The 144,179-nt window shown below is 40.7% G+C and overlaps 3 protein-coding genes and 1 non-coding gene across 8 annotated transcripts; 3 read left to right on the forward strand and 1 right to left on the reverse strand.

The window, feature by feature from the left end:
* The first annotated feature begins 6,193 nt into the window (after window positions 1-6,193).
* KLHDC10 (kelch domain containing 10) lies at window positions 6,194-64,458 on the forward strand. Of its 3 annotated transcripts, none has more exons than XM_059171856.1 (10): window positions 6,194-6,483; window positions 36,954-37,040; window positions 53,281-53,502; window positions 54,721-54,875; window positions 57,967-58,115; window positions 59,738-59,822; window positions 60,894-60,960; window positions 61,493-61,540; window positions 63,328-63,467; window positions 64,104-64,458. In XM_059171856.1, the coding sequence occupies exons 1-10, from the start codon at window positions 6,312-6,314 to the stop codon at window positions 64,311-64,313; spliced, it is 1,335 nt and encodes a 444-aa protein (XP_059027839.1). In that variant the 5' UTR covers window positions 6,194-6,311; the 3' UTR covers window positions 64,314-64,458. The 3 variants fall into 3 exon arrangements, with proteins under 3 accessions (XP_059027839.1, XP_059027843.1, XP_059027840.1); XM_059171860.1 differs by having other exon boundaries at window positions 6,194-6,387; XM_059171857.1 differs by lacking the exon at window positions 36,954-37,040.
* Window positions 64,459-93,419: 28,961 nt separating this feature from the next.
* Window positions 93,420-125,709, reverse strand: TMEM209 (transmembrane protein 209). 3 transcript variants are annotated; one of them, XM_059171863.1, is made up of 15 exons: window positions 125,686-125,709; window positions 124,281-124,417; window positions 124,078-124,136; window positions 122,974-123,105; window positions 122,258-122,499; window positions 116,693-116,894; window positions 110,607-110,782; window positions 109,207-109,278; window positions 107,232-107,328; window positions 103,994-104,119; window positions 101,216-101,313; window positions 99,806-99,920; window positions 99,608-99,705; window positions 98,510-98,583; window positions 93,420-95,139 (listed from the first exon to the last, which is right to left on the reverse strand). In XM_059171863.1, exons 2-15 carry the CDS (start codon window positions 124,415-124,417, stop codon window positions 95,085-95,087), a joined length of 1,683 nt encoding a protein of 560 aa, XP_059027846.1. In that variant the 5' UTR covers window positions 125,686-125,709; the 3' UTR covers window positions 93,420-95,084. The 3 variants fall into 3 exon arrangements, with proteins under 3 accessions (XP_059027846.1, XP_059027844.1, XP_059027845.1); XM_059171861.1 differs by lacking the exon at window positions 125,686-125,709 and adding an exon at window positions 125,342-125,458; XM_059171862.1 differs by lacking the exon at window positions 125,686-125,709 and adding an exon at window positions 125,179-125,334.
* Window positions 125,710-127,964: 2,255 nt separating this feature from the next.
* Window positions 127,965-135,157, forward strand: SSMEM1 (serine rich single-pass membrane protein 1). Its single transcript, XM_059171864.1, has 3 exons — window positions 127,965-128,234; window positions 132,545-132,599; window positions 134,322-135,157. Exons 1-3 carry the CDS (start codon window positions 128,052-128,054, stop codon window positions 134,813-134,815), a joined length of 732 nt encoding a protein of 243 aa, XP_059027847.1. The 5' UTR covers window positions 127,965-128,051; the 3' UTR covers window positions 134,816-135,157.
* Window positions 135,158-135,893: 736 nt separating this feature from the next.
* On the forward strand, window positions 135,894-135,996 carry LOC131831004 (U6 spliceosomal RNA). Its single transcript, XR_009353524.1, has one exon. It is a non-coding gene; the product is annotated as a U6 spliceosomal RNA (small nuclear RNA).
* The last annotated feature ends 8,183 nt before the right edge of the window (window positions 135,997-144,179 follow it).

Consider the following 144,179-nt stretch of genomic DNA (forward strand, 5'->3'; position numbering starts at 1 on the left):
CCTTAGCTATATTTTATTTATTGTGTTTCTATGACAGCTGTATGTGTAATGCTTACGTGTGTAATGCTTATATGTATAGATGCTTGTAATTTTTGTAATTAAGTAAACTAAGGACTAATTAGTTTGGGCTTCTGAATATCAATGCTGATTTGATCTGGGCTAATGACAAGCAGTTAGTCACCTTTGACTATTCACCAAGGAATTTATATGATTTATATGATTCTGGGTCATATTTAAACTGCAACAAACTAATGAAACAGTCCAAGAAGTAAACCTTTTTAAAGGATTATTATACATTGGTTGCTAATGTGAGAATATGATATTACATTTACATAAAACATTATACTTTTCCATGTACTTAATTTTTTTTTTTTTTTTTTAGGTAGGCTCCACACCACACATGGGGCTCGAACTCAGGACAGCGAGATCAGGACTCGCATGCTCCACTGACTGAGCCAGCCTTCCATGTACTTTCACATATACAGTTTTATTGGTCTCCCACAATAACTCATACGCTGTTAAAAAGGAAGATACTACTGCCATTTTGCATGTGATAAAACTGGGTGAGGAACAGAGGACTACACTTGTGTTCTCCACCTGGCTGTAAATTTGAATAACTCAGGGAATGTTAAAATATGGCCAAGTGCCTGTGCTCCAGGGATTCTGATCCAAATGGCCTGTGTGGAAACTGATCATCAGTGTTTTCTGCAACAGCCTCAGGCGAGTCCAGTGTGCAGTCAGGGTTCAGAGGCACTGGGTTACACAGGGCTGAGTTTAAGATGTCAGTAAGATAAATACTCCTGGATTTCCTAACGTAGTATGTACTTTTTACCCCTCCCCAATCCTCTGCTCTCTAACTGCATCCAGTGTTGTAATTATAGAAGTTCTGCTGGAAAACAATCCTGGAAATTTATTTGAATCATTGTTTGTGTTCACCATTTATAAAACAGTTTCCTGGAAAATATTGTCAATGCAGACTTCTTGCTAATTCCAACTGACCTGTTTTCCAAGTTAGCTAACTGAAAGCTCTAACTGCTTATGAGGCTATTTTCATGAGCAAGCCTCAAGGAGGGTAGAGATGGTCCCGCCATCTGGAGGTGTTAAGATAGTCAGTCCTTAAATATTTAATTAGGCATAATTTAAAAAACAGATTTTTAAAAATCTTGATATCATTATCGTACCTATCAGATATAATGTTATTTCCCCAATATCCTCCAGTGATCGTTCCAAATTTCAAAATTTTCCCAGTTGTCCCCAAATTGTCTTTTAAGGTTGATTTGTTCAGAAGGATCCCATACATTTTGCTATAAGTCCCCTTTAATTTAGCTCTGTTCTTTTGAGAACATTTTGAAAAACCCTGTTATGAGGGAAAAATTAAAATATATGCAAAAAAAGAGAATAGTGCCATGAACTCCAATTCTCATCACCCATCTACATGAAGCATGAACTCCAGGCCTCCATCTACATTCTCATGGTGTCTCCTATGCCTCTCTGCCTGGATGATTTTGAAGCAAAGCATAGACATTATAGTCTTTTGCCTATAAATATTTCAGTAACTTTTCTCTAAAAGACGGCTTTTAAAAACCATATTTTAACTATGCATTAAAAAAATCCATCCATCCATCCATAATACCTTAAAAACTTAATAAGATTCCCAAATATAATCCATCATCCAATCAAATTTTCCTATTAAAAAATTGTTGCCTTATTTTGGGCGCCTGGGTGGCTCAGAGGGTTAAGCCTCTGCCTTCGGCTCGGGTCATGATCTCGGGGTCCTGGGATCGAGTCCCGCATCGGGCTCTCTGCTCAGCGGGGAGCCTGCTTCCTCCTCTCTCTCTCTCTGCCTGCCACTCTACCTGCTTGTGATCTCTGTCTGTCAAATAAATAAATAAAATCTTTAAAAAAAAATTAAAAAAAATTGTTGCCTTATTCTAACCAAAATGCAAACAAGGCCCACACCCTGCTTTTCGTTGATATATTTCTTTCTTTCTTTCTTTCTTTTTTTAAAGATTTTATTTACTCAATTGACAGACAGAGATCACGAGTAAGCAGAGAGGCAGGCAGACAGAGAGGAGGAAGCAGGCTCCCTGCTGAGCAGAGAGCCCTATAAGGTGCTCTATCCCGGGACCCTGGGATCATACCCAGGCAGGCAGAGGCTTTAACCCACTGAGCCACCCAGGCACCCCTCCTTGATATATTTCTTGAAACTCTATTAATCTGTGGGTTCCTTTTCCCTCTTCTTGAAAAATCAGGTTGAAGAAAATAGACTATTTGTTCTATAGAGTTATCCACATTCTAGAGTTTGCAGATTACATCCCCAAGATACTATTTAACATATTCTCTGTCTCTTGTATTTCCTGTAAACTGATAGAGCTACAGGTTTGATTTTATTTGGATTCATTTTTTTGGCAAGAATACTTCACTGATGATTGTACTTGTCAGCATACACATACTCCTGCTTGTCCCTTTTCATCATTGCCGACCTCTACTATTTTCTTAGGGGTCATCACCTGCCCACTGCGTTTTTGTGTTATTCCATTTTGTTTTTCATGACATTGACTTATTGATGAAATCAGGCTAGGCATGGTAAAGTTTGTCTCCCTGGATTTGTTTGATTGTTTTACATGTCATGTGACTGTTCCTTTGTGCCCTGAAAGTTCCTGTAAACTGGACGTTGGAGCTTAAATCTTAATTAGATTCCAGTGAACGTTTTTGGTATGATGACTTGAAAGGTGGTATCAGGTACTTCAAATTATGTTACGTTAGCACGTACATATTGTCTGTGTACACTTATTTGTTATTTATTTTTAAAGATTTATTTATTTGTGAGAGAGAGAGAGGGAGAGAGAGCGAGCACAGGCAGACAGAATGGCAGACAGAGGCAGAGGGAGAAGCAGGCTCCCTGCCGAGCAAGGAGCCTGATGTGGGACTCGATCTGAGAATGCTGGGATCATGACCTGAGCCGAAGGCAGCTGCTTAACCAACTGAGCCACCCAGGAGTCCCTATTTGTTAATTAAAAAAAAAAAAAAAAAAGTAATCACTACATCCAGTGTGAGGCTCCAACTCACACCTCCAAGATCAGGAGTCACATGCTCTATGAGCCTGCACACACTTAATTATTTACTTATTGTTAAAGATTTATTTAGGGGCACCAGGGGTCTTGGGATCAAACCCCTCATTTGGGCTCCCTGCTCAGCAGGAGCCTGCTTCTCCCTCTCCCTCTGCCTGCAGCTCCCCCTGCTTCTGTGCTTGCTCTTTCTGTCAAATAAATAAATAAAAATCTTTTAAAAAAATAAAGATTTATTTATTTATTTTTTTAAAGATTTTATTTATTTGACAGAGAGAGAAACCACAAGTAGGCAGAGAGGCAGGCAGAGAGAGAGAGTGGAGGAAGCAGGCTCCCTGCAGAGCAGAGAGCCCGACATGGGGCTCAATTCCAGGACCCTGGGATCATGACCTGAGCTGAAGGCAGAGGCTTTAACCCACTGAGCCACCCAGGCGCCCCAAGATTTATTTGTTTATTTGACAGAAAGAGGGAGGGGGGTGGGAGGGGCAGAGAGACCTGGAGAGATAGAATCTTGAACAGACTCCCCGCTGAGTGTGGAGTCCAATGCAGGGCTGGATCTCATGACCCTGAGCTGAAATCAAGAACCAGAGGCTCAGCTGACTGAGTCACCTAAGTGACTGCGCCCTATTATGAAGGCCCCTTAGCAAATGTCAATACCTATCAAAGTGTACTTATAGTCCACACTAAAAAGTTCTGGTGGTAACCTGTTCAAAAGGTTTCTAAAATGATTTAATAATTTTAAATTTAGTTAGTAACAAAAGTCTCATTTTGTTTCTAGAATTAAAAGTGATTTATTACATACATATCATAGGTGTATTATAGATACTATATAACTACATGACATGGTTTTCAGCTGATTGGTTAATTTAATCTTATTTTGTAGACTTAAAAAAAAAAAGATTTTATTTGCTTATGTACTGGAGAGAGAGTATGAGCAGGGGGAGGAGCAGAAGGAGAGGGAGAAGCACACACCATGCTGAGCACAGAGCCTGAATCAGGGCTCGATCCTGAGATCATGACCTGAACCCAAATCAAGAGTCCAACGCTCAACCAACTACATCATCCAGGTGTCCTTTTTCCTTTTTATTATGAAGAATTTTTAAAATGTACAAAGGTGGACAGTGTAATGAACCGTTCTTATGTTCTCATCACCCAGCTTCAGCTTAGGGTTAAATGTGTTCCTTCTAGCTCCCCATTCACTTCTCCTTTCCCACATTATTTTAAATTTTTTAATTGAGATACAATCCACAAAATCCACCATAAAATTCACCCTTTTTGAGTGTACAATGCAGTGGTTTTTAATAACGAAGTTGTGCAACCATTACTATTCAATGATTTTTAGTATATTCATGAAGTTATAGCACCATCACAAGTCTCTTTTTATCCTATAGATTTTCCCTTCCAAATATCTCTTTTTCCTTTGCAATTATTTGTTGAAGAAATTTGTTTATCCTGTAGAAATTCCACAGTCTGGATTTTGCGGCTTGCATCACTGAAGTATTTTTTAAATATTCCTCTGTCCTCTGTATTTCCTATAAATTGGTAGTTAGATATAGATATCTGATAAGATTCGGGTTCAATTTTTTTTGACAAGACTACTTCACAGTTATGTTCTAGAGGCACATATTTGTCATCTTTCATTTTGTGATGCTAGCAGTGGATGTTCAATGGGTTGATACATTTATTAGGGGTTGCAAAATGATGATATTGTATCATTCTTTATTTATTACTTGGAATACTCCTGTAAAAACAAAATTTCCTTCACCTAGTATTTGGTTTACTCAGTGGTACAGTTTCTTTAGAAAGATTAGCACTTACTGTTTTTTGACTTTCATATTTTAGAGCCACCAACTTTCCCTCCCGCCCAGGTCTCAAACATTTTCATAAGCAGTGTGCGATAGTGCTTACCGGGTAAAATACCTGCCGGGAGGGCCTGCAGTAGGAAAATAAGGAGGCCGGGCTAGTGGAGACATGAAATCTGACCAAAAGCACATGCATCCTCAGCTACAGCAGATTTTCTCTCTTTTTTTTCCTTGCATCACTTAAGGTTCTCCTATATAAAGGTTTACATTAAAGAAAGAAAGAAAGGAAGGCCACCATATCTAAGAACCTTGAAAAGTTTTGTTTTCCTTGAAGAATACAACCGCTTTTCCCTTATCATTGATAAACATCTGTAAACTATCTGTATTTTCCTGCTTAGCACTGCGCCCAGTAATTTCAAAGCCAAGTTTTCTGTTTAATTTTGGAATAGTGTATCTGCATATCTGCATTCCTTGAACTTTCGTACCTGTTTCTGTGTTAAAGGTGGTTCACATTTTCTACAAGCAAAAAAGTATTTGAACAAAACATTTTCATATAGCCACCAGTCATTTTTGAAAGTACCTTTTTCTTGGCAGTCTTCTCACTGCTGGGTGTTATTTTGAAAATCTTTACTAACGTAATAAGCCAGAAATGGTTTCTCATTGGGGTCTTCATTTGTATTACTCTTGACTACTGGTGAGCTTGAACATTTTTCATGTTTATTAACCAGGTTTAAAATTGTTTGCTTCGGAGGTGGCTTGTATTTCATTAGGGAGGAGCTCGGCCAGTCAACTCAAAGACAAGATAAATCTAGGAATACCTCACTCTTATATTTAAGCTTCGACTCCGCCTCTTTTTTTTTTTTTTTCCCCACCAACAGAGCCCTTTGTGTATGTCAACGGTCAGGGAAAGGGATCTCAGTCTGCAAAGCCGGCGGAACACTGTATTGCCCCCAAATGTGTGTATTATGTGCATATCCTATTTCTGATTTCGGTGTTTATGGAAAGAGTTCCTGAACCCTAACCGTGCCTGGAGGACCGGCTGTCGCGGGGACTCTTTCTGCGGGAGCGGCCTCTCTCACTCGGCCTTCGATTGGCCCTCCTGATCCCGCAGGAGTCGCCGCGACGCGGGCCTGCTCCTCGCGGTTGATGCGTGTGTGAGTGGCTGCTTCTGCCTTTCTCTCACCCCCCGCTTTTTTTTTTTTTTTTTTTTAAGCCATAGCTATGGTTACCACGTCTCTCCCCGCCTCCCTTCACCTACCAAGAAGACGACTGCCCATTGGCTGCCTGTCACCAAGTAAGCCCGTCATTGGTCACTGGTGAGAACAGGGCGCTCCCCCTTCCCCTGTCTCCCGGGTCTCTCGAGGAGCCCAGGAAGGAGGCTCGGCTAGTGTCGCCGGGCCAGGGGCTGCTGGGACCCGGCTGCGGCAATCGTTAGCGGGTCATGTCGGCCGCCCAGGGCTGGGACAGGAACCGCCGGCGGGGAGGAGGTGCCGCTGGCAGTGGCGGCGGCGGCGGAGGTAGCGGGGCCGGCGGGGGCAGTGGGGGCAGTGGGGGTCGGGGGACTGGCCAGCTCAACCGCTTCGTGCAACTCTCCGGGCGGCCGCACCTGCCAGGTGAGTCGTGGGACAGGGTCCTGACAGGTTGCGGGCGCGGTGGGAAGGCGACTGCTACCTTTTCTTTTCTCCCTGGCTTTCTTTTCCTTGGGAGGAGGAAAGGCAGGCCCACGCATAGCAGATGGATTGGGGCATAGAGAAAAGGAAGGGTATCTCTGAGGTCAGGGAGGGAGCAGGAACACAGCGAAAAGAAGTATTTTTGCTCTGTTGAAAGCTCTGTGCTGAGAGTTGTGTTCTCTTTTCAAAGGAGAGGCCGCTGTTTCATTGACATTCCCAAGTGTTTCGCCTATTCTGTTCCCAGGCTCGTCCTCTTCCGCAGTTTGATCTTGTAAAAGAAAGACATTGGCGTCTAGCTGTGAGAAATTATTTTTAAAGGGGTGCTAGATTGAGGAGAGAAGAGGGAAGAGCCTTCCAAAGGGTGCTTTTGTAAAAACCACTTCGAGTGTGTAAGAGTTAGGCATTCTGAGACAAGAAAGGAGGAGGAGAAAAGGCGCGGGGTGGGGTAGGGGGGACGCGAGGGAGGGGTTGGGATGTGGCTGGGAAACGGAGCCAAGAGAATTTGGAAAAACTAGTTAAATTATTAATATTTTGGAATATCCAGAGAAGAATCTGGATTTTAAGGGGGGAGAAAATGAAGATCAAGAATATACTTAGTGACAAAATCATGCTGCCTTTACTGTATAAAAACAGCTGATTGAGAATTGGAAAAATGCGCCCAATGTGATTATTTTACGTTTTGGCCTACAATTTCCTATCCTTGAGTTCAGATGCCTTAAAAAAACACAGACAAATCAAATCGATGTATGTATGTGTGTGTGTGCAGACAATTTAAAAAAAGATAACATTTGTAAGTTAAGTATAGTAGGGGGGAGATAGGGAAGTAAATACTTCCCAGAATATCAAATATTATGTTGGGCAAGCTTATTTCTATCTTGAAGAGAACTATCAGGAATGATGTGTTAATCATTCACCATATTGTTTGTGAATAATGTTGAAGTTGATTTTATCAGGGATGTATTTGTTTAACCAATGAGTTTTGAGAACATGATGGTTTTTGAATTCCTTTTACTAACATGACTGTACTTCCAGGTAGTCAAAAATTATTTGATTAATTTGAAGATAACAAAGGGAATTTTGCACATTGAATGAGATAGTCAATTGTTTGCGATGAAGTTATTGATGTGTTAGAAATGCACATTAACCATTTCTGTGTGCCATTAAAATTAACAATTAAGCAGTTTTAAATAGTCAAATATATAATATACTAGGAGTTGGGTTTGAGTTGTGATAGTATCAAACTGGGTATTCTGGAATTGCTAAATATGTGATCTTTAAAAAGAGGGGAAAAAGGAGAAATCTTTTTTCTTACTCCAAATGGATAGTAAAAACCTATAATTTTGTATATTGGCAGATTTGAAGATAAATCTCTTACCAAAGACTGTTATCAGTTTGCCCTCTACTTCTACTTATATTTAGGTCTTTGATCTATTGATTATACCGTGGGCTGGGTATAGGCATTCCCAGGCTCCAAGAACCTGGTTGCTGCACTTCCTCACTGCTACCACCTGATGGCAGTGGAAGCCATGATTTCTGATAATGGGGCTTAGGTGTGGAGCTATTTCTGCATTTCCTTAGCACACAAGGCCAAGAACAGCCATTTGTCCAGAGGTAAAGATAAACGTGTTTAAGGTGTGAAAATTCATGTGATGGGGTGATCAGCTTTTTCTTTTTACTTTCTTTTCCCCTTGATTGGCGCTTCAGTCTTCCTTACCAAATAGGCGGCCTCTGCCATTTATTCACTATCAGAATCAGGAACATCTGATATCTCAATATATTTGGAATTCTTTAACACCAATTCATTATTTTCCCTAGCATGACATTTTAAGTCTCTCTCCCCCTTGCTCCCCCGGAATGAAAGGTTGTATATTGAAGTGTTTAAAAAGATTTTAGGTGATGGCTAGGGTTAGAAATATCTAGGCCCATTTTATGGCTGACCCTGAGGTTAAATTTTTTTTTTCTTTTTTAAGTTTTTGTAGCTAACTTTCTCTCGCCATTGAACTCTAATCCCGTTTTCCTTTTTTCATCCTTCTCTACCAAGACTTCCAGATACTACGAGTCCAGAACGCTTTCTTACTTTTTGCACACCGACTACCCAGTTGAAACAAAACAAAATAACCCGCCGATCTTCCTGCTGAGTGTTATCTCTCCTTCAGTGATAGCATCTTTATCCATGCAGTCAGGCAACCTTGGGCCTCTTCCTTAAATTTTCTTCTCCCTTGCATTTCAGGTGTGATTAATCACCCAGTTCTGTTTATTTTAGTTCTACTGTAACTCAAGTCCAGTCTGCCATCATCCCTCACTTAGGTCTCCTGCAGTAGCTTTCTTTTTTTTCTTTATTTTTCCCCTGCAGTAGCTTTCTAAACAGTCTTCCTGCTTCTACTCTCACCCTCCAGTGCATACAGCCCGTTCATCTTTTGCAAGCACAGATCTGTTCTAAACTCTGCTTACAACCCTTTACTAGCTCTTAGTTGCTTTTAGGGTAGGCAGAAATCTTAAACACCACCTAAAAGGTACTGTATTGTCTGTCTAATTCTCGAGTTAATTCTGCATCACATGGTTTGCTCTTTGATCGTTTTCTGTTTCATTACACTTATCATGCTTCCTTCTGCCACAGGGCCATTTCACATGCTCTCCCATCATACAAGAACTCTCTTACTCCTCATTCTGGTTTTTTTTTTTTTGTTTTGTTTTTTGTTTTTGTTTTTTTAAGCTTCTCTTCCATTGGAACTTAGCTCAGTCACACTGTGTTCTCAGGAAAGCCTTCTTGGACCTTCCCTGATTTATTCTCTTCTCCCTATACACACTCATAGGGCCATGTGGTTTTCTTTGGGTATACTTAACCATTTATGCAAGATTCCTTGATGTGCAGGGTTTGATACTCCTGATACACACACTAATTATGTGTGTATATGTATATGCGTACATATACACACAATGCACTCATTTAGAATTTGAGAATATATGTGTATATATATGTGTATATATACTCTAAATGAGTACACACATATATTCTCAAATTCTAAATGAGTGCATTGGCATTATATGTAAGCAATTAGTTTCTTGTGAATTTGATTGATCAGTGGGTTCAATCCTCTACAGCCCCATTGACTCTGGACAAATGGATAAAATCAAATTCTTACACATAAAAATAGATTAGACTCTGCATTCATGGTGAGAGCACAAATGATATTTTGTGAAATCTTGTTGTGAAACCTTGTTTATCTTTTTTGCTGTCTCCTAAAATGCAGTAATGGTTATGTGTTTGCCCCCTTGGTCCTGGATTTCTAACTCATAATCTGTATATGCTCAGTATAGAACAGGGAACATTTTTATACAGTAAGTATGGAGAGGCAGAGCTCAGGGCCAAAAAGATCCTGGGGATAATAGAACAAAAGTTACTATTGTAATTTCACTGTGTGAATTTGGTTAAATACAATGTTTTACTTGGGATAACAGTTAACATTGCTGCTAATGAAAACTGAAAAACTGACAAAGGAAAAATGTAACAACTGGTAAAGCTGGGCAAAAATAGCATTGAAATCCTAATTTTAAAATGTGAAATGTGATATATGTTCATGACATGAAATCCAAATGGTGCTAAAGAATGTGTGATAGAAGGCAAGTTTTCCTTCTACATTTGACCCCAGATAATTGGCTTTTCCCTATAAGCAACCAATGAGAAATTTCGTGTGTGTGTGTGTGTGTGTGTGTGTGTGTGTAGAAACAGCATTTCTTTGTTTGGAGGGACATTTAAAATGGTTTCAGTCTTGCTAACGTAAATGATGATACAATGAATATCCCTCTGTACGTTTTTATGCATGAGTAAGTCTATCTAGAATAAATTCCTAGAAGTGCAATTACTGGGTCAAAAGCTATGTACTATTGAAATTTTGATAGATACTGTCAAATTGCCTTCCATAGAGGTTGTAGCAGTTTGTGTTTCACTGTTGGTGTTGGGTGCTGACCCTCCACACCCTTGGTAATAGAGTGGGTTATCAAACTTTTTAAAAATTGCCAACTAGTAGGTGTATTTTTCTTTATCTTTTCAATAGATATAAGAACGGTATTTGTGAACTTTATTTGTAACATTTACTTATATTTTTTATTCACCTTTTTTTTGTTGTTGTTCATTTTTCTGTTGGGATGTTGAATATTTTTTATAGAAACTCTGTATTTTAAGGAAATTAGTTGTCTTTGAAATGTGTTGCAGATATTTTTTACAGTTTGTCATTTAGCTTTTACTTTGCTTCTGATATATTTTTTCAGCAGAAATTTAAAAATTGTTCATAGTTATAATTATCAATCCTTCGTTGGATTTTAACTTTTTGTATCATAAGAAAGGCCTCCACTGTTTTAACTATTATTTCTGATTAAAATGAAAAGTCTTGTGTTTTTTCTTGGTACTTTTATGATTTTAAGTTAAATGTACTTATATATACAAAATATAAATTATGTAAAGTATTAAGGTATGAATCTTTTATTTTTCCAAGTGGCTATGGAGTTATCACAGTATTGAAATACTGTCTGTAGGTACACTTAGTTCCTACATATGATTTGGGGTTCTTACTGGCACTTTTATTCTGTTCCATTGATTAGTTCACCTGTTTGTACCTTAATGACCTCATTCTTTGAGGTCTTCTCTACTCTAGTTCCAGAGTTCTCCTGGATACTTTTGCTTGTTTAGCTCTTCTCCCCCATTCTGTTGTTGTTCTTATTGGTAGAGTGTTATATTTACAGATTGATTTAGAGATACTTGATGTCTTTTTGAGGTTCAAACTTCTGTTCAAGAACAGGGGATATATTCATTTCTTGTTGTTTAAGTCTTCTTTTGTATCTCTCAATAACGTCTTAAAGTTTTTTCATAAAGACCTTCCACATTTCTTGTTATATTTAGCCCTTGGCTTTTTATCTTTTTTGTTGCTATTGTAAATGGAGTTTCTATTTTTATTATCTTTTATCTTGTTGTGCCTATCCACCTTTAGAATTCTAATACTATCTATAATAGTTTTCCAGTTGTTTTTCTAGGGCTTTGCAGTTAAATGATCACATTATTACCAAATAAAGATAATTTTATCTACTCCTTTCCAATTTTTATACTTCTTTCTTTTGGCAAATTAATTTGGTTAGTACTTTCATTAAACAGTAAGACAGTAGAGGCTCTTTCTCTTATTCCTGACTTCAGTGTGATTTTTTTTTTTTTGCTTTCCTGTTAAGGTTAGATCTGACTTTAGATTGAAGTGTACCTATTTTATCATGTTATGTATTCCACGGTTGCCATTTTATTAAGATTTCTTAATATGGAAGTAAATTTTTGGATGCCTGAGTGGCACAGTCAGTTGAGTGTCTGACTCTTGGTTTCACCTGAGGTCCTAATCTCAGGGTCATGAGATTGAGCCTTATATACCGCTCCACTCTTAGCGGGGAGTCTGCCTAAGATTATTTCCCTTTCTCCATCCTGCTTATACTATCTTTGAAATAAAGAAATCTTAAAAAAAAAAATATGGAAGTAAAGTTTGTAAAAAGCTGTTTCAGCTTCTTTGAAAATTATGTAATTTTAATCTTTTGATCTACTCTTGTGATGAACTATACAATAGATTTACTACACCATCCTTGCATTCCTGAATCAGCTCTCTTGGTCACCGTGTATTATTATTTTAAATGTGCTGCTGGGTTCTATTTGCTAAACTTTATTTAGAAATTTTGTATCGCTCCTCATAAGCTAAATTGCTTTGTAGTTTTTTGTGTCTTATCTTTGTTCGGTTATGCCACTTTCATAAAAATTATTTCAAAATTCTCTTTGTTTTTGTTTGTTTTCTTTCTTTCTCTGGCTAAATGGCATTGACGTTGAAGGTTTGATTAAATTGCCTGTGAAATCTTTTGACCTTGAGTGTTTGGGGGAAGAGGATCTCTTTGACCATTATGTCTACTTTTATGATAATTTGCTTACAATGTATATTTTGGGGGAAGCTTTGATAACTTACATCATCTTAGAAAATAATCCATTTTATCCAGGTTTTCAAAATTATTTTGTGTGCAGTTGAGCAAGATATTCTTTAATGATTAAAAACATTCCTTGGGGGACCTGGGTGGCTCAGTCATTAAGTGTCTGCCTTTGACTCAGGTTATGATCCCAGGGTCCTTGGATGGAGCCCCACATCAGGCTCCCTGCTTGGCAGGAAGCCTGCTTCTCCCTCCTCCTGCTTGTGTTCCCCCTCCCCCTGCTTGTGTTTCCTTTCTCGCTGTGTCTCTCTCTGTCAAATAAATAAATAAATAAGATCTTAAAAACAAAACAAAACAAAAACTTCCTGGGTTATTTTCCTTGGTCTTTGGATTTTTGAACCAGCTCTTGGATTTTTAAAAAATTAGTTTTACTGTTTTCTCTGCTTTCTTATTTATTATTTTTTCTTTCATTGTTTTAATGATTTGTTTAGCTTTTCTTTGATTTATTTTGTGACTGATTTTCTGTCTTCTCATGTTGGATGCTTAATGTTCTTTTTATTCTTTCTATGTGTTTAAATTATAAGATTTCTTCTAGGGGCATTTGGTTGGCACAGTTAGTTAAGCATCTGCCTTCTGCTTGGGTTGTGATCCCAGAGTCCCCTGCTCATGCTCTCTCACTCTCTCATTCTCTCTCAAATAAATCTTTAAAAAATATATAAAAAAAGATTTCTTCTGAATACTGCTTTAGTTGTGTTCTGTAGGTTATAGGCTTCCAGTTGCATTTTTTTCTTAATACCTTGCAATTCCATTTTTAATTTATTTACTTTAGTATAAGAGTAGTTAATCTTTTAAACTTTTTCTTAATGTTTCCATTTATGTTTTGAATAGCTTGAGATATAATTCAAATGCCATGCAGTTCACCATTTAAATTCACTATTTAACAACCAGTGGACCAGTTATTACCACAGTCAGTTTTAGAACATTTTCGTCACCTCAGGAAGAAATCCCATATCTTTTAGCTACTATTCCCTTATCCTCCTTTTCGGTTCCCCATCCCCCCATTTCACCTCTAAGTAACCAGTAATTTACCTTTTGTCTCTATGGATTTCCCTATTAAGGACTTTCTTATATGAATGGGATTGTGTGGTATATGGTCTTTTGTGACTGCCTTTTTTTACTTTGCGTAATGTTTTCAAAGTTGACACATGTTAAAGTGGCGGATATCAATACTTCATTCCTTTTTATGGCTAAATAATATTCTGGTGGTACAGATAAACAACATTTTGTTTATCCATTTATCCATTGAACATTTAGACTGTTGTTACTTTTTGGCTATTAAGAATAATGCTGCTAGGGGCGCCTGGGTGGCTCAGTGGGTTAAGCTGCTGCCTTCGGCTCAGGTCATGATCCCAGGGTCCTGGGATCGAGCCCCGCATCGGGCTCTCTGCTCAGCAGGGAGCCTGCTTCCTCCTCTCTCTCTGCCTGCCTCTCTGCCTGCTTGTGATCTCTCTCTGTCAAATAAATAAATAAAATCTTAAAAAAAAAAAAAGAATAATGCTGCTATAAATTGAATAAAGGTTTCTATGTGAACACAGGTTTTCATTTCTTTGGGGTATATACCTAGGAGTGAAATTGTTAGGTTATATGGTAACTCTGTGCTCTATGTATATTCATTTTAGGAACTGTCAAATTTTTCTAAATTGGCTGGAATTTTACATTCCTACCATAACTGTGTAAGGGTTCCAATTTCATCATGCTCTCTCCAACACTTGTTATTATCAATCTGACATTTTAATGCCAGCCATCCTAGTGTGTATGAAGTGGCATCTCATTGTGGTTCTTGATTTGCATTTCCCTGATGACTTAAGATGTCAAGCATTTTTTCTTTATTTTTTTCTTGCTTTCTTTGTTTCTCTTCCAACTTTTTTGAGGTATAATTGACATTGAGCTTCTTTTCATGTGCTTGTTGACTAATTGTATGTCTTCTTTGGAGAAATGTCTTTTAGCTACTTTGCTCCATTTAATTAATTAATTAGTTAATTAATTAATATTTTAAAAAGTAAACTCTCGGAGCGCCTGGGTGAAAGCCTCTGCCTTCGGCTCAGATCCTGATCTCAGGAAAAATCGAGATCGAGCCCCATGTCGGGCTCTTTGTTCAGTGGGGAGCCTGCTTCCCGCCACCCCCATGCCTGCCTCTCTGCCTACTTGTGATCTCTGTCTGTCAAATAAATAAAATCTTCAAAAGCATACTCTCCACCCAGTGTGGAACCCAAAATCATGACTGCAAGACCAAAAATTACATGCTCTACTGATTGAGCTAGCCAGGAGCCCCTGCCCCATTTTTTTTTTTTTAAGACTTTATTTATTTATTTGAGAGAGAGAGAGAGATCACAAGTAGGCAGAGAGGCAGGCAGAGAGAGAGAGAAGCAGGTTCCCCGCCAAGCAGAGAGGCCCGATGCGGGGCTTGATTTCTGAGATCATGACCTGAGCTGAAGGCAGAAACCTAACCCACTGAGCCACCCAGGTGCCCCCCATGCCCCATTTTTAATTGAGTTGTCTTTTACTATTGAATTTAAGAGCTCATTACATATCCTAGTTACAAGTTCCTTGCAAGATACATGATTTGTAAGTATTTTTCATGTTCTGTGTTGTCTTTTACTTTCTTAATTGTTTTGTTTGAAGCATAAAAGTTTTAAATTTCGGCGAAGTCCAGTTTATTATATCTAAAAGTCTTTCCAAATTCAGGGTCATAAAAACTTATCCCTGTGTTTTTTTTACATTTATGCCTTTGATTCTTTTTGAGTAAGTTTTAATGTTTGGTGTGAGGTAAGGGTTATCTCAAGTGACTGTCCTATTTTTCCAGCTCCATTTGTTGGAAAGACCGTTCTTTCTCCATGGAATAGTCTTGACATTCTTGCCAAAAATCAGTTGACCATAAATATTCAGGTTTACTTCTGGATTCTCGATTCTGTTCTGTTCATCTATGTGTCTATTCATTTGCCAGTACCACACTGCCTCTCATACTGTTACTTTGCAGCAAGTTTTGAAATCAGAAAGTGAGTCCTCCTACTTTATTCTTTTCCAAGATTGTTTTGGCTATTCTAGGTCCCTTGCAATTCCATATAAATTTGAGAATCAGCCTGTCAATTTGTATGAACTCAGAGATTCTCATAAGGATTTGCGTTGAATTTGTACATCAGTTTGGGGAGTATTACCATCTTAATAATGTTAAGTCTTCCAATCCCTGAACATGGGATGTTTTTCACTTATTTAGATCTTCCTTAATTCTTCATATTAATTTTTTTAAGTTTTATAATTTAAATCCAATTAATTAACAGATAATAGAGTATTTGCTTTAGGGGTACAGGTCTGTGATTCATCAGTCTTATATAACACTCAGTGCTCATCACAACACATACCCCCCACCATGTCCATCACCCAGTTATCCCAACCCCTCACCCTTCTCCCCTCCATCAACCCTCAGTTTAATCTAAGATTAAGAGTCTCTTATGGTTGGGCGCCTGGGTGGCTCAGTGGGTTAAGCCGCTGCCTTCGGCTCGGGTCATGATCTCGGGGTCCTGGGATCGAGTCCCGCATCGGGCTCTCTGCTCAGCAGGGAGCCTGCTTCCTCCTCTCTCTCTCTCTGCCTGCCTCTCTGCCTACTTGTGATCTCTCTCTGTCAAATAAATAAATAAAATCTTTAAAAAAAAAAAAAAAAAAGAGTCTCTTATGGTTTGTTTCCCTCTCTGGTTTCATCTTGTTTCCTTTTTTTCCCCCTTTCTTCCCCTATGAGCCTCTGCCTTCTTTCTTAAATTCCACATATTAGTTAGATCATATGATAATTCTCTTCCTCTGATTGACTCTTTTCACTTAGCATAATACCCTTTAGTTCCATCCACATCATTTCAAATGGCAAGATTTTATTTTTTTGATGGCTGCGTAATGTTCCATTATATATTCACCGCCTCTTCTTTATCCATTCATCTGTCGATGGACCTCTGCTCTCTTTCCATAGTTTGGCATTGTGGACATTGCTGCTATTAACACTGGATTGCAGGTGCCCCTTTGGATCACTACATTTATGTCTTTGGGGTAAATACCCAGTAGTGCAACTGTTGGGTTGTAGGGTAGCTCTATTTTCAACTTTCTGAGGAACCTCCTTACTGTTTGACAGAGTGGCTGCACCAGCTTGCATTCCCACCAACAGTGTAAGAGGTTTCCCCTTTCTCTGCATCCTTGCCACCAACATCTGTCATTTCCTGACTTGTTAAATTTTAGCCATTCTCAGGTGCCTGGGTGGCTTGGTGGGTTAAGCCTCTGCCTTTGGCTCAGGTCATGAGCTCAGGATTCTGGGATTGAGCCCCACATTGGGCTCTCTGCTCAGCAGGGAGCCTGCTTCCCCCACCCCCTGCCTGCCTCTCTGCCTACTTGTGAGCTCTCTCTCTCTCTGTCAAATAAAAAAATAAATAAAAATTAAAAAAGAAATTAGCCATTCTGACTGGTGTGAGGTAGTATCTCATTGTAGTTTTGATTTGTATTTCTCTGATGCCAAGAGATGTTGAGCTCTTTTTATGTGTCTTTTGGCCAGTTGGACATCTTCTTTGCAAAAATGTTTCTGTTCATGTCTTGTGCATTTCTTGATTGGATTATTTGTTCTTTGGATATTGAGTGTCATAAGTTCTTTCTAGATTTTGGATACTAGCCCTTTATCTGATATATATCATTTGCAGATATCTTCTCCCATTCTGTCGGTTTTGTTGACTGCTTTTGCTGCGTAAAAGCTTTTTATCTTGATGAAATCCCAATAGTTCATAGTTCATTTTTGCCTGTTTCCCTTGCCTTTGGAGATGATCTTCTTTAATTCTTTCAACGTTTTACGGTTTTCAGAGTTCATTTGTATCTTGCTTGCTTTTCTCAGTCCTGTTGTCCATGTCCATTACTGTGTTTTCAGCAGTGTTTGTACTCCTTTATGCTATGTGTGATGAGGATTTCATTTCTGTGTTGGCTTTATTTTTTCTTTCCATTTCTTTCCTGCTTCCAGTCTGCTTATATTTCATCTCTTCTATGGTCTATCTTCTTTGAGTTAGAATCTCTTATACTTTTCTGCCTTTGAAATATCATTAAGATAGTACAGTTTACTATCTTCCACTTCCTACCATGACCACTATACAAGGAATCAAGCTCATTATTAAAATTTGGAAAATATTGAGTGAGAACTTGAAAATCATCCATACTAATTACACTTAAAGACCAAGAGATCAACATTTTGATATTTTGCCTTCCTTTTAGTTCTTTATCAGTGAATTATGTTTTATTTAATACTATATAAATAGTTATGTATGACTAGCAACTACTAGGGATTCTGTTCAAAACTGTTGTATTTTAAAATGTTTTACTAATAAACACTCATTTATACTTTCTCTTATTTTATCAGGAAGAATCTATTCCTCCTCAATTTATTATATGTATAACCTTTTAGATTTTCTTCTAACTGTTGTGCCCTGTTTCTCTCATTTACAGCCAAGCTTTCAGAAATAATAGACTCTTATTTAATTTTTTTTCTCTTCAATCTATTGCAGTCTCACTTCTGCCTCCTTCATTCCACTCAAGTGCTCTTGTTAAGGTAATAACTTCCTAATTGCTAAATCCACTTAGATTCCTTGTAGTCTTCATCCTGCCCAACTTTTCTAGATTTTTATTTTGACTACCTCCTGTACTAAGTATAATACTAGGTATAGAGCCTATAGAGCCTAAGAATACATAAAATTAGACAAAGTCTCTATTCCTGAAGAGCTCTTAGTTATCCTTTAGCCCTTGAACGTCTCATTAGTTTTCCTTTATTTGCCCCTTAATATTATTACCTGAGAATATATGCTTATTTATTTGTTTTCCCTTCCTACTCTTAGATTTTCCCTGGGTGATATACTAATCTCCGAACAATGCCTAAATCTGTCTCCAACCCAGACAGACTCCTGGTCTGTTTGGTAATGGCTACTAGACATTATCACCCAAGTTACTGAAGAGTGTCTTAAATTCATCATGTGCAAAAATAATTTCATCACTTTTCCTGCCAAACCTGTTCTTCTTTTTTGCTCCTTATCCTAACTAATTTCATGGCTAACTCATCAATTTAGTGATTCAAGCTAGAAACCCGAGAATCACAGTAGATTCTTCCCTTTTGCTCATTCCTTATCCAGTTGGTTACAGATTTCTCCTGTTTACCCTAATTCTTCTGTTTGTCCCTTTTTAACCTCTCCAACTTCACCATCGATGTCTTTCATTTTATATTTCAGCTATATAGAAGTGCTTGTAGTTAGTAACTTAAATTCTCAGAATAGGGTGGGGAGAGAGATTAAAAAGAAAAGACTTGTAATTTACTGCAGTCTCGCACTGTCATTATTCCGTGCACACCATTTCTTCTTCCCAGAGTTCCATTCTCCTATATGTCTTCTAAGACCCACTCAAGTATACTTTATACAGCTTCTTAAAATTCTCTTTTTTAGTGCAAATAGGTTACTTGTACAGAGTAGTCACAGTGTATCTATAAAATACCTGCTCAAGGTGTTGTACAGCCATCAACTTATTTCTCCTCATAACCTTGTGAGGTAAGTAACTTTTACATCTTCTGACAGGGAACTGAGGCTAAGTGAGAAACTACATTACTTGTGCAAAGTTATATAGCTAATAAATGTCAGAGTACAGATTCAGGCCAGTCTGTTGGACTTCAAAGCCTATGCTCTTGTGCCTCTTCTGTGTGCCGCCACCTTCCTACAAAGGATCATGGTACTTAAGTATGCGGAATTGCGATTGTTTCTCAACTTATCTACTTACTAAGTGTGGGTTCCTTAAAGACAAAAATAATGTCTTATTCCTAAGTTTCTACAGAAACTTAGAACACTGTCCAGCTTTTAGTAAAAAAAATTTATCGAATGAACAATCATCAACATCTGTAGTTATTCTTGCACGAGAGCTATTTTACATTACATAGTCTAAAATACTTTTTTTTTTTACTAAGGAATTTAGCACATACAATTTTTTAAAAAGATTTTATTTATTAGAGAGAGAGAGAGTGTGCATGCACACAAGTTGGGGGCAGGGCAGAAGGAGAGTGAGAAGTGGATTCCCTGCTGAGCAGGGAGCACAATGTGGGGCTTGATCCCAGAACCGTGGGATCATGACCTGAGCTGAAGGCAGATGCTTAACCGACTAAGCCACCTAGGTACCCCTAGCACATACAATTTTTGTGTGGCTTTTGTAAATATTCTCTTTTTCCAAGTACACTTTTATGTTGAATATTATCAGAAAAAGTTGTAGCATTCTTCCATCTGTGCCTTTATTCTGTCCCCTCATGCTTATTCAGAAAATTTACATTATCACTTCTCTGTTCTGTGACTTCCACCTTTTTCTCTCCATCAAATCATTCCTCTAGCATCTGAGCTTTCATTTTCATCTCTTCTAATCTCTCCTTTTCCCTTCATAGCCAGGTTTGTGAAAGCATCGACTAGAGTTGCTGTCTTAATCACCATACCTCCCCATCACATCTTTGAAGTTGGTTTTGTTAATGTCACAAACGACTTATGTGTTGTCAAATCAAATGGATGCTTTTCACCCTCCATCTTTCTCTTTATTTTATTCTATTTTTTTAAAGATTGATTTATTTATTTTAGAGCAAGCATGTGAGCAGGGGGAGGGGCAAAGGGAGAGGGAGCAAGAGAGGGAGAGCAGACTCTCCGATGAGCAGGGGCCCTACATGGGGCTTGATCCCATGACCCTGAGATCATAACCTGAGCCAAAACCAAGAGTTGGCCCCTTAACTGGCTGAGCCACCCAGGTGCCCCTCTCTTCATTTTATTTATTTATTTGTTAAAAAAGATTTAATTTATTTACTTGATAGACAGAGATCACAAGCAGGCAGAGAGAGAGGAGGAAGCAGGCCCTTCGCTGAGCAGAGAGCCCCATGTGGGCCTCCATCCCAGGATCCTGGGATCATGACCCAAGCCGAAGGCAGAGGCTTTAATCCACTGAGCCACCCAGGCGCCCCCCTCTCTTCATTTTAAAACATTCTTTTCCCTCAGCTTCTCAGGTATTAGGTCTGATTTTCTTTTTATGACTCTGGCCTCTCATACTTAGTCTTCTTTGTCAACTCTTCTTTATCTTCCAGGCCTTAATGTGAGTTCTCACGTCTTGATCCTATACCTCCACCTTCTTTATTTCCACTTAAATTTCAAGTATTCTCTTCCAAATCCTTGGTTTTCAGTTTCTATCCATATGCTAGTAAATAGGGCCACTTTGTAACTTCTGCTCAAATCTTGAAGGACATGTACTTGCTTTCTTCATGCCTCCACTTACATGCCTTCTACCCCTCAAGTTCAGCATATCTAAAATTGAATTTGTGACCTTTCTTTATTCTGAAAGTGAAGGGGAGCTATTGGACAGTTTTAAGCAGGGGAGTGATATGATTAGCATACATTTCTATTTAAATTCTAGTTAGTTAACAGACAGTATAGTATTAGTTTCAGGTGATTCAACACTTCATCCATCAGCCAGTCCTCCTAACAAGTGCCTTAATCCCCAACCCCTGTTTCACCCATCCTCCCACCCACTTCCCTCTGGTAACCATCAGTTTGTTCTCTGTAGTTAAGAGTCTGTTCTTGGTTTGCCTTTCTCTTTCTTTTTTTTCCCTTTGCTCATTTGTTTTGTTTCTTAAATTCCACATATGAGGGGCATCTGGGTGGCTCAGTGGGCTAAAGCCTCTGCTTTTAGCTCAGGTCATGATCCCAGGGTCCTGGGATCGAGCCCCACATCGGGCTCTCTGCTTGGCAGGGAGCCTGCTTCCCCCTCTCTCTCTGCCTGCCTCTGCCTACTTGTGATCTCATGTCTGTCAAATAAATAAAAATTTTTAAAAAAATTCCACATATGAGTGAAATTGTATGGTATTTGTCTTTCTCTGACTGACTTAACAGCTCCCTGTCCATCAACTGAGGAATGGATAAAGAATGTGTGTGTGTGTATGTGTGCACGTGCGCGCGTGTGCGTGTGCACATATACACACATACACTGGAGTGTTACTCAGCCATAAAAAAGGCATAAAATCTTGGCATTTGCAACAACATGGATGGAGCTGGAGAGTATTAGGCTAAGCAAAATGAGTCGGTGATTTACTTTATTTTTTTTTCTTAAAGATTTTATTTATTTGACAGACAGAAATCACAAGTAGGCAGAGAGGCAGGCAGAGAGAGGGGGAAGCAGGCTCCTCACCCAGCAGAGAGCCTGACGTGGGGCTCAGTCCCAGGACCCTGAGATCATGATCGGAGCCGAAGGCAGAGGCTTAACCCACTGAGCCACCCAGGTGCCTGAGTGATTTACTTTTCTTAAAAATATATTTTTTTGAGAGAGAGCAAGTGCATGTACACAAGTCGGGGGAGGGGCAGAGGGAAAGAATCTCAAGCAGACTTCTCATTGAGTGTGGAGGCCAACATGGGGCTCATCTCATGACCCTGAGATCATGACCCAAACTGAAATCAAGAGTGGGATGCTAAACCAACTGAGCCACCCAGCTGCCCCAGTGATTTACATTTTTGAAAGTTCTCTGTAGCTGCTGGATGGAGAATAGAGTATGGGAATTGGTAAAAAGTGAAGCATAAAAGCTGTTTAGAAGACTTGAAGTAGTCTCCTCAAAGGATGATGGCAGCTTGGACTAGGGTACAGTGGTATAGATAGTGAGAAGTGATTGAATATGTGAGGTATTTTCAAAGTAGCATTAATAGGGTTTACAGTGAGTTATGAAGGAGAGAGAGGAATCAAGATGACTCACACATTTTGTCTTGAGCAACTAGGTGGATGATGGTGTCATTAAATGAGATGGAACATACTGGAAGTAGCAGGATTGTGGGGGTTCTGTTTTGACTATATTAAGCGTGAAGCCTATTTGACCTTTAAGTGGAGGATACAGGGTAAACAATCTTCATATATAAATCAAACTCAAGGGAGAGGTAGAGGCTCAAAATATAAATTTTGGAATTATTAGCATACAGATGATATTTAAAAGCCCCTGGACTGGATGAGATCACCAAGGAGGATTAAAGAGAAATAAGGGCAAAAAACTGTCACTTGAAGGTGAGAAGGAAAGGACAAACAGGCAACGAAGGTCAGTAAAATAAGAGGAAAACCAGGACTGCTTGATTTCACAGAAGCCAGGAGAAGAGAGTATGTCAAGAAGGAGGGAGAGGTCACCTTTCCAGGGCTCTAAAACCGTGGGCTGTGTAATACTATTATTACAGTACTGTAGTTATCACTGTTGGTACAGTAGGCTTTTGTGGGGTGGTCTAGGGACCTATTAACTGTATAATGTGAGAAAAAATACTAGGTTTCATATCACAAATTGACATATAAATTTAGAATTTTGAAATGCTGCCTAATTTTTAATAGCCTCTATACTTTTTAAGGTTCACTTCATTTTTTTTTCTCCCTGAACTATTTTTAAGGACTTTTTGAAAGAAGTATTTAGTGATTTTGAACCCTTAGATCATTAGACTGTTACCAGTTGTTTATACTGGGCAAGCTTATAGAACACATAAAAGTTAGGCTCAGAAATTTTTATTTCTGAGTAAAAAATAACATTTTATTTTGTTTTTTAGAATAGCTGTTATTTTTTAATATAATGCTTCAGGCAGGTATCTTACTGGCAGTCATGTCTCCTTTGGCAGTATTCATATCTATATTTACTTTTGCACTGAAGTTTTTCTTATTGGCTCTCTGCTTGTTACATAATAGGATCGTTACCAATGTTTCAAAATAGGTTTATTCTATTTATTTATTTATTTTTATTTTTAAAAAAGATTTTATTTATTTATTTGACAGAGACACAGTGAGAGAAAGAACACAAACAGGGGGAGTGGGATGGGGCTCCATCCCAGGACCCTGGGTTCATGACCTGATCCAAAGGCAGATGCTTAACGACTGAGCCTTCCAGGCATCCCAAAATAGCTTGATTTTAAATGTTAAACTTTTAACAGGTTTTTTTTTTTTTTTTTTTAAGATTTTATTTATTGGCGCGCGAGAGAGAGACAGAGTGAGAGAGCATGAGAGAGGAGGTCAAAGGGAGAAGCAGACTCCCCATGGAGCTGGGAGCCTGATGTGGGACTCCATCCCAGGATTCTGGGATCATGACCTGAGCTGAAGGCAGTTGCTTAATGAACTGAGCCACCCAGGTGCTCTAAACTCTTGAACAGGTCTATATATATATATATATTTTTTAAGTATTTTATATATATATATATTTTTTTATTTGCGCGCGCGCGAGAGAGAGAGAGAGAGAGAGAGAGAGAGAGAGGGAGGAAGAGAGAGAGTGCATGTGAGCAGAGAGGGGCAGAGGGATCAGGAAAGGGAGAATCCAAAGCAGGCTCCACTCAGCATGGAGCCCAACACGGGGCTTGATGTCAGAACCCTGAAGTCATGACTGGAGCCCAAATCAAGGGTAGGACACGCAGCTGATTGAGCCTCCCAGGCGCCCCTAAACACAGTTTTAAATTAGATAGAAGACATTAAAATTTTGTTATTCGGTGAATATTTTGTTGCTTTTTGCCAGATTTGGTTCAACACAGCTTTTATTGCCTTTGGTCAAGTCTGGGTATTTTCTTTGAACACACTGCATTTGCCAATAGAAAGTGGTAACCCACGAGAAGGGAAAGTGAGTTCATAAAGAGCAGTTGTGTCTTCCCTTCAAAATTGATTTCTTGGGGCACCTGGGTGGCTCAGTGGGTTAAAGCCTCTGCTTTCGGCTCAGGTCATGATCTCAGGGTCCTGGGATCGAGCCCCGCATCAGGCTCTCTGCTCAGTGGAGAGCCTGCTTCCCCCTCTTTCTCTGTCTGCCTCTCTGCCTACTTGTGATCTCTGTCTGTCAAATAAATAGGTAGAATCTTAAAAAAAAAAAAGATTATAAATTACAAAATTGATTTCTTTTCTAATTTTAATCAGGGAACAGAATCAGTAGCAAAGTGATAAATGACATTTCTGGATAGACTCATTTAACTATAAAATTTTCAAATTTCTATCTGCTTGGTTCCTCAGTTTCACTTGCAGAAATAGGGAGGATTCAGTGTTTCTAAAGCGCTACCTATCTTTTGCGGTCCTTAAGGGAGGTAGGTTGCAAAATTTTAGTTCATAATTGTCACAGTGTGTTGATTAAAAACAAATCTGTTTTTCATATTTAGTCTCTTATATTTACACTCACCCAATGCATAGTCTTTCTTGTTCTCCCTCAAGGATAATTTTTGGGAAGAAAGATCATTCTCTGGGTACTGGGTACTCATTAGAGTGCAGGAAATCCAGAAACAGGAAAAGACCAAGTCATATACTCTGACTCCTAAGTGGGTTATTACTATACATAAAGAAACTGATTATTTTCTAGGGTTGTAGGATGTATGTCATACTCATTATTTTATTTTTTAATTATTTATATTCTAGTCAGTTGACATACAGTTCAATTTTTTAAAAAAAGTTTTTTATTTATTTGACAGAGACATAGCAAGAGAGGGAACACAAGCAGGGGGAGTGGGAGTGGGAGAAGCAGGCTCCCTGCTGAGCAGAGAGCCTGATGCAGGGCTGGATCCCAGGACCCTGGGATCATGACCTGAGCTGAAGACAGCCACTTTAAGGACTGAGCCACCCAGGTGCTCTGACATACAGTTTAATACTGATTTTAGCTCATTAAAAATTTTTAAAAATTATTTATTTATTCATATATATTTTTAAAAGATTTTATTTATTTCACAGAGAGAGGCACAGTGAGAGAGGGAATACAAGCAGGGGGAGTAGGAGAGGGAGAAGCAGGCTTCCTGCTGAGCAGGGATCCTGATGTAGGACTCGATCCCAGGTCCCTGGAATCATGACCTGAGCCAAAGGCAGATGCTTAATAACTGAGCCACCTAGGTGCCCCAGCTCATTGTTTTTTTAAATAAAATTTTGTTAGGGATTAAAAAAAAAAAGTGATATTAAATTAAGAAGAAAAGGCCCTCTGGCTATGGCTTTCATTTCAAGACCGGCACATTGACACAGATACACAGAGGCAAATACAGGCAGTTTTTTCTGTTATTTATTTATTTATTTTTTTAAAATTTTTATTATTTCATTTATTTTTAATTTACTTACTTACTTATAACAGATTTTATTTATTTATTTATTTGACAGGCAGAGATCACAAGCAGGCAGAGAGGCAAGCAGAGAGAGAGAGGGAAGCTGGCTTCCTGCTGAGCAGAGAACCTGATGCGGGACTCGATCCCAGGACCCCAAGATCATGACTTGAGCTGAAGGCAGCGGCTTAACTCACTGAGCCATCAGGCGCCCTTTGTGTTTTTTTTTTTTTTTTTTTTAATCTTAAAAACAGAAAACACCTTTTAAGCAAAAAAAAAAAAAAAAAGTTTTAAAATCAACTTTTTATTTTTTTCCTTTTTCCCCCTTTCTAGAACTTTTTAGAACCATAAAATGTTAACATTGAAAAAGACCTGAGAAATTATTTTATCCTGTCTTCTATCCAGTGTGGGAATCCTTCCCACAATAGCTCTAAACTTTTTTTAAGAAATCTCTATTTTACTGTATTGGGTTTTTAAAAAAGCAAACTATGTGTACAACATGGAACTTCAACTCACACCCCAAGATCGAGAGTTGGATGTTCTAGGAACTGAACCAGGCAGGTGCCCCTAAATCTCTGTTTTAAAGAGGTCTACTTATTTTGACCTCTTAGATTAATGGGCTGCCCATTGTGTTGTGGAGAAAGCTGTCAGATTATTTGTTGACTCTAATTATTACAAAGACTTGCTTTTAATTCACCTGCAAGTTCTATGACTTTCCCCAGTTGTGTCTTCTTCTGGAGTATAGAGTAAATCTATTTCTTCTTCCATTTGGCCACCCTTTAGAAAAAACATTTATAACATTCTGGGGTTGAATTTTTTTTTTACTTTTTAACCTGGGGTTCACAGTTTAACCTGGAGTCTGTGGCTGGTCTTCAGGGAGTTGTATCAAATGTAAAATTGTGAGTATATATGTGCATTTTTGGGGAAGAGAGCCAATAATTTTTATTAGTCTCAATAGTACCTGATTCCCACCAAAATTAATATGCCAGACCTACCTGGATGGACCTGGTAATCTGCTTTTTGGTTTTGTTTTTATTGTTTGTAATAAGTTGGGCAGTGCGCCAGCAAGTCCAGCACCTCACGAACTATTGCTGTAGCACCTCACGAACTATTTTTGAGATTCTTGTAGCATTTCTGATTCCATTGAGAATTGTAGAATTTTTAGAGCTTTAGAGACCATCTAATATACATACTGTAGTTACTTTTTTCTATCAAAAGATTAAGCTGATCCAAAAGGGTGAAGTTTTTATTTAAAAATGTATTTCAGGGGGCGCCTGGGTGGCTCAGTGGGTTAAAGCCTCTGCCTTCGGCTCAGGTCATGATCTCAGGGTCCTGGGATTGAGCCCCACATCAGGCTCTCTACTCAGCAGGGAGCCTGCTTCCTCTCTCTCTCTGCCTGCCTCTCTGTCTACTTGTGATCTCTGTCTGTCAAATGAATAAATAAAATCTTTTAAAAAAACGTATTTCAGGGGCTCCTGGGTGGCTCAGTCATTGGGCGTCTGCCTTTGGCGTGGGTCATGATTGTAGGGTCCTGAGATCAAGCCCCGCGTCAGGCTCCTTGCTTGGCGGGAAGCCTGCTTCTCCCTCTTTCACTCCCCCTGCTTCTGTTCCCTCTCTCACTGTGTCTCTCTCTATCAAATAAATAAGTAAAATCTTTTAAAAAATGTATTTCAAAGCCTTGGCAGCATTCATTAATGTTAAGAATGTGGTGGTGCTGTTTTAAATCAGAAGTGTTCCCAAGATTTTTTTGTTATATTTAATATGTTAATCTAACAAAGTTTATGAATTATTCTTTCTAATTAATTTTTAATCTGTAAAATTTTTAGCCTATTTGGTTTTTATGAGTCCTAAGGAAGGACACTGTCTGGTTTCAATACTCATCTAGATTTTGGAACAGTTGGAGCCTAGTACAATTCCTCCTGTGCCTTCCCCCCCTTCCTCAAAGACAAAACTCCTCAACCAACAAGGCTTTTGTTTAGTTGAGTAACTAATTACATAAACCAAATGATAAAGAGCCTCTTAATATTTGAAGATGTCTCTCAATGTGCTGTGATTACTTCACTTTTATAGAAGTTTATGATAGGCACACATTTTGCTATAAATGTCAGAGGAGTAAAGTCAGAAGAGACAAGGGACTATTGTGAAAGAAAACAAAATAATGAAGGTGCAGCAGGGGAAAATGAACATGTTTTAATAAGCAACAGAAATGGTGAGCAACAGAGATGGCAAGAGCCAGGATTTTTTTTTTTTTTTTAAGATTTTATTTATTTATTTGACAGAGATCACAAGTAGGCAGAGAGGCAGGCAGAGAGAGAGAAAGATAGGGAAGCAGGCTCCCTCCTGAGCAGAGAGCCCCATGTGGGGATTCATACCATGACCCTGGGATCTTTTTTTTTTTTTTTTAAGATTTTATTTATTTATTTGAGAGAGAGAGGGAGAGACAGTGAGAGGGAGCATGGGAGGGGAGGTCAGAGGGAGAAGCAGACTCCCCACGGAGCCAGGATCCCGATACGGGACTCGATCCCAGGACTCCGGGATCATGACCTGAACCGAAGGCAGTCGCTCAACCAACTGAGCCACCTAGGCGCCCCGGACCCTGGGATCTTGACCTGAGCCAAAGGCAGAGGCTTTAACCCACTGAGCCACCCAAGCACCCCAAGAACCAGGATTTTTATTCATTTAACCATTTATTCCTCCCTTAGTGTTGGCTTATATATAAACAGAGATATATATGAAAACAGAATGTTTTAAATAAAAAGGAGCTCTAGGCTGGCTTAGTTGGTGGAATGTATGACTCTTGATCTTGAGGTCCGGAGTTCAAGCCCAGCATTGGGTGTAGAGATTAAATAAATAAAACTTTTTAAAAATCTGAGGAAAAAAGAATGCTTTGAATAAATAGATAAGTAAATGGTTTAAAGACAGGCAATATAACATATCTGATATCTGGGGGAACATATAGGTGCTTTTGCCTCAATATTGCAACTCCCCTTAGGTGCCTGGGTGGCACAGTCTGTTAAGGGTCCAACTCTAGGTTTTAGCTCAGGTCTGGATCTCAGGGTCCTGATAGTGAGCCCCACATCAGCTCTGTGCTAGTGGGGAGTCTGCTTGAGATTCTCTCTCTCCCTTTGTCCCACCTGTGCTTGCTCTCTCTCCTTCTCAAATAAATAAATAAATCTTTAAAACAATATATTGTAGCTCTGTAAAGATACATTCCTGTGTAAGCCAGTAAGCAGTCAATAGCTGCTCACACCCTTAAAAGAATCAGACTACATGTTTCATACAGTTTCATACATAACTGACTCCTAAAAACCCAAGGGTTGGGAAATAAAGTGATTTGCTGTGGTTTTTATTTTAATAAGGTGGCAATATGATGGGATAATGGGAGAGAATACCAAGGTCTTGGGAAAGGAGAGCAAATTCTTTGGAAGGTTGGGAGAATGTACTTTTAGTTGAGAATTGTTGCTTTAATATTCATTCATTCATTCAACAAGTACTTATCAAGTGCCTCTATTAGATGCATTTCTCGGGTGCTGAGTTGAATTATGACTAAGGGCATTAATACAGAGTGGTTAAGAATGATTTCGATATAGGGGCACCCGGCTGGCTCAGTTGGAAGCCATATGACGCTTGATGTCAGGGTTATGAGTCAGGCCCCACATTGGGTGTAGAGATTACTTAAATAAATAAAATGTAAAAAAACATTTAAAGAGGGCACCTGCTGGATGGCTCAGTTGGTTAGGCGACTGCCTTTGGCTCAGGTCATGATCCCGGAGACTTGGGATCGAGTCCTGCATCAGGCTCCTAGCTCCGTGGGGTGTCTGCTTCTCCTTCTGAACTTCTCCTGTCTCATGCACGCGCGCTCTCTCTCTCTTCCTCAAATAAATAAGTAAAATCCTTAAAAAAATTTAAAGAGTGATTTAGATCTAAACTGTATGGGTTTGCATCCCAGATTTTTTATCTGCTTAGCTAAGTGACGTTGGGAAAATTACTTTATCTCTCCGTTTCTTGGTTTCCTCATCTATAAATTGGGAGTCATAATATTATCTATCTCAGAGTTGTGGCAAGGATTAAATGAGTTCTTAGAATAGTATTATTATTAAGGGAATGCAGTTGTTTTTATACCACACACAAACATATATATGTATATATGTGTAAAATGCTATGATACAGTACAGTATAGCACTCTAATTTATATTTTGGTTTGTATTGATCTATATACCACTTTGTTTCAAAAAGGATTTGAGACAGAACCAAAACCTCCTAAAGAACACTCTATATTCCACCAAAACAACAGAACTAAGATATGGTTTCAGATCTTCTTGCTTTGAAAGGCAAAAACTTAAAGTGCCTAGGAATAGATTCTCAGTAATTTTCCTGAAGTGCAAAAGAAAGTGATTTACTTAACGGGTAGGTCACTGCTAGCCCGAAGTGTGCCGTTGTGCAAATTATTTAAAAATGCCTCTTCCAGGCATGCCTGGCTGGCTTAGTTGGGGGAGATTGACTCTTGATCTTGGGGTTGTGAGTTTGAGTGTCACATTGGGTGTAGAGATTACTTACAAATTGAAAAAAAAATCTTAAAATTAAGTAAATAAGTAAAAATGCCTCTTTTAGGTAAACATAGTCCTTTAGGTGCATTGGAGAGTAGAATGGAGGCTGGATTTCAGCCCCACTTAGTCACTTGGCCTGAAGCTCTCTTATGAAGTGAGCAATCTACACAACTGTGATTCTGAATACAGTATTAATTTGCTTCTCTTTTGAAATGACACTGAATTGTATAAAGCATTAGGAACATACCGTGTGGCATAGTCATCTAAATCAGAATTTTTAGGTCATGTTGAATAGTTCTGTTTGTTAGAATATTTGTAATTGTTTCAGACATAGCATTTTGAATGTAGTCTGTCTCATATCAACACAGTTTTTTTCATATTTTAAATTTTTTATGCTTTTTACTTTGAGATATTATAGACTCAAATGTAGTTATAAGAAATAATATAGAATGCTTCATTTACCCTTCATCTAGTTTCCCCAAATGATAACATCTTGTTACTATCGTATATAACACAACCAGAGAGTTAACATTGATACCACCCACTGACCTTACTTTGATTTCATTAGTTTTACATGCATTTATTTGTATGTATGTTTGTATTGAGTTCTAGGCAATTTTATCACTTGTGTAGGTTTGTGTGACCACCTAGTCAAGATATAGAACAGATCTGTCGCAATGAACCCTTGAATCATCCTTTTATACTCACAGCTACTTCCGCTGGTAAGCCCCTGGCAACACTAATCTGTTTTCCATCTCTAAATTTTGTCACTTCAAGAATGTAATGTAAATGGAATCCTACAATATGTAACCTTTTGTCATTGACTTTTTTCATTCACCACAATTCCCTTGGGAGCCATCCAAGTTGTTCACAGATCAGTAGCTCATTAATACTGAGTATTATGCCATGGTATGCATATATCACAGTTATACCACTCATTCATTGAAAGGTTATCTGTTTCCAGATGTTGGTTATTCTTGATGAAGCTACTACAAATATTTGTGTACAGGTTTTTGTGTGAGCATAGGTTTCTTTTTTTCCAGTTTGCTGGATGTTAAATTTTATCAAATGCTTTTTCTACATTGATTGATATGATGATATGGTTTTTCTCCTTATTCTGTTAGTGTGGTGAATTATACTGATTTTTTAATGTTAAATCGGTCTTATATTCTTGGAATAAATTTCACTAGATCCTGATGTATTATCCTTTTTATATAACTTTGATTTTACTTGGTAACCTTTTGTTTCAAAGTTTTGTGCCCATTTATAAGGGATGTTGACCTGTAGTTATTTTTAATGTCTTTATCAGATTTGGATATCAAGGTTCTATTAGTCTCACACATGAGTTTCTTTATTCTCTGAAAGCATTTGTATAAGATAAGTATTATATCTTCCTTCAGTGTTTGGAGTGAAGCCATCTAGTACTCTTAAATTTTTTTGCACAATGCTCAAATCTGTATTTTTCTATCAATGTCTATATTAATCACTTTCTATATCTTTCTTCTGAACAAGGGTAAGACTTCATCATTCTTTTGTTTCCCTTCCCGCATTCCCTTTCTTACCCTCACAATTATTCCCGTCAATATCACCTGAGATTGTAGTTTTTTGAAAATTAGTAAATCGTGTTTTGTTCTTTTTCCAATCAGCACTTAACTTTAAGGCCTTACTAGTTTTTCTCCTTACCCTTTTCTTATACCTTGTTTAGTGTTTCTGGATTAGTTTTTTTTAGCTCCAGATATATACCTTTGAGTAATTCTTTCACCAGAAATCTGAGGGAAACAAAATTTTTGTGTTCTTGTACATTAAAAGGTATCTTAATTTCACTCTCACAATTGAGAGTTTGAGTAGGTATCTGGACCATCAGTTGAAAAGACTGTTCTTCCCCATTGAGTAGTCTTACCACCTTTGTCAAAAATTCTATTCCATTGGGGCACCTGGGTGGCTCAGTTGTTAAGCGTCTGCCTTCAGCTCAGGTTATGATCCCAGGGTCCTGGGATCGAGCCCTATATTGGGCTCCCTGCTCAGCGGGAAGCTTGCTCCTCACTCTCCCACTCCCTCTGCTGTGTTCCCTCTCTCTCTGTGTGTCTCTCTCTGTCAAATAAATAAATAAAATCTTTAAAAATAAATTCTATTCCATTGATCTATATGTCCATCCTTATGCCAGCACTAAACCGGTTTGAATACTGTATCTTTGTAGTAAGTTTTGAAGTCAGAAATCGTGAGTCTTCCAATTTAGTTATTTTTCAAGATTGTTTTGGTTTTCTGGGTTCCTTGAATTACCATATGAAGTTTACGATTAGCTTGTCCATTTCTGGAAAAAAGGCAATTGGGATTTTGGTTGAAATTGCTTAAATCTTTTATATCTTAACTTTGTGAAATACTTTCTACTTCTTTTTCCTTCTGTACTCTATTGTGAATTTATTGGCTCCATCTTTCATTGTACCAATTTAGTTTGTTCGTTAACTATATCTTTTCAGTTCTTAAGTGTTTTAGTTAAGTGATCAAAAATTAATTTCTGTCCAATTGATTTCTTTTTTAAATAAATATATTATTATCTTGCATATCTCTGAGGATATTAATTGTACTTGATCTAAGGTCTTACCCTATTTAACCTGTCAACTCTCTTTGGATGTGAGTTCTATTTGTCACATTCATGCCTCCTTTTTATGTTGGAATCTTGGTTTTATACTCATTTATCTTTGTTTGAGAGTCCTTGTTAGCCTTCCAGTAAATGTTACATCTATTACTGCAGCAGGTCTCTGCTGATAGTGGGTAGAGTTGGAATGGGATGGAGTGTACCATTGCTAGTCTTCTTTGTAGTAGTGTCTCCTCTTCTACCTGGAAGTCAGTATCCATCCAGGGTTCTGTCTTATCTCTCTGATCCAGTGTTTATACTCCTTGTTCCTACCTGGAGAGTGACACCAGTCTTGTTTGATGCCACTATTCCCATCTGGGAATGCCTCTCTCTATTCTACAATGTTTATCCCAAAGAGGTAAATGGGGGAGAGGCTGATCTGCTTTGTAACTTCTGTGCTACCCCCCTAACCTGTAAATTCTGAAAGTTGTTTCAGTTCTTCCTGCTGTTTCCCACCTCTGGGGCTGTTCTGACCACTTGCAGTAGCCCTCTACTCTAGGTGTATAGGACCATGTTTTTGTATTTCAGCGATTCCTCATACTGTTAGTCCACCAAAAAACATTTCTTCTTTTTTTTTTTTTTTTTTTTTTTTTTTTTTAAAGATTTTATTTATTTACTTGAGAGAGAGACCGTGAGAGAGAGCATGAACGAGGAGAAGGTCAGAGAGAGAAGCAGACTCCCCATGGAGCTGGGAGTCCGATGCGGGACTCGATCCCGGGACTCCAGGATCATGACCTGAGCCGAAGGCAGTCGTCCAACCAACTGAGCCACCCAGGCGTCCCAAAACATTTCTTCTTTTGATTATGGATTTTTTTTTTTTAAAAATCGCTTCTGTGTTATTTGCTGGCCTTTGGAGAAAGGGGAGTGTGCTCAGCCTACCCCCTTATTTCTGTTAATGCCTATGTCATATTTATAAAGAAGTAAATTTAATAGAAAGGAAAAAAAATTAAAAGTTAGCAAAAAATAGGGGTGCCTGCTGGCTCAGTTGGTAGAGCATGTGACTCTTGATCTCCGGGTCCTTAGTTCGAGCTCCATGTGGGGCATAGAGATTTCTTTAAAAAAATTATAAACATTAGCAAAAAATAAATATTGAAGAAATTATGCTTTTTGTTTTTGTTTTGAAGGGTAGAAGCAATCACAAATATAGATTGGAAGTTTGAATATATAAAAATCAATGCTTTATTGAACAAAACTTCAGACCAGGAATGTACCTATATGAAATTAGAAAGGCACATAGTTGCTCTGTTGCTAGTTTCTCTCTGTTTCTAGTCTTCGGGTAAAGGAAGAAAACGTGGGTTCTGAAGCCAGGGCCTAACCTCTGTAGAGTCAACATTAGTTTGTGCCTATGACAGATGTATGTTGGTGGCTGAGAGAGAAACAGGCCAAAGATGTTTGACAGAGCTCTGACAAAACATCAAAAAGATTTTTTTATTGTAACTTTGGTTCAGTAGTTTTCAGTATATTCCCTTAGTAATATTCTAAATTTCTGTATCTTTTTCCATTATAAAATAAATCATGGAATTTTTGGATACTATAAAAGAGGAAGTAATCCTCAACCTTAATCATAACCACTGTTAACACTTTGGTATGTTTCTTTACAGTATTTTTTTTAACACAGTTAAAAAAAAGTAATATGATATTATTTTTCTTCCAGTCCAAAAGTAATGCCTACTCAATGGGAAAGCTTGGAAAATAAAGACCAGCATTAAGGAGAAAAATCCAAAACTCACTCATAATAACCACCCAAAGATAACCACAATTAAAATTTTATGTATATGCTTCCTGTATTTTTCATGAACCTATACAAGCACTTTTTTCTTTGCTAATATGGTATCATACTTTGGTACTATTTTGTATTTGCATTTTTTGTTTGCAATATATTGTGAATGTTTTCTCACGTTAATAAATATTCTTGTATATACTTCTTAGTGTATGGAATTTGAACATATTTAAGTATGTTTATTTAGCATACTTACTTAGCCATCTCCCTATCGTTGGACATTGAAAGTGTTTCTAATTTTTTACCATTATAAATAATATCATAGTGAGTATCTTTGTCCATACATCTTTCCATGCATCTGTGATTGTTTCTTTAGGAATAAATTCCTAGAAGTGGAATAGCTGGGTCAAAGGGTATGTACATTTTAACACTTTTGATACATAAAAATGTCAAAATTTAAGCTAATCACTTGTTATATTCTGTCTTGTATTGCTATCTAACTGTTTTATGTGTCTGTCTTGTCTCCCTAATTTGAATATAAGCTTCTTGAGGTCAGGGGAAGTTTTTCATAAATTTTATGTATCCTTTGACAGTATGGTTTACAATGTTGGACTTAGGAGTTAATCAACAAAAATTGTGTTGATTTAAAGCTGTGGTTCTTCAGATTTTGGATGTCATTAACTTGTAATTTTAAAAATATATGTATTTTGGGGCTACACATAGACTTGTAAATTTTCTATTTTTCCAAGAAAGAATGATAAAACCAAAACCAACTATGCATTTCCTATCACCTTCATTTCATAAAATAAAGCATATTTACTAACACAAAATTCCCAATCCCTGAAAAAAAGGACAGGCCTTTAAATGGAACATTTTACCTTTTAAAAAACCAAAACAAAACATTGCCTTGTCCACTTTTTTTCTCATTTTGTTTTGGGCTGGTCAGTCTTTATCCTAGCCTAGCAGTAGTCTGTAGACCAACATTTGGGCATTGCTGTTTTAAAAGACTTGGACGATTAAAAGATAACCCTTTTGTAAAAATGAATACTTCTTTCCCTTGCCAAGGAGTCTGTCCTCTCCACAATAATAAGTACATATGCACCAGTAATGCGATTTCATTACACACTGTGTGTCTCTATGTACAAGTACAATAGTAGACAAACCAGACCTTGCTGATAAACATCTAAATGTATTTTCAGTTGCCAAACCCAAAAGCTGTACACTTTCTAAGGAATTTGAGACAGGGTAAGTGTGGTATAGTATAGTGGATAAAAGGCTGGTTTTTGTTTTTGTTTTCAAAGTCAATAGAAGGCTGGTTTTAAAGTCCGGCCCGCTGTGCTTGGATTCTGGGTCAGGCATTAAGTCACTTAATTTTCCTTTGGCTTTTTGACTTATAAAATGAAGATGATAATATCTTCCTCAAAGTGTTTTTATGGCTACTGTTACGGCAGTTACTTCACTGTAATATAATTATTTGTTTAGACATCTGCCTTCCTCACAAGATCAAGAGCTGTTGAGGGTAGGAGTCATCTCCTTTTTGCACTACCCTAAGGCCTTGGCTAGGGTTCAAGGCATAGCAGATGCTTAATGAAATGACTGTTGAATCCATATAGGATTGTTGTGAGGATCAAATGAGGTAATTTGTGTGGAATCTCGTGGTAAACTTTAAACTCTATACATACGTTAATTGTATTGCCAGTTAAAGCTATCTTTGGGAGCTATCAAACTTCGGAAAGAGACAAAATTATCCCATTTACCGGTTCAATAATGCTTTATATTTTTCTACTATATTATAAGAAAGCAAATTTTAATTGGGATTAATATGGAGCTGCTTTGCTTCCTGGGAAGGCAGATGAATTTCCTTTTTTCTCTCCCCCAGTGGAAGTGCCAAGATATTAAATGTTTGCTTTATTTGGTTGTCACCATAACATTTTAATCAGCTTATTTCATATGCAAAGAATGGTGCCCATTGCTTTATCCTCTTAACCATTTAACTGATAAAAGAATACCAAACCTGGAAGGAAACAGAAGCCGACATTATGCCAAATTAATTTTAACCAGAGCTGCTTTTTTGACATTCACTGATTTTTCAAAATGTCATAATTTCTAATCTGTTTGTAAAGCTCCTGGTGAATTTTTGCCACAAGATGGCATTGGTGATTATTGAATGCATGTACTGTTGAACCAGAATTCTGAAAAATGGTGTACATGTTGTTCGTATTCTTTGGGGATGAGTTGAATACCTTCATCACTGCTTATATATTAATTTAATTTTGTTTTGACTTCCAAAACAGGGTTAAATGCTACTTTACATCACTTCTTTCTGTATTCAAGTATTGTTTTGTTTCCTGTTTTTCTGTCTTTATAACTACAGTAACTATGTATTATTTGCCATGTGTTGTATGTGTCTGACTGATTGCTGATAATTGTGGTGACAGGTAAGAAGAAAATACGATGGGACCCAGTTAGGAGGCGCTTCATTCAGTCCTGTCCCATCATAAGGATCCCTAACAGGTTTTTGAGAGGTGGGTGATAACTAGCAAGAGATCTCTGCTTCGTGTGGATGGGGTAAAGGGAGCTTTGAATTTTCTAAACTCAAATATCCGGTTTTAAAAAATTGTCTAAACAGCTAAAATTGGAGTAAGAAAAGTCTAGAGCTTAATTTTAAACTTGTGTTTCATGTTGACCACTGTTGGAATTGTAATTATAAGTTTTAGGGAGTTAGAGTCAATGTGTATTAGATTGTAGATGGTGGAAATAAATCATCTAACTGACATCAGTATTATTCTACTGTAACCGTATGAGAAAGAACTTTGAGTGAATATTCTGTAAAATATGGGTGTGGGAAAGAATTTTCTAAATATTCTGAGGAAGAAATAAAGATTAATTTGTTTGATTATATAAAATTTAAAACCTCTTACGTCAAAAACTATAAATAATGGCAGACAGTCTCTCCTTTGCTGTCCTGCCCACCATTCCCTTGCAGTGTATTCAACAAACTTAAAAATAAATAAATAAATAAATAAATAAGATAAATAAATAAGATAAATTAAAGAGGGTACTATTTTTAACAAATGGTTACTATCATGAATATACAAAGAGCTCTTATAAATCAATAGTTTAAAAAGCAAATAAATGCCCACTAGAAAAATAGGTAAAAGGACATGAATAATCAATTCATAATCAAGAACTATGAGTAAATACTCAGTTTTACTATTATATATACTATATGCTATATATAAATCGACAGTTTAAAAAGCAAATAAATGCCTACTAGAAAAATAGGTAAAAGGACATAAAAATCAATGCATAGTCAATAACTATGAGCAAATACTCAGTTTTACTATTATATAAACATGATACTTAAAATAATAAGATATCATTTTCACCTATGAGGTTGCTGAAGACTAAAAATAAGAATACCCAGTGTTGGCAAGGGTATGGGGATATGAAGCTCATATGCTGAGGGAAGTGAACATTTAACACAGCTTATCTGGATTCAGTTTGGCAATATAATGTAAAAAAAAACTAAAAATGGTGACATCCTTTGACCTAGTAATTCTCACTTTTAGAAATGTTGCATTCCTTCTATTTCTTATTTTTTCCACCAAAACATACTGTACACTGGAAAAAAAAAATCTGAAACGAGGGTTGAAAATTGGTTCACGCTATTTTTTCTAGATATAACAAATTGTCAGACAAGTATGCTTAATGTACTTTAGACTTCATTAAATTATAAACCACTATGTCTAATTTTAACTGAAGATTATTTAAAAAAAAGTCTTCAGCTGCTAGAGATGTTCTATATCTAGTACCTAATCTATTTCTAGCACCATGTTCCACAGCATGGAAAGAATAAAATCTAGACTAAATGGGTCAGGATAAGATACTTAGGGTAGTGTGTTAGCTTTTAGAATAAATAATAATTTTATTGATACAAATTAAGAAGATATAATTTTAGTATTATGTGACATGAACCATTGTGCATACATGGCCAAGCAGGCACATCAAATTCTATAATTTTTTTTCCCATTTATGAACTAGAATGCTAATTTATTGTTTTACAATGAGAAAGCTAACTCAGGCTGACTAAATTTAAGTACAATTAAGAAATTGTTTAATTAGGATGTAGAATTTAATGTAGTACCAATTTTGTACAACTATAAATGTAAAAAAACAAAGAAAGCAGTGAAATAGCATCATTATCTGGTTGTGAGATGTTATTTTCTTTTGAATATTCTGTTTTTCAATTTTTTAATAATGGAAAAAAGAGATTAGCACAGGTAAGTTGCACACCTTTGATTATTTTGTTAGCCCTAACTTGCCTCCAACAATGGCTGAGGAAGATGTCTCTGCCAGTGCTGAGGGAGGCGAGGGTAAACCCAGCATCACCATCATCAGTCACCAGTGACTGCCTCTAAGTCAGTGGTCTTGTCTTAGTTCTCGCCTTCTTTGACCTGTTTGTAGTGTTTGATGCTGTTGACCACCTGCACCTCTTAAATTTCCTTCTTCTTTTGGGTTACTTTACTGTACAATCCTAGATGTTTTCTTCTTCTCTTTGATTGTTCATTCTGTTTCCCTCACTAGCTTCTTACTTCCTACCCACTAGAGGTGGGTATTACTGCAACGTTCTGTCCTTCTCTCCATTATCTCCTTTGGTTCTCTCATCAGCTTTCACAGACTTAATTCTCTTCGTTCGTTCGTTCATTCTTTCATTCTTTTAGTATTTCTTGATTGCCTCCTGTGCAACAGGCAGTGTACTAGCTCAATATCTAGATAGTAGAGAATCAGATAAAGGAGCAATTACAGAAAATAATTTGAGTGCAATTCTTTGTGATAAGTGTCCTGATGAGGGGGTATGGTATGGGATTACACAAAAGAGGAACCTGACTCAACTTGTGGGGAGCAAGGAGAGGAGTGGCCAGCAGGATGACTTCAGAGGAGATGAACTTAAAGGCTGAGTAGGTGTTAATGAGCAAGGGAGGGTTAGAACATCTCAATCATGGGGACCACACAGCTTAAGTAAAGGCAGTTAGGCAAAATGGCACACAGACTCTCAGAGAACTGTAGGGAGTTCAGCATAGTGGGAAAGAGTATGGAGAGAAGAAGCCGGAGAAGTCCCAGATCAACAAGAAACTGGAGAAGGCCCAGATCAAGTGGTGGGGGTACCACCCAAGGGGAGTTTTCAGAATTATTTTGTTTTTTTAACCAGTGAAGAGATTTAACAGAAAGATCAGCTATGAGGTTATTTTAGTTATCAAGGTGAGCAGTGATAGAGGCTGCAGCGAAGGCAGAGGGTAGGGAATTGATTTTAAATATAAGAGAGAAGAATTTGATGAGACTTGATTGATTTGGCTAATATTGAAGAGGAGGAGTGTTCTGTGTAGACCGTTGTGCTCTTTAAATGTGTTATATAGGTGGATAGTGGGGCAGATTTGAGAGAAAACATGATACATTCAGTTTACAATCTCCTCAAACCAATAATAATGTATCCTTGAACCCTCAGTGTAAGAGTTATTTCCAGGGAAATCTCCTTGGAAGGCCTGTCTCTGTTCTGATCCCACCCTTGGTGTACCTGCCTGTATCATAGCACTTATCACACTGAATTACAGTTGTTGGTTTCCTTGTCCATGCCTGCCGTTAGACTGTAAGCTCTGTAAGGGCAGGGGTAGTGGGACAGTGCCTTTCATTTCTTTATCTCCAGTCTGTAGCACAGCACCTGTGGTAGGTATATCATGTCTATTTCAGTCCAACTGAATTTTTTTCTTAAAGATTTATTTATTTATTAGAGAGAGAGAGATTGAGGGAGAGAGAGCACATGAGAAGGGAGAGGTTAAAAAAAAAAAAAAAAAAAGAGAGAGCAGGGAGAGGTCAGAGTGAGAAGCAGACGGGAAGCCTGATGTGGGACTCCATCCTGGGACTCCAGGATCATGACCTGAGCTGAAGGCAGTTGCTTAACCTACTGAGCCACCCAGGCATCTCCCAACTCAATTATTTAAAAGGCCCCTGTGAGGGAATAGGATGGGACTAAAATTTTCATATGTTCTCAACTTCTCTTGGTGGTGTGACAGTAAGCTAATGAGTTGTTGAGAACACAAAAATGCTGATGTTTATTGTTTTCTTAGATTAAAAAGAATCTATGCTTTTGAAATTGCCACTTTTAAGACTCATTTTGGGAATCCAGTACATTACCTCTGTTCATTCTGATTTAAATAGTTTCAAAGGGCTCATTTTCTGTCACTGGATTCCTTCACGAGATCCTGCATTTTCTCTTAAAGCTATTTCTCATTTCTCATAAAGCAATTAAAAGTGTGGTGTGAAACAATACTGGTAAAATAAAAACAATGGGTTTCCATTACAAAATGATGGCCTAAATGTACCCATTTATGTTTCCATGCGTCTTAATATCATTGCAAAAGACAAAGTAAACATAAGAAGAATAACAAATCATAATTGTAGAAAAGGAAAGCTTTGAAGCCAGATTATCTATGTCTGAATCCAGGCTCTACTGTTTACCAACTGTGTGGCTTTGGGCAAGTTCCTTACTCCTTTTTTTTTTTTTTGTCTTCAATTTCCTCATCTGTAAAATAAGGATGATGATGGTAGTACCTGCCTCCTAGGGTTACTGTGAGATCAAGAGAGATATTATGTGCAAAGCACTTTGAGTTTTTACATTTATCCAATGTTGAATTAATCTTAGCTACTTTCATTATTATTTTATAATGCCAGAAAGTCTAAGGAATTTCAGGGCAATAGAAAGCAGTTGGAATTATATTGATTGAGAAACCAGAACAGAACAAAATGGAACCCAAAGTAGGTGTTCCTGCTGCACGCTGCAAGTCAGAGAATTCTTAGTAGGGCCTCTTTCCTGAAACTCCAGGCCCAGTGTCAGCAAGTATGGGAATAGGGAGCAGGTATAGGAAAAGTGGAACATCAAGGCAAATTAAGGGTCTTCCTCCAAAACAGTTATTTCCCTTACTCCTCTCTCTTCACACAAAGAGCTTTGGCAAGAGCATTAGTTCCTAGGATACAGCTATGAGGACAGCTGCTCAGGCAGAGTTAGGGGATTTGCCCTGGGGAAGGTTGAGCAGGCTGTGTTCACATGGACTGGGATTGGAGAGAGAGTAGGGGCACAAAGCAGAACTTTGGATGAGGGAGGTGGAACAGGGACAGGAAAAGAAAGGGAGCTCCATCAAGATGCGGTGTACATTAAAGGACCATACCATCGAAACACAGCCTTTCTCATTCGGGCAATACCAAGGCAAAGCTCCTCACCTTTTCTCTCCTCCTAAAGGGCAACCTGTCTGTCAGTCTACCACCTACCTGCAGAGGCCCACCATGAGAGGGACCTCCCATTTGGAGGTGTGAAGACAAAGTGCTACAACTGTTGAGGAAATCCTTGTCTCTCACAATTACCAACCAATGTCATCCTTCATTTATTAATATAAATAATCAAGGTCCATCAGACATCTGAGGGAGATTAGATTTGAAAAAGGGATGACTAAGATGAACAAATGAAATAACTGACCATTGGGGAAGCAGGACAGGAGGAAGCAGGATGGAACTTTAAGATCTGATCATAGGAGATTTCCTCAGAATCAAGAGTGAATTGGGCCCATAAATAAAAAACCGTGGAGAAAAGTGAGTGATTAAAGAATTATTTATGGGGGCACCTGGGTGGCTCAGTGGGTTAAGCCTCTGCCTTCGGCTCAGGTCATGATCTCAGGGTCCTGGGATCAAGCTCCACATTGGGCTCTCTACTCAGCAGGGAGCCTGCTTCCCCTTCTCTCTCTGCCTGCTTGTGACCTCTCTGTCAAACAAATAAATAAAATCTTTTTAAAAAAAATGAATTATTTCTGTGTTGAAGTCATGATTGCTGACCAAAAGTTGCAGTTTGAGTATTAAAAGAAAGCTTAAGACCAATTCTAAGGAAAGTAAGAAAGAGGCAATATAGAGACCATAAAGCAAGAAGACCAAAAGAGAAAATACATGAGAGAAATTCATACTTTGAGAATAAATCTAAGTGTTCCACTATCCATATCATGGGATTACAGAAGGAAAGATCAGATGGTGGAAGGGGAAAATAAGGAACACAGAGTATTTCCCTATACTGAAGAAAGACTAACTTTTCAAGTATAAAGGGCCCACCAAGGAAGAGGCAGGAAGAACACAAAAACAAAAGCATCTATCTATACATTGGTGAACTCCTTATGATTCTAAGGACAGAAAATTGTTTACATTTTCTTAGTCTAAGACCAAGAATCAGACTGGTGTTGGATTTCTCACCTGCAACACAATTTGCTAGAAGATAAGGACCTTTGGTGTTCTGAGAGAAACTTACTATTTTTTAAAGATTTTATTTGTTTATTTGACAGAGAGGGAACACAAGCAGGGGGAGTGGGAAAGGGAGAATCAGACTTCCCTCCGAGCAGGGAGCCTGATGCAGGGCTCAATCCCAGAACCCCGGGATTGTGACCTGAGCTGAAGGCAGATGCTTAATGACTGAGCCACCCAGGTGGCCCCTGAGAGAAAATTATTTTGAACAGAACTCTGTACCCACTAGTATAGAACTCTGTACCCTCACTAGTGTTTAAGTGGGGGTAAAAATAAATGAGAACTCTGAAAGTTTACAACACATATCCTTTTTGAGAAAATTACTTTGAAGAGCTATTCCCAGTAAAATGAAAACAAATCCAAGAAAGAGGAAGATTGGGATATAGGAAGCTATGGTGTGGAAAGAAACCAGTAATACTTAAAGAGTTGCATGCAAATAGAGGGACTGGGAAGCCCAAGTTTAATTGTTAAGAAAAGATTTATAAAAATGCAGAAATAAATGTGTGTATATGTATATTTTATATATATATATAACATTCTGTAACTAAAAATACAGAATAATATAAATACATATGTGTGTGTATTTATATGTGTGAATATATAGATATAAGTAACATTCTACAGCATTTCAGATGATTTAAACAAATTGGGGGTATAGGGAGAAAGTAAAACTGCTTAAGATCGTCTTATTTTTTGTTTCAGAATTTACAGGTGTAATATGGGCTTATTTAAATTCAAATAATATGGAAATACATAGAGTGAAAAATGAATGTCCTTATCTGTATATAACAAATTTGAACAGATTAGTAAGAAAAAGACATCTCAATATCTAGTTGACCAGAAAACAGGAAAAGGTGCCCAGTCTCATTAGTAATGAGACAAATGCCTATTAAAACCACAATGAAACAGGTATACAAATGGATAGGAATTGCCTAATTAAAAAGATTGACAATACCAATAATAAGTATTTTGTAAGCAGTTTGAACTTTTCTAGCAAAGGTAAAGATTTCCATATATTGGGACTCACAAATTACCTTTCTGGATTTTATAGCCAACAAATGTAGGTCCCTGTGCACCTGAAAACATGTACAAAAATATTTATAGCAGCATTAAGAGTCACTAATTTGAAACAGCCCAAATGTCTATTCATGCAACGTAGAATGGATAAATCGTGGTATATATTCATACAAAGAAATACTATTTGACAATGGAAATGAACAGACCACTTCATTCCCAACAACATGAATGAATCTCAGAAACATAGTTATGAATGATAGAGCCCAGAAAGAATATATACGATATCATTCTACTAAAATACACTTCAAAACTAGGCCAAAATAAACAATATTGTTTAGGGACACAAATTAGGTATGATAAAGCTATTAAAAGAAAGCAAGTTTTATGATTGCCATAAAAATAGGGAATGTGTTCTTCCTCTAGAAGTGAAAGAGGTGGGTTGCAGGGAGTTGGGGCCAAAAGGAGCAGGTAAGGGGGCATCTGGGTGCTGGCAGTATTCAGTATTTTGACCTGAGTGGTGATTGCCTTTTTTGTAATATGTTCAGCTATACATTTATAGTTAGATGTGTTCCTGTACATGTGTTATATTTCACCACAATGTTAAGTTAAAATGCACCCTTTCACATCTTTACTCTTCACTTTATTCCCCTCTCCAGAAGCAATCACTGTTAATAGCCAAGTTTCTTTCCGTGTGTAGTTGGTTTGTTGCTTGACTTGTTCATTTATTTTTTGAGAGAGAAGAGGATGTGAGTTCGGGAACCTGGGGGGAAGGTGGAGAGGGGTAGAGGGAGAGAGAGAATCTTAAGCAGGCTCCACAGCCCAGCATGGAGCCCCAGGAGCCCCAGGGAGGGGATTGATTTCAACACCGTGAGATGATGACCTGAGCAGAAATCACAGGTCAGTCGCTTAACCGACTGACCCACCCAGTTGCGCCTATATGTGGTTTATTCTTAATATTGTTAGGAAAACAAAAGTTTATGGTTTTTAAAAAGATTTATTAAAGAGAAAGAGAGGGAAGTCATGTGTGCTTGCGAGTGGCAGAGGAGCAAAGGAAGACAGAGAATCCTCAGGTGGACTCCCTGCTAAGAGAGGAGCTGGAAAGCCAAGGCTTGATCCCAGGGCCCTGAAATCATAACCTGAGCTGAAATGAAGAATCGGCTCTTTAACTGACTGAGCCACCCAGGTGCCACAAGTTTATTGGTTTAAAAAAAATATTAGAGGTAATGGGACATAGATCTTCCTAGGAGAAAAGGAAAGAAAAATAAGAAAGCTTAATTATTTCAGCCAAATCAGAAAAGTCAAAAACGAACAAGATTTTCTTGATATCAAAAAAGTTGAATAAAATTTGATTCTCAGGGCGCCTGGGTGGCTCAGTGGGTTGGGCCGCTGCCTTTGGCTCAGGTCATGATCTCAGGGTCCTGGGATCGAGTCCCGCATCGGGCTCTCTGCTCAGCAGGGAGCCTGCTTCTTCCTCTCTCTCTCTCTGCCTGCCTCTATGCCTACTTGTGATCTCTCTCTGTCAAATAAATAAATAAAATCTTAAAAAAAATTTGATTCTCAGTGTGTTCATTTTGTTAAAATGCACCAAGCTATACTCTTATATGCAGTTTTCTGTATTTTCCATTTCAATAAAAATTTAATTAAAAAAAAATACCCATTCCTGGTAAGGAAAAAATTGGCAGGCAGCCAAGAATAAAGGAAAATTTATTTTATTGTATAGGCTATGTGTAAGAAACCAATTGCAAATATTATACATTATGGTGAAACATTACCAATTTAAAATGAAAGTAAGACAAAATGCCCACGGCCTGGGTGGCTCGGTGGGTTAAAGCCTCTGCCTTCGGCTCAGGTCATGATCTCAGGGTCCTGGGATAGAGCCCCACATCAGGCTCTCTGCTCGCTAGGGAGCCTGCTTCCCCTTCTCTCTCTCTCTGCCTGCCTCTCTGCCTACTTGTGATCTCTGTATGTCAAATAAATAAATAAAATCTTTTAAAAAAAAAAAAAAAGAGAGAGAGGGGCGCCTGGGTGGCTCAGTGGGTTAAGGACTCTGCTTTGAGCTCGCGTCATGATCCCAGGGTTCTGGGATCGAGCCCCACATCGGGCTCTCTGCTCAGCATGGAGCCTGCTCCCCCCCCCCCCCGCCTACTTGTGATCTATCTCTGTCAAATAAATAAATAAAATCTTTTAATTAAAAAAAAAAAGAGAGACAAAATGCCCACTATCATCTCCACTCTTCAACCTTGTTCTAGAGGTTATTGCACTTTTAGAGAAAGTGCAATAATACCATAGAAGACAAAGAAAAACATAAAAGTACATGTATTGGAAAGAAAGAGCTGAAAGTTGTCATTAATAACATGTACATGATTGTCTACTGTAAAATCTGAGATAATTAATGATAACTAATACCAGAATTCAGACAGTTGACTGGATAAAATTTGAACTTGCAAAGATAAATTATTTCTGTATATATTAACAACAACCAATTAAAAAATAGAACAAAAGAGATAAGCATTCACCATTGTATGGAAAATTATAAAGTACTTAAAAATTAAAAAACAAGAAAACAATCTATACTGATGGTTATTAAAAAAGATGAGGATAAATGGCTAGAAACTAGGTTCCTTCATGACTCAACAGAGAAGCAACAAGAATGGTAAAAAAATTCTCTACCATTTGCCCAGATTCTCCAAATGTTAACATTTGATCACATTTGCTTGATCCTGTTCCCTCTCTTTTCTTCCCTCTTCTCTCCTCTCCCTTTTTACCCCCTCTTTCTATGCATATATGACACATGTATATGTATACACATGTATATTGCTTTTGTTTGAGTCGTTTGAGGGTAAGCTATAGACATGATACCCTGTTACTCCTAAATACTTTAGTGTTCCTGGAAAACAAATATTCTCTTTGACTGCAGAACAAGTATCCAAAATAGGAAATTACCACTATTAACACTAGAAGGAATGGATAAAATTAACACCAGAGTCTGATTTACAGACCTTACCTTTAGATTTTGCCAGTTATTCCAGTGATGTCCTTTGTAGTAAAAGAAAATGCCAAATCATGTGTTGCATTCAGTTTTCATAGATCTTTAGCTTTGACATTGATATTTTTCAACATTATAGACTAGTTATACTGTGGCATATCACTTTGTTTGTGTTTATCTTGTGTTTTTTTCATGATTACATTCAGCTTATGCATTTTTGGTAGGAATGCTGAAGTCTTTTTTTCTTTTTTAGAGGAAGTGCAAGCAAGGAGGGGCAGAGAGAGAAGGAGAGCAGAAATCTTAAGCAGGCTCCACGGCCAGCATGGATCCCCATCCAGGGCTCGATCTCACAACCCTGAGATCATGACCTGAACCAAAAATCAAAGAGTTGGATGCTTAGCTGACTGGGCAACCCCACAGTCCCCACCCTGAAGTAATACTGTGTTCACGTCCCTTGCAGATGGTGTTGATTTTTCCTGTTATGATGACATTAATTTTGATCACCTGGATAAGATGATGTCTTATATCAAGGGATTTTTTTTCTTTTTTTTTAAGATTTCATTTATTTGTCAGAGAGAGAGCAAGTGAGCAAGCGAGCACAAGCAGGGGAGTGGCAGGCAGAGGGAGAAGCAGACTCCCTGCTGAGCAGGGAGCCCCATGTGGGACTGGATCCCAGGATCCTGGGATCATGAACTGAGCCACCCTGGCATCCTTCAAGGGACTTCTTACATTTGTGGGGGGTTTTTTGTTCTGTTTTGTTTTGTTTTGAACAAACTGACTCCAAAATTGATTGCAAGTATAGATGGAGAAAAACAGCCCAGAAGTTCTTTGAAAAAGTAACAGAAAGGGGAATTTGTTCTACTGGATATTGAGAAGATACTTCAAAGCTATCATAATTAAAACTGTGATAATGGTATAGGAGTTGATAATTAGCAGAGCTGGTGGAACTGAATAGAGTCCAGAAGCCAATGATGATATATAACTAGGTACAGTGTAACAACTACCTCAAGTATGCTGTGCTCAGTACTTGAACTCATCATAACACCAGAGTCTGTCAAAGCAGATTTATTTGATTGCTGCTATCTTCTACACTAAGATTATCTGCCCTGAGAAGCCAGATCTTTACATATGCATCTCATATAGGGTACGGAGTTCCTCTGGTAGGAAATGCATATATAACTATGTAATAATGCTTGCTGGTATGAATAGATTGCTTTTGCCTGAACAGCTTGGACTCTGGGAGTAGTAAAAAGGTCTGCTTGCTGGTCAGGGGCATGAGCCAGCTGGCTCATTCCTCTTTGGCTTTCCAGTCCAGTTTTCCAGATGTAAAATAGAAGACCTGTCTTCTCTGGTCGAGGTAATGGAAAGCTTTATATTTGGAAAAAAGTGACCAGTTAAACGAAACTGAATCTATCCTTTAGGCTATTTGATATTTATAACTAGCTAATACTTTCAGCAGTAAAGGTTTTTATTTTTTTTTAATGGCCTCCCCACAAATTAATATTTAGAGGTGGCTACATCTTGTAAGTAATAAATTTACTACGCAATAAATGTTATATGCTATTTTACTTGCAAGCTTTTCCATTAATTTTCTGTGATTTTGCTTTATATTGATTGTGTGCACTCTCTCTCTCTCTCTCTTTTTTTTTTTGTAAGATTTATTTATTTATTTGAGAGACAAAGCGAGAGGGAGATTCCCAAGCAGATTCTGTGCTGAACGTGGAGCCGGTCATGGGGCTCGATCTCAAAACCCTAAGATCAGGACCTGAGCCAAAATCAAGGGTTGGATGCTTAACCGACTGTGCCACCCAGGTGCCCCAGTTGTGTGCATTCTTAAAAAGTAATAGATTTTGTGTCCAAGTTTGTGATTAGACCTGGATATTGGGATTTTCCTAATTCTACTCTAGAGCATGTCAATTTAGTGTGTGATAAAGTTGGCATTTCAACTCAGTATAGAAGAGATGGCTTTCCAGAAGTGGTTTGATGGCAAAAGCCTATACATTTCGGGAGGAAAATTAGAGTCCTACCTCATAGAGTCCACAAAAACAAATTCTGGATATATTCCGTTTCTGAGTATTAAAAAAAAACCTGTAAAATTACTAGAACTAAATGAAAATATTTTTATAATTTTATGATTCAGAGATAAATGAAATATAAAGCAGTCTTTTTTCTTTTCTTTTTCTTTTTCTTTTTTTTTTTTTTTTTTGCAAAGGTACCTTTATTAAAAGATTGAGAGATTCAGTAACACAAAAACTTCCATACATTAAAAGATAAAATTAAGACAAGTAGCAGGTTGGATGAAAGAAATATTATAAATAAATAATTTCTACAAATCTGTAAGATAACAACTAGGTAGATAGAAAAGCAAGGGGTATGATCAGGCAGCTCCCCACAGAAAAACTAGAAATGGGCTGGTTAACATGTGCACTAGTAAAAAATCAGGGAAATACAGATAGCTGACCCTCATTTGTACCCTTTCAATGGGCACACAGGAGAGAGGTTAAAGAGAGTGTGAAGAAATAAGTACTTCCAGAAATCATTTGGGCATATAATTGTTCCAGTCTCTTTGGAGAGCAATATGGCTCTTTCACATTGCATCTGTAACACTTTAAAGCATATATTCCTTTGACGCAGAAGTACTCAGACATTTGCATGTGAACGTATGTAAAGGAAGCTTTGTTAAAATACTGTAATGGCGAAAACATTGACTAATCCGGCTAATCATCTGTCACCTTAATGTTGGGCAGCTAGCTTCTCTTTTCCTGTGGGCTGGAGTAGAAACTAAAGCCCATTTCCCTGGTTACCATGAGCTCTTGCTTCTGCCCGGGTTAAAGAGCAAGTGTTTGTGACGAGGTGAGCCCAAGGAAGAGAAGATGGTTCAGACATCATAGATACACATTCCCTTAGCTGGATGTTGCCTTGTGAATATTGGGAGTCACCTCTGCATACTAGTTCAGTTTTAATTTTTGACTTTTTTACGCTTGAGTTTTTTACATTTTCTAGTGGAAGTTTCTGAATTAGGTAACCTAATTCAAAGGGTAATTTCATTAGAAGCAAGTCATTTTTAGGAAAGTGGGATTTGCACATGGTGAGTTTGGGGGAGGATTCAGAGAACTATTTAACAATCTAAAACCCAATTTTATTTTGGTCAAGGCTGATGAACCTGTGCTATATCCCACACAATGAAAATAAGTGCTTAGTTTCCCTGGCATTAGCCCTGACAAATTCCCCTGATTTATTCAAAGTAAAATTTGACTTTCTGATATGTTAGTCACTCTTGGGCTATAAATATGTACAAAGAAATCTCTAGTTACTGACTGAAGAGAAAGAAGAGTTACCTTTTACTCCCAGCTATCAGACTTCTTGACAGCATGTTTAATATTTATCAAACATTGATCAGATTCTCTTTACCCAGCAGTTTAATTTGCATAGATAATGGAATTACAAAAGCCAGCAATTGAGTTAGACCAGCCCTGTTCAATAGAAATGTTATGTGAGCCACAAATGGAAAAATTTCCAGTAGTCACATTAAAAAAGTAAAAGGTGGCATTAATTTTAATACTTCTATTTAACTCAGGACATCAAAAATACATTTCAACATACATTCAATACAAAAATTAGTAATTCTGTATTCATTTTTGGATACGAAGTCTTTGAAATCCAGTGGGTATTTTACATTGAAATCATATCTCATTCTGGACCATCCTCATTTCAAGTGCTCAGCATTAATACACGGTTAGTGGCTACTGCATTGAAAGTGCAGGACTAGACTTTAAGCTCTAGAGGACAGAAATGACAGTGGTCCTATCACTGTATCCCCAGCACCTTAGGCAGTACCTGGTACAAAGCAAGTATCCAGTAATATTTTTGGCTTAATGAATGAATGAATGAGTGAATAAATATGAGACCATCTTTTCACTAACTCCTCAACCTTTAATCCATTTGAGTTACATTTGTCACAAAAATAGTTGTCAAGTAACTCATAGTGGAAAATTATAGAGAGAAAATCCTAGAATATAGTGTATGTCTTTTCAAATATTTGTCCAAAAGCAGTTTTAGAAAAGTATCTGTTGACTTCAGGGAGTAAAGCATATGACGTTATATAGATTCTCAAAGTTCCCATCTGTTGACCACAACAACTCTGTTTTGTTTTTTCTTTAAATATGTCTCACTAACTTTTAGAAGCATTTCTGTTTTGAGAAGACCATTGCATAATCCAGCCCCTGCCCCTGAAAGCGTATATCTCTGAAGTATAATGATACCAAAGTCCATTAGGAGCTATACACTATTTTTATCATCCCTGTCACTGTTTACTTTAACCTGAAACTAGAATCATGAAACTCCTAGTGTCTTTTTTCTTTTTTTAAGATTTTATTTATTTTTATTTGAGAGAGGGAGTAAGAGAGAGCACGAGAGGGGAGAAGATCAGAGGGAGAAGCAGACTCCCCTTGGCGCTGGGAGGCTGATGCGGGACTCCATCCTGGGACTCCGGGATCATGACCTGAGCTGAAGGCAGTTGCTTAACCAACTGAGCCACCCAGGTGCCCTGTCTCCTAGTGTCTTTTATATCGCTCCACTGGTTTCAGGTGTTATGGGTAATACAGGACAATTGTTATACATGATCTTTGCCTTTGAGGAGCTTTGGAGAAGAAAAACAAATGTTCACAAAATGAGTAGAGAAAAATTTATAAATTTTTGTTTAGTGTTTTTTGTGTGCCTTGGGCTTGGTACTAGAAAGGTCAATGCAAGTACATTCCTCTTTCTTCAAATAGTTCACACACTTGGAAAGATTAATATATAAGCCAATAAGCATTTTAATAGAAATCTGAAAAATCTGTAGGTACAGGCTTAATTAATATCCCCTTATACAGATGAGGAAGCTGAGATACAGTGAGGGTCAGTGACTTGCTCAAGGTAGCAGTTAGAAACCTGGATTCAAATCTAGACATTTGTAGGAGCTTTTACTTTTTCTTCCACACCACACTTTCTGTGTTTTGAGATTCCTAGAAAGAGAAATTTCGTTCTTCAGTTGAGGTAAATCACAGCTTATGAGTAAATTTTCTAAATGATTATAGTTTGTCTAATATATTCATGTATTTACATAGATACAGTATAATAATCTTGCTGTGTGTGTATATCCTATTATTTGAATCGCAGGGTATTGAACTTTAAGGGCCCTAGGGTTTAATGATGAGAAAGCTGTAAGGGCTGGATTTGGAGGCATTTCCACAAGTAAGCATTGAAGGGTAGGAGACCAGGCCAAGGGCTAAGGGAAGGACTTGGCTTTATAAGCAGAGAGACAAACTTAGGCAGAAGTGTGAGCTATAAGGCCAAAGTTATGTTGTGAAAGGCTCTAAATTTGAATTTATACCCCAGGAAGTGAGATTTTGATTAACAAAATACATAAGGCCTATGTTAGGTTGGTAATAAGTGTTTTTTTTTAATATAACATGTTTGTTAGGTGTCCAGCATCATCCTAAATATTAATTAACATTATACTAATATCTGTTCCTAGTATAGGAAAGTAGGTAAGTCTTTAGGGTGACTGACAACTATTGTGGCTTTTTATTCCATCCAGTATGGATTTAAGCATCTTTGGTTCTGCAGCTATGTAAGGGTTTGTGTAGACTGGTATAAAAAATTGTAAGGATAATAGAAATAATCTAAAAATTTAGGATTTTTTTACTCTAATCTCGAAGTAGTTTTTAGTGAACTAGTTGATGCAATTTAAACTTCAGATAGCTTTCAAATATAAACTGTAGAAATAGCTTTTCTTAGTAAAGCTCTCAGTAGGTTGAAAGATGCTCTTTGAGATAACTATAAGGATATTTTTTGTTAACTGCCATACTGTCTGGAGTGGTATTTAATTCTAAATCTTTCTATAACTCTTTGAAAGCCAGTTTTCTTTTTAAGTGTATAATTATATAGTGTGGACAAATCATAGGTTTTATGTGTGTGTATTTTTATTTATACATGACTCATTCACATTTGTGATTATATTTATGTAGTTCTCTAATATTTTCAGTTTAATTTAGTTGGCCTGTGTTTTTGTTCTCCTCTAAGGAAATAAGAAAATTTGTCCTGTTAGCTTTTTGCTTATTAAACCTCTCCTCCTTCTTGAAAATTTCAAGTTGTCAACCATTTTTTTGAGTTTATAATGCTATTTTACCTCCCTTGGAAAAAAAAAAAAAACTTTTCACAGTGACCAAAATCTGAAAGTTAGTTGTATGAAATAGAAATGGAGACTAGCTCCTTAAAAACTTAAGTAGTCATGTGTGAATGTAAAAAATAACCTAAGCATATAAAAAGTAAATCAATGTTATAAATTTTCCCTGATTCCCTCTTAAAGCTAAAATGATTGTGACCAAATTTGTTTGTGCTTTTAATCTGCTTGGCCATCTGTGGAAAACCGTCTTATTCTCTCCTAGGCCACAGACCTCCACCAGCACGAAGTGGACATCGTTGTGTGGCAGATAATACCAACCTCTATGTGTTTGGAGGTTATAACCCAGATTATGATGAATCTGGAGGGCCAGATAATGAAGACTATCCTCTCTTCAGGGAGCTTTGGAGGTATCATTTTGCTACAGGAGTATGGCACCAGATGGGCACAGATGGCTACATGCCCCGGGAATTGGCATCTATGTCACGTGAGTGCAAGCAGTTCTGAACTTTTGACTTTATGAAATGTCTGTGAGGACAGGTCAGTGTCACATGGTTCTTGTTAATAATTTGTAATAATACTGTCATATGATTAAACCCTATTAAGGGATAGACTTGCTACTGTGGTAAGAATGCAGCATGGTGGTTCAAAATCACTTGGGAGGCTAGTCCTGAGTTTGAATCTAGCTGTATACCGTTTCCTTGCCTGATGATTCTTAGGTTCAAGGTCTTTACTTGTAAAATGGGATTAGTAATATTTCAGAGGGTTTAATAGAAAGTAGCAGATACAGGCTAAGTAAAATATAGTAGAGGCTCAACAGAGGGGGTTTATAATGACGATAATAGCTTCTGAGCAAAGTACTCCACACGTAGTATCCGTTTACCTCACAGCATTTCTGTGATGCACTTTAGAGTTATTGCCGTTGTACAAATGGAAAACAGGATGTTAGAGGGGCCTTAAGGGACTTTAACTGAGATCATACAAGAATTGAAACCTGGCTCTTGCAGCTCCAGAGCCATGCTGGCTCTCAAACTATATCAGCTGAACAATTGATTTCTCAAAATGCCATTGAGGTAAAATAGTAGCACGATTTGGGGGGTACTTGTCGTTAGAGAAAGAATGTGTGTGCATGTGTGTGTGTGTGCGTGCGTGTGTGCATGTGGTGGCAGAAACAGAAGAAATAGAACACCAAAGTTACCAGCAGGATATTGGTGTTTCTTTTTATCTGGTGAAGGATTAAGGTGACAGAAGCATAATTTAAAATGTAGAGATCATTCATTCCCCTGGCAAAACCAGAATGATCCTTTTATCCCTTCATCCAGAGTCCTGCTGGGTCTTTGCTGAGGCAAAGATGATACTTCATTTTCTCTGCTTTGCTGCATACTTGAACTGTCTTCAGTGACAGTGCTGTGCCATAGTTCATGTCCTCTAGTAGTGTTAGACACAGTATTTCAGGAACTCCACAAACACGTACTGAATACACGTGTCACATACCTAACAACAAGCTGGCCTTATGGTTTAGTCCGTACAGTTTGAAGTTAGCCTTTTCCTGCAGAACTTTATAGTAGTTAGATGTCAGTGGTTTGAGTTACCTTCTGAGAGAGCATTAAAGCAGACATTTTTTTAGTTTCTCTTATTCTGGGTTTACGTGGGAACATACCGCAGGTAGCCAGTACATAATGGACATGTGCGTCTCCTTCCCCAGTTGTGCTGCATGGAAACAACCTGTTGGTGTTTGGAGGTACAGGCATCCCGTTCGGTGAGAGCAACGGCAATGACGTCCATGTGTGTAACGTGAAGTATAAGAGATGGGCTTTACTCAGCTGTCGGGGGAAGAAACCCAGCCGTATATACGGACAGGTACCAATCTGTGGCCAATCGTGGTGGATGTATTAGTGCAGATCTTTCTAGTTCTAAGGACAATGTCAGAATATTTGTTACTACTTTTTTTTTAAACAGAGAATGAATTCACTGTTTAATACTTGATTTTTCAGTTCATTTTTTCAAGAAGATTTTATTTATTTGAGAGATGAGAGAGAGTATGAGTCTTTGGGGAGGGGAAGAGACAGAGGGAGAAGCAGTCTCCCCAGCAAGGGGCTCGATCCCAGGATCCCATGACTGGCTGAGCCACCCATGTCCCTAGGTTTTTTGTTTTCCTTTATTTATTTATTTGAAAGAGAGAGAGCACACACATGAGTGGGGGGAGGGCAGAGGGAGAGAGAGAATCCTCCAGCAGATTCCCCACTGAATGCAACACCACACCGGGCTTGATCTCAAGACCCTGAGATCATGGCCTGAGTTGAAATCAAGAATCAAGCGTTCAACTGACTGAGCCACCCAGGCACCCACTGATTTTTCAGTTCTGATGTGAAGTCATAATTGCAAATCTGGTTGTTATTACCTCCTTTCCTTTTTTTCCTCACTCTTTATTTCTAATCCAATTTGGGATCATGACCTAGATCTATACAGAAGTATTTTTTTTTTAAAAGATTTTTATTTATTTATTTGAGAGAGAGAGAGACGGAGAAAGCATGAGCAGGGAGAGGGGCAGAGAGAGAAGCAGACTCCCTGCTGAGCAGGGAGCACAATTTGGGATTTGATCCCAGGACCCTAGGATCATGATCTGATCCAAAGGCAGCTGCTTAACTGACTGAGCCACCTGGGCGCCCCTCTACAGAAGTATTTTAAAGGTCAGGATGCACTCTGCCTCCACTCCCACCCCCAATGAGTTTGGGCTCTACATATGGTCATCATCTCTAAAATGATATGATTCTTTGGAGAGCTTTCTGACCTAAGTAGTAGAGTAGATAATATCTGCACTTGGAAAGGACTTAATACAGGCTAGTCTGAGCTGAAACATAGGTTATGTGGACATTAGTTTCTAGTTAATTCCAGTGCTTCAAAAGGTCTGAAAAGTTCTATCCAAAAAGATAGGGAGCAACCCTCCAACATCGGCGACCCTTGGAGAGTAATGGGCTAAACTTAAAAGCATCTTTAGCTTCTTTTTCAACTGGCCAACATTAGTACTGATAATAAATACCTCCTAAGCTATGTGTAGAGGTACATACTGGATAGCTCTATTCCACTGGAGGAGGCATTAAAACTCTGAGAAATGACCATAACAAAAGCGGAATTTATGCTGACGGGAGTCTGGTAGAAAATGTGACATTTTTAGGACTACCAACTTTAGACATTTTACTTAAGGGGTTCTGGTGCCTTATTTTCTTTTCTTTTTTTTTTTTTTTAATTTTTTATAATCATATATTTTTATCCCCAGGGGTACAGGTCTGTGAATCACCAGGTTTACACACTTCACAGCACTCACCAAAGCACATACCCTCCCCAATGTCCATAATCCCACCCCCTTCTCCCAAACCCCCTCCCCCCAGCAACCCTCAGTTTGTTTTGTGAGATTAAGAGTCACTTATGGTTTGTCTCCCTCCCAATCCCATCTTGTTTCATTGATTCTTCTCCTACCCACTTAAGCCCCCATGTTGCATCACCACTTCCTCATATTAGGGAGATCATATGATAGTTGTCTTTCTCTGCTTGACTTATTTCGCTAAGCATGATACGCTCTAGTTCCATCCATGTTGTTGCAAATGGCAAGATTTCATTTTTTTTGATGGCTGCATAGTATTCCATTGTGTATATATACCACATCTTCTTGATCCATTCATCTGTTGATGGACATCGAGGTTCTTTCCATAGTTTGGCTATTGTGGACATTGCTGCTATAAACATTCGGGTGCACGTGCCCCTTTGGATCACTATGTTTGTATCTTTAGGGTAAATACCCAATAGTGCAATTGCTGGGTCATAGGGCAGTTCTGTTTTCAACATTTTGAGGAACCTCTATGCTGTTTTCCAGAGTGGCTGTCTGGTGCCTTATTTTCATATCTGCTTCTTCTTCCTGAGAGCATCTTTCTTAACACTGCCTAGAAAGAGAAGCAGCTTTGCGTGGAAATGTTCATGTCTGTGATGTATACATTCTTTGGTTGGCCAGGATCCCTAAACGATATCCAGTCCTCTTGCCTATCTAGGTAGAACTGCTTTGTAGTTGAGCAAAGCTTTACCTTTCTTTCTTAACTTTTCTTTCTTTTTAAAGATTTGTTTATTTATATATTAGATTGAGAGAGAGAGAGTGCATGTGGTGGGGAAGGGGTGGAGGAAGAGGGAGAGAGAGTCATAAGCAGACTCCATGCTGAGCAGCCCGATGCAGGGCTTGGTCTAACAACCCTGAGATCATGACCTCAGCCAAAACCAAGAGTGGGACACTTAACCAACTGCACCACCGAGGCACCCCAAAGCTTTACCCTTCTAAAAATAATCCCTGGGTTCTCTAAAAATCTTTAATCTTTTATTTATTTATTTTTAGGTATATTTTTAAAAGATTTTATTTTTTAGGGGCATCTGGGTGGCTCAGTCATTAAGTGTCTGCCTTCAGCTCAGGGCATGATCCCAGGGTCCTGGGATCAAGCCCCCACATTGGGCTCCCTGCTCAGTAGGAAGCCTTTTACTCCCTCTCCCACTCCCCCTGCTTGTGTTCCCTCTCTCACTGTGTCTCTCTTTGTCAAATAAATAAATAAAATCTATTAAAATTTTTAAATTTTTTATTCATTTATTTGAATGAGAGAGGGAAAGAGCCCAAGTTGGGGGAGGAGCAGAGGGAAAAGGACAAGCAGACTCCCCACTGAGCAGGGAGCACAATGACATGGAGCTTGATCCCTGGACCATGACATGACCTAAGCCTAAATCAAGAGTCAGATGCTCAACAGACTGAGCCACCTCAGTTCCCCCCAGATCTATAATCTTTTAAAGGTCTGCTATTTTAGAAGGTTAAAAAGTAGAAGAGAATTTCATGAAGTCTCATTTTGGGGTATTGAATACGTTTGTATTCTTTAACCAGGCGTTAATGAATCAATGGTATTCACCTTTCCTTGCCCTCCAGGCCATGGCGATCATCAATGGCTCCCTTTATGTTTTTGGAGGGACAACTGGCTACATTTACAGCACAGATCTGCACAAACTAGATCTCAATACAAGAGAGTGGACACAACTAAAACCAAACAACCTGTCCTGTGATCTGCCAGAAGAGAGGTGAGGTTCTAGGATCAAAGCATATTTATTCTTTCTTGCTAAGTTTGACTTTTTTCTGAATACTGCTAATACGGTTTGACGAAGACTCTTACAGCCTGGTTAAAATAGCCAACTGCTGGTAGATTCCAGTTCAGCATTAAAGAAAAGTCATCTGGTTAAGGAATGATATTTCCCCCTTAACCATAGATTTTTTTCTCATAGTATTTCTTTTTATATCTCATTTTTTCCTGCATTAGGAAGATAGTAACACTTTGAAGAAGAAACCAGTGGTAGCAAATGTAATTAAATGCCATATTACAGACAAAACAATCACTTTCTAGTTACTTTTTGATTTGCCTTCTTAACTTGCGCTTTGGGATTATTTGGCTCATTTGCTCGCAGCTGTATACCCAGAGAGCCTGTGGCACTCAATTCCCATAGTGGTACTCAGTGAATATTGACTTGGGGGGGGCGTGGTGGTTGGATGGGTGGATGAGAGGAGGGGAGGACCTTCATTTCAAGTGCCCTGTTAAGCATGCAGACTTCACAGGTGAAGTCTTCACAGGTGGCTCCTAGGCACCTTCTGGGAGCAGTCCTAGGCCTTTCACTTTTCTTTCCTGCCAGGACTTGCCTCTTAGAATTAGAAATACTTCTGTGAAATAATTTTTTCCTCTCCAGTTTAAAAGCAAAGACAGTAAATAGTTTTTTATTCACTTTGTTTAGATGAATCCAGTTATCTCTTCGTTTCCTTTAAACAAAACGGCCTAGAGGTTCTAAGGAAGGCTTTATTTTTGTTGTAGGATGGCAGTGGGCTGATGTTTGCAGAGCTACCATGTGAGGACTCGGGGGTGGGCTGCTGCTGGAATAATTTTGATGTAATTTATTTTATCAGCACCAGGGCCTTCAGGGAAAGGAGGAAATAGATTAAGTTTTCAAAGCATTTTCACATGGTTGCCTTCTTGAATCATTTTATGGACACATTATAAATGATTTCACTTCTAGCTAGACTGCTTGGATAAAAGTCCTGGTAGGTGTTTCACATTATAATCACAGTTCTATGTAGCAGAATTTTTCTGATATTTTTGTATCTATTAAATAAGTATCTTAATTTGAAAGTCCATACTGTGGGGTTTCTAATGAAATGTAGACAGATCACTTTTTACAAACTCTGTAATAATTTCCCTCCTTATACAAGTTATCACAAAAAGATTTTAGAAAATCTGGAAAATACAGATAAGTAAAATGAAGAAAATGAAAAAAATATAATATAAATCTAGAGATAGTCAGGGTTAACATTTTGGATCTATCTCTGTAGTCATTTTCTCTGCATATTTGTGTATGTATAAATTTTTCATGGGATTAGAGCCTATCTGCTCTTACATTTTTTTTTTTTTTTCAGTTAATGACATGGAAAGAAGTTCTTGATATATTAACTGTCCTCTCTGTCTGTATTCTTACTGGTTGCATGCTAATCCATTTTATGTCTATTCTGTAATTCATTTAACCAATTCACTATTGTTAAACACTTAGATTGTTTTTAACAATTTATTACTATGAATAATTATCCAACAAAAGCCTTATGGCAAAATCTTAGGTAGATCATTTTTCACTTCATTATAAACAGATTCCATGTATGTTTTCAGATACAGACATGAAATTGCACATGATGGGCAGAGGATTTACATCTTGGGAGGTGGTACTTCCTGGACAGCTTATTCCTTAAACAAGGTATATTTAAAAATAATAATAATGAGAGAGAAAAGGACAGAGAGAGGCATGTTTCATACTAAGTAAGATAATTCTGTGACTATAGATACTTGAATTTTGGAACAGTTTCTTAACACCTTTTTTTTTTTTTTTAAGATTTTATTTATTTATTTGACAAAGAGAGATCACAAGTAGGCAGAGAGGCAGGCAGAGAGAAAGAGGAGGACGCAGGCTCCCTGCCAAGCAGAGAGCCCAATGCGGGACTCGATCCCAGGACCCTGAGATCACGACCTGAGCCGAAGGCAGAGGCTTAACCCACTGAGCCACCCAGGTGCCCCTTAACACCTGTTTTATGTTACATGCTCTTTATAACATATGGCCAAACTCTGTCCCTGATATGCTTTCCAGTTGACCATTGTATCCATCACACTCTGAAAAACATGAAAATTATCCCCGGCATAAGCTGGATGGGGGAAGTGACTAAAAGGAAGAGATAGTAGCTTGTATGGAGAAACTAATGAGAACTGGAACCATGATGCTCAGGATGTCACAGCTTTGTCATCGTCAGTGCTGTGTATTTAGAAAGAACTTTGCAGGTCTAGGACTGTGCATCTGTAGGAAGCTGCACTCTGATGGGTTTTTATTCATCCACTCCTGTGGTGTTGCTAAATTAACATCTCCCAGGAGGAATCTAGATTAGGCTACAGAGCCCCTGGGCTGTTTTGGCACTTTATTGGTCTTTTTCAAGTTTTGTTAAAACTGCATTATCGTATTTTCTTATCAACACTTACTTTCTGGTATAAAAATGGTAAATGTTTGTTGTAAAAAATGTGACAGTTGCAGAATTCCAACTGTTTTCTCTTTTTTTCTGTGATTAAAAAAAAAATGGAATCCTGTATCTGTTTAACTTTCAACTGTATCATTTAATGTTTTGCCTTCTTTTAGAATTAGGGAAGATTGGAGAAAGGCAAAAGAAATGAAGACTTTCCAACTAAGAATACGTGTTTGTTTAGGCTGTTATTAAAAAATCCGGTTTTCAGGCTAGCTAAAATTACGTGTGTGATTCTTCTTTCTTTCTTTTTTCTCCCCAAGATCCATGCATACAACCTTGAAACGAACGCATGGGAGGAAATTGCCACAAAACCCCATGAAAAAATAGGTAAATTTAAAATATTGATTCACTTATCTTTAATAAATATATTTTAATTTTTACTTGTTTCGAAGGGGGGAAAGTACTCTTATTGAGTTATATGACAAGTAAAATACGTTATGCTGGTCCAGTTATTATTCTTCCTCTGTAATTGTGCAGAGACTTTTAATGGGGATTGTTACATTCTGTGGAAGCAGGGAAATGTGGGTGGGTTAGGAAGCAGACACTTGAATCAAGATCCACCCATCTTTTTGTGGGTAAAAGGACTTGGAAAAGCCACTAGTAACTCCTTCCCCTACCATCCCATTTTGTTCCCCTGGCTCCTGAATGCTGTACGGTTACAGCGAGACTTGGATGGCTTTTTTTTAGTGTGAAATAAGGAAGGATTGGAAGGACTAGTCAGTGTTTGCTTAATGCAACAATGGGCTTGTTTTAAGTGTCTAAGAGTTATTCCTAGTGTGTCTTTCGCCATGGCACATCAGCGTTAGTCTTAGTTTTTCTGTGAATAATGGAATTTCTGTGTTTATTATGTGTTTGGCAGGATTTCCTGCAGCCCGAAGATGTCACAGTTGTGTCCAAATAAAAAATGGTAAGGTTTCTAAAGAACATTCTAGTTCCGTTTTATAATTGTACGTGCTGAGAATGTCTTTATGTGTATATAAAGGGCACAATTTTGAGAAGAGTCTGTTTCTTATAGCTTAAACTCAAGGGAAATCCATAAAGTTATGCTTCTTTTAGTGGTTTTCATCAGGTACATGAGTGGGGTGTCTGGGTTCCCTCAGTTACGAGAGAACTCAAAGACTGGCAATAAATAAGCTTGTCTTATACGGGCTGACCTTTCAGCACCCCACCCCAAAGCTGTCTGTGGTTATGGTGGGTAATACTGATAATCTTGACATATAATTGAGACCTCGGTGGACATAGTATTAAAATTACAGTAACTCCTTCAGAGTGGTATTTCATAAAGTTTATTCTGTGCTCTGTCTGATGCCAAATAGGACTCTTAGCTCATTCTTTGGCTGTATTACAACAGAGGCATTGTATGGCTTCCCAAAGCAGCTGTGCCTACCTCGTCCGAGTGTGATAAATGACTCCTCTTTGGACAACCCTCCTGTCTTCTAATTTACAGCTTATTTTATGGTTTGGTACACCCCCTTCCATTTTTCCTGGGGGGAAGGTGTGTATAAGTGAGTTTGAGAGCCCATATCCTTTCAGCAGTTTAGTTGGGATTTAACTAGGATTATGCTGCCATCTCCAGTACAAAGCTGCTTTTTATGATGCTTCTGCTTTCTGGATAAGATGTGTAGATCGTGGCGTTGTTCAGCTTTGCCTCTCGAGGAAGCAAAGCTATACTTTGCCTTGGCCCTAAACTTTTCTTGAATCTTAGCCAAAGAAGTTTCCAGTGTGTTTTATGGTTTAATTAAGTATTGGCTTGAGCTTGATCTAGACCTGAATGAAGACATCTCATCATTTGATCCATTGAGGCCGGATACCGTACCAGTGGAATTCAGTCTTAGTTTGGGGCATTTCATTTGAATGTTACAAGATGACCAGTTATAACTATCTAACTTTACAAACATAAAACATCAACAATGATGAAGAACCTTTGATTTTGGGGAAGGTTGAAAGAACTGTGTAGATCAAATGGGGCTTCACACTGTCCTCCTTTGGCTAAAGAAAGCTTGGAAGAACCACTTTTATGCCCCTGAACTGAACATTGCAGTGAATGTTTCTCCTCAGGTTAAATGTCTGCATAGAGGACGTTTGTCTTTATGGGCAGACAAATATCCATCCTTTCTAGAACATTATTTGAAAGAAGAATTTGCAAACTGGTGGCCTGCAATTATGTTTTGTCTGGCTCGTGTGTGTCTTAAGTTTTTTTGGATTAGTGGATAACACTTAAAAATCAAAATGTTTCCCTTAGGAAAAAAAAAATCCAGATTTCAAGCTTCTGTGGAAAAATCAGAAGATCTGGCTGTTGTGGGCCTTAAGTTCCACAAGGTGTCGGTCAACTGGCGCTGCATCACCATCACCCCCTTTAGAGTGTGTGCACTCCTGTTGGCTTATTTTCCCTGGACCTTCTTGTCCATTCACTTCCTGTGCCTGGCACCTATAGGTATTTGGATTTGAGGACCCAGACATGAAGCCTGCTTAGAGACTTGCATCCCTTGTCCTAGCAAAGATCCCGGCACAGTGTCCGTACTTTACTGAGGGACATGACAGCAGCCGGAGAGGGTCTCCCAGCCACAGTCATCTGTGCTGGAGGAGATGCCCAGAACTGGTCCCCTGTCAGCTCGCCCGGTGATCTACTACAAAACATGCTGTTGTCGTGTCTCTTTTCTTTTGTGTGATCTGGGGTCTCTCTTTTCTTGATAGATGTGTTTATTTGTGGGGGCTATAACGGAGAAGTGATCCTGGGAGATATCTGGAAGTTGAATCTGCAGACTTTTCAGTGGGTGAAGCTCCCGGCTACCATGCCCGAGCCAGTTTATTTTCACTGTGCAGCTGTTACACCGGTAAGTTTTTGTTTTCGTAACCTTCCTTACATAGTTGCAGGTGATAAGGAAATCTTTTCAGCAAAGTTAGCAAAGAAAAAGATTCTGCAGTTAGCAATCTTGAGTTAAGAATGGGTTTCTACAACTCTCTTCAAGACAAAGCTAGCTCTCCCTCTGAGAAAAGGGGAGAGAAACCATATACACAGCTTAAAAGCAGCAGAAATGTGAAAGGAAGGCTGTGTGTGGCATTCAGGCCCTGGTAGGGACAGAAAAGCTGTCTTTTGGGAGGGCAGAATAGCTCTATCCCCACGAAGCCTGTTGTTAAAGATCCCATTAGTTTCACGAAGGCAAGGGCCTTTATTTTCATCTTTGTATTCCCAGTATTTGGCACTGTGAATACTTCATATAATGTTAGTTTAATGTTTGCTGAAGGCAAAAAAAAGGGAAAGAAAAAGAAAAAAGCTACAGTTTTCTCCTAGTAACTCAGTCATTATTTAAACCCTTCTTGATCTCTATGTTGGGATCTGTGAGAAATTCTTTTTTGCTTCACCTCATCTCACTTTGGCCTAGTGGGCAATTTTTTGCTGACTCTTCAGCCTCAGTATCTGTTTCTTTCCCATTTGAATTTATCCCTTTTTGACTGCCGTTTGTTCACAGGCTGGTTGCATGTACATTCATGGAGGAGTGGTGAACATCCATGAAAACAAACGGACTGGGTCATTGTTTAAGATCTGGCTGGTGGTACCTAGCCTGCTGGAACTGGCATGGGAGAAGCTGCTTGCGGCCTTCCCTAACCTAGCAAACCTCTCCCGAACACAGCTTCTGCACCTTGGACTCACACAGGGACTCATCGAGCGCTTGAAATGAGGATTTCTGGACTGTTCATTGATACTGGAAATGTTAATTTAAAGAGACTCCTTTATTTATGGGCAGTGTAGAATGTGCTACAAAGAGGATTGGTTACCCTGATCAAGGCCTTATTCAGAAAATACATCAGATGCCTTTCTGTAAATTGGTTTTAAGTTTATGGAAATCTCACTTTCCCTTGTGCTTCTTTCTTTGCTTCTCTCCCTCCTGCCCCAACACACACACACACACACACACACACACACACACACATTCACATACTCCCTCTTCCTTGATGGAGTTGAGGGAAAGTCTGAAGGTACCTTAATAATGTTGTGAATCAAGATAGGATAATTTTTTAAAGGAACTCTGAAACTATGACCATGTTAGCCAGTGCTCTACAAATTAAAGAAGCATCATTGACAAAAAAAAAAATTTTTTTTAAAATATTTAAGTCTAGCCACAACAATGAGAAGTTTCAGGATAGAACAAGAAGGCTAACCTTGAGAATCGTGCGGGTTATATGCAAACCTAGATGTTTAACTTACTGTTTTCCAAGATGCTGCTAATTGAGTAGCTGGGTCTGGTGGCTGCACTGGTTGACGTCTTGCTGCAGAGATACCCAAACCCATCCTTTGACTTTGGAGGAACGTCAAGCAGTTCAGCAACTCTTGATTAGTGATTTCTTTTCTCATCCTTACGGTGCCAGCAATGGTTAGGTTTGGCTCGTCACAAGGCTTATGTGTGTGTTGTAGTTGTGTGTTTTATTGTGGCTCTTAGAAATTATGGCACCTAGAACGTTTTGAATCAAGGAGTTTATGGTGGTCAAAGTTCTTCATTGTGGGCAGTTTCAAAATTCTCCTGTGCTTATTCCTGGGTTCAAGTATCTCTTTGACTTCTTCATGGGGGGACTTGTAGACCCTAAATGTGTGGCGTAAATGCCATGGGACATAAAGAAGCTTGTAAGAGGCCAGAGAAGAGCAGGGCAGGGAGGGCCTCGGCGCCAGACTGTGAGGCCCAACGGTCATATTGGCCACTCCCTTTTCACAGATGTTTCTTTTCTGACACTGGGCCACACACCTGCCATTTTCTCAGGCAACAGGTTTTATCTCTGGAAAGCCAACTGGTTCTTGATTTTTCCCTTAGTTTACTGTCTCCCCTTTTTGTCTGCATTTAATGTGCATGGTGCTGTGAGTAATTGTCTAGTCATTGGATAAAAGGTCTTGATGAGGTGGGGGAAGCCATAAGTCATCCTTCCCGATGAACTAAGTATCATTTTAAAAACTAGCATGAGGAAGGAATGAAACTGAGGATCATTATTTTTGGTGTGAAGTTTTAGTTCTGGGGTTTTTTTTGTTTGTTTCGTTTTGTATTTTAACTCTAAGAAAGGAGTGACCTAAATTTTCACTTCTTTGCCATCAGGCTGCTAGATATTTGAGCAAGTCACTGAGATGTGAGCATTTGGAAGTCCTCAGGTGTTCGCCAGGTGCTGCAGGCATACGAGAAGGCACGTGCTGATCATCCCATCGGTCACCTCACAACAGGAGGCTCAGATGGGAGATTTGGGACATATTTTTTTCCTTTAAGTGCCTCTTTTCCACTTAGCTTTTAAAGTTACTCTTCTTTTTTCCTTCATCCCAGAAGGGATCTCTTTAGCTCATGTGTGGATTTAAAATCACTTTTGAGTTGTGGCTAAAGTTACCATCCATTGTTGAGTTCCAGGGAAGAGAAAACTGTGGTCTCTAGACTTGGACTTTTAACTTCCATGCCTTATTAGAACATCCCACCCATGTTGGGTTGAGTTCATGGTGCCCATAGTCTGCAAGGTCTTAGAATACCACTCCCCTGTGAGTTTGGGTCCTTTTGGGGGGACTGAGGGGTAAGGGCCAGAAGAGGAGAAGGAGCAACTCCTCTAGAGGTACCCCCCTCCCCCAATCTTGCCATGACCAAGTCTGTTTGACATTTAGCCTCTTACCACCCACTGCTTAGCTTACTCCAGTGAGGAGCTCTCTCCAGAGCAAGTCAGTTTGAGCAGCGCCATGAGTTCAAGACAAGGCTTTGCTGCATTACTCCAGCCTGGTCTCTGGATATTTGGTGGAATATATCCAGTTCAATAAGCTGTGCTGTCTAGGGTGGTAAAAGGATTTTTGTCATGGATTTATATAGGGACCAAAGCCTGAATGCTCAGCCTCTGTTCTTATCTTCCCATGCTCCTTGGGAAATAAGCAGATCTCTAGCTTTGCTACACTGGAGAGCTAGAAAGAGAGTCTAGTTCAATCCACACTTGCTGGCAAAAAAGGATTTAAGCCTTCTGAGGGCAGTCTTCTTTGAGGTAGACTTTTGGAGGCCTGACATCCAAGACCTTGTATGTGATGTTTTTATAAAAGTACATATCCTTGTTCTAAAGTGTCTTCTTTTAATATAATACTAGTGAAAAGGATGTGGGTGTGACCAGCTCAGAGTGCTATAGAACCGCACATATGCACATGTTCTGGATGCCAAATGAGACTGTGTGTATGATGACTTAAGTGTACATGACTAGAATTTTATATAGGGGTTCCCCAGCCATTTAGTATACCTGTAACCAGCGCCCTGAATTCCTGACACTGTTCCTTGGTTTAGGAAAGTTTATGCCTGCTGCTTCTCTGCCTCTTTGAGGCACTCCCTGCCATCTTACTGCAGTCCTGTAAATTGAAGTGCAATATATAGAAACACATATGAATATATACAGATTATATATAGGGTGTAACTATAAAGCAGGTAGACTACTTTTTTTTCTTTTTTAATCTGCTTTGGGAAGCCAGCTCATTGTTTTAGAGTCAGCTTATATCAAGAATGTGAGATGTGATCAAGCTAGCATAAACCAACTCTTGGTCAGTCTGGATCTTCAAGTCTGTGTTTTCTCACTCCAACTCTTAAAGACTTTTTATTCCTTGGGCTTGTTAGAGTTGAGACTTTTCCCCAGTCATCTTTGTACTATCTCATGTGTGCGTATCTTCCTACATTTCTTTGCCCACAAAAAGAGAAGTCTACCTGTAAGGAATTTCCTAAATGGAGAATTAAAGCCTAATATTTAATACTATCAGTTCTCCCATGTATATACTAATTTATCTGTGAACATAATACGTGATTAAATGAAGACAATAATGCTTTCTTCATTTAATAAAGTATTTTCCACATTCTGGAAAATCTATAAGCCAATATAGAGTAGATGGAAATTTTAACTGTTCTTCAGGGGCCAAACTGAAATCCTTTCCACTGGCAGAATTTTTTTTTCAGGGCCCTAGTGACTTGGTGTAAAAATTTGCTCTAAATTATTCATTTCCATTACATAGCTAGATTTAAATGTATAATAATAAACATTAACTTTTCTAAGCAAAAGGTTTATTAACAGTGACCTTTGGTTACCCAGGGTAGCTAGGGTAAAGCACAGATAATTGAAATTCATAATTAATCAGTGTTTCAACTTTTCTATCAAACAATTGATTCATTTATATTCTTCCTCCCTAGCTCTCTCCCATAAGCACCTCCTTTTTAGTGGAGTGGGGCTAATAAGTAGTTAGAAATGAAAAAGAAGAATCACGGAGGGCTAGAAACCAGCAAGCATATAAGCAGCCCTATTAGCCGTAATTGTCAATTTGATGACAGCTGTTGAACGCTGAAATTAGGACCCACGGGTGGTAATCCTGAGTTGAGATGTTAACTCTTCACTCCTCTGCTTCAGCGTAGTGTTCCTACCCTGAGTTCTAGGCTGTCTCTCCTCTAACCACCAAAGAGCTCTCTGCGCCTACGGGAAGAAGCAGCTACTGTGTGTGAAGCAGAGAAAATCCCATCATTTGAACACATTTCTTTGGCTCTTGACAAATATTTGCATTTCCTCTGTTCTTGCAGGAGCCGTATTTTCCCTTTGGAAATACCCTTTCCAGCCATATAGCTTGGCATGTAGGAAAGGTTGAATTATCCTGGAAGTCTGTGTTGGTCTTCATTCTGTAAAAGCAGTTTGTTTTTATGTGGTCTTACAGATGTTTAGAAAGTGGCACCGTCATTCATTTGTCTAGCTGCCAGCACTCTGATGTAGCACAAAAAGCCATTTTCCTTCTCTTCATTGTTCTGGCATTGAGCTCCAGGACGGATGAGGGTTTATGGTCCTGTGGTCATGAGCTCCCCAGACTGGTCTCTGTTAGCTTCAAGTGCTTTGGTTCCCCAGATTCCTCGGGGCCCCTGGAGCGTTGGCAGCGCCTGAGGCGGGCTCGGCAGAGCTCCATACTCTCCAGGTGTGTCGTGTGGATCGTGCCGGCGATGGCGTTTCCCTTCCGAGGTCGCTGGATTTGCCAGAAAGTGACCTCTTCTTTTACCTGGGGTTACAAAAAGAAGTTCTGAGGTGTGCTTCAAAAGTGGTACCATCTTTTTAGTCTAATATTCATGATTTTATCTTTTTTTTTTTCACTTGCTAGAAGTTTTTTTAAAGGCCCTGCTCAGTCAGTGTACAGGGTGAGTCAGAGGCAGGTTCACCAAGGTGTAGTAATTGCTGTTTTACTAGTTGCACATTTAGAATACAAAGGAGGCATCAGAAACACACTGACTTTCTCCAGAGCCACTTCCTTGTACACAGAGTCTGAGCAGGGACAGCGCCAGGCATCTCCCTGTAAAGGCACCTGCCGATGAGCATTTGACTAGAAGAACCTAGGCAAGAAAGGGAAACCTGTCTCGCAGTCTCTGAGGGCAGGCCTGGGCTTGGCTCTCCGTACAGGGTGCGCTTAGGCCACACACGATGCTTGCCTTACTTTTCAAGCTATTTGCCACAGTCCTGTTCAATAGTGTGGAAGTCCTTTTGCAGTCTGGTGTGCATGCCGTATGATCAGGACAGCTTCTCCACCTTACCTGGTTTCCTACAGGCAAGTAGGAAAAATAGTGAATTTACCCTAAAATGTCCGATCTGTATTTATGTACCTTGTCAGTGTTTTGCTGTTGGTTTTCTAAAAACGATCTGATCAATAAATCTTATCCAAATCGATTTGGCGCAAGGCTACCTTGATTGACGGTCATTTGTGTGTATGTGAGCTCACCGCTGGGACGGAAGCCTCGGTCCACCCACCTCCGCCGCTCCTTTCCCGACCCAGCAGGGCCCACTTTTCTTTGTCATATCTGTGAGTCATCTGCCTTCCACCGCTGCCTGCTGTGGCTCCTTCCCTCTGCTCACTGTCTGGAACTCGTGGACACACAGCCGCCCCCTCAACAGAACGCTGTTCCCCTCAGGACATGAGCAGAAGAGTGAGTGACCATGGGGGCAGGGCACGCTCCCTTTTCCTTTCCCTGTCCTACCCTGCGTACCCCCCGAACTACACTAGCCGAGTTTGTGTGGATGTGTCAAGACATTCTGAAGAGCTGGAGGAGCAATAAGGAAATTCAAAGGGAAAATGTGAATCTTTACATAAGGAGTCACAACTGTTTACGATTCAAGAGAAGAGACCCAGGAGGAGCTGAGCCCTTCGCAGGAGTCCCTTAGGGATGAAACCACAGTTCCCAGCTCTGGCCTTGGTCTTCCAGATGCTTCTTTATCCAAAACCTCGGCTTTGTGTCGCTTCGCCATCAGCTAGGATCCCTCTCCCAGCAGTGCTTTTTTGCGAACTCTGAAGTCTGGCATCGGTGTGGACACTCCCAGTCTGGTCACTTGTAAGGTCTCCCATCCAGAACCGCACACATGCCTCTTAGCTTTCAGTGTTTCCATCGACAAACGATTGGATTAAATATACCCTCTGGGGACTAATAATCTTAGATAACACAATATAAGCCAACAAGAGGAAAACACGTAATTTCTACCCCTTAATGTGTAAGGTGCAGTTGATACACTTACTCGGCGGAGCAGTCTTGTTTCCCTTGCTTTCTTTCTCCTACCTCTTCTGAGGTCTACTCCCCTGAGACCTACCAGGAGTAAGAAATGGACCCTATACCTTTTTGACTTCTGACCAGCCAGAGCTTTGAAATGGACTCTTGTTCGTATCTGATTCGGTTCTTAGTTGAGCCCCAGCTTGGGTGGGGTGGGATGAGGTTTCAGTGGCTTCGTTGGTTTGGGGGTTTTCTTCTTCCAGTTCCATGTGGCTAAAATTTGAGTTCGTCAAAATGCTGTCACTAAGCCATTATAACTGAACAGTTCTCATATGGTTAATCTGCAGTAATTGCTTGAGGGGAGAGAACATCAGTTTCCATGTGTTTCGTGTGAAGAACTAAATTTTTAATTCTATTTAATTTCAACTAAAATGTGAACAGTCACACATGGCTAGTGGCTACCACAGCACAGCTCTGGAAGGAGGTGATCTGGAGAGTTGGGGGACCGAAGCTTATTAGCTCTGGCTCAGTCAGTATTACTGTGTGGCTTAACTCACATGTGAAGTGCTTTGAAGAATGCCTAGCACATAGGAAGCACGGCTGGGTGTTTACTGCTACTGCTCTCTAGCTGCTGTCATAAGAAATGAAGTATTTACTCAGAGTTACAAAGTTAACCAGTAAAGAAACAAAGAGGATGCGGGGGGGGGGGGGCGGTGCTGGGTGGTGATATAAGTGAGCTAAAGCCTCATCTTCCATAGCAGGAACGTAATACATAGAATGTCTCAAATTAAGCAATAACCAGAAAAGTATTAAGTAGAGGCATAAAGGAAGGTATCAAAAACAAAACGAAAAACAGCCCATAGAGCTAACAGGAGCAAGATGGCCTGGGAGGTGTGACGGGCCAAAGCAGGGACTGCTGGATTTTTAAGTATGTTCATGGGTTTTTGTTCATTTTTCCCCTTTTTTCTCCTTTATAAAGCCCAACCCTTCACAGCTCTTTGGATTGAGGCCTTCTTCAGGATACTGTGATTCTGGAGTATTAATTTTGTTTTTGTTTTTAAAGAGTGAGTGCAGCTGTACATGAGGGGGAGGCGGGTAAAGAGAGAGAGAATCTCAAGCAGGCTCCACAGGGCTTGATCTCATGACCCTGAGATTTTGACCTAAGCCAATCAAAAGTCAGGTGTTTAATGGACTGAGCCAGCCAGGTGCCTCAGGAGTATTAGTGTTTTTAAGTTCTTTATTGATTAAGTCATAACTTGACTAGTATTTGGAAATCTTTGATTTAAAAGCCAATCTTGGGGGGCGCCTGGGTGGCTCAGTGGGTTAAGCCGCTGCCTTCGGCTCAGGTCATGATCTCGGGGTCCTGGGATCGAGTCCCACATCGGGCTCTCTGCTCGGCAGGGAGCCTGCTTCCTTCTCTCTCTCTCTGCCTGCCTCTCAGTGTACTTGTAATTTCTCTCTGTCAAGTAAATAAATAAAATCTTTAAAAAAAAAAAAAAAAAAAACCAATCTTGGGAGCTAGTAGGAGGAAAAAAGGCAGGGGAGGGAGAGAATTTAAAAACAAAACACTCTCTCAAGGTTTAGACACGGTTTTGTTCTGTTGCCCAAAGTCCCTTCCTCCCATGCTGTCCATTCATAGAATCAAGCAAGAGCATCACTTTGGAGGCTTTTTCTTTCCTATATTCCACAGTGACGTGAGAGGAGATGGAGGGCTTCTGAGCGGTACAGAGCAGAGCCGGCAAATCCGCCGTCCTGCACAGGCCTCGGGGTCTGGCCCCAAAGTCTCCAGGGGAGCAGTGAGATGCTTTCTCAAGTATCTGAGTGTGTGTGAGCTCCTGCCCTGCAGCCAGCCTCCAGGACGGCCTGGGCAGCTCTGGTAGGAAGGAAGGCAGCAGCACAGCACATGCGGGCAGGGCAGTAACCTGGGCTATGGAGGACAGAAGGACAGGGACAGGTGGGACCTCTGGCCACTTACTATTTCAGAGCCCACCGCAGGCCGCGAGCTGTACAGCCCTAGCCCAAGTGGCAGCTGCGAAAGGAAGATAAAGCAGCTAAGGTTCTCTCTGTGTCGCCTCAGAGAGGACAGACTGTTCAGTTCATCCTGGCTGCCTGGCTGAGGTGGCCCTCCCTGTGACTGCCAACAATGTCGAAAACATCTCCTCCAGCGGACGTGAACAAACTTCCGTGCTCTGGCGACTGCACAGGAATTCGTGCAGACCTCCAGGGTCTTGGTTCCTCCCTGAGCCTCACGCCAGAGGACAAGGGTGGAGTGTGTCCTGGGACAGCCGGGATCCCACGATGGGTCAGTGCTGGCACCTGCCCCTAGCTCCCCTGGAAAGGACGACGACCTCCCGCTCACAACCATGGGATCCCTAAGAACGGCAACTTGGAGGTCGCTCAGAGCGGCCTGTACCTGCGGGGCGCCCTGCATCCCCCACCCCCTAACCTCAGAGCCCAGCGTCGGGCTCCCCGCGGGCTCCACCGCGCGTTCTCACGCGCCTCCCTCCTCCGCACGCCGGGACTGCAGGGTGAGCCTGGCGGGCAGACTCCCGCGCCGGCGGAGTTACCCACCTCCGCGAAGCCCACCGGAGGCTGGCCCTGCCTGCAATCGCCCGCCGCAGAGCGGCCACCCTGGGGGCCGTGGAGCCCCCGGCTGGCGGGGCGAGCCGTGCGGGAGCGCCCCCCGCCGCCTCCCCTCCGCAAGCCAGGCTCCGGCTGGAACAGCCTCGTGCCTGCGACCCCGCGACGCCAACCGCCCTGAGCCCCGCCTTCTCGGCCTACCCTTGGCGGGCGGCGGCGGACCTCGGCAGGAAGGGGGCGCCCGGCCCCCGGCCCAAAGAAGGGAGCGCGCGGGGGCGAAGGCCGGGGCCCGGGCCGGCGCGCGCCCGCTCGCACCCCCGACTAACTGAGCACCTAGTAGGCGCCCGCGGCCTGCGGGGAGCCGGCGCGGCGGCGGAGAGCACGCCTGGCTGCACGCAGCTTCCGAGGGCCGTGGGGAGCAGGGAGACGGTCCCAGGAAAGGCCGCTAGCGAGGCTGAGGGAGTGATTCCGAGCTGCTGGACACAGAAAAGTTAGGGAGAGCCTCTCCGAGGCCGCAGTGAACACGCACCAGGAGCTGGAAAGTGCGCGAGGGACAGTGTCACTACACCGGGACCGGGAATTCCAGACGGAGCCCAAACCCAGCTCCTGGAGTCTTCCGGAAGGGGAAGAAGCCTGGTGGCCGCAGGACGGGGACCCAGGGGAAGAGGCATGGAAGGGGAGGCAGGCGGGGCGGATGATAAAGAGTCGACACAGAGTCCGGTTTTTATCCTAAGAACAACTGGAAGCTGGAAGCCAGAGACAGGACGAAGTGGTCTCTCAGGCTGCGGCGGGAAGGTGCAGGAGGAAGCAGGGCCCTCTGCTAGGAGGACCTGGCAAGGGTCCGAGCAGGGTGAGGGTGCTTTGGGCCAGGACACAGAGCAGGGCTGGATCTCAGCTCCCAGTCACTGCTCCCCCTGGGCCGGCGCCCTTGGGTAGTGAGCAGAGGCCCAGCGAGCCCAGGCGGTAGGAGAAAGGCTGTGCTAACAGCCCGCACCGGCAGGGAGGCAGCTGGGAAAGGAGAGCAGAGCAGGCGCAGGTGGAACCTGGGGCAGGGCGCGGGGGGAACTGCCCAGTAGCCTCCAGACCCTCCCCCTCTTCGGAGGGCCCAGACCCTGCATCAGCAGCGCACGCCTAGTTCGAAAGCCTCTCGGGAGTGAAGCGGGAACCGCTCCGAACCAGAATGATCTGGTTTAGAGCGGCTGCCTTTCCCTCCTCCCTCTCCCCCACCCGCAACCTCCCTCTCCTTCAGCGACTGGCTGGTTTTTGCCGCAGTCCCTGACCAAGGTAAACAGAAGAGGGAAGAATGCTCTGTTTCCATGGCAACCCAGAGGGCAGTCGATATGGCTCTCTGGGATGTGCTTCAAGGGAAGAAAAGGCTCACTAGAAAAGCAACGGGGAGATGGGCCCCTTTACCATGCACACGGTGGGGGATTGTTCTGGAACACGGTGAGGGCCTGACTGAAAAGGAGGAGGGTTTGAGAGAAGTCAGGCGCCATCAGTGTGCAGTGGCAGCGGAACAGAAGTATAGGGGACACACCAAAAAAGCAGCCACGCACACTATTGCAACAGCTGTCCATCAGTGGCTCAATCCTCACACCCAGGGAGCACAAAACAGAAATGGCAGAGATCTCAGAGCCTCCCCAGATGCACACCTGGCTGTCCCTTTCCAGAAAATCCTTCCATGGGGCAGGCCAGTCAGCCAAAGGGCAGCCACAGAGGTTGCACCCAGAGCCTCAAGGCCAAAGACAAGTTTTGTCTGGAACAGAGAAGCCCACTGTTCTCCAGCTGCAGAGTTGGGGGTGGGGGGCACTACTGCCCCATCGGTGCTCCCCTGAGAGACCTCCCAGGCTGTCCCTGAACCTCCCTCAGACTCGTGGGAGGCGTGTGATGGGATAGCTTCATGGGATTATGGGCATGGTGGTTCCAGGGGTGCCCCTCTCACCCCTCCAGAGGACAAGGGCTGTCCATTTTCACCACGTCACTGTCCTGCTGCTGACTACAACTCTCCCTCGCACTGAGGACGTCTCTCAGGAACAACCTGTGGGCATCAGAAACCTCTTCTGTTTTCTAGGCTTCATATTAGATTCGAGAAACTTGTTCTACCTCAGGAATTGGCCTGAAGGCTTGTGGGGGGCCTCTCACCCGCCCAGGCAGGGATGGGAGAAAATCCGGGACAGAGGGAGGTGAGAGGTGGTAAGCTTCCTGTTCCCACAAAACAGAAAGAACCTGGATGGCTCCAGCTCAGAGAAGCAGCAGCAACAGCAATGATTTTTGAGAAAATGGAGGGCGGTGCCTTGGTTTCCCCCTGCAGACATACAGAGAATCCTGTCAGTGGGGCTACAGGCCCAGTAAGTGCTCACCCACACGTTGTACAGCCCACACCCTTCTCTTAGCACAAGCCCTCAGATGCTGTGGTCTGCGTGGGAGACACCTTCAGGACAGGACCCAGGGGTGGGAGGGAACACCCGCGGAAGACGGACTGGACAGATGTGCTTTTCCCTTCCAAAACACCCAGAAGTGACAGGTTTACTCAGCTCTTTCCATGGCCTATAGATTCCAAACTTCTGTAGCTCTTCTTTAGCTGCCACCACTGCCTCTTTGCTCATTCTATTCCAGCTCCCCTTTGCTGGTCCTTGACCGGGCAGGCTCCCACATCAGGTCTGTGGCACTGGCTGTGCCCTGGAAGTCTCTTTCTCCAGTATCCATGTGGCCAATCTCACACCTGCAATTCTTTACTCAAATGTCACCCTCTCAGGCGCCTAGGTGGCTCAGTAGGTTGGGCCTCTGCCTTCAGCTCAGGTCATGATCCCAGAGTCCTTGGATCAACTCCTTCATCCGGCTCCTTGCTCAGCGGAGAGCCTGCTTCCCCCTCGCTCTGCCTGCCTCTCTGCCTACCTGTGATCTCTCTGTGTCAAATAAATAAATAATCTTAAAAAAAAAAAAGTCACCCTCTCAATAAGGCAGAGCCAGGGCAGGGGTGAGTGAGGTGAGAGAGGCAACACGGTCTTCCGTGACCCCTTGGTTCAAAATTGTATATTGCTACCCCCACTTGTTCTCCCTCATCCTCTCCCCACAGAATGCGACACCCTCACACTTGTTGTTTCTCTTGTTTGTTGTCCGACTTCCTTTATTAGAATGGAAGCGACAGGAGGGCAGGCGTTGTCTCTGTCCTGTGCTGGGAGGTCTCCACCACTGCTGAGATGCTCAGGAGGTGCACTGGGAGGAGAAGGGATGGCCCTGGGGACAGGGTGGGCAGGGACCCGCCTCTTAGAACCACACAGGCTCTTCTGTCCTGCAACCGGGAGTTCCTGTCCTTCTGCCTCACGAGGCTCCCACCGTTCAGTCTCCTAGAGCAAAGGGACAAAAGCAGGTCCTAACAGTCCATCAGACAAACCCCCCACTTGCGGCGTGTCACCTTCAATTTCCTGCCTGCCTGCCTCTTTCCTGATTGACCTGATAAATTCAGGACAGCTTCTATTGCTTTTGGCAAAAAACTGCCATTAAGATTTACAGAGCCAAAAGCTGGCACGGTGTCATCTTCAGAGTAATTTACACAGTGAGTTTCAAAAGATGGAAAGTTAGCATTTCAGAGGTAATTTCATAGAAAGGATTATCAGATTAATCACTATGTCAATTTAATAGTTGGTGTCTCAAATAATTAATTAGCTTTCTTGGAGTCAGCAAGGCAAAAAGGGACTCTAAGAGGAATAAAAATGGCTGTGTCAGACAGTAAGTGTGTTTTGGGCAATAGATCTTGAGAGAATCCTCGTTGGAATTACCCCGTGCAGTGTCTGGCATGGCTTCTGTGGCTCAGAGACATAACAAGAGGAGAAAGGCTCTGGGAGCTCCCAAGTCTCCCTGAGACCCGCAGATGGAGGTGGGTCTGCACCTGCTGAGTGAGGCTGCCCTGCCATGTGTTGAATTGTCCTGTGACACCTGGAAAGTATGTCTAACCACGCCGTGCACGGACAGGCTGCTCTGGAGGGAAGGCTGGGTGTGACTTGCAGCCCGGCCTGTGAAATTACCTGCGAGAACTTGGGGACGGAACAAATTCAGCACGGCTGGGCCATTGTCATGGCGGTTCCATCGTGATGAAGCCCTCAGCCACCACATGTCGGGGCAAGGCTGTGACTTCAGGGGGTGTTATGGGTTACATTTGTCCCCCCACCTTCCCCCAAAATATGTTGTGGTCCTAATCCCTCGTACCTCAGAACATGATCGTGTTCACAGACAGGGTCTCTACAGAGGTCATTAAGTTAAAAACAAGCTCACTGGCGTAGGTCCCAGTCCAGTATGACTGATATCCTTATAAAAAGAGTGTATCTCGGGGCACCTGGATGGCTGAGTCGTTAAGCGTCTGCCTTCAGCTCAGGTCATGATCTCAGGGTCCTGGGATCGAGCCCGGCTTTAGGCTCCCTGCTCGGCGGAAGCCTGCTTCTCCCTCTCCCACTCCCTCTGCTTGTGTTCTCTCTCTCTCTCTCTCTCTCTCTCTCTCTCTCTCTCTCAAGTAAATAAATAAATAATCTTTAAAAAAAAAAAAAAAAAGAGTGTATCTGAAAACCCAACCACGCACATGCAGAGAGAATGGCACATGAACGTGAAGGCAGATAATGGGGTGATGCTTCTAGAACACCGAAGACTGCCAGCCAACCACCAGAGCTGGGGGAGGAGCAGGGAACAGATTCCCCCTCTCAGCCTGAGAAGGCACTGCTGATACCTTCCTGGATCTCAGACTTCTAGCCTCCGGAACTGCGTGGTAATAAACTTCTCTTGTTTAAGCCACTTAGTCTGTGGTACTTGGTTATGGCTGAATTAGAAAATAATCCAGCGGGGCATCATGGAGACTTGGGTGTCATCATTCTTTCGAAGATTCCTGTAGGGCGCCTGGGTGGCTCAGTGGGTTGAGCCTCTGCCTTCGGCTCAGGTCATGATCTCAGGATCCTGGGATTGAGCCCCGAATCAGGCTCTCTGCTCAGCGGGGAGCCTGCTTCCTCCTCTCTCTCTGCCTGCCTCTCTACCTACTTGTGATCTATCTCTGTGTCAAATAAATAAAATCTTTAGAAAAAAAAAAGATTCCTGTATTTTCATGTGTTTTTAAAAGACTTTGCTCTTTTAGAGCAGTTTTAGGTGCACAGTAAAATTGAGAAGGTGCAGAGATTCCCCACTGGTGCCCCCCTCAGCCTTTTCCACCATCCACGTCGGCACGAGAGCTGTACCTTCATTACAATGGATGAACCTACATGGAAACACGGTCACCACCCAGAGTCCGTGGTTTCCCTTCAGGCTCAGTCTCGGGGGTGTGCGTTCCGTGGGTTTGGACAGATGTCTGAAGACACATGTCCACCGTTGTGGTGTGATCTCCTGTGGGGTCTCTTCACTCAAAATGCTGTGTCCCACCCACTCCTCCTCCCCTCCTTCCAACCCCTGCAGCCACAGGTCTTTTTACTGCTTCCATAGTTTTCCGCTTTCCAGAATGCCATAGAGTTGGACTTACTACAGTCCGTAGCCTTTTCAGACTGGCTTCTTTCACTTAATATGTGTTGAGGTTTCTCCCATGTCCTTTCATGGTTTGATAGTTCATTTCTTTTTAGTGCTGAATAATAGTCCATTATCGTCTGGATGTACCAGATAATGGAAATTTATCCATTTCCTCTATTTTTTTCTTTAAAGAAACATTTTTTTTAAGCATCAGCTCAGGACAGAATATAAAGCTGTGACTAATCTGGGCAGTAGGTACAACAATACTCTCAATACTATCTCTTAAAGAATGAAGAAGACTCAGGTCCTTTCTCCTGGGGCTACTGACCAGATCAGCTCCGAGCCTGGAGCTGCGGGGGCCAGTGGCCTCAGCTTGAGGAGAGCCTGTGTGGAAGAGAACAAGCTGGCAGCCCCCTGGGGGGCTCTGATGCCCAGTGCGCACCTGGACCCAGATGGCCAGGGTACCTTAGTCACATGAGCTTTAAACAATACATGGTTTTGGAGCTCAAGTGACACTGCTTAGAATGTGATCTGCTGGGCCTTGCCTTCCTCCCCTCTAAAATGAGAAAAATCCTAATTAATTAATTAATTAAAATGAGAAAAATCCACCCCCAAACTTGTGAAGATGAGACACAAGAAGAAACTTGGGGTGACCTGGAAAGTGCCAGAACATTGATAACTGTATGGTTAGAAACTTCCTGGGCAATTGACACCACATTTAACAGCTTGGAAGAAGTTCTGGTCCCAGACTCGAGAGCTACGCCGCCCACCCAGGCGCCACTCCTATTCACCCCCAAAGCCTCTTACTGACCTTCTGAGGGTGTCTCTCTGGGGTCTGCTTCTCGCCCTTCAGGGAGGATGATCTTCTCTACTACTGCTTCTTCTCACCACCGTCTGGCCACCCTAACCCCTGTAGCCTGGGGTGCTCCTGGGAGGATGATGGCCAGTTCTTTTAGAAAGGGCACTAAATGGCCAAGATGCCAATGACCCGCCGAGTCTGCTTGAGATGCCCAGCCATTAGAAGGGGACAGAGCTTCCATGGCTATGAAAGAAGATTCTACAAGCTTCCACAAGCTGTGGAAAAGGAGTCTGAGGAGGGGAGAGAGGTGAGAGGGGGAGCCAGCCAAGGGGCTAGAGGCTACAAATGTATCCTTCAATGGGGAGATTTACCTCAGACTGCCTCTTCCTCCGCGTCCCTCTTGGTGAGGAAGAGCCTGAGCCCCTGCCTCACAGCACCTCAGAGCGCAGAGCCCAAGCCCCAGGTCCACATTCTATCCTGCCTACTGCAGCGTCTTTCCCGCTCCCCTTTGCCTCTGTTTCCCAGGGACACAGCTGGTGGGGCAAGAGATAGTCGGCCATTGCCAGAGGAGGCTGTGTGGGAATTTAGGGGCTGCCTCCCAGGTCTACACACTGAAGCTCCCTCTCAATGGCTCCTTGAAAAAGGGAAATCCAGCCTGTGACACCAATGCTCTTCCCTCCCCTCTCCTCAGCCGTCACCTGCTGGGCACCTTGCCTGCTCTCTGTCTTTCCTTCGAAGATTTAAGTTTAGATTCTCCCCACGAGAGCAAGATGGCTCCAGGAAGAGGACGGTAAGTCTTAGACTTGGCCCTGGAGGAGGTATTCAACCATTTCTCTTGTCTTTTCAAGCGTGTAATTTATTTCCTGCTCTTAGGCTTTCCCACGTTTCTCCACTGGGACCCTTCTGTGGTGCCTTGAACTGTCAGCCATTCCCAAAGATGCCATGTTGGAATTCTGGGCCTGGAATAGGGAAGAGAGGAGGGCTGGTTTAGGGTGGAGGCAGTGGGATGCAGGAAGCAGATGATATATTAGATGCAAGCTGTTTGGGGGGAACAAATTTTCTTATTCGGGGAAGTAAATTTTTTGTAAACTTGGATCCTAAAATGGCGTAATTGCTCACTCTTCCCCAGGAGGGAAGTCAAGCCCAGATGGCGTGATCCGTTTCCCAGGCACTCTGGCAAGGTCACTGGAAGGGCCAGCTGGCAGCTTTCTTGTTATTGTAGAGTTATTTTATTCTTTAACATTTTACTGATTAAAGTCCTTAAATCTCAAGAGGCCAGATGGAAGCCAAATAATATAGCTCTTTTGGTTTCCTTTTAATGAGATCAGGGTTGGGTGAGTCCTCGGGTAGGACAGAGAGGGAGAAGCCGTCTGCTGGGTGCCCTGGGACTGGCTATCCAGAGACCTTGCTGCGCCGTGATTTCTTTGATCCTCTTCCCTGTTGTCAGTCCCTGTTTTCCGGAAGGCTCTCGTAATGGTTTCTGTAGGACTTCGTGTGTCACAGGCTTCAGTTAAAATTTGACTCAGCTTGGAGGAGGGGGAGAGGGATGAGACCAAGAAGCCTGCCAAGACGTTTGACCCTTAAAGCCACCAAGTCCCACCTGAGGCTGCTTGGCATAGGAGTACGGAGGGGGCACCGAAGATGTGCTGGGCCCTTCCCTAAGTCCTGCTGCCAACGAGGAGGTGCAGTATCAAGTCCTGCTCTCTTCAGAAGAGCTTTGAGCAGCCCAACAGCAGCAGGGCGCACCCCGTTCTGCTGGGATTGAAGGGCCTGAGCCCATTTGACCTAGATCTCAAACCTGCAGAGGCAAGATGGCCGCCTGCTGCCCTATCTCACATTCACATAGTGAAGGAGGTGAGAGAGGGTGGGCAGGCCAGGCTGGGTGAGGTTGCTGAGGAGGCGGAGCCTTGCGGAACTCTCCAGTAACCCCCACCGGCCTCCAAGAGCCCCTCCAGACTCTCAGGAAGCTGTCACCATTTTATTCAGCAAGCAGTTTAGCACCAGCTATGTCCGGAGCCCCCCCATTAGACCCTGGGGCACCAAAAGGACACAAAAGAAACAGGAAATGTGTCTGTTCTAAGGATATCCTAAAAAGGTCAGGAAACACAAATCTCCCCCACAAAATGGCCTGAGGACAAACCCAGCCCAGCGGCAGTGCCTATTCATGGTACATAAACCACAGAAGCTTCACAAGCTGGGGGCAGAGGAGGCAAATCAGAGAGGACATGAAAAGTTCAGAAACAAAGTCACGTAAGGGAGGACTGTGACCTGGGGAGATGTTTGTGATCAAGCGTCAAGATTGGCCATACCTTTGCACACATGCGCGCCTCAGCACGTGGGAAGGCGGCCTGTGTTTCTGGTGCTCCCTACTCTCGGGATTTTCGGGGGCGCTCACCCGGCTGGAACAGCGGCTCTCAGACTTGAGGGTGCAGAAGAATTTTAAGACAGCCTTGTTTAAAAGTGCAGAGTATGAAGCGCCAACAACCGTAGAGGTTCTGCTTCAGTAACTTGGGGTGGGAACAAATCTGCATTTTTCCCAAAAGGTCCGCAGATGGTTCTGTTGTTAGAGCCCGGGGGAACCACACTTTGGAAATCAGTCCTTTAAGAACTCAAACCAACGCCTTCCCCTGGACCAGCTTCAGGAAGGGAACATTAAGGAAGAGATTCTCGGGGTGCCTGGGTGGCTCAGTGGGTTAAGCCTCTGCCTTCGGCTCAGGTCATGATCCCAGGGTTCTGGGATCGAGCCCCGCATCGGGCTCTCTGCTCAGCGGGGAGCCTGCTTCCTCCTCTCTCTCTGCCTGCCTCTGTCTACTTGTGATCTCTCTCTGTCAAATAAATTAAAAATAAAAAATTAAAAAAAAAAAAAAGGAAGAGATTCTCCACTGTTTTAGGACTCCTATGGGCAGCACCTTCCACTCCCAAAGCCTCCACTCACAGTGACCACACACCACACACATCACACCCACACACTCATGGCAAACACACCACACTCACTCTTCCACACTCACACAAGCCATACCGCACCCCCCACCACATGCACCACACTATACTACACACCACAAGCTATGCACACACCCCGATACACACCGCACCCCACATTCCTCTCCTGAGCCCGAGTCCTGGGCAGGGGCCTGTCCTCAGTGACTCAAGGCAGGGCAAGCTGGCCACCCACGCAAGTGAGGCAGCCGGCAGGCGAGGGTTTGAACAACCGTCCCACTGCACGTTTTTGTCACCAGAGACTAACTGCGTCATTGCCTCACTCACGCTGGCCATGGCTGCGCAGAAAGGTGAAGGCCTCTGGCTATTGTTCCTCTACCAGCTCTGCCGTGAAAGAACCTCTTTCCTCCCCGCTGAGATTTATTGACCTCATTTTTGCAGACAGAGAAAATGGATACAGGGAAGTGATCAGTGAAAGCAGTGAGGCACTGAGCTGAGCGTATTAAGTGTTCAAAAATTTGCTGACTGATGTCTAAGGCAGGGAAATGACACTCAAGAAGCTGCATCCTTTCTTCCGAGGCCTTGTGTGCTGGTCAGGGCCAGGGTCGGGTCCAGGGCCAGGGGCCAGGGCAACATCCTCCTTGCCCTTCCCTATCCTAGGTCTGGCCAGGCAGAGGAGTGGCTTTGGGCTTTCAGGACACGTGCCAGTGTGTCCCCTCTCCCTCACCCCCCAACTAGGGAAGAGAAGCTTCTCGGGAAAGGGGCAAACATGAGTGTCCACAAGGGTGTGAGGAACCCTTGGAGCCCTGGGTACAGCTGTGGGAAGGCTAACATCCAGCATGTGACCCCACGAGGGACCACCTGGAGGCAGAGAGAAGCTCGAAGAGCCAGTGGGGCTGGGGCTTGAGGAGCCATGGGGACGTAGGGAGCGGAGGCCCTGTCTACCGTCCTCCCTCGCCGGGTCAGCAGCGTTGGGGTCAGCAGCAATGGGGGCAGAGGACGAAGTTAGGAACAGCCGCTCCTCAGCCTCCCGCCGCTCTGAGTGGGACTGCCCTCCTCGCACCCCGGACCAGCCTCCTCAGCGCCCACGTCGGGGAGGGAGATGCAGCTGACTCTGCAAAGAATCTTCTAGAAGCTCGGGCCACGGAGCGCGCCTGCTCCGGAGGCCGTGGGGACCTAGGTGCTCGCAGAATGAGGGGCCCAGCGGCTGGGTGAGCTACTCGCAGCCCTGCGGCCTACTGTAGGGGCGAAAAGCACTTGCATGCATTTTGCCTATGACGCCCCAGGGCAGTCGAGAGCCAGCGGTCCCCTGGTCTAGACGTCCTGGCGAGGCCGGGACAGCAGCAGTCTGGGCCGGGAGGGCCTCTGGGGGCGCGCAGGCCGGGCGCCCTTCTCTCCCGCGGTGGAGCCTGTCCCGTGTGCGACGGCCCGGCGGGCTGCCCGGCTTCGTCCCCCCGCAGCGGGAGGGGGCGGCCCGGAGCGTGCGGGGTGCGGGGGTTAGGGGCGCAGGGACCGCGGGCCGGGGGGAGGCAGGCCGCGGAGTCCGGGCGATCCCCCGGCGGGGCTCACAGGCGCAGAGACCGGCGGACCCTGGATTCATGCCAGGAGCAGGTGGCCCTGAGATCCCCGGCTCCAGCCCCCACCTCGCGAGGCCCCCGCAGGAAACCTGGCACCTTTCCCCGCGCCAGCTGCGCCGCCTGGCACCGGGTCCGCACCCAGGGGAGCCCGCGGAGCACGCCGCTGCCGGGGGGGCCGGCTGCGTGACTCACGCCTGCTTGCTAATCACTCCCCTCTCCTCCGCCTCGCGTCTCGCACAGCCCGCCTCCCCCTGGAGAAAAGCGTGCCCATCTGACGCCTCGCCCGCCCGCTCCCCCGGACACAGTCATCTGCCCTTGCGGCTGCCCCTGCTCCACGCAGCTCCCACACCACTCTCCTGCCGCCCCCTGCTCCGGCTTCCGCCTGGGACCGCGCGGTGGTCCCCGACCAGCTCCCGCGCCGCACCTGGCGGCGAGGCTGTGTGTCCAGCTGTCTGTCCGGCGTTGCCTCTCTGGCCACCTGCACAGGGAAGGGCACAGACACCCAGTCTGGTGGCATCTTCGGAGAGGAAGTATCAGAGCACAGTGGCCAAGCTCTTTGAGCCACCGTTCAGCTGTGACCTGTGGCACATCCCCTAAAAGGGGCCAAGAACAGAGTGGCCCCTGGATTTGTCTCTGTAGCTCAAGTAGGCGTTGGGAGGTCCCGGGAGTGTCAGTGGCCGGGCATTGCAGAGCCAGCCTGCTGGGGACAAACGACTCTGCCCTGCCGCCTAGAAGTCTGAGAGCTGGGCCTCTAGAGTGGGCTCTGACACCAGCGCCAGGCTGGACCCCCCGGCAGGAGCAGGCCCTCTTTGGGCTTCCGGGTCTTCTGTAAAATTAGACAGTCCAGCTGCTTGATCCGCAAGACCATTTCCAAGTTTTCTAAGCTACCGTGAGGAAAAAAATATCTCACCTAAAGGTTGAAACAGCCCCAAAGCAAACAGGGGCGCACATGGTGTTTCACAATGTAAGGCGCTCCTTCTCCTGGGCAGCTGAATACAGGACTGGCTTCCCAGGCCTGCCACCTGGAGGGTCGCACAGGACCTTGCAGTCAGAAGGACCCTGTGATTGGCTTAATGCTCTGTTGTGGTTGTCTTGAAATTCTTGGTAATTTTAACAAGGGACCCCCACCACATTTTCATGTGCCCTGGGTCCCACAAGTTATGTAGCTGGTGCATGCCAAAAATACTCAGAATGTCAGTCAAGGAGAAGCATTTGCAGCTTTCCCTACCATGTTTAGCTCTACAGATCTTGGTATCTGGCATTCAGAAATGTGGACCATGGCCTTATTTCCGTACCTGGAGACCAGGGAGAGGGTGAGACAGTTAGGAAGCACTTGGTGAGAGTTAAATTGTTCAAGGGGACGATGAGTCCTATATCCAGTTGCTGTCCTTGGAGTCAGACACAGGCACGGCTCTGGGGCTTGGTGTGGACATCTCCTTCGGGGACAGGCTACTGTTGTTCAGTGTCCAACCCCTCCTTCTTCTGTAGTGCTGGGGTTATTAGCTGGCCATGACCAGGATCCTGGCGAACACACACTACTTCTTCCAGATTCCTGTGTAGCTTGATGTTTCCATGAAATGAAGTAGCTGGCCAATGGGTGGATATGCCTGGAAGAGTCGGCCACCTTCTAGGAGCTTTCCTTAAGAAATCGTTGGTGTGTCCTTTCTTCTATATATATTTATTTTATTATTTATTTATTTTAATAAACGCCTACATTTTTAAAGATTTTATTTATTTGACAGAGATCACAAGTAGGCAGAGAGGCAGGCAGAGAGAGGAGGAAGCAGGCTCCCTGCTGAGCAGAGCCCGATGTGGGGCTTGATCCCAGGACCCTGAGATCATGACCTGAGCCAAAGGCAGAGGCTTAACCAACTGAGCCACCCAGGCGCCCTGCTAAGTGTTATATATATTTTAAAGATTTTATTTATTTGATAGTAAGAGAGAGAGCACACAGCATGGGGAGAGGCAGAGGGAGAGGGAGAAGCAGGCTCCCTGCTGAGCAAGGACCCATGTAGGTCCTGAGCTGGAGGCAGATGCTTAACCGACTGAGCCACCCAGGTGCCCCCCTAAGTTGTATCTTTGATCTGTAACACAGCAGAGGAGTTTTAAATCTTTAGATGAAGATCTGGAGTCAGAAAAAAATATATGCTATTTGTTGTTATCATTTCACAATAGAAATTGACAGAAGAGTGAATTGGCACAGTCGCCCCTCACGTTCCGTTCTTCAGATAGAAGAGGACACCAGTGTCCCATCTCTAAAAGGGATGTTGGTGGGGGAAGTAGAACCTCATGTAAGTGGGATGGAGAGCTGAGCAGGGTAAGGGGGATGGCTGCCACTTTCGGGGGGCAGGAAAGGGACCAGGAGTTGGTATTTGAGCAGAGATCTTAACGAAAGATGGAAAGCAGCCATTCCAGAAAGCTGGGGGAAGAGCATTCTAGGAAGAAGGATAGGTTCAAAATGTTTTCCCAAAAATGGGGATCTCTCCCGTCATATTCACGCTCCTGTTTCTAGTAATCTGTTGTTATCTCCATTTGGAGGCCCCAAACAGCAGCTCACACTCAACACTGTCTAGAATTTCTCTTCCGCTGCAAACCGGTTCTTCCTCCTATTTCTGTTACTAGTGCCACGGTCTGCCTAATCACCTCCATTGAAGTCTTGGAGCTGTGTCTGTGTGTGCCCAGTTTTCTTCCACAAATGCTCTCTGATCATTACCAAAGCTCCGCGTGTCTTAGCCACATCTGGAGTCCGGCCTCCCACAGGCTCCAGCCTGTCATCCTCGGCTTCGTGGTCAGAGGCCCTTTCCGTAAACACACCTGTGACTTTATTCTCTGCTCAAAAAATTTCAGTCTCTACTATCAAGTCTGCAGTCCTTAGCCCCAGAGCACAGGTGCACCTTTCCTCTGAGCCCTATCTTCCCACGCTCCTCTGAACACATCTGGGTTTGGACTCTCAGCACTTTTCCTAAGACAGCTCCTCCTCTCCTGTCTTCAGGACTCGATTCCTGCTGCTTTCCTCCCCCTCCTGAAATTCAGTTGCCGCCTCTCCCACCTCAGCTTCTCACTCAGCGGAGACTTCTCTTCCTTTGACCTGTAGAATTCTAAAATTCTATTTGTACCCCTTCCCCTCCCCCCACCCCCACCCAGAGTTTTTCGATTGTAAAAGCACCATAACATTGGGAGGGAACTGAAAATGGAAAAACAATCATCCACATTCCCACTTCAACAAGTGAGTTCACATTTGGATATTCTGTTCTAGTTGGCGATCTGCGTGCATATTTTTACATAATTGTAATCACAGTAGACATACAACTTTGATTTCCCTTCTACCCAACATTTCCCCCATCTTTTTACGTAGTCTTTTTAAAGTTGTAGGACTTTTTAAAAGGGGTCAAAAATAAGTCTGTGGGTATCTCATTCAAAGATGCATCTCAGAAAGTTGAGGTACTGTAATTTATTAAACCATTCTATCATTAAACCTTTGGATGGGTTTTGTTTTTAGCTCTTGTGGACTAGAAACTTTGTGAGGAGAAAAAGGGAATGCTGAGTCTTCTCTGTATTCCTAGCACCTAGCAAACTCCCTCAAATAATATTTACCGGGTGGACGGATAAACCAATAAACGAATGTACACAGTGAACATCTTTAGGCAGAACTTATTTTTTTTTTTCCTGGTGAGTATTTTCCTAGGACAGATCTTCCTGGGATCAATGAGCCAGAGTGCTCACATCATGAGGGGTGGGTGCTGCACACTGGCGCATTTATTTTTCCAAAATGGCCACATCAATGTATGACGCATCCTACAGGCTGTGACGTAGGACATCTTTCCACGGAGAGGCAGGGTCTAGGCTTCCTTTGAGAATAGTTCTCCGAAGCTGCCTTGATCAATAGGGGGCAGTGGGAGAAATGCAGAACTTTCAAATCTAGGTTCTAAAAGGTTATAATATGCTTTTGTCTCTGTCTGTCTCCCCCTCCTTCTCAAGATACTTGCTTTCGGAATGCAGCCACCATTTTTTTTTTTTTTTTAAGATTTTATTTCTCACAGAGAGGGAGAACACACAGGGGGAGCGGCAGGCAGGGAGAGGGAGAAACAGGCTCCCTGCCAAGCACAGGGCTGGACATGGACCTCCATCCCAGGACCCTGGGATCATGACCTGAGCCGAAGGCAGCCACTTAAGGGACCAAAGCCACCCAACGCCCCTCAGCCACCATGTCATGAGGCGGCCCAGGCCACATGTGGAAGCCCTGTGTGGGCATTCTGCTCACATTCCCAGTTAGGCCCCAGTCAATAGCCAACCTCAACGACTAGACATGTGATTGAACGAGCCCCTAAGACGATCCAGCCCCCATGGAGAGAGATACTAAGTGACTTTTTTGTTTGGGGATACTTAGTTATGCCTCAGGAGTGCCTGATACACACACAGCCCCATGTTGTGTTCGCAAAGGGCTGTACCAATTCGTAGTGCCACCCGCTGTGGAGGAGCGTGACAGAACCTGGTGTGGCCAGGAGGCACGGACTCTCACTGTGGAATAGGCTGAGGCTAGTGTGGTTTCCTCATCAGAGAAAACACATCCTCTAGTCCAATGAGACACATACTTGGAGGAAAGTCCTCAGTGTGTCAGGAAACAGGATGATGGCATCTGTGACTGAACATAGTTTCCCGAGCTCTCATACTTTGCATCTACCCCTGTACAGCTCCAGCCTTGTCAGTTTGTAAGATGCCACCGATTTTGCATCCAACTAAGAAACTCCTGGTCCATGTGCATCTAGACATCCCTCCCCACCGCCTCTCCCAGGGGCCACATACATCTACTCTTTACTATTGAATCAATTTCCATAGAGCCCAACAAAAAGGAATGCATGGAAATGTAGAGAGGGCCCTCCTGCCTTCCTTTCTACAAGTTTAGATCTAACTGCCAACTGCCAACTCCTTACTGCTTTTCTTCTCTGCCACCTTCTGCTTAACTAGCCACAGAGTTCTCTATGGTCTTCAGCATGGAAAGCACATTGCAAAGTCCAGTCCAAAAGAAGGAAAGGATTGCTTTTCAAGTAAATTGTCTACTTAATCCAATTGTTAATCCAAAAATAATTCCTCAGCATCTCAGAGATGCCCCTGCCCCCAAGGACCTCAAGGAACCGCAGTCTAACAGCAGCTCCACCATCTACAGGAGTTCTAGCTGTCTGAGATCTGGTTTTCCTTGGGTATTTGTTCCAGCACTGCCATACCTACCAGGATAGGATCAGGAGGGTGAGCCAGTGAGAGCAGCAGATTCCTCACCAACAGAAACTATTAGGGGTGGGTGGGTGGGGAGGGTGTATGAGTTTTGAGGCAGGAAATAGTAGTATACTGTAGAAACACAGTAGTTTCAAAGAAAAGTACTCTCTCAGGTTATGTAGAAAGTATTTTGTGTTTCACTTGAAGAGAATCCATAATTCTAGGATGTAGACTTTGTCTTGAAGTTCCATCCAGGGCACTTGACCTAAGTGCAGTCTAATTGCTAACATTAAGGTAGTTAGCTCCAGGAATTTTCAAGATGGCTTAAAGAAGAAAAAAAAGACTTTAAAGAACTCATGTTGAAAAGCGAAAATGAACTTTTGGGACTTCGTCAAGATCCTTTCCAACAGCAAAGGAAACAGTCAACAAAACAAAGAGGCAGCTCACGGAATAGGAGAAGATATTTGCAAATGACAGTACAGACAAAAGGTTGATATCCCGGATCTATAAAGAACTTTATAAAGAACTTTGAGAAGTTCTTTATAAAGAACTTCTCAAACTCAACACACACAAAACAGATAATCATATCAAAAAATGGGCAGAAGATATGAACAGACACTTCTCCAATGAAGACATACAAATGGCTATAAGACACATGAAAAAAATGTTTATCTTCACTAGCCATCAGGGAGATTCAAATTAAAACCACATTGAGATACCACCTTACACCAGTTAGAATGGCCAAAATTAGCAAGACAGGAAACAACGTGTGTTGGAGAGGATATGGAGAAAGGGGAACCCTCTTACACTGTTGGTGGGAATGCAAGTTGGTGCAGCCACTTTGGAGAACAGTGTGAAGACTCCTTAAGAAATTAAAAATAGAGCTTCCCTATGACCCTGCAACTGCACTACTGGGTATTTACCCCAAAGATACAGATGTAGTGAAAAGAAGAGCCATCTGTACCCCAATGTTTATAGAGCAATGGCCACGGTCGCCAAACTGTGGAAAGAACCAAGATGCCCTTCAGTGGACGAATGGATAAGGAAGATAATGGTCCATATACACTATGGAGTATTATGCCTCCATCAGAAAGGACAAATACCCAACTTTTGTAGCAACATGGATGGGACTGGAAGAGATTATGCTGAGTGAAATAAGTCAAGCAGAGTCAATTATCATATGGTTTCACTTATTGGTGGAGCATAACAAATAACATAGAGGACATAGGGAAATGGAGAGGAGAAGGGAGTTGAGGGAAATTGGAAGGGGAGGTGAACCATGAGAGACTATGGACTCTGAAAAACAACCTGAGGGTTTTGAAGGGGTGGGGGGGTGGGAGGTTGGGGGCCAGGTGGTGGGTATTATGGAGGGCAAGTATTGCAAGGAGCATTGGGTGTGGTGCAAAAACAATGAATTGTTACGCTGAAAAGAAATTAAGAAAAAAAAATTTAAAAAAATGTTTACTTTTAGTAGTAGTTAACTAACTCGAGATGCAAGCCACGTACCACCTTTTCCAGCTCCCACGTTTGGGGCTTACGGCTTTAGTTCAGACTTCCTTCTGCCAAGTCTCAGGTTCATGAGTTAGCCAGGCAACGGCTCTGCCCCTTGGGCTGGCCAGGGATGATACCCCTCCTCATTTGGAAAACAAGGGGCCTTTCTGTAGAGCTGGAGCTCAGTAAGCTAATGCCTGTAGTCCGGGCCAAAACTATCACAGAGCTGCCTGATTCCAGTCTATACACCGTGTGTTTGAGGAACAATCACGCCTGGCCGCTCCTCCTGAGAAAACAAGTTTTGCCCCCAACAGAGCAGATCACCATCTTCTGACTTTCCTCCTATGGGATGCAGGTCATGAAAGCAGAGTCTGATTCAGGGTTGTTATTTTTTCCTTCTAGTTTAGAAATAGGAAAGGAAGGAGAGTGTTTTCTTGGTAGACCAGAAAGCCCAGGTTTCTAGGGTACAAGGGCAGCACTGTCTGTGCTGGGGACTGGCCAAATCTGGGTTTGGGGAAGGGAAGTGGGAGCGGGAGGCACATCCAGCTAGGCGAGGGCAGTGGGGCGAGGGTGTGTGAAGACCATGAAGATCTCATGGCCCATAAATGAGATAGTTGCTTTGCAAGGCCAAAGGGGCCACTTCCTACTTTTATAATAATGTGCTGTTTTGAGACTTAAAAAAAAAATTATTTTAAAGAGCACGCATGCATGCGAGTGAACACAAGTGGGAGTGGCAGAGGCAGAGGGAGAGGGAGAATCTCAAGTGGACTGCACACTAAGTGTGGGTCTCGATCTCACCACCTAGAGATCATGACCTGAGCCGACACCAGGAATGGGACACCCAACCAACTGTACCACCCAGGCACCCCGATTTTGAGACTTTTTAAAGCCGTATTTTTTCCTTACTCAAAACCACTGTCATCATTATGTTCAATTTAGCTTTTCCGTGATTCTCTGAATCAGAATCAGAATCTGTGGAAATGGGAATTGCCCTGCCCCCTCTCAGGGACAGAGCTCAGTCCTCCCAAGCCTCAGCCCATTCAGGCTAGTGGCTCATCCTGCCAGAGTGACTTTGAACTATTCATTTTGCTCCGGGGGCACAAAAGGATTTAACTACAGCTTTCCATGGAAATGCTAGCAGCCACAGCCGTGCCTGGGATGGACTGCTTGTGGCTCTGCTGTGAACCACCCCAGGGTTGGCAGGTCCCCGGGGGCATGCCAGTCTGCTCTCCATACCCTTCCTGCTGTACCACAGTCTTCTTCCTGATCCTGACTGAGAAGCCACAACCTGTCCCCCAGGTCAGGACAGCTCGGTCAGTGCGGAAAGCAAATGGAATGCCTGCTGATCTTCCAGGGATCAAGTTAGAGCTGCGGCTCCAAACTAACACCCAACAATCCTTTCAACTCTGCAGAAAGCCACCAGCATACCCAGGGAGATGTGGCAATGTCACCAGGACCCAAGAAGCATGGGGCTGGAAGTGTGAACCCCTCTCATGACAAGGGGGCAGACGAGTTCTCCACAGACCGGCCCTTTTCCAAAGCTTTCTGGCCGGAGATCCCAGCCCTCTACCGCTCACCCTCAAACACCTTTGCCTGCCACCGGCCACCCGCTACCCATGGTCTGGGGCAGCTGAGGTTGAAGCCACCCCACCCTGAGGGATGGCTGGACCCCATGGCATTTGGAACGTGCTAAGCGCAGCAGCCTCACCCCAGCTCACACAGGAAGTCACCCCCCAGGGACAGGGAATGGGCTAGGTCATTTCCATCACACCCCCCCCTCAGGCAGGCCCCTTGTGGCTGTCCGGTCCCGGGGCTGCTTCCTCCTCCCCAGGTCTCAGCATGGGAGGAAAGCCTCCCTTGAAAGGTGTCCTTCGAAGAGGAGAATGTAAGCCTTTTCCAAAACGTAGCTTTAGCCATCATCAAGTCCTCTTGAACAGCAGGACAGCTCAGACTCATAAAAATCCCCGTTCTTTTAGGATGAGAAAAGATATGAGGATGCACTGTTAGACAGAAAGTCACTTCTGAATCCATTCACATGGCTGCTGAGTGCCAGAAAAGGGGCACAGATCCAATCACCCTGGGGGAGAAATGACTGCCAGCTGGAGTGGTCAGGACTAGCTCCAAAAAATGGCAGGTTTAATCAGAGTGAAGTCTCCAGGCAGGGGCAGCCTGTGGCGGGGGAGGGGCTTCCCCAGGGAGCGATCAGGCCAAGCAGGACGGTGGTTTGCCGAGGGCGGGGCCGGGCCAGCCTGCTCTGGCTGGTGCCAAGATCTGCAAGGGTAAGGCTAGCTCGGGGCCAGATTGTGGGGGGCTTTGAATGTCGGGCTAAGGAATTGATCAGGGGACTGAAATGATCAAACAGGTGTTTTAGGAAGATGAATTTGAAGAGAATGTGCGGGATGAATTGGAAAGTCTGGAAGCGTGGCAACAATTAGGAAGCTGTGAGATTAATTAGGCTGTTGCAGTGGTCCTGTGTGAGTTGATAAGGGTGTAAATGAGCACACTGGCAGCAGAAACGGAAGGGGACAGCTGCAAGAGACATTGTTAAGAAAGAATGGATGAGGTTTGCTGCCTGATTGGATTGGGGACCCGGGGAGCTCAAGGAATCAAAGATGACACCAGAGTTTTGAGCGTGGGCAACGGTACAATGAATAGAAAAAGGGAGGTTAGGAGAGCGAGCTGTTTTCAGCAGATGTGAATTCCGTTCCAGCCACAGAGCGTCTGCGGAACATCCAAGTGGAAATGTCTGACAGGTCAGAGGAGAGCACCGCCGGAGCTCAGGAGAGACGTCCGGGCTGCTGCTGAACTTGGGAATCCAATGAAGAAAGGTGATAAATGAAGTTGTGAAGTGAATGAGATCTCTGAGGAAAAGAAGAGATGGTGAAACAGGACCAAAACTGATCTTTGAGGAATGTCCACCTTTAAAGGATTTCTATTCCAAAGCTGAGTTTAGAAGTGCCAACCATAAGCCACTCGTCTTCACCACTGACACAGCAAAGTGTTCCACAGAGCAGTTTGTGAAAGCCGAGCACCAGAGCACTGTTCTGTCTCAGTGGGAACTCAATGATAAACACCTTGGTATGCTTCTAAAACAAACTGGCCTGAAGAAAAGGCTGATATTCATAGAGAAAAAAAAAGGATAAATGATACAGTGAACATAATCTAAAAGACTGGTGGATCTGATCCCACAAGGATGAGTCAAGCAATGAAAAAAAAACTTACGAAAAATTTTCCTATAAATAACATTTAATTAGAGAAAAGTAGATACTCATTTCAACACAAAGACCAAAGAAAATTTACCATATCTGCAGTGTGAATCCCAACTAATTAATTCATCAAAGTACTTTCAATAAAGGCTACACTTAAATATAAGCCGGCTCAAACGTGTGAAGACGGGTCAATACAGGAAAGTTAATGAGACTGTAGTGAACCACACCAGACTCGAGTAGGCAAACAGCAGCTTTTCTTTCTTAGTGTGGATCCCTAGTCTTTTCACATACATGTTAGATTTCCCATATATGGTATTTTCTTGACAGTCAGTTATAAAATAAAATATCATAGCTTTGAATTTTTAGAGTAAAAGCTGCCTTAAGTCTTATAAAGAAAAAACAATTTTGTCTTATGTGTTATTAAATTTTTTCTCCTTATTCCCTTTAAAAATATGCAACTGAATAGTTTAATAGCATAACAAGTGTTCTTCCATGACACCTTCAATGACTTCTGAAATAGTACTTACATTTTGATATGTTCTTATATTTAACATGCTTAGTTGATTATTTTCTTCTAAAATATCATAGCAAACATATATAACATACATCAAAAGCAGTTAAAAGAAACTTCCTTTCTTTTGGACATAAGACCTTTTTAAAACAGAAACAGCTTTTTGAAAAACAGAATTTACAAATCATCAGAAATGGGCTACATATACAGGCCCAACAGGCAGTTACTCAGAAGGTACTGCTTTTAGTTGTTTTCAGGTTTACATAACATGGCAGGAACAGTTTCTAGTAATATGTCAGACCAGAAAACAAATGCAACTGCTAGCCAGGCTTTAGAGATGCTATATACAGATATATAAGAAAACAGTCAAACAAAACTTACAAACAGTCACTTCTTACTCTTCAAATATTCTGAACATACCTAAAAATTTTAAACAGATACTGTATGATCTTAGAGAACTCTTAAAAATAATGCAATATAATGGAATAGTCAAATTGAGTTATTAAAACCAAAGCAGCTGTTTTTTGATGTCTTCAGCCTTTTAACCTAAGACCCAAATAGTATAATGTTATCAGTTAACATTTAATCTGAGAGTTGACTTTTTAAAATGCCAATACTGTTAAACCTCTTTCAATAATACTTAAAAATACAATTAGACTAATACATTACTGAGAAGTTTATCTCCTTTCTTTAAATATGGGCCCCGGGCTGACTTATAGTACAGTTAAGTATAGAGATAAAAAAGCTGAATTAGCAATTTCCTTGTTTCTTTCCAAGTATTTACACCAAATAATGCAAATAAAAAAAGATTTTTGCAGGGAAAAATTAGGGGGATGATTCTCATTTGTAGGTCACAATGAAAAAGGACTCAAATTTCTTAATGGAGGGGAAATTGCACTGTTTTGGGGCAGCAAATACCTGAAGGGTTGCAGTTTTATAGGCAACTGAAAAATCTGAAAGGTAATAAAAAAAGTACAAGTAATGTCTTTTGATATAGAAGATTTAGGACATATATTTACAAGGAAGTTTCATAATAGCTAATTTTTTGTTATATCTAAAGTGTAAGACACACATATGTATCTTATTTCAAAAGAGGAAGTGACTCAGAGATGCTTAGATTCAACTTCTGATTCAATCAAATAAAAGTCCAAATGTTTGGAATTAAATGACCCACTACTCGCCAAAAATCCACAAAATATTCACACCAGACAGACCAAGATTAACTCTCCTAAAAAAAAAAAAAAAAAAAAAAAAAAATTTTAGTGCAAAGCATTTAAGGTCTTTTTGCAAATAATGAAAACAGGAGTCTTGACAAGGAACACATATTTAATCAATGACATTTAATGCTATTCTGTAATGAGTTATGTTACACATGGTTTATCAGGTGAACCCTAGTAATAGTGATTTTTTTTAAGATTATTTATTTATTTGACACAGAGAGAGAGAGAGAGAGAGATCACAAGTAGGCAGAGAGGCAGGCAGAGAGAGAGGGGGAAGCAGGCTCCCTGCTGAGCAGAGAGCCCAATGTGGGGCTCGATCCCAGGACCTTGAGATCATGAACTGAGCCAAAGGCAGAGGCTTAACCCAATGAGCCACACAGGTGCCCCAGTGATTGCTTTCTTAACTGTGCTAAAAACCCAAATTTAGAACAAATGGATTTATGGGGTGTGGAAAATTAATTTTGTGGTTGATCTCAATAACAATTACATCAGACAGAGTTAACCAAATAATTTTAGCAAGTAAGATTAAAATATCAGTCAAATTTTAAAATAGAGGATAGAGATGCTAGGTTTCTTAGAGAATGTTACCTATTTACCTAATTCAACTTGAACTAGGGATTTACTAACTATTATGGATGCTTTAGTGAATATGTATATGGAGTTTATTAATATAGCTTAAACTTAACCATACTGTATGTATAACAAAAAGAAAAATCTACTTCTACACCACAGAGTACTACACCATATTCAAAGTACAAAGGGAAGAGAGGGCTATAAGCTAAATTACTCATCTAACAAAATAAGAAATCAACCTCCAATGTCTCAAACTTAAGAATCAAGAGAGAGCTAGAGGCCTCTATTATGTGGACCCATGACAGGGAACTGCTTATTTCTGTCATGAACTTACAGCACTACAGAACTTTTAAAATTATGAGTTGTTAATTTTGATAAAAAATTTAAAAATATATATTACCAAAATGCCCTTCAAAAATATTTTTATATTCAAAATTATAAATTTATTAAATATATTAAATATTTTTATATTCAAAATATAACTGTTTTTTTCCCATTTCTTCAAAACTGCAAATGATAGGGGCACCTGGCTAGCTCAGTCAGTGGAACATGTGACCCTTGATCTTGGAGTTGTGAGTTTGAGTCCCATGTTGGGTATAGAGACTACTTAAAGGAAAAAGAAAATCTTAAAAAACCCTCAGAACCTTAATTCTGGCTTGCTTGTATATACGGATAAACATCTTTTCATGTTTATTAGCCATTTACACAACACTTTTCTGTGAAAGTCTTACAGTCTATGACCATTTTCTGTTTTTCTTCTCTAAGGAATTATTACTTTTAAAAAAGATTTATTCATTTGAGACAAAGAGATGCAGGAGAGCAAGCGTGCACACAAGCAGGGGGAGTGACAGAGGGAGAGGAAGAAGCAGGCTCCCCCTTGAGCAGAGAGCCGGATGCAGGGCTCAATCCAGAGATCATGACCTGAGCCAAAGGCAGACACTCAACCATCTGACCACCCAGGTGACCACCAGGTGGTGCCCCTCTAACGAATTTATATATGCTCTTTATATATGACGGATATTAGCTTGGATTTGCTATATGTGTTCCAATCATAATATTTTGTCTCAGTTTGTCATTTAGCTTTAAGATTTATTTATGGTTTATTTGCTGAACAGAACACTTAAATTACTGTGCAGTCAACTCTGCCTAGATTTTTTTTCCCTTTTGGAAGTAAAACATTCATCTCATTCCAGTAACTGCACAAATATCTGGCATTGAATTGATAATGTATTTGGATCAATCTGCTGTTTTATGGGCATGATTCCAAATGGACTATATTTGAGCTACTTGCTTACTTCCTTTATAGGACAGTCATTTAAACCATTTGACTGTTTTAGAATGTATTAAAAAGATTAACCAGTCATAATTAAAAAGTTAGTTTCAAAGTTTCCTTTCCCTTGGTTAAGGAAAAAATCTCAAATAAATCATGTATTAGTTTTAGTCTAAAATGCTTCTTTCTCACATGTAAGTTATTCATTAAGAGAATATAAGCACTTCAAAAATTTTATCAGTTTTTGGGGCGCTTGGGTGGCTCAGTAGGTTAAGCCTCTGCCTTCGGCTCAGGTCATGATCTCAGGGTCCTGGAATTGAGCCCTGCATCGGGCTCTCTGCTCAGCAGGGAGCCTGCTTTCTCCTCTCTCTCTGCCTGCCTCTCTGCCTGCTTGTGATCTCCGTCTGTCAAATAAATAAATAAAATCATAAAAAAAAAATTTTATCAGTTCTTTTTGGCCTCTGAGTAAATTATTACCCCACTAAGTACTTCTTCTTCTTCTTCTTCTTCTTCTTTTTTTTTTAGGATTTATTGATTTATTTGAGAGAGGAAGAAAAAGAGAGAGCAGGGGGAGGGGCAGAGAGAATCTTCAAGCAGACTCCCTACTGAGCATGCAGCCCAATGTGACATGAAGCTCGATTCCACATCTATGAGATCATGAACTGAGCAGAAACCAAGAGTTGTATGCTTAACCAACTGAACCACGCAGGTGCTCTCCTTAATAAGTACTTTTACTTTATTTCATTTTAAGTAAGCTTTATGCCCAACATGGGGTTTGAACTCATGACCCTGAGATCAAGAGCCACACACTTGGGATGCCCGAGTGGCTCAGTCAGTTAAGTGCCTGCCTTCAGTTCAGGTCATGATCCCAGGGCCTGGGATCAAGTCCTGCACCAGGCTCCTTGCTCCGCAGGGAATATATTACTAACATTAATTTCACCTCTTTCTTTTTACTTCTTATAAAATGTTTAAGGTGTCTATTAGAAAATTTAAAATCACGGGGTGGCTCCAGGCTGGCTCAGTCAGTAGAGTGTGCGACTCTTTTTTAAGATTGTATTTATTTACTTGTTAGAGAGCACAAGCAGGGAGAACAGCAGGCAGAGACAGAAGCGGGCTCCTGCTGGGCATGGAGCCCGAAGTGGGACTCGATCCCAGGACTCTGGGATCATGACCTGAGCCGTAGGCAGATGCTTAACCTACTGAGCCACCCAGGTGTCCCTTGTTTTTAAATTTTAAAGTGGCAGGAGCCTGATATAGATCTCAGAGTTGCTTGTCTGAGAGACACGACTGTAAAGCCAATGACATGGTCCAATAGCCTTTTCACCAGTAGGGAAATGGGAGGTTGGTGAGGAATGAAGGGACTTGCCCAAGAAACCAGAATTGGGTAGTGACAGAGCTGGGCTTACACTAGAAGCCCATCTCTTGTCAGTCTACAATCCTTTCAGTACACAATGCTGCCTTCTGCAGAATCTTAACATAGGAAGAAAAACAATAAATAAATTAAGTACTTGTGTTTTTAAAGCATTAATACTTACCCAAGCATTCCTGACTCTTTGGTCTTTATGATGTAGAGGAACATTAACAATGTATGAAACATATTATTTCGGCCCTGGAACAAGAAGACAGCAAGATTTAAACCAAGCCAAACAAAAAAATTATGCAAACCAAACAAACAGATAAATGCAGATCCCATCAATTCACATTCTACTAACTCAGAATTCTGTGTAATTCAGACTTTCATCTGCATGGATTTGGACAGAAACGTCAATGGTCCAAAATATTAACACTATCAAAGCTGAAATGTTAAATTCGCAAAAAAGGAAATTAATATTCTCCTAGAAATTTGATGGAGAATACAATTTGTGATTATAGTCAATGTAAAATTTCTTAGTAAAGAAGCTGGTAGAACTGGTAGAAGCTGCAGAACTGATGCTTGCAGTCAAGATTAAAATGCCTGAATGGAAATGTAAACTGGTACATCTTTTGTATAAAGTAGTTTGAAAATCTATTTTAAAAGCCTTGAAAATATTCTGTAACCTAGAATTCCACTTTGCAACTTTAAGCTAATAAAATTCCCCAAATGCAGATAACTATATTCATAAAGATGAACACTCAGCAGTGTTTATGATAATGAAGAATTAGAACACCCAAAATGTCCAACGGTAGGGAAATGATTAAATAAATTATGTTATAATCTTATAATAAACTTTTTTACAGCCATTAAAAAGTGTTTCTATGGAAGCTTTTTAATGAGATGGAAATTACGTTTTTTTAAGGTAATTAAATTAAGAAGTTAATTTTTTAAAAGGAAATAAAATTACATAAATATGACTTCAACGCACAAAGTAGCACAAAGACCAAAATGAAATTTACCAAAGGCAATACACCAAAAATGTTAACAACAGGTGCCTTCACGTAATGGAATAATGAGTGATCTTTCTTCTTTTTCGTTTTACTTTCCCAAGTTAAGCATATATTACTTTAATAGTTAGAAAAAGGGATATTCAAGAAACACATTTTCCCTAATTTAGAAAGTTTACCTATTCCATAAACAAGGGACTCTGATTTAAAAAATATTATCAAAGCAAGTCATCCATACACTCTGTAATAGCAACTTCTACATTTAAAGGTACCTTTGGAAGATTGTAGACATGACGCTGGTAGATTAGCTCATAATGGGGAGGGTTGATAGCACTTTGATAAATGCAAAAAACATTCTCATTTGTCACATCTGTAAAGAAAATATGCTACATTAAAAAAAAAAAAAGCCAACCTCTCTCTCTACATATATCATGTGAAAATCTCAACGTATTCTTTTAGGAAGTTTATACCTGGTTTATTTGGTGTCTGAACAAAGTGCTGAGAAGTAAATGTTTTTCCGTCAGGGTACTTCGGATGCGGAGGTAATCTGGAATCGAGGTAGGTGCAAAATACATGCATGATGATCTGAAGATGAGAAAACAATTTTTCAAAATCAGCATGAAAATCTATCATGGCTTTAAGCCTTTGTTTATAATGACTCCAATTTTTAAACTTTTCCCTATAGAGAAACTAGCAAAAATGCTTTCAAGTGGCTACATCTGCAAGATGAAATCTATAAAATGAAAACAGAAAAGCAAGACATTCTCTGTTTTCTGTTAAGTGGATCATTCATACCCATATAGTTAACACAAAAAAACAAGATAAAAATACAAATACATTCTCAGTTCAAGTATCAGCACTTGAAACTTCATTTTTACATCTAACAGTCATTACAAAACAATAAAGAATATGATCTCGAAAAACTCTTATATGCTCAAAAACAGTATACTCTTTGATTTCAACAATCTTAATTCTAGGAAACTTCTCTTTTTTTAAAGAGAGTATGAATGTTGGAGCGCGGGGAGCACAGGGAGGGAGAGAGAATTTTAAGCAGGCTCCACTCCCAGAATCTTACAGCTGATCTCATGACCCTGAGGAGATTATCAACGGAGCTGAAATCAAAGGAGTCAGAGGCTAAAGTGACTGAGCCACCCATGCTCCCCTAGGAATCTTTCTTAAAGCCATAATCCCAAATAAGAAAAAAATATGCATCACGATTTTTCCTGTAGTATTATTTAAAACAGAAACAAAGTAATTCTCTTTGAATTATTCCAATTCTATATTGGAGCTAGAAGCTCTCTTTGGAGCTTCTAGCTCCAATATAGAAAAACAGTTAATTGAGTGTGTAGTAATAAAAAAATACTTAAAACACTGGGGCACCTGGGTGGCTCAGTGGTTAAGCCTCTGCCTTCGGCTCAGGTCATGATCCCAGGGTCCTGGGATCGAGCCCCGCATCTGGCTCTCTGCTCAGCGGGGAGCCTGCTTCCTCCTCTCTCTCTCTCTCTGCCTGCCTCTCTGCCTACTTGTGGTCTCTGTCTGTCAAATAAATAAATAAAATCTTTAAAAAGAAAAATACTTAAACACTGCTAAAGTTAAAAAAGAATACAAAATTTTACGTGTGGGATGATTACAACTATGATAAAAACATTAAAAAAAAAACATTAAAAAATAGTGCAGTATAAGTAAAGGGAAAAAATGAAAAGAAAATACACCAAAATATTAACAGTGGTTAAGATGATGGTACAATGTAAAATTTTTTTTCTACCTTAGTTTCTAAAATTTTTTTAATACTTATTTTTGTAATGGAAAAATAAAAGTATATATGTCCAATAACATAGAAGAATGTTAAACTAAAGAAAAAAATTAAAGTAGTGACTTACAGCAGAATCAGTGGGCAGGTCTGTATCCCACTTGCGTCCTTTGAAGTCTCCACCTCTATTCCATCGAAATGAACTCATACAGCCTCCCTGAGAAAGTTCTGGAGCAACAAGGGTGAAATTTAAAAAGCCAAAAAAAACCAAAAACAAAAACGAAAGAATAAAAGGAAAAAAGGCCAAGGTGCTACAATAAGGGAAGCATATCATCTGATGAAAACCCCAAACATAAAGAAATACAAGATATAAAAGAAATACATATTACCATGAAGAAAGAAGAAAGAATCAGACAAACTCATAATGTGGGATAAAACTTTTGGGGTTTTCAATAAAGTCAGCGTCACACAGGGAAAAAAGATGGGCCAGAACTGTTTTGGAGAAAGTGACCAAAGAAAGATAAAACAACTTACAGTAATATGTGAACCTATACTCTATTCTGGTTAGAAAGAAAGGATATGAACATTCTTTGGACATTGGGAAATTTGAATATGAACTGTGTATTATATGATATTATAGAAATATTGCTAATTTTAAATGTCTGTTAAGTGTACTGAAGTTATGCGGGAGAATGTTCTTATTTTTAGGAATTTGCATGCTGAAAAGTAATTATGTCTGTAATGAATGACAGAGCAAAAAAAAGCGTGTATGCATATATGTAGAGAGAGTCAATGACAGTGAAATGTTGGTAACTGTTCAATCCAGAAGGCTTTGCTGTGCTTAAGCTTTTTTGTATATTTGATATAGGATATAATAATACTTTATATATACTTTGCATACATGTGTACACATGTGTACTTTTTTGGATATACAAATAACCTGCTATCTATCAGGCAATCTTGCCAACAACTGCAACCTGAATTTACAGGAAATACGGACGACAGAGGATCACATAAAATTACACCCCATGGGGACGTAGTCAATAAAATCCACACCATGGGCAACTCTATAGGAAAAACAATCCAATTTTTTTCAACAAATAAGTTGCAGGAAAAAACTAAAAGGATGGATAGGAAACCTATAGCTCAAAAGGAACTTAAATACTTTTTTTTTTTTTTAAGATTTTATTTATTTGACAGAGAGATAGAATGAGCGCAAGCAGGGGGAGCAGGAGGCAGAGGGAGAGGGAGAAGAGCTGGATGTGGGACTCAATCCTAGCACGCTGGGATCACGACCTGAGCAGAAGGCAAGATGCTTAACGGAGTGAGCCATCCAGGTGCCCTGGAACTCAAATGCTTTATCAACCAGTCATACCATGTAATTATATTTGAATCCCAATTCAAATAATAGCAGAAAAAGTAATTACACATCTTATAAGATGGCTAGAAATTCATACACAAGTTATATACTTCATGATATAAAGAAACTGTTAAAACAATATGAGGTGTGAGAATTGTACTGAGGTTATATTTTTAAAAGGCCTTATCTCGAAGACACATACAGAGCTATATATAATATGGAAAGGGAGGAGCCAGATGGGGATATGGATAAGGCTTGGGATGCCCAGGGACTGATGGCCGCAGGGACCAGGGGCTACGTCTAAAAGGCTTCAGCATACTGTTGTGTCTAGTTTTATGAATATCTGAAATCTTTTTTTTTTTAAGATTTTATTTATTTATTTGACAAACAGAGATCACAAGTAGGCAGAGAGGCAGGCAGAGAGAGAGGAGCAAGCAGGGTCCCTGCTGAGCAAAGAGCCCATCGCGGGGCTCGATCCCAGGACCTTGGGATCATGCCCTGAGCCAAGGGCAGAAGCTTTAACCCACTGAGCCACCCAGGCGCCTCATGAGTATCTGAAATCTTGTAATAAAAAGTTTCCTAAAAGTCATGATAAATGATTATTCCTGAACCCTAATCCAAACCTAGGGAAGAGAGGGGGCACCATAACGTTTTTAAATTAAAATTTATGGTAAATCTGAAGAGTCAAATACTATTTCTAAAACTTGTTTTAGTAATGAGAACATTTTACAGATTATCCAAATAAAAGCAGGGAAGCATAAAGAGAGACTGTGGGAATATTAGGAAGGCTAAATTTCCTGATTCTCAAGTCAGTCTCCTCAGAAGATCACATTACCCTCCAATAATCTGGACATAACAGAAAGACAAAGAAGCAACACATTAAATACGAATTTTAAGAACTGAAAGTCAGTTCGGCATGTTCAAACTATAAAGACTGTCACAGTGGTATCCATTCTTGGTACAGCAGAAAATGAGTGAAATGTTTACTTGAGCCCATGTAGCTCATATTTAAGTTTCCCTATACAGAATAAAATTAAATAATATATTCAAGGCTAAGTACATCATTTTGACAATTCCCTTATTTATTTGACACAGGGAGATAGAGAGAGAGGAAGAGAACGAGCACACAAGCAAGAGGAGTAGCAGGCAGGGAGAGAGGCAGAGGCTTAATCAATCACTGAGCCACCCAGGCACCCCTCCCATTTTGACAATTTTAAGCATATCAAATATAAAAACCAAAAACCAAAAATAAGGTACTCAGTCTTAAAATTTTTTTTTCCTTGTTACTTTTTTTTTTTTTTTGAAAGAGAGAGAGAAAAAGTGTGCATGAGTTGGAGGGGAGGGGCAGTGGAAGAGGCAGAGAGGGCATCTCAGCAGGCTCCACACCCAGTGCGAGCTGGATGGGGGACTTGATCCTCAATGATTGTGAGATCCTGACCTAAGCCTAAACCAAGAGTCACCACTGAGCCACCAGGCACCTCTTCTTGTTATTTTTATTTATAACATCTCAAAGGAGTGAAATTTTTTCCTTTTCAAATTACTAGTTACCTTTGATCCTTTCAAACAAGTACTCCTGATTTGGTGTAAGGTCCAGATACTGCACAATTGTATTCAAAGTTGGAATGAGAGGAGCTTTGACCAGAGCAGCTTGTTTCAAGCTAGTAATACTAGCCTCTGTTAAAAATAAAACACACAGAACAGATTATTCTTCATGTGGGTCTCTAAAAGAACTTAAAATGCTTTTTCCTCAATACATGTTGAAGAAATAAATAAAAGCAATAACAGTTTAACAATTTGCATTATCTACTTTACTTAGAATTTCTTTTTATCATTTCTGGCATGATAGCCAGATTTATAAGAACAGAAACCACATGCATACACACACCAAAAGCAGCAGCCAAATCCATGCTGACAAATCTATGAACAGCTAATACACAAAATATTTTTGTGGGGGACACAGAGAGATACACGAGAGCTTTTAAAATCAGGTTGAGTTAGAAGTTGCCTGTTATGCCACTGATAAGCAGAAACTTTTTATGACGGTGATTTCTCTTATCATGAAAGACGACTATGCAAAGAAATAAACAACTGACAAATTTTCACAATGTCTAACCTTGCTAGTAATACTCAATGCTGGAAAAAAGACATTCTTCTGCGTGACATAGTTGCTAGAGCATAAACTGGTATAAGCTTTTTAAAGGGTTATGTATGTCAAAAGCCTTAATGCATTTATTCCTACTGAACTAACTCCACTTCTAAGAAATTATCCCTAAGAAATAATTACAAATGTACACAGATATTTAGATAAAAGGATATTTACTCACAGCATTACTAATAACAAGAAAGGGCAAAAGCCCAACATTTTACATAATAAAGATCACTTAAACACAACACATCACACATACAAAAATGAAGTACAATCTAGCTACAAAAACAGTACTGGAGAATATTTAACAAAATAAAAAAATTGGGATGAAAGTTGGCAACAAAAGAGTACGATCCCAATTTAATTAAAATTATGTACATATGGGGAACCTGGGTGGCTCAGTTGTTAAGCATCTGCCTTTGGCTCAGGTCATGATCCTGGGGTCCTGGGGCTGACCCTGCATGGGGCTCCCTGCTCAGCGGGAAGCCTACTTCTCCCTCTCCCACTCCCTCTGCTTGTGTTCCCTCTCTCACTGTTTCTGTCAAATAAATAAGTAAAATCTTTAACAAAAAAAATGTACATATATGTTCCATATTCCTTCAACTCTTATATAAAGTTATAATGTTCATAAATAATGGTATAACATACAATTGAGACAGATATATACACTAACATATATATTATATATATACTAAAATATATATTGTATACACCAATATTAAATATAAGTATATAATTATATATTAGTATACAGTTACATATATATAATATATACATATATATACACACTTACATAGTGTCTATATATATATATAGAGAGAGAGAGAGAGAGCTAGTATCATAACCAAAATTAATAATTGTTTGAGACTTAAAATTGATAGTGATTTATCTCTGGAAGCAGAATTTATGTAATATTCTTCTTTGTGTACATGTTTGTATTTTCCAGCCTCTCTACAACGAACATAATATACACTGCATTTGTAGTCACAAAGCAATGTAATTCTTTTTAAAAAGCATATCATACTGGTAAAATGTGGAAAATACACATTTTAATAGCTCCCCCTCTCCCCATTTTTATAGCTTTTAAAGAAAGCTCAAAGAGGACAGGCACTGGTTCAAACAACATTACCAAGATCTAGAAAGTAACCATTCTGGACTTTGGAGTTAACAGAGCTCTGGCTCTGGCCAAGTAACTCCAGGCAAGTTACCAAAGTTCTGTGTGTCTTAGCCTCATCCATAAATGGGACACTAACAGCTAGCTTTCAAGGTTAATCTGAGGGTGTGTAAATTACCTATGAAACATCTGGACATTCAGTATATAGATACCTTTGGGATACAATTCTACTCTTAGTCCAGAGGATAAAGATTGATTAAGACACCCAAATAAGTAGAAAGTACTAATATGTAATGCAAAGCACTTAACTATTTCAAGGAGAAATTTATTCTCTAGAAAGAGGTAGTCGACTATGATATTCCTTATTTATTTTGAAATCTAATTACTTAACACTAAATAAATTATGGTATATATATTTTAGGCAAATTGTATGGAACCTTAACAGTTTTATTTTTTCGCAGGTAAGAGAGTTGAAAATAGTTGATTTTAAATTAGCATTATTACACATTCTTTATGCTTTGTACAACTTTGGAATTAATAGAATATATAAAGAATACCACAATGATAAAAAGACAAGCGATCCAATTTAAAAATGGTAAAAGATTTGGAAAGATATTTCTCCTAAGAAGATACACGAATGGCAATAAGCACACCAAAAGATGCTCAACACCAGCAGCCATCAGGAAAATGCAAATCAAAACCACAATGAGAAACTACTTCACACCCATTAGAACAACTACAATAAAAAGGACAGATAAGTATTGGTGAAGATGTAAGAAACTAAAACCCTCATACACTGTTGGTAGGAATGTAAAATGGTGCAGCTGCTTTAAAAAAGAGTCTGCTGTTCCTCAAGTTAAACATGGACTTACCACATGGCTCAGCCATTCTACTCCTGGAGAAATTAAAACATGTCCACACAAACACCTGTATACAGCTGTTCACAGCAGCATTATTCATAATAGCCAGAGAGTGAAAACAGCCCAAATGTCAATCGATGGATAAATGGGTAAAAAAAATGCAACAGATCAATATAATAGGATATTATTTGGCAATAAAAAGAAACAAAGTACTCATAATGTTGTAACACAGATGAACACTGAAAACACAGGAAGTTAAAGAAGCCAGTCACAAATGACAACAGACTGTATGACACCACTTATGTGAAATATCCAGAATGGGTCTGTCTAAACTGGTAGCTGCCTTGGGTTGGGGAATGAGTGATGGGGGAATGGTATGAAGGGTATGTGGGGTTTCTTTTCTGGGTGATGAGATATGAGATACTCTAAAAATTGATTGTGGCTGCACAACCCAAACCTCTGAATTGTAGACTTTAAATGGGAGAACTGTATGGTAAGTAAATTCTATTTCAATAAAATATGTATTAGAAAATATACATATAAGAGACATTTAGTTTTGTCTTCAAGATAACAAAGAAGTTTTTAAATAGCCCAGTATGAAAAGAAAATTTCTACTTGGCAGATTCACTGACAGTAAATCAAATGCTGGGCTCTATTTTCACATACCTCCTATCTGAAGCTCAGGACAGCCCATTCGTCTCATCTGTGTGCTGACAGACTCCATCTCTTGTACGAGGGGCACTAATATTGTCTCATTGATCCACTAGGAAGAAACGAGGCAAAGATTTTACACATATAATTCCAAAGCATTTCTCAAATAATTATTTCCATGAAATGCTAAGAATATTTTTACTGTCTTCTTGAATATTAACAGAGCATAATAAAAGAAAATGAATGTTGAAGCCCAGAAAGTTAAGCAAGCAAGCTAGTAGAGTGTAAGTTAAGTTATAATCTTAAAGCACGTAGGCCTGCATTTTGCTGAAGAGAATATAAAAATTTCACTTATATCTTTTCTTTTCTTTTTTTTTTTAAGATTTTATTTATTTATTTGACAGAGATCACAAGTAGGCTGAGAGGCAGGCAGAGGGAGGGGGAAGCAGGCTCCCTGCCGAGCAGAGAGCCCGAAGTGGGGCTCAAACCCAGGACCCTGAGATCATGACCTGAGCCGAAGGCAGAGGCTTAACCCACTGAGCCACCCAGGCGCCCCTTCTTTCTTTCTTTTTTTTTTTTTAAGATTTACTTATTCATTTGACAGAGAGATAGCACCAGCGGGAGGGACAGAGGAAGGGAGGGAGAGAAAGAAAGAATCCCAAGCAGACTCTGTGCTGAGTATGGAGCCCTATGCAGGGCTTGATCTCATAACTGTGAGATCACGACCTGAGCTGAAACCAAGAGTCGGATGCTCAATAGACTGTACCACCAGTGCCCCGTGTTAAGTTTTTCTTAAAAGTTTATGATTACGCTTAGCTAAAAGGAACTCATTTCACTTATTCATTCTTCCAACATGTATTCAATGCATTCCACTTATCAGCCACTCTTGGGCTGCAACAAAATTACCTAAGGGGTTCAGGACTATGTTCCCTTGTATCCCCATGACAGAATTTTTGTTTAAGAAAGACATCCAGGCTTCTGGTTCAAGAAAATAGGCTGCAATTTTCATCACTCACTCTCGATACTCTATTGAAATCATAGTAGAAGAATAAAAGAGGAGCACAAATGATTTCAATGATTTCTAGAAGACGTAGAGTGGATACATGAGTGCTGAAGGATGGGAGGGGAAGTAGTAGCAGCCTCTGCAGAATCTACATGGAGCCCTGAGTGGAGGAGGGCTCATGTGTCCTCAGAACTTGGGAGCTTCTAGTACCTTCCAGAGTTGGAAAGAGGCAGCGCTGAAACAAGGGAACTCATTTGCTCTGGATGAGTCAGCCTTCCCAACCTCCAGGTCAAATATGAGACGGCTCTTCTCCAAAACAGTCAAAGAAACTGAAATATTCTGAAGTAGATTCTAGTATATATTACCTTCTCTCTCTAACTTAAAGTTCTCTGAGGTGATGTCCTCATTCATTTCCCTCGCATTTCTGGGTATATAATAGGTTCTGACAGAAAAGCTCTTTGTAAAAATAAAATGGAAAAAAAAAAAAGAAAAGAAAAACTAAACTAAACTAACCTAAACTACTGCTGCCCGGGGTGGCTCAGTGGGTTAAACGTCTGCCTTTGGCTCAGGTCATGATCCCAGGGTCCTGGGATTCGAGCCCCACCTGCTTCTCTCTCTCTCTCCCCTTGCTCATCATGGCTCTCTCTCTCTCAAATAAATAAATAAATAAAAATCTTTTTTAAAAAAAGAAAAAAGTAAAATAAAATTGAGCTGCTGATAAAGGGAAAAAGCTCCTAATAACTAAATATATTATCCCTTAATCTACTCAAAATAAATGGATTTACTAAATACGGAGAGAAGAAAAACCTGATGAAAGCAGACACCATAAGGTAAATGTGTTTATCCGTGCCATCCATATTGTATTTTTAATAATAATTAATTCTGATAATTCTGGTTAGTAATTAACACCTCTAAGTTACATTCTAATAACACACTTTGCATAGTAAGAGGTACTAGTATTATCCAAAGAGTAATGTCAGAACTTACATTTCTGAACTTAGCAGTCCATGAATCCATATGATCAAGAAGTTGTCTATTCATAGTCACTCTTGCCCAAACCTATTAAAAATGTTTAAAATGAACAATCAGTGAGGAAAAATCCTGCCAGAAATTAGTCATTTTCTTCCACTCTCAAAAATACGTGGAAAAATATCTGAAAAACAACTTGACAAATATTGATATTGATCTAATTAAGAGTGATAATCTTCTAACTTCCCACTTGGTTGCTATTCATGCAGACGCATTTTTAAAATTCCTTACATTGGTATGTTTAAAGAACATTCTTGCTTTTATGAACAAATAAAAATCTTATATTTGGTATTAAAATGATGAAGTTACAGACTTGAATATTCTAGCCAAGTGTATTTTATTATTTTTTTTAAGATTTATTTATTTATTTGGGGGCACAGCAGGGGAAGGGGCAAAAGGAAAGGGACAGACAGAGAAAAGCAGACTCCCCACTGAGTGTGGAGCCTGATGCCAGGCTGGATCTCAGGACTCTGAGATCACGACCTGAACCAAAATCAGGGATTGGAAACTTAACTAACTGAGCCACCCAGGCACCCCAAATCCAAGTGTATTTTATTTTTATTTATTTTTATTTTTTTAATTTTTTTTTTAAGATTTTATTTATTTATTTGACAGAGAGAAATCACAAGTAGACGGAGAGGCAGGCAGAGAGAGAGAGAGAGGAGGAAGCAGGCTCCCTGCTGAGCAGAGAGCCCGATGCAGGACTCGATCCCAGGAATCCCAGGACCCTGAGATCATGACCTGAGCCGAAGGCAGTGGCCTAATCCACTGAGCCACCCAGGGGCCCCTCCAAGTGTATTTTAAAAGCAAGAGTATATAATACTATTTGTATTAAGTACAAATAGATACTTGAGATATCTTTTTATAAATAAATGCAGAAAAGTCTTTTGGGCAAGATGGTAATGTCAACTATGTGTTATAAAGAATAAAAGTGTACAATATAAATCAGCTTTAGTATGACAGGTGTTTCTCCACTATTTAATATGCACCAGATTTATGTTTCTAGCCAGTAAAAGTGAAGAATACAGGGGTGCCTGGGTGGCACAGTAGGTTAAGCATCTGCCTTTGGCTGGTCATGATCCCACCTGGGATTGAACCCCATGGCGGGCTCCCTACTGAGGGGGGAGCCTGCCTCTCTCCCTCTGCTCTTCCTCCTGCCTGTGCTCTCTCTTTCAAATAAATAAAAACTTAAAAAAAAAAAAAAAAGTGAAGATTACAGAAAAAAAAGTTCCAGAAGTAGAAGAGACTAACAATCTGCAATCAAAAATATTAATTCCCCTGGGGCAAATAATACCTTATATATTAATAAAAATAATTAATTCATTTAAAAAATATTGTCATTTTTATTTCCCACTTACCTCCTCTGCTGCTTGTTTAGAACTAAGATCAGCTTCATCTTTGTTAGCACAGGGAGCCTGAGACCTGCAGGCAAGTTGATACTGAAACTTCTTTAGAGTTTGTGCGTAATCTCCCATAGAACGATTATAGTTCCAGAAAGTGGGACTGGTGGAAGGCGAGGTAGAGTCTGGGCTCCCTACAATGATGAATTTAAAGAGCATCAGTGTGCGCTGTAGTAATTCTGACATCCAGAGTTAGCTCAAGAACGCTGGCTATCTAGGCACCTAGGCAAGGGCAACCAAGGAAGACAAAGCCCCAAGGGATTCTTCTCCTCCCTGACACTTTTCTTTAGAGAACATATTTTAGTGCCTGTGCTAAAAATTAAAAAGAACATTTACTGAGCAATATCACGTTAAGAACTCTAAGTGGTTTAAAGTGTTTATTTTTGTTGTAAAATTAAGCTTGTTTCATTCTCTAAGACTTTCAAATGATTCAGCAAGAAACAAAAGACACAATTCTTCAGTAAAGAAATAGGCTAGGGAAGTTCCCTGCTTGAATTTTTAGTGGCGCTTTCTGAATGGGACAACTGCAGTCTCCTATTAATAAACTACTCTCTGGGTCAGCAGCTAGGCTCGCTTTCCCCTGTACTACTACACTGCATTCTCTTTATAGTTCGTAATAACTCCTGTGTTGTATTAAAAGAGACTGACGATTACACTTCTAAATTTACACATTTACTCTCAGGAAATGTTAATAGTTACATATGGGGACTTAATCCTCTAGAAGCTTCTACCAGCGTACTTATCACACTTTAAGGTTATAGTTTGTCTTTCTACCAAAACAGAGTTTGATCTCCTTGAGGGCAGGAAGTATTATTTTTCCCCAGCATCCCTGTGAACTGCTGTTGTGGCTGCTGTGGAGAGTTCTGTAGGCTTTGGGAAACCTATCAGCTTGGATATCAGCCGGAGTGGGAACTGATAATGAGGATACAGGCCTAGCACAGGTAGAGCTGGCTGAGACCCTTCTACCTCTATCCCCTGTACCCAGCAAAGGGTCAGGAACCTCACGGGCCAAATTTTTAGTAGGTAAGAAAAGAAATCTGTCCACTGGCACCAGGAGGTAACAAGGAAATTTTGTCTGTCTTAGGTCATACAGGGATTTAAAAATTATTCATTTTTGTATGGGTTTAGAATACCCATTTATACTACCTGTGAAGTCCAGCAACCTCCTAGCTCAGAAATTACCTAAGTTAGTTCACGGTCAGTGATACTCCTCAGGCATTTGGCAGAGGGAAATACAAAACTGCTAGGAGGAGACAAGGCTTCTATCCAGTTTTCTCAGGATAGAAAAGCACAGATAAATAAAACCCTACTGTAGATAAGCTTACCAAAAACAAAAATACAGAAATCACAAGAGGAAACGGTTTCAGTCAAAGGAATCAACAAGACAAAAATGTTAGTATTTAATCTCTAAGAACTTTAGATAACTGAGCTATTGGACAGAGATTTTCATTTTTGTTTTTTGATTTTTTTTTTTTTTTAAAGATTTTCTTTATTTGACAGAGAGAGAGACAGCGAGAGAGAGAACACAAGCAGGGGGAGTGGGAAAGGGAGAAGCAGGCTTCCCGCTGAGCAGGGAGTCCATGGGGTTCAATCCCAGGACCCTGGGGTCATGACTTGAGCCAAAAGCAGATACTTAACAACTGAGCCACCCAGGCACCCCTGGACAGAGACTTTTAAAGAGTTATGTTTAAAATGATTGAGATAGGAAAAAGAATGGAAAACATAAGAACAAAACCAAGATACTCTAAAACAAATCATGCCTATTTGAAAGAGAAACAAGTAAAACCTTAAAAACTGGGGTGGGGGGGGAGAAAAAGAAAACACCCACAATAAATTAAAAAACTCAATGAGTTAAACAGCAAGTCAGATACCACTTAGGGAAGATAGAACCAACGGTCAGTGCAGTCAGGCTAAAACCAACCAACTGTGGGGTAAGCGGTAAAACAGAAGCAAGCCAAATTACTAAATGTGGAAGAAATGGAAGTTTAAGAAGTCTCCTTTGCAACTACCACTGCATTAACTCATTTCAGAGAGGACCATCAACAGATGCTAAAACCACTCAGTGAAAGGCTACTGGGAAACAGGATTCACAAGTCTCAAAGTATCACACAGATTATTTACTAGTAATAATAATACTAATTTACTTACTAATAATATAATACTAATTTATTTACTACTACTAATAATACTAACTATAGATTATTTACTAATTATAAAAGGGAAAGCCAAGGCAGCCATCATCTTGACCAAGTGATCCAATTTAATCTTACCAATAAAGAGACAAAATGGTATCATGTGTTTCCTGATATGGTATGTTGAAAGGAGCATAGCACTACCTATGTTGTATTCTTACAAAAAAACTGTATTTAAACTGATTCTAATCTTATCTAATAATGAAAAATGACCACACAAATCCAAATTTGAAAAACAACTAGGCTGACCTCTTCAAACGTAAACGTCATGATCCTGCATCAGTTAAAAAAAAAAAAAAAGCTACAAAGGCCATTAAGGCCATTACTCGGTCAATTTGAAGAAATGTGAGTATGAATAATACTAGTATGATAATTATATTGTAGTTAGAAGGGAAAATGTTCATGTTCTTAGGAGATGTGTGTGAACTAATGAAGGATGGAGGGGCTAGTCAGCCAAAAAATGTGTGAGAAAAAGCAAAAACGAGTGCCTGGTTTCTTACTATTGGAGAAAGGAATTACAAATATGAAAAGGGAGGAGGCTGGAATCAACTCTGTATAGTTGGGACTGGAATTCGGAGGCAGTAGTATGAGCTCATGGTTTTTAATATATAGAGATGGACAGATACAGAAATACAAATAGGTGTGTGTGTACACATATTCCTAGCTGTCCGTTGAGAGGACCTAGAGGAGAGATGTCCCATCAACAGTGGTATATCCAGTGCCCGGACACTAATTTCTAAATATCATTCTCCCCTTGGAGAAACAGACTGACTCCATAGCCACTTAACCAGGGAAAGTACAAGAGGAGCCTGAAATATCTTTTAGTGCTAGAAAGTAAAACAAAACAACAACAAACAAACAAAACAGAAGCCAGAGGATCCCACCAGTGAAATCTGAGACCATCTAACCACCAAAATAAATGACATTACTGGGGAGAAGAAAAAGCTCTATCTCACAACAGAATGACAACAAATAAATATGAAAGGTGGCTGCACGTCAATATAAACACACTTAATACCACAGAATTATACACTTAAGAATGGTTAAAATGGTAAATATTATGCATATTTTGTCATAAAAGATGTTTAAAAAATGTAAAAGGAAATAAGAGAAGGAATGACGGAATTAGAAAGCCTCTATGAGAACCAACATAGTAAAAATCAATTTTTTTTTTTAAGATTTTATTTATTTATTTGACAGAGAGAAATCACAAGTAGTCGGAGAGGCAGGCAGAGAGAGAGAGGGAAGCAGGCTCCCTGCTGAGCAGAGAGCCCAATGCGGGACTCGATCCCAGGACCCTGAGATCATGACCTGGGCAGAAAGCAGTGGCTTAACCCACTGAGCCACCCAGGCGCCCGTAAAAATCAATTTTTAAAAAAATTTATTTATTTGACAGAGATCACAAGTAGGCAGAGAGAGAGAGAAGGAAGCAGGCTCCCTGCTGAGCAGAGAGTCCAATGCGGGGCTTGATCCCAGGACCCTGGGATCATGACCTGAGCCAAAGGCAGAGGCTTTAACCCACTGAGCCACCCAGGCAGCTCGTAAAAATCAATTTTGAAAAGAAACTTAAAAGAATATTAAAGCTGGGGCGCCTGGGTGGCTCAGTGGGTTAAAGCCCCTGCCTTCAGCTCGGGTCATGGTCTCAGGGTTCTGGGATCGAGCCCCATGTTGGGCTCTCTGTTTGGCGGGGAGCCTGCTTCCTCCTCTCTCTCTGCCTGCCCCTCTGCCTACTTGTGATCTCTGTCTGTCAAATAAATAGATGAAATATTTTTTTTTAAAAAAAAAAGGATGTTAAAGCTAAGTCAAGGGGCGCCTGGGTAGCTCAGTCAGTTAAGTGTCTGCTATCCGCTCAGGTCATGATCTCAGGGTCCTGGGATTGAGCTCTGCATCGGGCTCCCTGCTTGGCAGGGAGCCTGCTTCTCCCTCTTCCTCCACCTGTTCCTCCACTTTGGCTCTCTCCCCAAAATAAATAAATCTTAAAAGAAAAAAAAAAAGCTAAGTCAAATATGATGAGGAAGAGGACATTTATACAGCCTCAAAGTAGCTCCTCACAAAATACTATTTATAAATTAATTTATACAAAATACTAAATTACCTAAAACCTACAGATAATGGGTCAGAAGTATAGGGATGGACATAAATATACCAAGCAAACACTAACCATAAGAAAATTAGTAGAGCAGTGTTAATATAAGAGAAAATAGAAGGCAAAAAACCTAAGAGATAAAGATAAAAGGAATAATTGGCCATAATGATATCAACAATCCTTAATTTATATGCACTTAGCATCATTTCCTACACATTTAGCAAATTTGACCGAATTACGAGGAGACATTTAATGGAAGACAATCAGTGGGAACTGTTAATGGACTTTCTTACTAACTAATAGATCAAGTGGATGAAGATTAATAAGATAAAGATTTAAGAACACCTTCAAGAAGTCTGGTTCAATGAACAAACATGGGGTCCAGTATTTAGAGACTATGCATTCTTTTCAATATACCAAGAACCCTTTATAAAAAGTGATCACACAAGAAGCCTAAATGCAAGTCTTAAGAAATACCAAAGAACTGACAGGGTACAGTTCAAAATCTCTAGCCGTAGCACAATTCCCTTAGGGGAAAAATAAAAGATAACCAAGCCTTCATTTTGTATGTTGGAAATGAAAAGCAACACCAATCACTAACAATACTTCTAAGCAATAATAACCACCCTTCTAAATAACTCCAAAGGATCAAAGAAGAAATAAAAGTGGAACCCAGAAAATATCTCAATAAGACCAAGATACGTCAATGGAACAACCTAGGTTGTTCTTTGCATGGCATTATACTCTATAATTTACAGTAAACTTGAAATATTTCAAAATTTAACAAGAAGAAAAAGCATGCATCAACAAATAACAAGATAATATTGATTTGTTTCTTTGACATTCCTGGCACTTTCAGGCAAAATTAAATTAAAAATCAATGGAGAGATTTCAAGTGACACAAAGAGCCATGGTCCAATAACTGACTTCCTCATTGTGGCCATGCTTTAGCACCTAATGTGCTTTCTGTGAAAGTTCCTGAGGGGAAAAAATCATTACTTGGCTCAATAACCTAATTTGGTTTCAAATAATTGACTTTGTTATAATCAAATCTACCCCAAACAGATTAAGATTTGCTAACATTGTTTCCCAAAGTAAACTAAAAGACAGGTTTAAAAATGTTCTGAAAAACAGCAGCACTTCTGGAGTAAATCCATTCTCTCTCCACCACGCCAATCTTCTCAAGAACCAAAAGGAAACAACTATCACTTCAATAAGCGGTGCTAAGCACTGATTAAAAAACAACTGATAGCCTCAACTTTTAAATAGAAAGTATAACTTATATGAAAAAGCTTTCAATCTTAATGTAGATGAAAGGTTCAAGATTTCTTGGTTCAGCTATATTTTACTTTTTAAGTTTGGTAAGCTTAATTCTAACTATACAAAATATAAAAACAAAATGTATTTCTCTCCTAGGCTATCAAGGTATATTGATAAAAAAGAAACATTTATGGGGGCGCCTGGGTGGCTCAGTGGGTTAAAGCCTCTGCCTTCGGCTCAGGTCATGTTCCCGGGGTCCTGGGATCAAGCCCCGCCTCAGGCTCTCTGCTCAGCAGGGAGCCTGCTTCTTCCTCTCTCTCTGCCTGCCTCTCTGCCTACTTGTGATCTCTGTCTGTCAAATAAATAAATAAAATCTAAAAAAAAAAAAAAAAAACAAAAAACCATTTATGGAGAGGTATCAAAATACTGAAATAATGAGTTAAGGGTAACATTAAGTAACACCAAATATATGTACATTAGGTCTAACTAAAAATATACATACGTACCCAGCTTAACTCTATGCTGTTTCTCTTCTTCACTTCTAAGAAAAGTATCCAAAGTTCGTAAGTCTGTCATGTAGTCTTCTTTGTCAGTAGGGGAATTATAGACAGTGGGTGAAGACCGGTAGCGAGATCTCAATCCACTGCTCTCCACTGGTCCAACAGTAGTAGGGTATGGAGAAGAAGGAGAGGGACTATAGCTTGCCAACTACACAAAATAAAAGAACTTCTTCTTTACTGAAATTTATTTGTTTTGGTTTTTGACTTTCAAAAAGTCACACACCAATTAGAATGGCCAAAATCCAGAACCATGACAACACCAAACGTTGATGAGGATGTAGAGCAACTGGAACCCTCATTCACTGCTGGCGTGAATGCAAAATGTATACATAGCCACTCCGGAAGGCAGCTGGCGGTTTCTTACAGAACTAAACTACACTCAGCACATGATCTAGCAATTGTGCTCCTTGGTATCTACCCAAAGGAGTTGAAAACTTATGTCTACACAAAAACCTGCATACCGACATTTACAGCAGCTTTATTTGTAATTGCCAAAACCTGGAACCAATGAAGGCATCCTTCAGTAGAGAATGGGTACATAAATGGTGATACAGCTGGACAAAGGAGTATTATTCAGCATTTAAATGAAATGAGCTATGGGGCACCTTGGTGGTTCAGCATCTGACTCTGGATTTCGGCTCAGATCATGATCTCAGGGTCTTGAGATAAAGTTCCACAGAGCCAAGTCAGGTCCAGGCTGGGCGTGGAGCCTTCTTAAGATTCTCTCTGTCCAGGGGGCGCCTGGGTGGCTCAGTGGGTTAAAGCCTCTGCCTTCGGCTCAGGTCATGATCCCAGAGTCCTGGGATGGAGCCCCACGTCGGGCTCTCTGCTCTGTGGGGAGCCTGCTTCCTCCTCTCTCTCTCTCTGCCTGCCTCTCTGCCTACTTGTGATCTCTGTCTGTCAAATAAATAAATAAAATCTTTAAAAAAAAAAAAAAAAAGATTCTCTCTGTCCCTCACCCTCTTCCCTTCACTGCCCACTCCACCCCCAACTCGCAGACGAGCATTCTCACTTAAAAAAAAAAACAACAAAAAAAAACAAAACAAGAGGGAAACCTGGGTGGCTCAGTGGGTTAAGCCTCTGCCTTCAGCCCAGGTCGTGATCTCAGGGTCCTGGGATCGAGCCCCACATCGGGCTCTCTGCTCAGTGGAGAGCCTGCTTCCCCCTCTCTCTCTGCCTGTCTCTCTGCCTACTTGTGATCTCTCTCTGTGTCAAATAAATAAATAAAATCTGTTTAAAAAAAAAAAAGAAAGAAAAGAAAGATGTGACCTATCAAGCCATGAGAGAGACATGGAGGAAACTTAAATGCACATAACTAACTAAAAGAAGCCAATCTGAAACGCTACACACTCTAAGGTTCCAATTATATGATATTCTGGAAAAGGAAAACTATGGACAGAGTAAAAAGATCAGTAGTTGCCAAGGACCAGGGAGGATGGATAGGGCACAAAGGATTTTTAGGGCAGTGAAATTACCCTGTTATGATACCATACAATAATGGTGCATACATGTCACTATATATTTGTCTAAATCCACAGAATGCATACCACCAAGAGTAAGCCCTAAAGTAAACTATGGCCTCTGGGTGATAATGATGTACCAATATAGGTTCATCAACTGTAACAAATGTACCACTCTGGTGGGGGATTTTGATGGCTGGGGGGAGGCTATGCTTGTGTGGGGGCAAAAGGTATACAACATGTCTCTGTACCTTCCTCTCAGTTCTGCTACAAACCCTAAAACTATTCTAAAAAATAAAGTTTTTAAAAGAAGCAATATATGTATGTTTTAAAAAATGGAGAGTTTGAAGAAAGTAAGTCATACTTTTAACTCCACAACCTAGAGATAATATAATCCCCTTTCATATTTTATGTTCAAATCTTTAAATGTACCCAGATAAATCAATGCATTATTGCTTTTACATTATTGAGAGAATACTGTTTAGTTTTATTACCTGTTTATTAATTTTTATTTTTAAAAGTTTCACTTACTTTAGGATAAATAAGATGTGGTATATACATACAATGGAATACTACGCAGCCATCAAAAGAAATGAAATCTTGCCATTTGTGACGACGTGGATGGAACTAGAGGGTATTATGCTGAATGAAATAAGTCAATCAGAGAAAGACAATTATCACATGATCTCCCTGATATGAGGAAGTTGAGAGGCAATGTGGGGGGTTTGGGGGACAGGAAAGGAAAAAAATGATATAAGATGGGATCGGGAGGGAGAAAAACCATGAGATCTTAATCTCACAAAACAAATTGAGAGTTGCGGGGGTGGGTGGGTAGGGAGAGGGTGGTTGGGTTATGGACATTGGGGAAGGTATGTGCTATGGTGAGTGAAATGTGTAAACCCGGTGCTTCACAGACCTGTACCCCTGGGGATAATAATACATTAATGTTAATAAAAAAATTAAAATAAAAAAAGATTTATTTATTTACTTTAGAGATGGAGACGAGCATGTGAGCATGTGCATTGGTGGGGGTGATCAGAGGAAGAGGGACAGCGAGTAATCTCAAGCAGACTCCCTGTTGAGTGTGGAGCCAGAGGGCTCTATGTCACAACCTTGAGCTCACCACCCAAGCAGAAACTGATTGAACCACACAGGTGTCCCCTCATTGTTGTTTTAAAAATTAACCAATGATTTTCCTATAAATATTCTTACTGGCTATATAATATCTCATTGTACAAATATACTATTTCATTCTCTTATTCTAGACATTCGAACTGTCTACAATTTTTGGCCACCGTAAATAATGTTATGATTAACATCTTTGTACATAAATCTTTTCTTAATTTCTGAGGATGTTCTTCAGGAGATCCCAAGAATTGAAATGACTGTATCAAACCATATGAACATTTAAATGCATGTTTGTATTGTATTAAATGAAAATGTTATACTAAATACAATTCAGAAGAAACTGATAGGAGGACATATTTTGATATATATCCATCAGCATTACTTCTTTTAAATTGTTTATTTGATATAGAAGAATTTTTAAAAATTTACATTTAACTTGTATTTTTCCTCATACTTATGTAGTTAAACACTTTAAAAATAATTACTGGTCACTGTATTATCTATTTTATCAACTATCTACTCCACTACATTGATAATTATTTTTATTGGGGTTTCATTATCAATTTATATAATCTTGTCAAAAAGCAAGGATTAAAAAATCTTTTAGTTTAATAATGTTTGAAAACAGAAATGTTAATCCTCTTCCACACTTATGGGGGTGGAGCCTATTAAAAAAAAATCCTCACATATGCTATATTTGAGCTATATAAACCATAATGGGCTAATAAACCATTGACTGGTTTATTCTTACTCAAGGGGCATATTTTATGCATACTATATATTACCTTATTTTATCCTCTCAATAATAGGTAAATATTACTACTGTACTAATTTTGGATATGAGAGGTTAGGTAACTCACTCAAGATCCTACCAGGATTTCAATCCAATTTTCTGACTATAGAATTTACGCTTTTAACATGTTTTACTGGATCAGAATTAGCTGTCCATACACTATAGAACGTGGGTAACTACTGAAAACGGGTACAGGTATGTCTGAAAACTTTCATAATCAAAAGTTTAAAAGTAACTTGTTTCTTGAAAATTTAAAAGAACTCAACAGCAAAATTTCAGGCTCTAATATATTCTGCAAGTATACTTGATTAAAGTTTAAAATTTTTCTTCCCTATTTATTTAGGTTTTCTACTTAGTCAATCTTGGCATTTTCTCCCTAGAAAAATAATTATTCTATTTCATTAACTTTTCCAAGGTATTAGTTTGTATTCAACAAATACTTATAAGGCATCTATATTCCCTACACTGGGCTAAGAAAACACAGATGAATAAAAACACACCATCTTGTACTTGAGGTTACAGTCTAGTAGAAAAAGATAAACAATGTTACAAACTTTATGTAAAGAGCTATTTAGCACAGATTAGTAATAGTTTCTAAGAAATAAAAATAACTTACTTATTCAAGAGTAAGCCATGGTATTTCCATTAGAGGAGTATTAAGTAGCCATTAAACAGAAATTATGTTTGGATGGTAAGAATATGAGTGATTTTTCTTTTCTTATGAAAATGAAAGCTATTTTTACAAGTCATATTTACCTACGGGTTGTGAGTTATCACTATATTTACATTTCCTCATAATATTTAACGTGTACAAGATGTTCTAAATTCTATTACTTGCCAAAATTATTATCATGTACCCAGCTGTATGGAATTTCATAACAAATAAATATTATGTAAAGAATGAGGGCAGTGTGTTTTCATTTCCAGACATTCCTCATTTAACTAGCAGCTACAGAGATGTCTAGAGTCTAAATTGTGAGAGCATCTGAAAATGTGACTACCCCACCCCTGCCCTTTAAATGATTTAAAAGATTTTATTTATTTATTTTACAGAGAGCGAACACAAGCAGGGGGAGAGGGAGAAGCTGAGTTCCAATGGAGCAGGGAGCCCCATCTGGGGCTTGATCCCAGGACCCTGGGATGACACCTAAGCCAAAGGCAGACACTTAACTGAGCTACTCAGGTACCCCTGATTTTTTTAAAGTAATCTCCACATACAACATGGGGCTTGCACACACAATTGCAAGATTAAGAGCTGCACGCTCTACTGAGTCAGCCAGGTGCCCCTGACCATCTCTTTAACGCTCTTTCTATGTTCTCACACTTCAGGCAGGAGTCATAATTTCAAATTTGTCAATTTTGCTTCTATCAAGTCCAAAAATGAGAACTATATCCCACTTAACTGTGGGAGTTGGAATGAAGGATTCTATTCATCCCCTTTGAGAGGGGTGTCCATCCTCAAGAGTTCAACTACACAACTCCTCTTAGCTTAGGAGGTAATCCAACATGATGAAAGCATTAAAATCTTATTTATTTTTAGATTTTATTTATTTATTTGTGTGAGAGAAAGTGAGTGAGAGAGGGCACCCACAAGCAGAGGAAGCGGCAGGCAGAGGGAGAAGCAGGCTTCCCACCAAGAAAGAAGCAGGAGGCAGGACTCGATCCCAGGACCCTGGGATCAGGACCTGAGTCGGAGGCTGACACTTAACGCACTGAGCCACCCAGGTGTCACAGAAAGCATTAAAATTTTATAAGGATATACAAACGTTTCACATAAATAAGCAAAGAAAGAGGCAAACATGAATTTAAATGTAATTTAAAGTAAAACGTTACCATAGTCTCAACTGGTTTGAAAAACCCAGTAGAAAGATCCTAGATGGTGACCCTCAACCCATTATCTTTACAAAAGCTAGTATTTTTTTCTTTCATCTTAGGGTGTAGTATAAAGAACTTCTGACTAGGTATCAGGCTCTGGGTTCTGTTCTTGGCTCTTAAACAGGCCATCTGGGCAAGAAAATTACCCACTGTTCCTCAGTTCCCTCAGTGAGAAAATGAGTTTTGACTCATTTGCTGATTTTCAAGGTAGCTCCCCATTCTACAATAACGTGGCCAAGAGAAAGGATTCGTTACCTTATTATAACCACCGATGGGAGAGTAAGTCACTCCAGGGCTATAGGAACCGCTGCCCCCTGATGACAGACCTTGCAGCTGGGGGCTATATCCAGTTATACAGCTGGTGGTGAACTTGGGGCTGGTACTGGGTGAACGAGATGGGCTATAACTCAACACACTCTGACCCTGAATTGAAGGAGAAGGTGGAGAGGGAGGGATTTGGGTTGCTGCCAGATCATGTGGAGGAGTAGTCTGTACAACTAGAAGGAAGGAAAGAAGAAATAAATAAAAAATGAGTGAATTAAAGATGTGTGTGCATGTGTAAATAAAATTTCTATAAGAACAGATTTAATGAATTGAATCTTTTCAGACTGATTTGGTTGTTAAGTTACATAACATATTATTATCTAAGGACAGAAAGTAGTTGCTTACCATTTCCAAAGATTTCAAAGTAAGAGATTAGCTTCAATGCAACAAGAGTCATTTAATTTTAATTGTAATTAAACAACGGAACAAACTTTCTTGAGGCTGTTGAATATTATTTCCATTCAATTTATACAAATAGGAATGATAATCATTGGTCTTAAGACAATTTATTATAGACTTGCTTAATATAGTTGAGCCAGATGGCCTTTGAAGTCCCTTCCAGCTCAGTCTATAAAAAGGGCAAATTAAATTGAGAAAGATTTATTGCCAACCTTTCCCCACCTTTGCAAAAGATATAAAACACTTACCAGCTGTTTTCAACCCTAAAAGTGTTTGCTGTCCAGGGCTAACCACCAGACTTGTTGGTGCCACAGTGTACTTGAAATATCTCCAAAAATCAAATAAGGCGTTTAGGCTAAAGAGGGAGGCAAGGGCAAGCTCTGGAAGAGAACAGTATGTTATATTTTCTAAAAGGGAGGCAGAACATTTAAAGTGGGGGGGGACAAAACTCTTCAAATTTCAGCAAGTCAACAAAAAAATTGAAAACCATCTTCCTACTCCTCATAATAGTTACCATTTAATGAATGTATACTTTATACAATGTTTATTATATAAATGTTTATTATAGGACATTTACTAGTGAATTTCAAAATATTATTGGGCACCTGGCTGAACCATTTAGTGGAGCATGTGACTCGATCTCAGAGTTGCGAGTTCAAGCCCCACACTGCATATAGAGATTACCTAAAAATAAAAAAATCTTACCAAAAAATAATCACTAATCCTTACAACCTTGTACAATAAATATTTTGACCTTCATTTGACTACAGAAGTCAAGTGACTTTTGGAAGAACACACAGCCAGTTATTCATGATTACACCTCAGATACGCAGATGCCAAAACTTACTTATCTCCTTGCCACCTAACACCACCTCCCTAACACAGACTTCATGTTAATGTCTGGGTTAGACTATGGAATTCACTTGAATAGCCATTAAGACTCTTCAAATCCCGGGACTACCAAAGAGCAGAGAGAAGCAGACAGAGGAAGTAATAAGTAAACTGAGGAAGGCATCAATGGAATAGAAATCTGGTTGTTCTTGAAAGGAGCAGTGGTAGGGAAGTAGGGAAGGCATTTCAGAGAGAACAAATCACCATCACCAAACATTGTTTTTCATCGCAGAACTCCAAGGATTACCTAGAATTGTACTGTTTAATTTGTTCCCCCTACTAGAACGTTCCTTCCATGAGGGCAGGGACCTTGTTCCCTTCCTACTGTATCCCCAGTTCTTGGAATATAGTACACACTCGAATATTTATGGAATACAGGGACGAATACTAAGTTGAACTGAACATGAATGCAGTTTTTCATCAGTAGTAAATCTAAATCACCATAAAAATGAATTACTTACCAATATACCAGAGGGGCCAGTATGTCACATTGTAATACGAACTAATCAATTTTCCAGTCCTGAAAAAATTAGAAAGGCTTTTCAAAGTCTTAAAAAAAAAACATCAAAAACAACAAAGAGAACACCCAAAATCAAAACACCAAAACCTGTGGAACCGACCATTAGCCTCTTCAAGTTTCACTTTTTTTGGCTAATTAACTTACATTTCAGTGTATATCATTCCAGCCATAGATACATTTAGGAGTCCCCAGGCTAAAACCACTTTCTTAGCTTCTGTTTCTTTTCTCATCTTGATGGTTCTGTCAATAAGGGAAGCACTAGGATTTGTCTCCCTTTGCATCTATTCAAAAATAAAAAGCACCGGAATTAGTGAAAAGAAACCACTTTTCCATTGAAGAAACTTGTGTCCTTTAGAACAGTAACTAAAAACTGCACATTTTCTTTATGTTTAAAATGTCTTTCCAGTATTTTCTACATTTTACTATTATTATATGAAAAGGGAACGATAAATTATAAGTTTATTGGTACCATATTGTAATCAACAGAGAACTGGTTGGTCACTTCAGAGAATACTTGCAATGAATAAAAATGTCTTATTTTGTATTTGAAGGATGGTGATTATATTCACAATTATTCTGTACTGTGCTTTTCAAGGACGTTACAAGGACTAGCCCAAAGGCTAATTTAAGAAACTCAAAATACCAAGCTTTGGGAGAAAATACTCCATTATTAGCTAAAGCCATGAAAGGTTCTCCTAACATCTTCACGCAGAAACCATTAACTGCCTACCATCGTGAACAACTGTCTGCACTCGGCCTGTCGCACGCCAGGAACTCCTGTTTTGTGTTGCTGATTAAGTTTAAGAATTTAAGTTTTTTAAGGGTGAACACTCGTGGTGTGAAGGGAATGAGAGCGACTGGGGAGTGTGCAGTTCGGGCCCACGTGGGATTTATATTTCCTCTGTTTCGCTAGGCCTCATCTCAGACAAACATAAGACTCTTCTATCCATGGAGTCCAGAGCAGCACCCTCCCGCCTCTCAGCCCGCGAGTCCAAACTTCCCAGTCCCCAGAGATTCCCTCCCTGGGTCTCCCAGCACAAACTTTAGCAACCCCTATGACTTCTTTCGTCCTTCCACTACAGGTGATGGGACGCCTGGACACAGTCCCCTTTGGCTGAACCCTCGCCGGATCCACAGTCACCGAAACCCCACCGCCCGCGTGGACTCCGCAGCCAGGAAGCACAAAGATAACCCCAAAAACGCACCATATTCTTCGGCCGGAAGCCGGGGACTCGCGCCACACCCTACTGCACATGCGCGAAGCCAAGCGCGAAGGCGAAAGCAACCGACTTGCAGGACCTCAGTTACCGGAAGAATGAACCTTCTCGCGAGAAGGGGTGGGGGAGCGGAAGAACGAGAGCTAGGCGCGTTACCAGGGAAACAGCTTTAGTGTTTGTGGCTCTCTTCTGTGGGGAGAAAGCTGAGCAGCACAAATTCAGACCAAGTTCTGAACCCGCAGTAAAAAGTAATAACTGTAGCAAGCTGAATTTCTATATATTAATATAATTTTAGCTTCCTTAGAGTATTTATGGATAAAAAATATGCTTACATTTTTAAGCCGATTTTATTACGCAGGGTAGCTAGTTGTAGGGTAGAGTATGTGGTAACGTGTCCAGACACCCATCAGCGACGACAGAGCATTTCTCACAAAAACAAGTGTTCTGACCCGATGTAAATTCTTAAATATCCTTGTAATAAGGGTGCAGCAGTAGGAAGAAATCCCCAAATCTGTTAAAGTTGCTAGTGGTTTTGAGGTTGAAAAAAAATCCAGTTGTTACTTTGATTGCTTATTCTTCGGAAGAACTTATAATCCTGAGGAAAAGCTTCAGGGAGTTCACTTTGGTTTTATTTAACAAATACAAACGCCTACAATGTGCCACAGAGCTATGCGTGGGGATGTAAAAGTGGAGTTCCCTGGTCAGTGTCTGGAGGTCAGCCAGCAGGTGCAATAGAGGTGGGGCCCGGCGAGCCTGAAGGGGGTGCCCCTGGCAGGCTCCTAGTGAGCTTCCTGGAGGAGGTGATGCAGGCCTAAAGCACAGGGCCAACAGCCACCATGAGCTGAGAGTGGGGACCTGCCTTTGGGGATGTGGAGAAATGTTACCCTAATGAAAACATCACGTCTTTTCACAATAAGCTAGTGGATTGTTACATCATGTACGTGTCAATGACCAAAATTTTTCCTAAGATGCACCTAAGGTCAAATAGAAGAAAATTAAGATTCCTTATGGTATTGCATATTAATGGAATCTGCAGGTATGCTATGCTCTTAAAGATCTAACAGATTTTTTTTTTTAAGATTTTATTTATTCATTTGACGGACAGAGATCACAAGTAGGCAGAGAGGCAGGCAGAGAGAGAGGAAGGGAAGCAGGCTCCCTCTTGAGCAGGGAGCCTGATGGGACTCAGGGCTCACTCCCTGGACCCCGAGATCATGACCGAGCAGAAGGCAGAGGCTTTAACACACTGAGCCACCCAGGCACCCTAACAGATTTTTTTAAACTGTGGTTTTAATAATTTCTAGACTGCCGTAGTAGCAATGATGTTTTGCTCTAGTTTTAGATTCAGAGATGAACTTACTCAAAAATTATTCAAAGTGAAGGGACCCAACGTACAGTCAAAATTAGAATACCAGGTTCCTCCCCACCTCATATCTCTTTCTTAAGAAATTGTTTACATTTAATGTCATTTACAACAGACATATCTTTTTTTTTTTTTTTTTCTCTTTAAGTGGGCTCCACACTTAGCATGGAGCCCAAGCTGGGTCTGAACTCACAACCCCGAGATCAAAATACCTGAGCTGAGACAAGGAAGTTTAACAGACTGAGTCACCCAGGCACCCCTACAACAGACACATCTTTATTTCCTCTCTCTCTCTCTCTCTTTTTTTTTTAAAGATTTTTATTTATTTATTTATTTGATAGACAGAGAGAGATCACAAGTAGGCAGAAGGCAGGCAGAGAGAGAGGGGGAAGCAGGCTCCCCGCTGAGCAGAGAGCCCGATGTGGGGCTCGATCCCAGGACCTGAGCTGAAGGCGGAGGCTTAAACCACTGAGCCACCCAGGCATCCCTTTATTTCCTCTCTTAATGTCCTTAAATTATTGTGCATTTATTGAGGCTTAAAAAGAAACACTATTATATATAGTGCTTTGCTATATAACTGGCCTTATGTATTAGTTTGCAAGGGTTACCATAAAAAAATATATCATGGACTGGATGGCTTGAACAACAAAAATGTATTTTTTTCACAGTTTTGCAGGTGAGGAGTCCAAGACCAAGGCACCAGCAAAACTGGATTCTCCTGAGATCTCTTTCCTTGGCTTGAAGATGGCCACCTTCTGTGTCCTCTCTCTGTGCCCACACATCCATGGGGTCTCTCTTTCTCTTATAAGGACATCAGTCATCTGGATTAGGGCCCTATCTTTATGACCTCTTTAACCTTAATTATCTCTTTAAAGACCTTATCTCCAGTTATTGTGAAATTGGGGATTATTCATTTAACATATAATTTGGGGGGAACATAATTCAGTCTATAATATGTTAGGTGTGTGCATGTCAATTTACAGTGATATGATTCATACAGAGACTGAAAAAAATAGATACCTCAGAAATTTAGATTTTACAGGCATTAAAATTTAAAGAAAATACAGTATGTACAAGTTTCAGGAAAATAAAAAAAATTAAGGTAGCATGGACCCTATTGATGTATGGGGAAAATACCGTAACTCTCATAGAAATAATTTAGATAAATCTTCCAAAAAGTTAGAAATCCAAGAAGTGTTTGTCAGTTCCTGTCACAGTTACTGAAGCGTATGTCACAATAGGTTGCCAAGGAAATTGTCATACACATGGAGTGAAGTACTTCCCAGTCATCTTCATTCCTTTGAGCATGCTTTCTTTTCAAAGCAAGAAGCCATCATGGGAGACCTTTTTTCCTTATTTTGGGAGGTGGATCCTCCCCCCATACCTTTAAGTTTTACCATTCCAAGTCAGGAATATGAATGCCGGAAGGATGACTCTTGCGGGACAATAGGGAGCTTCCTGCTTTGGTATTTTGTCATTATATTGGTCCTGATGTTCCTCTCTCGGGCTTCTGTCTGGGTAGGATATCCTATTTCATTTAAAATAATATGTTTACTGTATCATAGGGGATTTTCCATAAAATAAATTCACTTTACTTCGGTCAAGCTACTTTTTAGAAGTTTGTTTTCTAGTTTTAAAAATAATGCAATCTCTTTCTAGAGCATCCAAGAATACAGAAAGGATGAGGAAGAAAATCAAACTACTGTAATCCTATTTCCTAGAGAGAGCCCTTGTTAATATTTTGGAGTAATAGTCTGATTTTGTTTTTTATTTTTCTCTATCTCAATATATTTCTCTCAATCTCTCTTTGATATTACATGGTTGGTAGTGTAGACATTTTCATATCCTTTTTAAAAACTTAATATTGTCACATTTCCTCAAATCATATTCACACAGCAGCACTCTTAATGGCTGCGTAATTTTGTCTTGTGGTTGTACCAAAACAAATCTGCAATTTGGAGACATTTAAGTTGTTTGCAGTTTGTCCATAGTCTGTGAAATGCTGGGATAAACTTCCCTACTGGTAAATGACCTCCAAATTCCTTTTGTAGCCATGTAATTCTAATCAAAGATACAAAAGTTGTCATATTTATAGAATACATGTTGTAGGATTTGGGAGATTTGAGAATGAGGCAATGTCCTCTCCTGAAAGATAAGATGCAGAACTAAACTAAACTAAACAGAACAAAAGTTGAAGGAGCAGGAGGCTGGCCCCCACCCGAAACTTGTTTGTATCTGTCTATAAAAATCCTGCACCAACCCAGCTCCGGACCTCTCGGCGTTACCGGCAACGAGCAGCACAGAGGTCCAGGTTCGAACCTGCAATAAACGACCCTTGCTGATTGGCTTTGACTCACGTCTCTGGTGGTCTTTTAAGGTGGGGGTAATATTCAATTGGCATTTCAAAGTCACCACTTCAGACTGCCTACTAGCAAAAGAAAATACCATCCTCTTAGGAAGGGGGTAGCCCAGGTTTTCAGGACTGTGTATCTCTAACGTATTATGAGTAAGCAAGCTCTTATAAATTGCTGACATGGCGTCCTTGCTGGCCATTAATACCAGGCTGATGATTAATCAGACCACCATCATTTGGCATTACAGTCAGTGCCCTGGGCTGGCAATGGTCAGCTAGACTGAGTGCTGCATCAGCTCTAGATGGAGAGGAGGAGGTTTGTTATGTCTATGCCAGCTGAATTCCATTATAATAATCAAAGATTCTTCCCCTCACTACCTCTTCCTCCTAAGAAGAAGTTTCATCTAAAGTCTAAATACTTCTTAAAGTAGATACTTTGCCAAAAGGAGATTTAGAATAGTGATCCCTTATATGTGTCCTAGACTCCCTAGCTAAGTATATTGAATTTGTCTGGTTTGGCCAGAAAAGCTACTTTAGAAAATTAACAAAAAAATTGAAATTGATTCCTGGCAATTTCATCATGAAGACTACTTAAGAGATCTAAGTTATTCTTCTGCTCCTTTGCTTGTATCAGCTCTTTGGAATCACAGAGTCTGAGCTTCAAGGACCTAAGAGAGCAGGCAGTCCAGCCTCCTTTTTGTAGACAAATAAGATACCAGTATCTCTGCTTTTTTTTTTTTTAAATTGATAAGGCCCAAGGAAATTAAGTGACTTGTCCAATGTTACACAAGTGGTTAAGTGTTGGAGGAGAAATAGACCTAGGTTTCCTGCCATGTAGTTCATTTGCTTCAAAGCATAGCTGAAATGTTGAATTAAATCTATTCAGTGCTGATTTCGTCTTTCACTTTGTACCCCCATGGCAGTTACAATGGGTTGAACTGCTTCTTGTGAAGGGTCCCAGATTTGAAATCTGAGAACCATATGAGAGCTAGTCAAGGAGGATGGAATTTTTCTTTCACTTTGAACTTCATTTTCTCAGCTAAACTATGGGCCTTTATTTACAAACCTTGAAGTAATGGTAAAAGCGTGATGGAAATGTGGTGGTAATTATCCTCAAACGTGAAGCGTGCTGATTTCCTCTGGATTTGCCACTACTTACGATGCATTTACCCTTTTGCTTTCAGAGACTATAAATACTATATTTAGTTTGTGTATTTGTTTAGTGTTTATTCAGACTGTTAGTGCTGGTATTTTTCCAAACAATACTGGTCCAAGTTTCTCATTTTGTATGTGTGGAAACTGAGCTTTAGGGAGGTGTTAAGTGAACTGCTAAAATTGCAGGGCTGTTCTATGGCTGAAAGGCAGAGCCATAGCCTACATCTCCTCTCCTCAGGGCAGGCCCTGCTGATGTTTTCACTCACTGAATCGCACACAGATAGTTAAGAAAGTGCTTTTGGTAACCAGAGTTCATGTGATTCCACTTAACTTGATGCAAAATCTTTTGATTTTGGGATTCTGTTTTGATTTGACATCAAGTCAAATATGGAAGCTTTCTGTAAAAATGATGTAAACCTAATAAATATTTTTAAACATTTCTCCCTGTCCATTATAAAAGTATGTGTTATAGAAAATGTGGAAATTATAAGAAAGTGCAAAAAATGAGGAAAAAAAAACTACTCCAGATTACTTGGAAATAACCAACTACCATGAACAAAATTTTAGGTGTATGAACTTCTAATCATTTAATAATTATCTCTCTTTATATTAAATTTAAAATAAGCATCCCCCCACCAATCATTGTGAAAAGAGAGATATCTCAAAAGAGGATTCCACTCTTAAATTTTTCAGAGAATGTTTGCAGTAACCCAATGCAGAGAGGGATCTCATTAAAGATACTTGCCTGCTGTTGTAGAGATCAGATATTAAGAAAGGAATGGGCCAAGGATCCTGGATTGTAGCTATGAATATCCAGGTATGGCATTTTCAACCCCAAGGAAGTTTGACTTTCTACGAAAATTCATTGTTTTCCCCAAATGTAGACAACCTGAAAAATCAGAAAGAAAAGTATCACTGTTTCACTCACAAACATTGCTAACACTTGTGTACATTGTTTAAAGTCTTTTCATGTTTTTAGCCTTCTTGTGATTGTACTACATATTCAAATTTGTATCTTTTTTTTTTTAAAGATTTTATTTATTTGACAGACAGGTAGGCAGAGAGGCAGGTAGAGACAGAGAGAGGAGGAAGCAGGCCCCCCGCCGAGCAGAGAGCCTGATACAGGGCTCAATCCCAGGACCCTGAGATCATGACCTGAGCCGAAGGCAGAGATTTAACTGAGCCACCAAGGCACCCCTACAAATTTGTATCTTGATTTTTAACATAGTACAACATGTATTTCCTCATGTCAAGACATGCTTTTCTTTTTTTTTTTTTTTTTAAAGATTTTATTTATTTGACAGAGAGAAATCACAAGTAGATGGAGAGGCAGGCAGAGAGAGAGAGAGGGAAGCAGGCTCCCTGCTGAGCAGAGAACCCGATGCGGGACTCCATCCCAGGACCCTGAGATCATGAGCTGAGCCAAAGGCAGCGGCTTAACCCACTGAGCCACCCAGGCGCCCAAGACATGCTTTTCTTATAATAATTTTACAACTATATATTATGATTGTCCATAATTTAACCATGGTCTACCTTTGAATTTTATATTATTCTGATTACACTGTGATTATTTTGTACATAAAGTTTTGTCTCTTTGAGGGGTTATTTCCTGGTGATAGATTCCTAGTAAGAATTATTACGTGTCAAAAGTGTTATGAGTATTTCTAAAGTCTTGATACATTCTGAAAGAGTTGTTTTATATTTATATTTTAGCGAAATCATATTCAGCATAAAAAATGGGACACTAATCTGAACAATGGGACAAATTTATTTATGGAGTATTGGGCTAGGGTATTTGAGGAACTATTCAAAGAAATCCATTTCTTTTCTGTTGCCAAATCCATAGACAATGTTATGGTTGCATTTTAGAGGAAAGTTTCGGAAGGACTTGGGAGATAATGGTTTATGAACTCTGGTAAAGATCTTCAAGGATTACAAAAAAGGTGACCTGATAAAGTCTTTACAAAGTAATGTAAAATGAATCCCAGTACTATCAAATCTGTTTTTAAATGATATTTCTTTACAATGTGAGTACAGGAAAACTTTACAACCCATAGATCTTCATCAGTATTATTTTCTCTCAAGTCTTTGTTCCATTTGGCTTGGTTCAAAACTTTTTGGCAGACTCTGCTATCAAAGCATGGTCTTCCAGTGGGCAGCAGATGAGATGATCACTCTAATAGGTACTCCATAAGAATTTATTGAATTGTACTGAATGCTTAAAATTAGACATTGCCCAAGAGTCTAGGGCAACAGTGTTCTATGGACTTGAAAAACAGCCAACTGAGACTGCTATTACTGACCTGTATTTCTGAAACAGATGTTGGAGAAGAAAAAGGATGAAGACAGTGGGACCAGCACCTCAGTCAGTAAAGGTGAGAGCTGGTACATATTTGGTATTGAACTATGATGAGAGAAATATGTGCTGAGTGTGGAAAGCAAACAACTGAGCGTGGTTATAGGCCTCCCCAGACCTGTGGTGGTCCCCGTGGATGGGCCTCTTGCTTTAGCACAGGACAGCTTAGCTGCTTCAGTAGAGCTTCTAGAGGCCATAAATTACTAGTACGTAGAGTTCAAGTTCTCTTTTCATTCCTCAAGCATTCTCCCTGCATATAGTTTGCCTTTCATACAACTTTATTGTTAGTGTTGCTATAGGACTATGAGCTTTATATGACATTTTTAAAAAGATTTTACTTATTTATTTGACAGACAGAGATCATAAGTAGGCAGACAGACAGGCAGAGAGATAAGGGGAAGCAGGCTTCGTGCTGAGTAGAAAGCCCAATGCCGGGCTTGATCCCAGGACCCTGGGATTGTGACCTGAGCTGAAGGCAGAGGCTTTAACTCACTGAGCCACCCAGGCGCCCCGCATGGTTTTTTGTTTTGTTTTTTTTAAATGTTGCTGATATAAAGGATGTATATCACACAATTTACAAGTAACAAGATATATAATACACTTTATGGTAATAGACTGCCAATTTGACAAAGCACTTCGCAAGATTTCTGCCAGACCCTTGCATCCTAAGCCAACCGACAGCTGCATGGGTGAACAAGTGTAGTCCTATATGAATGTTATGTTTCTTTTAAGTTAAGGAGTAAGATGAAGGAAGCAGGAAGATGTATGTTGTAACTTAACTTGGTTGTCAATGATATGACTTCTTTCCTGAATTGGATAATAATTTTAGAATACTCTGGAAGGATATTTCCTCGTTTTGGGGTGCGATTCACAATGTAGTAGCTAAAGGATGACACTTCTAAATGTAATCTACGTTAGTAACATGTTCTTTTCCACTTTAAGCCGAGACAATCAACAAAATCATAAACAAGACCTGATTTTTAGTGCTCGTTGCTTCCCACCCCCGCCCCCCCCGCCCACACTGATTGCAAATTACCAACATGATGTTACTGAAGTGGAGTTGGGAAGAGATGCATGGTAGCACACCATTACATAGGATTTCCAATATCCAGATACCACAGACATAAATAGCTTCAAGAGCTATTTCTTAATAAAATCTAGTAAAATAATTAGGAACTGATTAGCTTAGAATATTTATTACATTCATGTGTAATAAATGGATTTAATGGTATGTTTGTATCATTTAATTTTGACTAATAGGCTGTGTTTTAACAACCATCTCACAGAATTCCTGTAAGTTTAACCCTCTGTTCTTGTGAGCTTGCTGGTAGAAGACAACTCCAGCACAGCACTGTGTAAAGAAAAGACCTTTTTTAGTTTCTTGCTACCCAAATCACATGCACATACATACTTGACTCTTTAAGACTTCAAGGCAAGGGGAAAACGTGTCCTCCTCTGGAAAAGCTTGGTGACCTTTCCCTTGATCTTATATGAGGGGTCCACAAGGCTTCAAAAACAATGTGTCAAGCATCTATTTGACCCCTCTGGTCTTTAGAGGACTTGGTATCATACTGGAAAAGGCAGGCAGTTGCCAACGCTTGCAAATGAGCCGAGACAAGTGGTGCCTTGCCAAATGGTAACCGAGAGAGAGTCCATACATGCCATAGGCTTCCTTACGTAATACAAAGTTGCAGTAACCAATGATATGCCTAACATCTTGATTTGTTTCATTGGTTGTTAGCAAGCAAAGACACTTCCTATAAGCGGCAAAGCAAAGATGGTGACTGGGATTCTTTACAAATGATGAAAAAACCCAAGCAGAGCCAACTCACTCCTGTAACTGACTCAGAAGTGGCTTTGGTCAATGCCTATCTTGAACAAAGACGAGCCAGGCGCCATTCTCAGTTCAGCCAGGTGAATCAGATCCAACACGATAGTGATACTACTGAGTGTGACAGTGAAGAATCAAACTCGGGAGCCTCCTCATGGAAGGAGAGTGAAAGTGAACACCATCCATCACCAGCTAGTATTAAGAAGAGAAAACTAGCTCAGAGGCCAAGGAATGTGGGAAGTTGCCAAATCAGGGAAAGGCCCTGCCTCCACTGCAAAGCCATGAGAACCAATGAATGGTTGACCCGCCACTTCCTTCAAAGTACTTCAGTAACCCACATGAAGGGAGATAATCAAGAGGAAAATTGTGTACCTGACATTAATACAAAATTCAGTAAATTTTGAATTTTATCAAGTCCTTACCTTACTTGCAGCCAGATTAAAGAGACAAATGAAACATAAAAAAAAAAATCACCAGAGCTCTAGGTGCAGAGGCTTTTACAATAAAGTCGCTCTACTAACAACAAAAACATATTGAAACCCAAGAGGTAAAATTTCAGATAATCCTTTATCCAAAAACAGGCCTGTGAATTTGTTTATGGCACCATTGGAACATCAAAGACCTGCTGCTACTATGATTTTTTAATTCAAAAGAGCACAAGACATATTTTATGCCTTGAGTGTATGTATTTTGTTTATGTCTGTAATACAAATAAGGACACTCTTTGAAAATATATTTGTGTTCAGAAACCATTTAAATTTATTTGTATGTTTTGATTGACTGACTGAATTAGGTGACATTGGTTGGCATGGAAGGGACCGTATTCTCTAGGTCCTTATTTTCAGGCGACTCTACCTGAGCTGTGTTGTTGCACATGTGTCAGCTACAGTTGGTGAGAGAGAAGAACTCGAGAACCTGGAAAAAGACCTGATTCCCAGAGTAGAACAAGGAGGGAAGGCAGCGTGGCCCAGAGGGTGACTGGGCCATGGGTTGTCCACATGGTTATTGTCTAAAGGCCATGGCAAATGTTAAAGAAAAAAATTATTTTGACACCGTTTTTTTTTTTTTTTTTTAAAGATTTTACTTATTTATTTGACAGAGAAAGAGCACAAGAAGGGGGAGCAAGAGAAAGAGAAGCAGACTCCCCACCAAGCAGGGAGCCCAATGTGGGGCTTGATCCCAGGAGCTTGGGATTATGACCTGAGCCGAAGGCAGACACCCAACTTAACTGAGCCACCCAGGTGCCCCTTTGTTTTTGTTTTTAGATTTTTAAAATTTATTTGAGAGAGGGAAAGGGAGAAAGCACAGGAGGGGAAAGGGAGAAGCAGGCTTCCTCTGAGCAGGGAGCCTGATGCGGGGCTGGATCCTAGGACCCCAAGATCATGACCTAAGGAAAAGACAGATGCTTAACCGACTGAGCCAACCAGGTGCCCTGGACACTTGTTAAATATGGTGGGGAGGACTTTATTCAAGATGACTGTAGTGCTCACTTTGGCAGTACATACACTAAAACTAGAGCAATGGAAGATTAGCATGGCTCCTGGGCAAGGCGGACACGCAAATTGGTGGAGCATTCCATATTTTAAATAAGTCAAAATGAGAAAGACAAATACTGTCATCTCATTTATACATGTAATCTGAAAGAGCCAAACTCACATAAACAGAGAGTACAGTGGTGGTTTCCAGGGGTGGAGGCTGGGGAAAATGAGGAGATGTTGGTCAAACTTTCAGTTGAGTAAGTTTTGGGTCATCTAATGTACAACATGGTGACTGTAATTAACAATGCTGTTACAATTACACAGTTAAAAGTTGCTAAGAGTAAACCTAAAATGTTCTCATCACACACAACAAAATAGAAATCATGTGAGGTGGGACATGTGTTAACTAATCTTATTGTGGTAATCTTTCACAATATATATGTGTATTGAGTCACCATGTTGTACACCTTAAACTTATACTATAAAGTTGGGATTATAACTCAATAAATTTAAGATTGAAGCATTAAAAAAATAACTAGGCCACAAAGTGCTAGAAAAGAAAATAAATCTATCAACCATACCTTGGAGAGAAAATAACTATTATAATAGGGGTTAAATCTATTGCAATAGGAGAGAAAGGTCAAGTTCAACTCCAAATACAGCAAGAACAAGTTGTGATTGATAGCCAAGGAGCAGAGGAAGGGGGTCAGTGAATGGAAAATTACTAGCAGAGACATCAAAGGGTAGGGGGATTCCTGCTAAACTGACCTAACAGGATTCTTGCTAAAGGCAGCCAAGGACTCAGACATCAAAGATAGCGGATGAAAAACTTGACCAGATATCAAGGGTCGGGGGTTCTCAATAAACTTACTTAGCAGGATTCTTACCCAAACTGGGCCAGACACCAAAGTTGCGATCTGGTCTTAAAGAGGGCTCAGAGGAGCCTGACTAAAGTTGGGTCAGAGTCTTTACTGACCGTTAGCCGAAATCTAGACATGCACGGGGTTGGGCTTTCCAGGTAAGTGGGAACCCCAGCGGTGGGGTATTCAGGCCGGCCTTAGTAGATGGGTGGTCATTCTGGAGACCCTTCTCCAGGTGGATAGCAGAACCCCAGCTGGGATATAAAGAAGGCCCCGATTCCCGAGAAGAGGGCCGGCTAGCGAAGAGAAGATAAACAGCAGGAACTGTAGTCACTGGGCTAGAGTTCAAAGAAGGGCTTAAGTCTTGGGGAAGGACTTCGGTATTACAAATAAGATAAAGACTGCAGCCTGATAATAAGGACTAAGCCCTTCATGACTCACTGGCAGAGGGACCACAAGATAGGACTTTGGTTACTCCCGCTAATAGTAGCTTTCTTAACTGATTGCAGCACAGGAACCTGGATTGCCGCCGGGGGGGGGGGGGGGGGGGCGCAATGTGGGAGTCCCGACCACTGGAACAAGGCCACTAGAATCCAGGACATGGGGTGACATTTCTGAGCTTATTTGTGGAGACTGTCTCGTTCAGGTTGCCTGAATAGGTCTGAGGCCATGAGCCAAAAGCAGGACTTCAGGAGATACTCAAGCATCAACCTTTTCCATGAAAACTTCCCTTACTCCTCGACACCCTCCTGACTTCGTTCTCTCAGACAGACAACCCCCCCCCCCAAAAAAAAAAAAACAAGCTCAAAATACAATAGCAAGTTGTAGGGACAGGATTTAAGAGTCTCATGCTCTACCGACTGAGCTAGCAGGGCACCGCTAGGGACAGGATTTAGACCCACATTGTCATGCTTCAGAGTTTGGGCTCTTAATTACAATGATCTTAGCCATTATTCTCTGAAGATGAAAGATCCTGATTTCAAGGTAAGTCCATCACCACCTCTCACACAGCCATCAGGCATGCCCCAAGCAGATATAATCTCACCAGGAAACGGAGGATGAGGGCTATTTTCCAGATAATAGAATAAGGACCCATGCCCCAAATGTTTTGCTTATGCATCTAGAATATAAACCAATGACATTATTATCTGAAGAGTCATAACAGAGACAGCTACTTTTCTTGTCCATGGGGCTAGAGCAGATTGAGAGGGTAGGAGATAGTGAGGGATAGAAGAAGGAATTAGGATTAAGTTAAAGCAGGGATTATCGATATGAGACAGGGTAATCTGTGAGTACATCAAAGCAAAACAGAGGCCAAACACAGGTGGGAGGATATCCAAAGCCAGAGAAATCAGGGAATCAAAGGAATAAGGCAACGACATAGTAGGGGAGCCACAAAAGTACAGCCAAGCACGTTGGAACTGGATTACTGAGCAAGGAACAATACCTATGAGGTGGCAGACAGTTCATGAAACCAGGGCAGCAAGCACTAGTTGTGGCTGGGTGTTGCTTGCATGCAGAGCCTGGTGTGAGCTGTCAGGATGGGGTCCCTGGGCTGCTATCCAGTCCCTTCATCAGTCTCCCCTTGCTGCACGGGATAAAGTAGGCTACCTCTGATTTTCATGGTAGAAGGTTACAACCTGTTAGGGTAGCTTGCTTGAGGGGAGGCATGGAATTCTTGGGCTTTCCTCCTATCTGTGGTCCCTTCACGCAGCTAAATGATCAGCACTGTCCCCTGTCCACTTACTTCAAGCATCACAATTCTTGGCAAGATCTGCGATGCAGACATATGGAATGGAAATGAGGGTCTAACTGAGATGGATATGGGAAAGAAGAGTATCACCCAGGAGGTAATTTGGAGAGGGGGTGGTGAGTGGGGGACGGGAACTGTGCCCACAGGGTATGCAGTCTCAAACTCTGAACCAGTATCTGCCTTCCAGGAGTGGTGTGGTTTTGGTGGGAGAAGAAAGGAACCAGGAGGTTAAATTTGAGCCAACAATAAGAGCAACAATAGTACTGAGAATAGGCAACATTTAGAGAATACTTGTTATGTGCCAGGCACCGAAGTAAGCATTTTATGAGGATTATTACCCTTCACAAGCCTGCAAAACAGATATGTTCCCAATTTTATAGATGATGAAACTGATGGACAGAGAAATTAAATGACGTACTCAAGGTCACACAGCTGGTGAGTATGGGGGAGCTGGGTCTTGGGTTTTGTCTGGCCACAAAGATGTTGTTTTTACTGTGATGATGATAATGTTATCCATGTTCTTAATGGAGAGCAATTAGATAAGAACTTGGGAGATCCAAATACCAAACTCAGTCCAGAGACCAGAGGACTGTGTTAGTGGGAAATGGAGCCAAGAATCAGAGATGGGAGTCATTAAGCTGGAGAGGGTCCCCGCTGTTGAGTGGAGAGCCTCAGCTTGTCTGCAGTGGTCAGCTTGGCCAACTTATCCATAGATCAGGCTGAAACTCAGGGTGGTCTTTTGAAGAAAAGGGGATGGGTGGGAACTGGGGGAACTGGGAACTTGGCTGGAAGGGCTGGTGAGGGTAGAAATGAGCTCTTCAGTGTCCAGGAACAAGAGACAGTAGTGACTCAAGCAGTGAGTTGGATGGCCCAGGATGTGAGTGGAGAGCTAGAGAGGACACTGCCAAGGAAACCAGAAGCAACCACAGCTCTTCCCCATTTCCACCCCTTTCTCTCAGGACAGAGAACTGTCTCCCCACAGATCCCAGTGTTTCCAAAACAGCAACCCCATTCATGGATTGTGGAATCAATTTAGAGGGTTGTGACTAGCATTTATTAAAAAATAAATAGAAAATAACAGTGCATGGCACATAATAAGGGTAAGCATTGTTTTTGTTTCAGTGTGTGAGGACTGAGTTGCAATGCAAAATGTGTTTCTTACCATGGTAAGATACAAAATAAAAGCCATGGCTCTGGAGTAGCTTTCTTTGTAGATTTTTCTGGATCAGCCAACTATTCCACTAAGTTAGAGAATTGCATTCCCGACTGCTGTATGCAAGTACTTAGTAAATCTTCACCCATACCGTAGGATGGGCCAAGTGTCTAGATTAGTGAAAAGCTTGAATTAAATTATACTACTTTAAAAGAACTTTAGGTTTATTATTTTCAAATAGAGTAAGTGGAAGCCAGCTAACCAACTGTTGCCTGGTACACAGGGCTAGGTTTTGCCTTGATGAATAAACAAGTGTAATTTGTAATTGACATTTCAAAGAAGGCTTCCAAACAGGCCAGCCTTTGTTTAAATCATAATTACCCTGTTTGTATGTAAAGGGATACTTCTAAAGCTTTTCAAAACAACTGGCTCTTTTAAGTAGATAATTATTCCCCTTCCAATCTTGTTTACACTATTCAGAACTTCAGTGAACTTTTTTTTTTCCACAGATAGTACAAAGGTTAACTTCAGCCAGCCCTTCCTCAAATTATCACAAATTCCCAATTAGTAAATTCTAAACAGCGTTTCCCTGTAACAATATACCAAAGACTTGTATGATGTATTCTTTATTGCTTTGAATAACGTCTGACAAGTTTCCAAGTACCAGGCCACCTGGATATTCTCTATCTGTCAGGAACATGTGGTCACAGAGGTGCAGGGCAGGGTAAGAGAAACACAAATTATGCACAAACATGCAGGGGTGGTGAAGGAGACAAAAGGGAGAAATGTCTTTTATTTAATTAATTAATTTATTTAGTCTCTATTACAAATCCACTGAACTGCACATTTATAGGCCTTTTTAGTGTAAAGAAGAGCCACACTTCATATCTAAATTCACAAAGGCTACAGATAAAAACAGAAGACTGAACTTTAAATTTTTTTATTTATTTATTTTTGGTATGTAGACTGGAAGTTATTAGAGAGATCTTGAGGGGTTGGCAGAGGATAGCTGTATTATGAAAAAAATTATACTTGTCCTGTTTTGAATAACTTATTCCTCGTTGCAGATTCCAACTCAGTGCACCAAAGGACATGCATGACATTTTTTTTTTAGAAAACAAAACTGTTAATAATCCCAGGCCATGCTCCTTTCTGGTTCTTACCTTTTATCTTGGGAGTTTGGCCTCTGCCATAGATGGTCCCTCAGGCTGCCTTATTACCGGGGCCTGTTGTCTATTATTGTGTTCGTTTATTAGGGCTTTCTGTCACCATGAAGTTTCGTGTGTTCGAAATCTTGATTTAGCAGTGAGAGTATCAGGTGGGGAGCCAACTCTGCTACTAATTAGTATAAATCAGGAGAGGGAGGCAGGGAGATAAAAACCAGGTCCCTCGGGGAGGAGTCTGCAGCCAGAGTTGGGAAGACAGACTAACAAGTCAGAGAGTTGAGAGCGGGGACGAAGAGACTGGAGAAATGCCACCTGGGGGCAGGGGCTTCTTGTCTCTTCTCTGATTGCCCCCCTTCAGGCCCAGAAAGCATCTGTGGGAGCCTTTATTCTTGCCCTTGTCCGCAGGTGGTTCACTCAGGGGCATGGGAGCTAACCCTGGAAAGGGAAATTTGCTGGTGGAGGCAATCAGAGAAAAGCTTCTTTGTCTTATAAAGACCTGCACAGGAAAGAAATGGTTCCTTTTCGTCTGGTGAACGATGACTAGTTCACACATGATGGCTGCAATGGTGACAGCCCCCTGTGTCCTTAAGTGTATGGGTCTGAACACATCAGAGCAAGAATATGGAAGAGACGGAGGAGACTAGGTCGTGAGCCGCTGAATTAACAAATTCTGGAAACATCCTTTTTTTGGACTTCTTTTTGGGCAAGAAAATTACCCTATTAACCATTTGAAGTTGGTTTTTCTGTGACTCGCAGCTAATATGACGTCTTAGCCATCTTCTTGTCCTTTATAGTTCTTAGAGCAGCTCTTTTTTTTCTTTTTCTTTTTCTTTTTGAGAGAGAGAAAGTGCATGTGGGAGGGGGGACAGAGGGAGAGGGAGAGAGAGGATCTCAAGCAGGCTCCATGCCCCAATGCGGAGCCTGACCTAGGGCTCTGTCCCACAACCCTGAGATAATGATGTGAGCCGAAATCAGGAGTCAGATGCTTAACCGACTGAGCCACCCAGCGCCCCTTAAAGCAGCCCCTTTTACCTAGAAGAGAAACTGCACATAAAGTGCTTGTGCTCCTTTGATGGGGCCTGGACTTGGCCTTTGACAATGGTGGTGAGAGCTATTAATCACTGAGAAATTCCGGCAGTTTCTACTCCCCCTGATTCTCACGAGTATTGTGTATGGTATGATCATGCCTGTTCTCATCTCACTTTCACCCCATCCAGGCACGGGTTTGGTAGGATGTCCTTCCTATCAGGGTCCCTTCCTGCGAATTTAGAACTGGAGCCAGGAAAGAGATCTCTAGGAACTGAACTTAAAGCAGATTTTTAGGGCTAATATTGCCCCTCATGTACCTAGGGACCCAGAAAAAGCAGGTTTTCACTGAAGGATAAAAATCAAACCAACAGGGATGCCTGGGTGGCTCAGTCGTTTAAGCCTCTGCCTTCAGCTCAGGTCATGATCCCAGGATTGTGGTATCAAGCCTGTGTAGGGCTCCTTGTTCCGCAGGGAGCTGGCTTCTCCCTCTCCCTCTACTTGCCTCTTCCTCTGCTTGTTCTCTCTCTCTGTCAAATAAATAAATAAAATCTTAAAAAAAAAAATCAAACCAACAGAGAAGGGCAGACAGATGTGACGGATGGTTTTCAAGTCTCTGGTTCCGGTTAATTCCTAAGGCCCATTTGTTTACACACTCAGGCATCATATACTTCACTAGCAGATTCTTATAATATTTTCCCTTTTTTGCTTAGTCTAGCTCAAGTGGGTTTCTATTACTGGAAACCCAAAGAATCATTTAAACAGTGGTGTCCTGGTAAATGCTTAACAATTGGCTCTGATTGTTAAAAGCCCTGATTTTGTAGCACTTGCTGATTTGCATGATATAAATACTCCCACTCTTGCTCATTTCAGCTACCAAAGTGGCATGAGTGAACGTGGAGTTGGGAAGAGATGAGTGCATTGACTGGGGAACCAGTCTGAGACAGCTCTGGCACATTGCTGCCTAAAGGATAACACACATCACACACGTTGCAGAAAATCCCTGTTATACAGAAGGTTCAGGAGTATATACTGGTGACTGCTAAGTTGGGAATACTGGAATTAAGAGTTTTTAATTAATTTCCAATGTGCAGAGTCTTGGGGCTCAGGGAGTAGAGCAAGTAGGATTAAGTTTTTAAATAACATTGAAAAAAATTTTTTTTCAGTATAATCACGATTTGGGTGTATTGGGACTCTGGGAGGTAGGGGACTTGAACCAAGGAATGGAAAAAGGCTGGGAGTGCATGTGGAAAGACGAGGAAGAAGGTGACCTTCATGAGGACAGGATCCAAGCCTTGACAAAAAGGAGAAGGTCACTTTCTGCAGGTGAGCAGTGGCATTCTTGGGGTGAGAAGGCAAGGCCACCTGGTGTTCCAGGTCCCACACCAACAAAAGACTCAATTAGATCATTTGGCTATCTCCTGTAAAATATCCTGATCTGCTTTGTTTTTGACTAAAAGCCTTTTATTACACAATTAAAGATAAGAAGATATAAAATGTATTATGCTGGGGTGGAACAGTCCTTTTATTATGAGGGAGGTCAAATAATAAGAGTAAGTCTGACATTAGATCCTTCCCTTCCTTGGTGAGGGGAGGTCGCTGGGTGTGGAGAAAGATGGCTCCCAGCCTTTAAGAAGCCCCAACCTAACTACCTTTCCACACTTGCCTCCTCTCTCTGAAACGCCAGTCTCCAAATCTTCATATGTTGGACTCTTCAAATATTGAACCCCTCCTCCATTTTAAGGCCTGTCTTCTGTGGCTCTTCCAGGCAGGCTGGTTCCCACAGTTAAGACCCTTATTGTAGCCCTGATCCTAGCCGACTATAATGAACCCCCAACCTCCTCTTTATGTTTTATGATCAAATAACTGGAGTTTTTGGACATTATGCACGGATACTCCTAAACTCCCAGAACTTGAATTTTTGTACTTGAGGTCATGAATGAACATTTCAAACAACTGCATTTGTTTACTTTCAAGGGCATCGATATCTCTGTGCATCGATGTTTATACATGTATTCAAATATTTAGTCCTTGACATTTATACATGGCAAAGTGAATGTGTTGATGTTAGTGATAAGAAGGGTAGATTTTATAAGGCTAATTCAGTTGAGACAAAGCTGGAAATCATTAGACATCCTGGAAGTGGTGGATTTTAGTATCAATTACGTATTTGGATGTAAGCCTGTTGACTCTGTTCATTTGTGGGAAAAAGAGAGATAAAAATTAAAGAACATGTATAAAATGCTGAAAAACATATTCCTGGAGAATATATCTGAAAGGTGATGTGAACTAATTCCTTACATAAAAATTAATTCCAGATGGGACAAAATTA

This window comes from Mustela lutreola, chromosome 4, assembly GCF_030435805.1.
Source record: "Mustela lutreola isolate mMusLut2 chromosome 4, mMusLut2.pri, whole genome shotgun sequence".
NCBI classification, from domain to species: domain Eukaryota; kingdom Metazoa; phylum Chordata; class Mammalia; order Carnivora; family Mustelidae; genus Mustela; species Mustela lutreola.

What these genes read in the sequence shown, in the direction of transcription:
- KLHDC10 (XM_059171856.1), top strand. Translation starts at nt 6,312, where the DNA reads ATGTCGGCCGCCCAGGGCTGGGACAGGAACCGCCGGCGGGGAGGAGGT. An exon ending in CGGGCGGCCGCACCTGCCAG is followed by an intron (nt 6,484 to 36,953) that starts GTGAGTCGTGGG and finishes TTGTGGTGACAG; the next exon opens with GTAAGAAGAAAATACGATGG. An exon ending in CCAGCCGTATATACGGACAG is followed by an intron (nt 54,876 to 57,966) that starts GTACCAATCTGT and finishes CTTGCCCTCCAG; the next exon opens with GCCATGGCGATCATCAATGG.
- TMEM209 (XM_059171861.1), bottom strand. An exon ending in TTTAGGGTTGAAAACAGCTG is followed by an intron (nt 122,500 to 122,973) that starts GTAAGTGTTTTA and finishes CCTTCCTTCTAG; the next exon opens with TTGTACAGACTACTCCTCCA. An exon ending in ACCTGCCCACTGATTCTGCT is followed by an intron (nt 99,921 to 101,215) that starts GTAAGTCACTAC and finishes TCTCATCTTCAG; the next exon opens with ATCATCATGCATGTATTTTG.
- SSMEM1 (XM_059171864.1), top strand. Translation starts at nt 128,052, where the DNA reads ATGGGAGACCTTTTTTCCTTATTTTGGGAGGTGGATCCTCCCCCCATA. An exon ending in TCTCTCGGGCTTCTGTCTGG is followed by an intron (nt 128,235 to 132,544) that starts GTAGGATATCCT and finishes TTTCTGAAACAG; the next exon opens with ATGTTGGAGAAGAAAAAGGA. An exon ending in CAGCACCTCAGTCAGTAAAG is followed by an intron (nt 132,600 to 134,321) that starts GTGAGAGCTGGT and finishes ATTGGTTGTTAG; the next exon opens with CAAGCAAAGACACTTCCTAT.